This window comes from Centruroides vittatus, unplaced genomic scaffold, assembly GCF_030686945.1.
Source record: "Centruroides vittatus isolate TY-2023 unplaced genomic scaffold, ASM3068694v2 contig_549, whole genome shotgun sequence".
In the NCBI taxonomy this organism is placed as follows: domain Eukaryota; kingdom Metazoa; phylum Arthropoda; class Arachnida; order Scorpiones; family Buthidae; genus Centruroides; species Centruroides vittatus.
The window spans coordinates 7,048,677-7,184,288 of NW_027122325.1; the positions used below are offsets into that span (position 1 = coordinate 7,048,677).

General features: G+C 29.5%; 3 protein-coding genes across 7 annotated transcripts; 2 read left to right on the forward strand and 1 right to left on the reverse strand.

Moving 5' to 3' along the window:
- Window positions 1-27,300: 27,300 nt before the first annotated feature.
- LOC136978755 (protein-L-histidine N-pros-methyltransferase) lies at window positions 27,301-53,123 on the forward strand. 2 transcript variants are annotated; one of them, XM_067274564.1, is made up of 6 exons: window positions 27,301-27,387; window positions 30,319-30,444; window positions 34,928-35,118; window positions 42,933-43,142; window positions 45,219-45,403; window positions 52,794-53,123. In XM_067274564.1, the coding sequence occupies exons 2-6, from the start codon at window positions 30,343-30,345 to the stop codon at window positions 53,045-53,047; spliced, it is 942 nt and encodes a 313-aa protein (XP_067130665.1). In that variant the 5' UTR covers window positions 27,301-27,387; window positions 30,319-30,342; the 3' UTR covers window positions 53,048-53,123. The 2 variants fall into 2 exon arrangements, with proteins under 2 accessions (XP_067130665.1, XP_067130666.1); XM_067274565.1 differs by lacking the exon at window positions 52,794-53,123 and adding an exon at window positions 45,747-45,878.
- On the reverse strand, window positions 52,875-72,534 carry LOC136978754 (ras-related protein RabX-like). The gene is made up of 6 exons (XM_067274562.1): window positions 72,041-72,534; window positions 70,201-70,384; window positions 68,878-69,915; window positions 61,057-61,161; window positions 60,322-60,381; window positions 52,875-53,012 (listed from the first exon to the last, which is right to left on the reverse strand). The coding sequence occupies exons 1-5, from the start codon at window positions 72,413-72,415 to the stop codon at window positions 60,332-60,334; spliced, it is 1,752 nt and encodes a 583-aa protein (XP_067130663.1). The 5' UTR covers window positions 72,416-72,534; the 3' UTR covers window positions 52,875-53,012; window positions 60,322-60,331.
- Window positions 71,854-114,941, forward strand: LOC136978756 (uncharacterized). Of its 4 annotated transcripts, none has more exons than XM_067274568.1 (8): window positions 71,857-72,649; window positions 78,450-78,557; window positions 84,663-84,866; window positions 97,878-98,081; window positions 104,844-104,913; window positions 106,089-106,156; window positions 112,346-112,393; window positions 114,074-114,212. In XM_067274568.1, the coding sequence occupies exons 1-8, from the start codon at window positions 72,623-72,625 to the stop codon at window positions 114,086-114,088; spliced, it is 744 nt and encodes a 247-aa protein (XP_067130669.1). In that variant the 5' UTR covers window positions 71,857-72,622; the 3' UTR covers window positions 114,089-114,212. The 4 variants fall into 4 exon arrangements, with proteins under 4 accessions (XP_067130670.1, XP_067130669.1, XP_067130667.1 ...); XM_067274566.1 differs by having other exon boundaries at window positions 71,859-72,649; window positions 112,346-112,440; window positions 114,074-114,941; XM_067274567.1 differs by lacking the exon at window positions 71,857-72,649 and adding an exon at window positions 72,695-72,797 and having other exon boundaries at window positions 112,346-112,440; window positions 114,074-114,941.
- Window positions 114,942-135,612: the final 20,671 nt, after the last annotated feature.

A 135,612-nucleotide genomic window follows, 5' to 3' on the forward strand; every position in this document is an offset into this window, starting at 1 on the left:
AGGAGGTTTATTTAAAGGACCGATTCGGTTTTCCTAAATGGCCATAATTTGTGAGATTTACTAAACGAATTTTATCTCTCTTAACGTCAAACAATTACTTTTCGTTGTTTGTTGCTTTTTGTTACTGTGATACGTAATTTTAAATAAAAATCTGAAATATTAAATTCATATTTCTAAATAATATGCTTGTCTTTCGAATTGAGAAATTAATTTAATACAAAAAAAGTTAGGGAGAGAACACTGTTTCTTTTTAGAATGTTTTCTTTCTTATTTTTGAATAATTTTTGAAGATTTAGTTAATCAATTCTTTTATTTTGAAAATAAATACTCAGTATTAAGTTATCAGTTAAATTTATAGAGGCCTACTATTTTTAAAATAATGCAAACCTTTATCCTTTTAATTACTTTTCTTTCTCTTTCGAGGGAAACAAACGTTGTTTACTTTTGCCAAAAATGGGCTACAAATGTTTATGTTTATAGACTTTTATCGAAATATAAGTCAAATATAAAAATATATAAAAAGTCTATACCTGATTCCTTTATGTAAAACAGAAACTATAAACCTGTATCTAGGATTTTCTGATGGAAAGTTCTTTCTTATTGGCTTGAAATTTGCAACCAATGTAACAAAGCTAATATTTTTCTTTTCTTTTGCTTTAAATGTTACATGCAATATGTAACCTTAGACTTCCATTTTTAATGTTAGAGAGAGTCTAAGTTTTTCTTTTTTCCCCCTTTTTGAGGAATTTAAAACCTAGTAGTAAACTTCTATATATTTTATAAGCTACTTATATAAAATTCTAAAAAATAAAAGTTTCTTCTAGAATGATAACATGTTTTTTTATTAATTCTTGTAAGTTAACAGCATATTAACTGTCCAAACATAAACCGATTGAGTAGATTTTCACACTACTGAAAGTTTATGGAATTACCAATCGAAACACATTCGATAAAATATCAAAGAAAATTTTTATCATCATTATTATTGTTGCATTCTACAAATATTCCGTTTCCATAGATTAGGCTACTTAGTCTAATAAAATATTTCTTCTCTTTTAGATATTTTTAGCTGAAATAAATGTCAAAGTTAAGACACTATTGACAAAGACCGTAGAAAACGTCGAAGATCGGCCTGATATGAAGAGCAAAGGTTTCATATGGATGACTTATACCTCATCAGTCCCTCCTCATTTCAATAACATTTAGACTATAGTGAAAGAAACAATGCATTTTTTCATCGATATAACCAATATACATTTTAAAGAAACAAGCGAACGATATAGAAGTAAGACACACGACATCTATAAAAACCACTGACGCTTTACAAGTGTCGCATAAAACCTTATGTTCTACTATACAAGTATCATAGTAGGGCAGTATAGAGTAGCGGGATACAAGAAGCAGCTTGTACCTCGTTGAATGTGGGCAGAGAATTTCATTAAACTGACTCACATAAGACGACAGCAATTTCTAAACTTACAGCGTTCTGTTTGATAGTTGAAATACTTGTACTCTGCACATTTCATTTCCCGCTTCTGCAGTAAAAAGGAAAATATCACAACCTTGATGACAACTTCTTTCTAGGAGAAAGGTGAATTCGCAGTCTTTTCCTTCCCCCCTCATGTGACGTAAATATAGGTTGTTTATCAACAAAAAAATTTCAAATTTTCAAATTTTATAACAACTTTTAATCTAGTAATCAAATCCACAAATTGGACTTAATTTATCTAATTTAAAAAGATATTAACGGTAATTTAAAAATCACTTTGATGTTATTTATAAAGTTTACTTTGTGCTCTACCTTATTTAAGTCAGATATTATCTATTCGCAAATGGATTAATTTTTTAGAAGACTCAAAATATCATAAATAAGATATTACATTATTTAATTCTATCATTTTTACAATACACAAAAGAATACTTAAGCTACTGTATGATATTTTTTAAAAATAAATGATATAATGTAATTTTTTATTGGGTCTTATAAACAAGAAAACATTAGTTAATTTCTGCTTTAAAACTAGTTTAAAATTTCATTCGATTTTATTATTTAACGTAATTTAAATGATTTATTTTACCGAATTTACAATTTTCTATTTTATTCATCTAATATAATAAAGTCAAAAAGACAACTTTAGTTATTGTTTTATTAAATAATTCAAAAAAGTTAATTTCATTGTAATTTCAGTTTAATTAAAAAGCATATTCTTGTTTAACTCTTGTTAAAAGATTAAAATTATAGAGAAATAAATAATATTAAATGATTGCTTACAAATAAATTATTAAAGAAGAAGAATTTCTTAATGACGACAGGAAAATTTTAATGGTAGAAATGAAGAATTGAATTTTCCGACAGCAAGAAGGACTTTGGAACATTCGACAAGAATTTAGCATTCATTAATTATAAAATCGGCTCAAACCGAGAGAAAAACTGGTCAGCCATTCCTACCAAAATGCAATAATTAGTGGAAGAGGCGTCGAAATATTCCTTCATTGAAATTCTCCGAATTCAATTCTTCTAAAGAGACAATACAAATGAAATTCGGTGGAGGCGACACTAAAAACTATATTGAGAAAAATTCGAAATATTATATTATATATAGAATGTTGAAATATGAACTTTTTATGACGTGTTTCTTAAGACTATATCATATAAAACTAGGAGAAAATGAAGTATCAATAGAAAACAATATTGCTTTACGGCATGAAAATATAAGCGACTATATAATAGAATTCATGCTGAAAAGATGAACTATACCAAGCTGGATCACAGTGGGTTCTTCACTTTTGCTTATTTCTGTTTGAAATACTGTTTGCAACGTTTATCGGCAAACTTTTTATTTCCTAATATTTAATGTATCAGTATATTACTCAGACAATTTCTGCGATTATTTCTTTACAGAAATTCCGCAAAATATTTTTTCTTATTTTAATGGATTTGTCACAGGATAAATATTTCATAATAGGAAAAAGAATATCGCATTTTCTATAAAACTAATTCTTTTTATCGTTAAAAAATCTCTATTTGCAAGATTATTTCTTTATTCAAGTTATGTAACTTAATATAAGTGATCATTTAAAGGAAAAATATTTTTAAATTTTTACATTAATGCAAACTAATTCATATAATTATACGGTTTTTAAGCCTATTAATTTATTTTTTTTTTTGAAAGTTAATGATTGTTTATCTCCATTTAAACAATTGGTAAATGCTTAAGGCCTATTAAAGTACTTACTTAAGGTAATGGATAATAGTATAGAGATTTTTTTCCTCGAATAATGGAGATCTTTATCAATTCAAACGACGAAAATACAGATTAGTACGAATCCCCAAATGATTTTTAAAATTTAAAATAAATCGTAAGTGTAATTAATGTATGAATAGAATTTCCATTGTTCTTCGTTCAATTATCCTCTAGCCTAGATAGCGAAGAAAATTGGAACAGATACAATGAGCGATCAAAGATTAAACTATTTAATTATATCGACGTTTTGTTTAAAGTCAAACACTGATAGTTATTTAATTATACCAAATGCAATAAACTACAGAAGTTATAGTTTAGTAATGAAATTATATTAAAGGACAAATATCCTTTGAAGTAATGAATTTTCAAACATCAAATGAACTAAATTAACTTCAGAATTGTATATTTAAATGCCTTTTATCTAAAATTTTAAGGAAAATTAAGCTTAGAAATCTCTGTTTTATAGCAATTTAACGAAAGTTATTCCTAGTGTTTTTGTACTTAATTAAAAATTCGTCCGTACATAAAACTACAAAAATAATTTGAAGACGATTTAATTAAGTTCATTTTCGATGGTTTAACATAAGGCCTAGAGAAAATAACAGAAAATATTTTAAAATACAAATTAAATTTTTTTATTATTTAAATATTCAAATTCTTAACTAAAGGTTTGCTTAATAGAACAGGTTACTAGGAAACCTTAATATTTAAATATTTGTCAAGAAGTAACTATACAGTTATTTTTTGAATAATGCAAAACAAACTTTCATGTCTGAATTCAATTCGTAGTCAAATACGGACAATTTTTGAATATGTAAACACAAATAAAACGTCATTGAATAATAAAAATACATTTATAGAAAAGATCTCCACTATAAGGAAATAAAATTCTAGATTATTAGGGTGTAAAACTACTCGATATAAAACATGAACTAAGCTTTATATACAAGTTTTAAGAAAGATACCAACTAAAATTAAATAAAAACAGTAAATTCTTACAATAATGCGATCTGTTTGGCATAATCTATAAAATTTGTAAACCTACATAAAACTTGCAGGACAAACTTATATTTCTATTCAAGTACATATCCAGCAGCTAGCCGAATATAAGATTAACAATAAATAAAAGAACAAACTTTAAATTAAACGAGTCTTTCGAAGCATTTTAAGGCCTGTTTTAAATATCAACGCTTATAAGAATGATCGTAAAACATTACGTATAATTACACTAATATAGAAAAGAATATTAATGAAATTCTTTTTAAATATAATTGTTTATTCGATCGATGTTAGAGGAAAAATGGTTTCTATATTAAGCTTAGGCCTATAGATATTAACATCGAGAAAAACACAAAAAGCTAAAGAAAAACGAAAGTAGAGGATGAAAGTGTTGTTAATCCTTAGAGAATAGACCGAAAGCAATCCAGTAACAATAAAAAAAATTTTTTTATCTTTAAATCCGTTGAAAAGGTAACTTAAGTTACATCAATTCTATTCATACTAATCTAACTAATATTATTTTATCTATTTATAAACTACAAAATAATAGCTAAAGAAACGGCGATGTAAAAAAAGTAACCATTTAGAAATCCTCCTACTTCTAAGTTAACTTAACAATTCAGTCTTAATCTATAAAGTTCGTTCTCTTAATGAATAAATTAAGCGCATTTAATACGTTATTTAAAACAAATTGTAAAAAGATGACGTGGTTTAAAATATCGTACATACATTAATTAAAGTAGTTCGTTAATTAAAGTCTTTGAGTAATAGGAATCTATAAAAGTTCAAATGGAGGTCATTAGTTCCTCATAACGGCTTAATTGTTATTCTTATGACTTTAATACAGAATGAAAAGTCATTACTTGGGGAAGTAGACCATCACCTAGCCGATATGTATACATAGCCATTAGTTTTTTCCAAGAAATTTCATTTCATGTTCCTACCAAGAATTGAGTCGTAGGAATGTTAAACTAATCCATGTTTTTTTTTAATCGTGACTAATATCTTTTCATTAATCAACGTGTTTGTTTTTATTGAAACGTACAGAAAAAGCACGATAAATGTGTTTTAAATTAGAATAGGCCTATATCGGGAACAACGGAAAGACTATAAAGTCATTATGCAATTTAGGCCTATATAGAATCAATATTTTCGTAGGATTCATACATCAACTTCAATTGACGATAATAATGACTATTATCGTTCGTCCTAAATCTATTGCTTGTAATCCGTTGATAATAATTTCAAGCGCAATTACCGAATACGAATTTAAATCAAATTATAAAATTACGCAACAAGAATCCGACCTTTAATTTAATAATTATCCACGTGGTTTCGTGGTATATCGCAATGATAACTGGAAAAATAATTCCCATGGTTCGTATCCCGTCACGCGAATACTTTAATATTATCGGCAGCGATAATTTCCGTAATTTAGATTTATTATTGGCAAGACGAAATCCTGCTGTTCTTTTATGCAAAATGCGTTTTTTAATCACGTCAGCGTGATCATTAAAGGTATTTGTGAATACGCGGAATCCAGTTTGTATTGATGTATCGAAAACAACCGTGAGAAACAGTCGGCCAATAGCGTCACTTCCGGTGTCATTCTGTACTGGAAATATCGTGGTACCCTGACCTTCGTGACGTCACAGATAGATCGGTGTGAAGGTATGTGAACGTGGGAAAATCATGCCGTGCCTTTTGTAGAACACGTTAGCTCTAATATCGGGTTAAACGCGTCATTTAAAGGCATTAGCTGATTATAAATTCACTTTACGTGGAACCCTCGGAATTATTACGCGATTAAATACTTTCGATGCGCAATTAATTTAATAGCCGTTTATACCGGCAGAAGACAGATTAATGCGAAAACAAAATTCAAATATTGAAGACGAACTGGAATGGTTTTAAAATTTATATATCCGGATAATGTCCTTGTAGTCCGATGTGGACAATATAGAAAATATAAACAAAATTCAAGTTGTAAATATTTATGTAAATTTATAAAATTTCTTCTTGGCACTTTCTCTGTTAAGTTATAAACAGACAGATCTTCAGTTTTATGAAAAGAAAATTGTTTTATGTATTTAATGTTCAGTATTCTGAATTTTATAACGTATCACTATGCTATGAAAAGTATTTTAAATGTACTGTTTTTGTTCTTTACTTCTCACAACTCACGATATTTTTTCTCGAAAAGTAGAGAAAAATTTAAATTGACCATACTCTAACCTGTAATATAGAAATTTTAATGTAAATAATTTAAATAGTCTCTATCTTGTATCTCGTAAGTAAAATTTTACAATTTTGTTTTCTCATCATATTTTTCTGTTTTCAGGTTACTGGTTTATTGTATATAGCAATACAAGTTTATGTATTCAAACATAATTTATTGTTTCAACATTCTACTTAACATTTAATTGTTATTAATAATTCATACACTAAACTTTCCTTAGAATTGTTCAAATTTTTTTAAAGTTTAAAATAGCATGATGCATTACAATAGAGATCGATTTGCTTTATTCGTTATTCAAGTAAAGTAGTAAGAAATGAAAATAAAATTATGTAGGCCTTCGCTAGCAGATAGTAAGATATATATGTCGAGTCTATAAGACATAAATATGCAATTACCTACAGTTGATTTGAAAAACTGATCTAGATATTATTGAATGATTAATATTGTTTCGTACAATTTTAACATGAAAAACAGCGCACAAGAACATTCGTAAACTTGGAATTGGCGACATAAGTTATATTTACAAGCATTATATGTTTTTTAGGACATTTTCGATTGGTGAAATATTCTAAAAAAAGTATGTTAGCATGTGCCAAGTTTGACACGCCAACATCTTGGATATGTCATACGTTTATATTACATTAGTTACATCAGCAACAGACAATTGACATTTTGACATTTCGACAGTTAAAATGTCCGAAGGAATTTTACAGGAGGTACGAAAAAAAAGATAAAATCTTGTATTTTGGACTGTTCAATTCGCTATTCTTGTACAGACATCTTATAACCCAGAAAACAACAGAAAAGTTATAGGAAATAAGGAGGGATGAGAAGGAAAAGCGAGAAGGCGATGGAAAATTTTCCATCGTAGCACAAATCATAGTCTCAAAATATTTCAAGTGAGATCACTCAGGAGATGAATTCGATCTACCGTCATTTTCAAGAAGGTAGAAGCTGGATAATATTACATCAGACAGTCGATGGATGTGTCAGATAGAAAGTTTAACTGGCTGATCGGACTGCCATCTATCTGATGGCATCTCAGAGGACACTTATTTAGTAATTTTAGAATTCTTCTTCACAGGGGAGCGAGAATTGATTATATGCTCTCTTACAAGCAGATAAAGTTAAAATGTTAGATAAGATCGAAGTTGTTCAATCGGAAACAAAACGATTTATATTACTCTAAAAGCAGTATAACTATATGGAATCCTAATGACATTTTTTACGTCCGTCTAATAGGTGTATCATTATTTAAAACAATCGTTTCTGTAAATAATGGATATAAATAATTCCAGAAATTATAAATTATCTTCGCTATAATAAAGTGTTTGTATTTAAAACAAAATCGATTTTTTTCGAACGTTATTTAATTCATGTACAATTGACTAACCAACAGAGACGGATAAAAAGAAGAGAACAAATCAATTAAAGGACGGCGACAGCGTTAAAAGTCTACCTGTTGCTCTCGTTCATCGGAGATTTTTTTCCTCTCTTTTCCTTCTCCACTACTTGCTTGTAGTCACGTGGTTCATATTTGTCAAAAGAGATTGAGTGGATGAAGTACGGGTAGGGTTAGGAGGGAAGAATACCCGATCAATCTCTAACCGAGCTAAGGGAAGACACAATGGGATGCAAATGCTTTCAACCCTTCTCTATTCCTAGAGGTAATGTTGTAAAGTCAATTAAAATCGCTCCCAGATCGCGACGTTCCCCTCCGCTGACGTGTAACTTTGCGGTAATGTATAACTCATTGCGTTAAAGTGGGCATTAAAGGGTGACTACTAAATGCCACAGAGGGGAAGCAACTCCAAAGAATTGATTTCCGCAATGTTGATACGCTTGATTATTTTTAATGGCGCGTTTTTTTAAAAATCTTTATTGCTAATTAAATAACTCGCATTCTAATCAATTATTTTTTTAAATCAAAAAGTAACATATTTTTATTCTCTTCTCGTAAATAATTTTGTTTTCAATCGTTTTATAACTAAATTTTTTAAATTTTTGAAATAATTTAATAAAATAATAATAATAATATGAAGTTATTTTAGAATACGAAGACGTTTTCTGAAGATATCTGCATTGTTGATGCATTCTCAACAGTTTATTTTATGCGTAAGAAGAATGTTTTCTCACGCCACGCTATCATCACTATCGGTCCAAGTGGCATTCTTGAATGTCTGTAAGCAGAAAAACCTGGGAAGTGTGTGTCAGCAGATACCACGAAATAGCCAGTGTTGACGGCAAACTTGCTAGCAATCAGATTGACGATGGCTCTGGATGGATGAGTCAAGCTAAGCTAGACTCATATTCCCGTTTCTTACTTATAGAAAGTCACATGATTGGTCGCGTTTATGTCATGTGAAGTGGCAAAAGACGAAAGGATAATCCTTAGTTTACTAGATGTTTCAGTTGGCTGGACTGTCCAGCGACATTTCAGCGCTAAGCTGTCACCGTGGAATGATGAACGGGATGTCCAACAAATTTGACATCATATCCTCTACAACGTTTTCTAGCCGTATTGATATAACATAACGAATTGCATAACAAATCCGATACGCATCGAGCTCTCTTTTGAAATTTTCTTTGATAAATTAATATATTTTATTAAATTTAAGAGTTTGTTTTCCGCATTTAATAAAAAATATAATCATATTTAAATTACTAGCACAAAAAAGAAAATTTATTATAGAAAAACAAATTTATGGTCTTCACACAAATACATTTAGATCTACAACCGCGATTCCCGAAAGAATGTCCATCCACGTCTGTGTCGGCATAAAATTACTAACAAGGTTTCTCTCTCCTAGTTTTTTATTTTTTATTTTTGCCAAGATTAATATTAGCATTCTTTTTGATCAGACATCAGATCCAATTTCTCCAAAAAATGTTAAAGGAATTGTTAGTCTCCTTACACGATAAGAAACAATATATCATCAAGTGTTTTATGAGACATACGAAATAGGTATTCATAATTCTTCCAGTAACGCTCTTTATTTCTTCTAGCCATAAAATCAGATGTATCTATCACTTAAATGTTCAAAAAGAATAGACTTGGCTCTAGAAGATGTTTGTTGGTATACTTTCATTTTAGGTAACCTACTCTCCTATATGAGGGTGTAAATTTACAACCTTAGATGACATCTAATATGGCTGCTCCAAGTAAATATCCAAAGTAACAAATACGTCTTATATAACAAAACAAATAACTCCAATCTACATATATAAATCTCCAGTTTAAATTGATTTTCACTTTATTTTTCACATATTCCTTATTTAGCAGAATCAAAATTAAAAACAAATTGCAGCTTTTTATAATTATAAAATATGGAAATAAATATAAAAATATTAATAACAAAACCTCATCTTCTTCTGAGAGAAAGGAAGAGATAAGATAAATGATCAAAAAACGAAAGAAAAAAACTGAAGCTTGTTTTTTCTTCTGTCCATGCAAAGTTCAATTTTCTTTAAATCCTAGAAAGTTTAATATATCTGACGTGTAGGAAGGAAAGTCTAATATTTTTTTACTCCGTCAAGAAGTCTGGATTTTAAGGAAGGGTGGAACGAATAAGGGGGGGTAATACACGTCAGCTATAATCTGTTACGGAAGACTGTTGGTTCTTCGGGATGTAACCAGCAGCTGTCAGAAGCGATTTCTCGCGAATGTGGTTTAGGATTAGAAATGACTGACTCGCTCTCATTCTCCACTTACTGTGCACACGACTAGAGAACTTAATACTCTTTTTTTTCTCGTCACAGTATTACGTTTCGTAATTCATATAACAGTCGATTAAATTTTGCTTCCGATAGAAAAATTAGGATTCGCTATGGATATTGAATAAATGTTACTGCTTAACTATAACTAATCTTACCAATTTTAATGCCAAGTGTCGGTTCTCTGGATAATTTTATCGATACTCTTGATTAAACTTTATCGCCCTCATCACAAGATAAAGTATTTGCATATACGCTACAATTCTGTAACATTTATACGTAAAATATTTTTAAAAATTTACATATAATTTGTTTTACTGCTAAAGAAACAAAGATTTTCATTTTTAAATTATATAATAAAGTAAAATTTAATCTTCCGTAATATACTTCTTTAAAATATACAGATGTATAGTACGTGTTATAATAACAATAATAATAAATTATTAAAACTTTAAATAAAATTTTAAAAATATCTAAAATATCGGTTTTTATGCTTTATTATAATCTATATTTACGTTGAAAATAAATTATAAAATGTAGTTATAATAAGATTGTATTATAGCCTGTAGGATAGATTTACAATATAAAATGCTTAAATTGCAGCTCATTAGTTTACGAAGAGTTTATTTAAAATCTATTATTAACCTATTATTTAAAATCTATTTTAAATCTTTGCCATCATCTGATATTTGATATAATAATGAGACCTACTTTTCAGTAGCAAACAATTAAAAAAGAGAATTATTTTTATTTAGAATAATTAATAAATAGATTTTTTAAAAATAGATATACATTTTCATTAAAATTTATTCAAATAAATTTGCAGTCTGGCATAGAAATAATTTTTAAAACTTTAATTTAAAATAAGAAAGAATATTTAATTTTCTAGATGAATTATGAATAAATTATAAGAAATTTAAAAACAATTTTCCTATATAAAGTCACGTTTTCTATATAAGATATTTATTTAAAAAATTCGTTTTTAATTTATTTTCGTTTAAAATACCATTATCATATTTTAGACTGGAAATTAATTAAATAAATATTTATAAGTTTAACATGATAAACGATGACTGAATCATTTTTTTATTACATTTTCTTTGTAACATTTCATCGCTATGTAATTATTTTTAAAGACTCTCAAAGGTTAAATACTGCAATTCATTTTATGCCTTTGTTTAAACAAAATGGTTCTAAATTAAAAAAAGAAAAAGTTTTTATGTTTAAAATGTCGATTCTTTTATCTAAGTTTAAACATCACTTATAATAGGCCTCATAGCCTATAGTTTGATAGCCTTCACTTTTTATGACATAGCATTTACAAGAGAAGTCTTTCAACTACCTTAGACTGATTTCGATCAAACTTAGTTCACAAGCCAGTCGGTCCATATGAAGTTAAGAAAGGTGTAAAGGCTTTTCCGTGTTATCCCTTATTTAAAACTTACGACTTTCAAATGATTCATTACCACTTTGTTTTTAACCATATGAAATTTTTATCATTAATATTAATTATAAGTGTTTTATTTATTTAAATTAGCACATGGTTTTCCACACTTTGCACGAGGAACAAAATAATAGAACACAAATAATATGTCATTAAGATAAAATTACATACAAAATTCAGATAATTAGGATTAACTATTAATATAAAATATAACTTAATCACGTATACATCTATGTAGATCTACTAATAAATTTGCTTTATTCCACAATACTAATATCTATTGAAGGACTTTATTTATAATTAAAATTGAATTTTAAGTATTGAATAATTTGAAAACTTAATTAAATTTACTGTAGAGAGCGTTAATATTAGCAGTCATATTTCTTATAATTAGAACGTTACATACGCGTTTCTTCATATTATAAATTTGAAATATAACGAATTTTGAAATCTTCTTAAGAAATATTTAAATTATTGCATTATTCATCTACTCATCATTTAAAAATATTTAAATTCGTAATTTTTCAAGCCGAACTTTTGAATAAATCACACAAATATTATACAATACGAAACACAAAACCTGTTTGGAATGTGAACGACCATTGGATGTTAATTAAAGAATAAACTAATAAAATTTATTTACATAAAAATATACGTGATATGATAAATAACAGGTAATATAATGAAATACAACTTATTTGAATAATAAAGTTGAATGAATATTAATTGAGAGACTTGCAAGCGTTTGAATAAGAATTGAAAAATCGTAACTCATTTAATATTCATTAAACTTTATCATTCAAATAAGTTATAGAATATTTCAAAATCTACAGAAACACATTTTTATAATGTGCCATAATATATATAAAGATAAAAAGAAAAAAAGCAATCATAAATTCGGAATTAGTTTCCAAAGTTTTACGAAATTAAAATTTCGGATTTCTATATTTAATTGCGTTATTATATTATGATATTTTTACATCATTTTAGATGATGAACGATTTTTATTAGAAGATATAAAATTTCTACGATCGTTAGAAAGTTACGGGCAGTTAACAATCGATATTTTTTCATATAACAGGATATATTATCTGTCCGAATGGTAAAGGTATTTGAATTAAGCTAAGGACGTGTCGAAGAAGAGTGTAAAAATCTCTTCGTTAATGAAAAGAAATGCTAAGAATTCCCAAAATAGGATATCCATAACGGAATAAATTTTTCGATTTTTCGATTTAGTAACGATATGCCGACATTTCCGTCGCTGAATAATCGTTAGTTATTCCTTTTATAGTCTCTTTAGAACTGTCCGCGGCTTTTTCTTTCACAGTCCATTACACAGAGACTTACCAACTATCTGCTCTACCTACCATATGCAGGATTCAGCGAATGATTATCCGAAAGAAGGGAAGTGATGTCCCGGCGAAGGAAATTCTAGAAATCTTCAGTGCCGTGATTTATATCCAGTGTATGTTTGCAATTCAACGCACGGCATCTGCTGTTATCAAAGAAGAAAGAGTTTTGCTGTCACGTTCGCGAATTACTTAACTTTTCTCTGCTGTTTTAAAGAAATTCCATTCTCGCTTCTTCATCATACACTTTCCGGATGAAGCCTTCATTTTTAACTCAATTAAAAAATAATAATTCAATCTATTTTCTTCATTAATATTAATTATATGCAAAAATTCAAAAACGCATCTTATACAAACTGTGAATTAATAATCGAAAACTTTAGTATTTTTAAATAATAATGAAATAGAAAGCCAAAATAACGTTATAATAAGAATGATATTCAATTAAAAATTAAATTTTTATCATTCATTTAATGGACTCGAGCATGAAAGTAAAAATCCGATGGCAACTATGTTATGCGAATGACAAACAAACCGAGAGGCAAACAAAGAGTATTTTAGAAAGTAATTCTGGGAGTTTATTGTAAGTGTCTTCTTATAAACTAAACCATTATGTCATTTAAGCAATTGGAACACATTAATCGATGTCTAGAAGAAAAGTTGACTTTTAGTGGCATCCTGGAGCTAAAAAAGAACATCCACAACCACCTGACACGTACAAATCACCGATTGTCCATTGCGAAACGTAGACAGGCGAGGAAGAGGTGACGACAGGGAAGCGACTGAGGGGAGAGAGAACATTATTCAAGTCGTTGACAGGTTCCATGTTTCTAGAAGAACGTTCGGAGTATCTCGCCCCCTTTCAGTAATCGTCCGCTGGACTAGAAAAGTCAGTAGTGAGAGGAGAAGGGGGGAAACAAGGGACACTAGGTCTCAGTATAGAGAGCAGTAAAACATTTTCCAAATGTAGGAAGTAAAGGAGAAATAGAAGGAAAAAAGGAGGAGGGTCGCAAATTCGATCACGTCATCAATCACGTGCGAGTCACATGACTTCAGACGCGGTTTATAATCCTCAACTCGTTTATGCATGCCGTTCGTATTGAACTCTTGTTAATGGCTCGCCAGATGATAGAAATCCGGTTTTGAATTGATATGTCCCCCGCACAATACTATAATCTAATCTATTCCTGATCTGTCTAAATTATATTTTCGAATTTGCAAAACTGTTTTTAAAGGCGAGAAAATTTTCTATCAGTTAAATATTGCTTCCAAGTAAACGCTAAGCAAAAATTATTAATAAAATTTAATGCCGCTCATCAAACACGTTTACTTCTTTTTATTACTAAAGCATTGATTTAGCCCATTTTAGATTTATCATACATTCTGCTTCATACTTAGAATCATTAAAAACTTCATTTCGCGCGCGCGCGTGGCAAAATAAACTTTTGCAAACAATAAATCATCAACAATAACACACACATATATGTTTTTATTTAACTTAATTTAAAACAGAATTATGTTTTCCTCATTTAAATCTAAACTTAAATGAAGAATTAAGTTTAAGCTTTCATGCTTCCTATTTAGAATGCAATTATTAAGTTATATAATTTAATAAAAACATTATAAACAATGCGGCAGTTTTTTTTATTTCCTCCAGTCGTGGTCGTATAGAGTATAAACAAAGTATCGAGTCAATGTGGCTACTAAAGTAATTGGCAAAACTCACAGAATACGAAATTGCTGGGCAAAGTATTCATAAAAAAATCAGGTGTGAAACATTTTGCATAACGATAGACTACTTCCATGCAGAAGTTAAAAATGTACTGTACTGTACATCATAAGCCAAAGCAAATAGCACTTTGTCAAAGGTTGCTCTAGAAAGTAACTTGCTAATCCTATTTTCGTATGCCTTGCGATGTGGTTAATTTTTCAAGATTTACAATGCTAAATTTCTACAGATATTGATCCATGGCCCAAGCAATTCGAAATGATTTTACTGATTTAACTCAACTCGATTAATTTCTAAAAGCAAATAATAAAATTTTTAATACGTTTCGAATATGATTTAAATAATTATTAAATAATTCGTTCTTGCAAAAGAGAGATTTTGAATATTTGTTATCCAATATTTTTCTAAAGAATAACAATTCGTCTTCGAGTTAAAATCTTTCGAGTGTACCGAACAACTTCCATCTTAGACAGATTCCAAGGGCTATGTTATATAGAAAGAAGTCTCCTAACAAAGTAACTATGCGTGAACACATTTCAGCAGCATTTCTAAAATTATGACCTGCTTCTAACTACGTTAGTTGTGTCCGAATATCCTTGATGCGTCGAGTTATGCTTGTTTAGAAAGAGGAAGAAGTCATTTTCAACATCTGTTCTAACTCATATTCTTCCATTCAATAAAAGCTTCAGTTATTTTTGCATTCAAATTTGTTGATTTTTGAGAGCATTCTGACGACATGTTACAACCGAAGTATACTAAAGAATATAACGTTTATTACTTTTATTTTTTGATTGATATAATTTTAAAATGATATAAAAAAGTACGTGTAGAAACTATGAAAGAATCATTAGAAATCGTTATCATAAAAATTATACGGATATTTATTTGTTTATTTACGGTGTTCTAGAAACTAAAACATAAATCAAAGATTGACAGTTTTCGCTTTGTATGGATCAAAAATTCAACTGATTATGGACTATAGGCAGGGATTCTGATCATTCTGCATTATTTATGTTTGTATCGAATAATCCACCATAGACCTACTTATCATATTTTTTATTCAGTAATAAAATAAATAGAATTTTAGAATTTCCGAATTTTCCTGAAAGAAAAAATCCGGGTAATTGTCTTTGCGCTACATCAAAAGAAAACAGAATAAATTCTTTTAACAACTACGAATATATTTTTAATATTCTTTTATTATAAATATATTTTCAAGTAGGAAAGGCCTCTCTTTAGCTCTTCGGTTTTGAGCAAGAAAGCAAATTTCCCTACTTATAAGTCCAGTCGCTGTTTCTTTAGATTCTGAGTGGAAGAATATTCGATTGGTCTTTTGCATCCATCTAGTACGGTAGATATGGTGAATGGCCAAGAAACTCGCTCTCTTCACCGTAAAGTTAATGTATTCCAATTACATCTTGGAAAAAAATTCTGAGCTGGACGTATCTCGATCTACCATACGGTGTCATCTGGGATATAGAATGAAGATCAGTAGTAGGGGGTTCGGCCCCCTATACTTTAGCCCCGACGCTTTAGGTCGAAACTGAACCGAACTTCCACATGGAACTATCGACTAGTTCGTTCAATCGCGTAGGCAAAAACTAAATCAATACCTTATTTTTCCCCTAGATGTTTCGTCATTTTTTTTCTTTTCGTTTTTTCGCACAAGTCGATGCTGCTCTTCAATTCCTTGGGGGAAGTCGATTTAAAAGCAACGACATTTTTTTTATTTATACATGTTTGTTGCAATTAATGTTTATAGGAGATAAATCTCATAGAAGTTTGATATCCGGAGATAACATTTGCATAATTTTTAAAGTATTCTAATTTATTCTGTTATAAAATTTGCATAAATTAATTTTTCTAAACGACTTTTAATCGTAGTGTAAAGAAAAACTTTTCTATAAAAATTCCTTGTAATAAATGAAAATAGATCCAAGTTTGAAAAGTGTAATGGATTTAGCGTGTTTTAAAATTTTGCATTAAAAACGATTCTTTGAATCTTATTTTATCGATAAAAAATATTCCTAGCCAATTTTTTAAAACGAAAAATCGTTCGTTGAACTGCAAAGAAGAAATCAATAGATCTAAACAAATTTAAAATTTGATATCATTTAAATACATCTATTTCTTTACAAAAAAAAACTAGAAAAAAAGAAAAACCAATTCTAAGTTAGCTCACTTTTGATCAAATATTGACAAGATATAAATTCATAATTTAGTTAAATCCCATATCTTTCCAAGAAATCATCAGAAACTACTGTCATAATCAGAATCTATAAAACCGGATTATAAATGTTAAGACTCTTAAACTAAGAATAAAGAATCAGTTTTTCTCTATAATGATAGCGAAGTAATATTAGTATCAGAAAATTATAGTAATAAGAAATGTCGGACAGAGTAATTCTTATCAGATTTCAATAGTGCATCTACTACCACTACTCAACATTTTCTTTTCATAAGAAATAAGATGAAAAAAAAAAATAACTTTTTTACTGCAGATTAGAATAAATATCAGTAGGTTGATAAATAATTACATTTCGATGAAAATAAATTAATAAAAGGAATAAAAATGTGGGATTAAGCAGGCGAGTGTTTGTTATTACTGGAAATCAAACAGGAATCTAAGACCCTCATTCCAAAATCAGGCAAAGTTTGAAAGAAAAAAGAAATGAAATCACCATGACATGAAAAAATATTCGAAAGAGTCCGTCTTGCTAAAATGAGATTTTAAGATTGCTTTTTCTCTTCGGCGTTTTTTTCTTTTTTATTTTTCTATCTTTGCTCATCCGGTCAAGCAAGTGGATTTCTTCGCCTTTCCTTCAATTTTAACAGCAATCATAAATATGGAATATTATATAACTTTGAATTGTCTTTGTTTTACTAAAGACCACCGTAGCCCACATAGTAGTATTGATTGACGACATAAAGAGACTTGACAATGATGAAATTTAAATTGAAATATTCCCATTTATAAGCAACATATAAGAGAAGCATTTTGATATCAAGTTCCACTTGATTGCACCCATTTTCGGTCGTTTTTGCAAAAATCTTTCCAAAGACTGTCAGCCATATCCAACAATTTCCACTGGTAGAAATCTTTAAGACGCTTAAAAAGTCTTTTATGGAAACGAGCAAGAAGTCAAAATGACTACTTTGAAGAAGAGGCAGAAAATAGACGTAACAATCAGCTTTTGAATCAAAATGAATTGCTACAATTTTCTTGTCAAATCACTTGAGATATTGTCGTCAATTCAAATTCAATTCAATACTTACGGATAATCACGTGATAAAGCTAATTTCTGATATTTTCTAAAATGATTTATGTTGAAATGGTTACAATGTTTACTCTAATGTCCCCATTAATCAAATATCTCACTTATTAAATGAATTTTTAAAATTAATAATATTTATTAATGAAAGTTTCGAACTAAACCTATTAAATTTTTTATAATAATTTATAATTTATATTATTAAGATAAAGCGAATTCAATATCTATTTTTAATGTTTTTCTATTTCGAATGAATAATTGGCAAACTCAAATCTACTTCGACCCAATAACTTTCATAATATTTAACGTATCTTTTTGTATACATTTCAATTCTACTTACAATATAACATTTACTTTAAGTAATACCTTGTAAATGAATATTTTATAGTAAATTGAAATACATTAAATGAATATTATAAAATATTAATTTTTAAATAATATTTTTCACTTATTTAAGCAATAAAATAAAACTGATATTTTTTATTGAACAAAATATGTATTAAAATATAAGAAAAATAATTTTTCATATGTGCTATTTGTGTTACGAAATTTCTAAACGAACTTCATAGAGTTATATACATTATTTTCTATATCTTAAAACATATTATTTATAAATATCGTTTAGTAAATTTATTTTTCTTAAAATTAACCGCATTTTCGATTGTTTACGTTTTAAGATTCTTTTTTAAAATAATATTTAGAGAGAAATTTATAAACCCTTTTCGTTTAAATCATCGAATTTAAATAAGTTTGAAGTTTATTTCAAGCCAATTTATTTTTACGAAGTTTCTTTCTCATTGGGCTTTTATTTTTTTGAGAAAGAGACACTATTTCAACAAAAACATTAAAATTAAATATATAACAATAAATTTCACGTAGGAGTTTCGATCTTCATTCGTTATCTACAATGGGTTTGGTCTCACAATCGCATGTTTACTCTTTCAGAAATCCTTTATGAATCACTCCATACTTTTATCTTATTATAAACTTATGAAATATTATACTCGGATGTTTTCAGTAATCACTTTATATAAGAAAGTTCTACAAAATAAAAATCGTATTTGCTCTGCTGCTCTGGTCTTTTCTTTATCACATAATTTTTTACAGTTACTAAATTTACATATATGTTATTGTAATAATAATATAACTTACTTATGTTATTGTTTTTTATTCCATAACAATTACTGTATGAAAAAGATATATAAATATAAAATAAATTAATCCTAAGATATTTCTTAGAATAAATCATTTAAAAATTATTTATTAGAAGAAAACTTAAGCAGAAAAACATTTCAGCCGTAAGTATTAGGATACTAATGCTTTTACGTAGTAAGATTCTCTTGTAGTCGTTAAAATACAATGTTTTCTTTTACTCCACTTCTGGAAATTGAATTTTTTTAAGTATGGAAAGCTATTTTATTATTTATTCGTACTTATTCGATGCTATGCTAACTGTTTTAACCTTTGTAATAATTTAATATTTTTAAAGATTTGTATTCTTTTAAGCAACCATGTAAAACTACTTATATTTAAATAGGATAAGACTACATAATGCTTTTTTCACATATAAAAAAATATATAAACCATTATAAATCAAAGATGCTTACAAAAACATCTTTAAAATTGAGATATTTAATGAGAATCTAATTAGAATAAAATATAATTTATTTATAATACTATTTTCAGTGTCATTTATTACTGATATAGAAATCTTACTCTCGAATAGGAAATTGAAGCGAAATATAAGTTTTTACATTATCAAAGTTATCTGTTGAACTGAATTCGACTAATGCATTTACTGTGTCAACTTTTCAAATATTGAGAATCATCTTCGGTTTTGGTTTAGCCTCAACATAGAACTGCAATATCGAAATCCTTTTCGAATAATCAATGTTTTAACATCAGCATAGCTTACTATATTCTAAATAAAGTAGATCCATCATTTAGAATTGCGCATATCAATTCAAAACAATTCTTCATCTTAAACCAAAAGCCTAGATATATCTATTAATAAATATCCTAGTATTAAAGCTATAATTTTATGTCATCGCTCGATCTGTTTTTTATACGAGGAAACTTTTTCGAGTTGTATGATCTATTTTTCTAAATAGTTATTTAATTTATTAACATCATTATTTAAATCGTGGCAAGACATTTGTGTAGAAATATTAAGAACAATGCACTTTATTAATCTAACAATAATTTTTTTTGTAACTATTTTGTTGTAATGCGAAACAATGTTAATTGTTTCTGTTAAATTGCTTACATGTTATAAAAAGTCTTCTTAAATTCAGTATATTTTACTTATAATTTTTTAAAATAGTTTTTTTAGTAGGCGTTTTCACATATTTTATTTTATAACACACCTAAATGTAAAATAAATTTTATTAAACTTATAAATATTTGTTAGATGTAATTGCAATTATAATTTCAGATATTTGCCATTTGATCCAATAATAATAATAATAATAATAACTACAAAATTAACCTAAAAAGCCTAACATAAATAGATAATGATCAACCACGATTCCCCATTTTGTGTCCATTTATCAACTAGTAATGATTGAAACGCCATCTAGTGGATGTATTATTATCATTATTAAAAAATTAATTATCCGTAATTATATAAGAAAACAATGCTTCAATAATTCACACTTTATATAATTAGACGTAATTTTTTATAATGGTAATTTTAAAAAATATATATATATATATATAATAGATAAAATCTTTAAAAATTTTTCGGAGAATGACGGAAAAAGCGGAACATTATTAAATCAAAAACTCCCGAACACTAGATAGATATTCTTCGTAACTATCTCATCTATACCTGTCAGCGTATAGAGGAAAGCTTGCATCACTTATGTATGTATATACCTAGGTGTACATACATTTTTTGAAACCATCCGAGAAACTTGCTTTCCATTTACCGTAGCTACGCAGGTTGGTAAAGTGCATGTTTGTAGCTAGGAAGAAAAGTAAGTTCTCATCCCTCGAAATACCTAAATGTATCCAAACCTATGTATTATTTATACACAGTTTAAGAAAATAGCTCTATGAAATTTTATTGCCAAGTCTAGAGACTTCAACGAAATCCCTTTCTAAACTCCTGCATCATTTTAAAGGGAACTTTCATTCTCTTAGAAATATTCTAATAGTTCGGAGAGTGAAAGTCACTTTTGCTTACTTTCTATATTGATGAAAAATAACGATTTGGTCAAACTTTTTTGTGCTGGCTTTATTACTAGCTTTGGTTTTCGCACCGAACCGAAGAAATTCGAAAAACAAAAACAAAATCCCTCATAAATATTATTAGAATTCTTTTTCTTATATCGGAAAGAATTTTGGATAAAACTTTTATTAGAAATGTATTTGAAAATATCCAATTTTATATTAGTTTAAAACCACATCTTGATTGATTTTTACACGTTTAAAATTAAGTAAATTAAGATATCATTTGATCGAATTAACTTCAGAACATTAATTATGTCTTTTTAAAAATTACATATTAAAATATACAGGATTAATTAGAGTATTATAATTTTGAAAACATAATTGATTAATTAATTTTTTTTTTTAATTTTAAGAACTTTCATTTTTGTTAGGAAATTTTGACACAATTATTTAAAATAAAGTAATAATCTTGTGTAATAGTTGTATTAATAACAAAATTGAATTAATAATTCAAAAGAGAATTTTTGTAATAAATGGAATGCATTCAGTAATCTTCAATAAACTGCTATCATTTGTAGCAAGATTATAAAAGGCTGGGCTATCGGCTGCAGTGATTAGTCATCTGGACTTCCTAAAGAAACTGCTGTAATGGCGACATTATAACCGTATCGTAACCGAAATGCGTAAAATTTGGCATCGGAGATAACAGAGTCCTAGAATATTTTCGGCAGCCCCGGATGTCCTCACGGCAGGCGCATCGCATTGATGTCTTTCCCACCCCACGGGCCAAGGGGATTCATCCCTCCCCGATTTGGAGAGAAAAAGTGGCGCAGTACTCGTAAAATGCAAATGGCGGACAAGGAGCCCGTGGACACACACGGAACACGTATTTCTACCTCTACCCTCAGGTTTTTTTTCTCTTTCTATCTAACGTAATGAGTCGTGTCAATCCTGTCCATAGCCAGGATGGTAGCTTTCACAGATATCCGCCGACGCTGCAGGACCTCACTCTACTCTGGATGTCGTGAATCTATAAGCGACCCTCTCTCCTCATGCATTGTTTTCAGCTGCTCTCTTCTCGGTGACGTGAACTGGAGGCAAAATTTTCAATAGTCTTGTCTGATGTTTCTGCAGAGCTAGGAAAGAATGTGGACTTACGTTTGCAAGAAATGTTGCTTCTATCGACGCCATGAAAGAATTTAATACGAAAAATTCCTTTTCAACCGAAATTTGTATGAAAATAGTGAATTTTGGATTTAATATATTTATAATCTTTCATATCCACTACGTTATATAATATATATATTTCTCTTATAACCGTTTTGTTATTAAGAGACAAGAACGGTTTGCTTTTCCTTTTGATTTAACGTTTCAAATATTTCTCTCGACTTATCGTTTACATAATTCTTAAATTACATTACTCTTAAATAATTTGCAATTGCAAGTATTATGTGTATACAAGATAAATACACAAATATATATTTTTTATCTTATATATAGGTTGCCTACTAATACAATGCATTTATTTATATTTTCCAAAAGGACTGCACCTTACATTTTCACATCGTTAGTTTAAACAAAGTACGAATTTGGAATGAATAATTTCAAAGCATACAATAGTAATTCAGTTTTGGTATGAAAAATATCCATAATAGATGTTTTTGATCTGGGTATATCAACCAAAGGTTTACTATAGACAACTTCTACTAAATAAACGTAACGTTGGAATAGCTTATGAGAAAACCTGTAATGTCTTGTTATCTAACATAAGAGGGGAATCATCTACCAAAAAGTTCGATCCCTGAAATAATGATCGTGTGTTTCCATCAACTCTGGTCACGGCTCATTGCTACCGGCAACATGTCATACATTTACTCCAAACAGGAGCCTTGCACACTGTCAGTTGAATGAAATTGCTACGACTGGATATTAACAAAAATGACCATTCCACGTCACGTATTTCCACCCCTATTTTCCCGAGGTTTACAGAACTCTCTTTACTACCCACAATCCTGTTTGGAATGAATACATTTTTGGCACAGTACTCGTAAAACAAATAAATTCTACATCATCGCTTTAGCAACGTTTAAATGTTAAAATATTCGCAATTATAACGTAATTTATTTACTAAATTATTTTATTCTAACCATTTATTTCATATAATCAAACATAAATAATGTATAAAATTTATAACTTAATTTTAGGAGAGCGAATATTTAAAATTTAGTTTATAGAACGACACGCTAGTTCAGAAGTTTATTAATTCGAAAGGCCGAGTTTATTTTATGAAATACGAACCGAGGGTGAATGGCTTTTATAGCGGATGACAATATTCCACAAATCTTTTCTTTTTTCCTTTTTTTTAAGCCAGCAAAAGTTCTCCAATATCCGATTAATTTTTAGATAGATTTCTTTTACTATTATTAAAAATGATTGTATAATTTTCATATTAATTAAAACCATGTATATTATGTAAATTTATGTGAATACTTAAACAATAAATAAAGAATCGTAGAGTTTTAATCTTAGTTTAGAGTTCTTTAAATTTAATACAATTGTTTATTGCGAAACCAAACTCGTTCTTTTTCTTTCTTTCTTTTTCCTTTTTTTAAAAACGAAATTTAAAAAAAAATGAAAAAAATCAATCTCTAAAATTCTGTTTTTGAAAAATTTCTATTTTGTTTTCATTTTCAGTTATTTCTAAATATTAGTTAAAATTAAAGAATAAAGTATGAATTAAACCGCCTAGGCCTTTCAATAAAATACAACGCTCCATCAGTTGAATTGGAGTTTAGATTTTACATAACGAATAAATAGAGTAAAATCGCTGTTTAAATAAGAAAAATAGACCTAAAAATAAATAAAATGAATACATTTTATTCAGGATTATTTATAATGCTAAAGATGTAATAATTTTATCCATATTTAAGGAATGAATATTAAAGTCTACAGGATAAAATAATAATTTATTTTATCTAAAAATGATGAAAATCTGAAATATTATATATTTATGAGTTACTAAATATAATTTTAATGTTACGAAATATATATATATATATATTTATTTATTTATTCTTATAAAAATAATTATTAGGTTAAAATTATTCATACTTTATTTATCAGGCCTAGAGAAAAATTTTATCCTAAAAAATGTCTAAATATAATGTTAGACATTAATATAATATGATTGAAAATAATTTGTTCGTATATGTTCTCAATTCATGAATAAATTAATGATTTTGAACGTAAAATATACACTTAGCGCATAAAGTACATTGTACTAGAGAATATCTGGAAATGTTCTTCTGATAAAATCTGCAATATTTATAGAAAATAATGATAACTTTTTATGAGAAGAGTATATTAAATAAAGCGAATAGTACATTTTATTCTAAATATTAATATGCAAGACAAACAATCTCCATCTGTGAAGTTTCGCACATTAGCAAACAGTCAATGCTTTTCGCATAATAAACTTGAATATTTAATGATTGCCATAAAATGACGTTTATTGGTTTTTTTCAATATTTAAGTAAAATTACTTTAAAACAGAATTAACTATTTTTAAATATTTACAATCATTTAGAGTTATCTTTAACGAGTTCATTTGCAATTATAAAGAAAGCAGTAATTTATTAAATAAGTTATTAAAAAATATAAAAACTCTAACTATATTTTTAGATAATGATATAAATATTTAATGTTTTTTTGTCAAGAATATTAAGTGTGTAAGCTATTCACCCCGGTTCAGACTGACCACCCACTGTTCTGAACCTGTTTCCTTGTTGAATGTAGCCACATTTATCCTATAGAATTTAAACTATGATTTACAAAATAATATTCATTATCAACGTAAATAAAATAATTGTAAATATTGTGAATATTATAGAAAAAAATAAGTTTTTCAATGCGACAATAAACTTTAACAATCTGTTTTCTTTGTCTTGTCAAAGTTTAATCCCCCAAGCAGCTTCCTATTGTTAATTTTAAATTTTATTATTTACAAATTTATATATTATTTTGTTTTGAAAAAGTAAATGACTTAAATATGTTTACAACAAATTAAATTTACGAGCTAATCTTAAATTTAGAGCATGAGGTTATTTAAATAATGATTTATATAAAACATTTAAATGTAGGATTGGCCTTATAAAAAATAGGCAATTGGGACGATGTTATATTCTAAATTTATATAAAAATATTTCATTATATGTAGCTATATATCAATCTCGCAGAAACAAGTCTAATTCAGATTTGAAGAGCAGAAAGCTCCTTTGACCCGTTCACCCCACGTTTCTTAATCTTTTCATCAACGTATAAAATACCTGATGAGATTATGAAATGAATTTACATGACAACTTGATTAATGTTATTATTCCAATTTCTTTAGATATTAAGAGATTTGGAATGTCGCCAGTAAATTAAAAATTTATTTATTTATATAATTCCTGAGAAGTTTATGACAGGAAAGTTTTTTTGTTCTATAAACTTCAGATCTAACTTTGTAAAAAATTTATTTTAGTTGCTAAAATAGTTTACATATTTATGAATCTAAATATATGCTATTTATTCTTAAGCCAAAAATTTACGGCTGCATGACTGGATAGTGATATATAATATTTTTATATATTATTCTGTTTATCTCTTTATGAATTTACACTTGATAAAATATAGATACAATCCAGTTTAGAAAAGTAACAGCCATTTAAAGACATCGAAAAGACTTTTTAAAGACAACTTTATATATTTATATACTATAGAAATACAGTGCTGATACAGAATATGTTGAGATATTACTTTTTAAGAAGTTATATTTAACTTTTGAAAATTTTAATAATTTTAAAATTTTTAGTTTTTTGTGTGTTTTCTTTTCCAGACATCTCCTAATATATCAATTATCCGATACAGTTCTTATTTAAAGAAAATAGATACATTCTAATATCAGAAGGGGTGAAATAAATAGTCAACTTTTGCCTATTTCAATACCTTGTCATTTTAGATGCACGAGAGTGGCTGGCAAAACGGGCACACCCCTAACATCAGATTTAAATACGGAAGGAAGCTATCGGGAGGAGGGAGATGTTGCAGCAGAGAGGGAAAGGGTTGGGATAGGACGGATGATTTGCATATCTGCTACTGAGGCTGGCTAAGCTCCAACCGGTTAAGTTGCATCAGTAGGCGGGTTCGACCGCCATTCAGCCAATGTGAGTCATCAGCGCACGGCTGCTGTATTCTTGTTACCCCTAGCATGCAAGTGAAATTAACCCATCCAGCCAACAAATTGCGCATGAACATTTTTTGTGCTACTCCGTTTTGTCGTCCAATCCCATCGCTCCAACCCGCCATATTGTCATAAAATATGGAATAGTCGATGTCATGTGCTTCCATTAGGAAGGAGAGTATGGAAGGGGTGAGGCTAGTGCAATCAGCTCGGTGACGCACGGGTTCAACCCACTCCACAACCCTCTACTTAATTTTTAACTTTTCTCTAGTCTCTCTACCAACCAGCACGTCCCCGACTGCCAGGACGTTGATGTTTTTAGAGCACGATGGCTGTCGCAGGGAAAGCCACCTCAGCAGACGGCACAAATTTAAAAGTCTCTCTACTGCATAGTGTGAATACATGGGTTGCGACTTACCTGTTTTATACTACGGGACAGTATTGATAGTTGTTGTAACGATGATGTGGTGTTTACAGTAAAAAAATACGCGAGTCGTTGCAGACCAGGGATGGACGGTCAGTCTTTCAACGTTATAAAACGCCAACGTCCGCTCTGACCCATCTAAGGAAAATTTACATCCTGCGCATAAAAAAAAATCGATATCGATTGACGCCTCACATGGGAGACGAGGATTTTTTTCCACCGGCGTCCAACCTCCGACGGACAAAGGAAGAATTTTAAACATGTACTGTTTAAATCTCTTCTTTAAATTCGCTCTCCTTCATCAATTCGCATCGAAATGAGCGCGCATCAACAACACCAAAAAGTCAATAATAAACACCATCGAAAGTAAATAAAACTTTTCAAACATTAAAATTTTCGCGCGCAAAAATATCAGCGCAGTAAACGCAAACCATAATGCGTAATCGCCACAAAATTAACGAGCGTAAATGGCTAAGAAAGCGTCTTTTTGCAAATTACGTTTTCAATCGTAGCGGTCACCGTAGTTCTATTTCCTACCGCCAGGAAGCGCGGAGGTCGCCAGAAAGATTCAGCAAAGGTAAATAACTAGCGAAATTGGATTTAATAAAATCGTACACGATTGTAATATCTTTCGTAATTAGAAAATGTCGAGAGGTTACTAGTTTCTATTCCATATTTTTGTAATATAATTCCATATTCGTCGGTTTAAAACGCACGTAACGTCAATATGTCTGTTAGATGTTAGGCTTAAGTTGATCTGTTGTTACGATGCTATTCAATCAAGCATTTAAAATTAGATAAAATGCCATTTATACCATGCAATTTCTCATAGCTTAATATTTGGGAAACTCTTATTGCTTCAATACATAAAAATCACATGTTTGTTCTCAATTATAGTCAATAAATATTCAAATTGTAGTCACATGGAGTGTGATTAATTCGCGGTAATTTATTAAATTGTCACGTGTCTTACGATGTTTTATAACAGAAATGATTAAAATATTTGTAAAGAAAATTTAACTAAGTACTGAATTTAATAGGAAGAAAAATGCTGAAATTTGTTTTAAAAAATATATATATATATATATATATATATATTTTATATAACATATCGACAAAAGGAACCAATTTATTTATGTACGAATAGTTCAAATATTTACATTTAAATTGAATTAGTTTATTATTCAATTTATCAGGCGGATATAAAGTCATGCATCATACAATACTTTGTGGTGTGTTTTAACACAGATTAAGCAATAACACTTTTATTGGGAATGCTATAATTTTTTAAGAAATATAAAATTGTAAATGTCTACTGTTTTTAACACTGATATATTTATAATCAGATAATTCTTCAGAAAATTGTGTGTAACTTTTGAAATTATCAGATTATACAAAAATAATTTGGTGCAAATTAATCGTATAATTATTGACTCGATAACCATATGAATGTGAATTGATAGGGATTGATCAATTTCTAGCAATATGAAAAATGAAATATGTTATAGTATATTTTTAATACTGCATACTGATATGAAATTATTGAATTTTAGGATTTCATTAAAATAATCTGGGGGGGGGGAAATGTATAAAGAAGAATAATAATATAAATAAACTGCAATATTTTAGTTTATAAATGAGTGCTTCTGGAAAAATTAATTAAACTAAATAAGTCATTTTTTAAAATTTTTCTAATAATTAAACATTTTAATAGTTTTTAGAATTATTATTGTAAAATTCGTAGATAGCTAATAAAGAATTAATACAATTACTATTATTTATAACTGGTAGATAGATGTACTTAAAGCTGAGATTCAGACTCATACAAAATAAAATCATTGTAAAGACATTGTTGAAACAATAGCAAATAGCTTCAAAATCAAAAATATAAAGAGAAAATTATTTATTTATAAATGTTTAAATTTATATATATATATTAGAATATATGATGATAGATTATATGAAAATATTTTATAGATGTATTTTCAAAGCAAAAAAAATTATGTACAAATTATTAATAGTCCTATGTTATACTTTCAAATGTAAATACAAAATTCTACTAAAATATTTTGATTAAAATATTTTATTAGAAAAAGCTATCAAGTATAAAAAAAGATACATTAATTTTTATATTGTGTGTTTGTTCTATTGATTGATGACAGATAACGATAATAATAATAATAAAAATTATGGTTTTTGAAAATATGGATTGTATTGTAATTGACTAAGACTCGACGAATTATATCTGGATTTTTAATTTCAAAGAATGATTGAAATATTAATTAATTTTGCTTTGGAATTAAAAACTCAAACAGAATGTAAATGAGTATGTTTATAAGTTTTTTTTTTATTTCAAAAATTTGATATTTAGAGTGATTCAAGATAGGAATGAAATAACTTATAGTATTTCGATGAAATAGAAGAGTAATAAAAGAAAAATGCTTTATATATTATCATGTTGTTATTAATTAAGATTAAAACATTATTCTAATTAAATAAAACTTGATATTTAATTTTAAACAGTACTTTTCTTTGTCAAAATAATCTGTTTCTAAGATTTGTTATAAAATGAAATGTAATCTTTGATGTAGTAAAGTATCTTTGTTTCAAATTATTCACATTTTATTGATTTCCCTTTTGAAATCTAGACTTTCAGCAAGATGATTGCTTAGTTATTTGACAGCATATACAATCAATACTTTAACTTTATTTCTTTAAATAAAACTATTGTAGTTTTGAATGAAAGGAAAATTTGAAGATTTGATTTTTGTTTTCTCCTAATTGAAAGACTAATATTCTTATTGTGTTCATTTTACCAATATTATTATTATTATTATTATTATTGATAATTTTGGAATGTGAATCTTTTATTATAACAAAATCAAGCCTATGTGAGATTTTATTTGATAAAATATATTCCAGTAAACCTTATATATGATTAATGTATTTATTAACCAACTGAAAAATCTATATTAAAATTTTGCATAAAAATATTTTGAAAAGCATTTATAAAAATCTAATTTTGTCTGAATATTTTACATACCTACATTTTAAGTTGCTAAATTAATTTTTAATGAAACTGTTATAGATGGAAAAATCACAATGTGTACAGATAAAATTAGAATGATGATGTTGCTGTTGTATGTAATTGTTACATGAACATTTAGTTAACTTCGAATGTTTTAGGTAAATTTTAGAAATATATTCTATTTATTAAAATAATTATTTTTATAGTTACTGTTTTTAAGTTTATTATTTAATATTTTGTATATATATTGATTCTTTTAAGTATTAATGAAAATTTAGTTATTAGTTTTCAGTAAATTGTCATTTAAACACTGAAATTGTAGGAAATATAGATATTTGTTATTAATTTTGGAAGAACTGTATCAAAACTATAATAAAAACAATTTTATTTAAATTCAATTTATACCTTGCTTATTTTGTAATGAAACTACAAAACTTATAAAATCAGTTTACTAATGATAAATTTTTAAAAATCATTTAGAGTTATTACTGTATCATCATATTCATGGCAAGCATTCAGAGACCATATTTTCGTAGCATGTTGGCCCAATCTCTTTATGATAGAATGGTTAAAGAACAACATTTAAGAAATTTTGATCGTTCACAGGTAAGCATTTATATTTATATATTAAATAAAAATAATTTGAATTAGGTTTTTTAAAGCTTTTATTAAAATTTTAAATTAATAACATACATTTATCAAATAAATGTTCTAGTTTTAACTGGACATTTTATTTAAAAAAAATAAATATTGGTAAATAAATTTGAATTTACTAATTGTAAAATTATTTAAAATCATTACCATATTATGTATTATATAATACATAATAAAATTTTATAAACAAAATTATTAAATATTTACTTGTATAATGTATTTATTAATCATATTCATAATCATAATTATTTTGTAAAATTGGATCATTTTAATATTTAAGTGTTTCTTTCAATGATATATTGTTATAGTTATGTTGCTTGCCAAAACAAATTTTATTCAAAATACTTAATTTGCCAGATTTTCTTGAATCCACATATTACATTTTTCTTAGCCATTCATTTTTATTACCTTTAAGAGATGACCAATACTTGTTAGATATTAGATATTATATCTTCTGAACGAACAATAGCAGATTGCTTTACAAGGTGGCACATACCAAAGATGACTGAAGCTGTAGCTGTCATATGATATTTATTGCTTGCAATAATAAGTAGGGCAGTCTTGATACTCACCAATCTCCTAATCAAGTTTGTAAATAGATGACCAATATAAGGAACATGCATCACCAAGCTGACTTAGCTTATTAACAATAGTCATTCTACTCTTTCATATGATTGGAAACTTGATCTTGCCATTAGACATTGAACAATAAGAAAGCATATGTAGTATTAGACTATTTAAAATTCATGAATTCAATACATCTAAATTGCTCCGTGATTGCAAAAGTTAATGATATTTTAAGATGTTTTTCTTATTAAATATTTAAATATTGAATATATCGATGCAAATTTATAATATAAATAGTTTTTTTAATTATAATAATAGAGCTCATTTTATTAATCCTTAAAGCATAATTAATATTTTCGTGTAATGTAAATTTAATATATTAATTATATAATTAATTTCCATAATAATTAACTAATTAATGCAAAATTTTTTTTTTAAATTTGTTATTAATTTATTCTTATTCAATCTCCTTAATTAAAAAAGTTATCAAATTTCAGATTTAGTATATAAACTAAGTGTATTTATCTGAAAATACAGCGTATGTAGATAAGTATTGATCCTAATGAATGTGCTGTACATAAAAGCAGTCCTATAAACTTTCATTATAGATATAAGAAATTTAACTAATATGTCAGTTTAATATGCAAATTGTTAAAAACATTTTATAATAAATTATCAATATTTCTGTAAAATTATGTTCAAGAACATATTTTACCTTAATACTTTTAAATATTAAAATTTGCATTAAATTAAATATCAGAATATTATCAATTCTCATATTTCATCAGAATATTATCAATTCTCATATTTCTACATTGTATTTTAGAGCAGTTTTTTTAAGTTCATTAAAAGCATGAACATTAAAATTCTACAGATATCTATAGTTACGTTATTAAATTTATTTTGTATTGTAATTTTCTAAGGCTCATCTAAATATATTGGAAAACACTATAAAAATTTAAACAAAATATATGTATATATATAATAATATATTCAAAAATAAATTAAAGTTAATTATAAATATATCATATTATAATTTAATTAATAAATTATTTTAGTTTACTGTCATTGAATATCTAAGTTATATTAGTTTTTAAAATAATTTTTGAAATTCTTGTTTAAAACATATATTAATTCTTCATAGTCATTCATTTTTATACAGAGCTTGGATTATCAAAAATTTATTTTAGTTTTACTTGTTAATAATTTAATAGCTTTCATTTGTGCTACATATGTATTTATCATAATATCTGTGTTACCACCTAATATTTTTAAAGCAATATCATTCTTTGGTAGATTATTTTCATTCAAAAAATAATATTTAACTATCTGAATTAAAGAATTTCATATAAAGATGGTTTTAATTGATTTTTTTGAAATAAATCTCTTATATAATAATTATATTAATGTATATATTTTTAAATATAGAAGCATTTTAGCTCAAATAAGTATAATAGATAGGTTCTTGCCAGCATTATATGTAATGAAATTTGTTATCAAATTTTTTTATGAGAATTATTATTAAGAGAATTAATTTTGGTATAAATAATAACTTACTTATTTGCTTACATAGTTCATAAGCTTATAAAGATATTTTACTTAAGTTTAACATTTTAAAGTTTGATATATGTTTTACGATATTTTGATAAGTTTTTGATATATGTAAGTTTATGTAAGTATTTAGTTTTTTTTAAGATGAAAGGTTCTTTGAAAGCTAATATAAAATTTCTTATATCTGACACAAAATAGGTTTATGCTATCACCTAATGACTTTGCTTGAAAATAACTTATATATATAATTACTGATTTATTGTCATCCTTTATATTTATTGTAATTAAAATAAAATTTTAATTATAATAATTATAAAAGTTTAGTGTATTTGATTATTTTAAATGTCATTTTGCGTTTTTTTTTGTTTAAATGGCAAGCAAAAGTAAACAATTGTTAGCAACCTGTTCTTCCATTATCATGGCAATTAATACGCCGCCGACTCGTATGCCAGAATAATACTCGGCAGTTCATTAAAAACTTCTTGACGTTGATTGAAAATGGGGTGAGTTGTGTCTTACTGTTATTTATACGAAAGAATAGTCATAAATTTACTTCGTGTCGGAACGCCATAGAGAGCTATAAATTAATGACAGATAGAACTAGTGAATTAGCTGGACTCCAACTGTACACATTACAGAAAAAATGTTTCGGGGTAAATGGCCTATTCGAAATTATTTGGAATAAAATCCCTCTTCCTATTAATTAGAAATCAAAATTAAGCATTTAAAAAAAAAATGCATACATAATACGATATATAATAATTGACTATAAAATTGGATTATAGTAGAGAATTTTATATATAGTATTTTTGAAATACAATTTTGATATTTTACAGCGAGTTTACATTTTATATTGTCATTTTTTGACAAAATTAAACTGGAGTGGAGTTTGTAAGGATCTCTCATATCATAAAGTACTTCTAACGTCAGCTATAATTTACGTATGGCCAGCATTTGTAAGTCCCTAGAGCTTTACTGATATTCAGAGCGTGTGAAGTAACAAGATGTTTGTTGTTTCACCGTCCGGGGATCGAAAAATGGGGGTCCTGCGTTGAAAAATTGATCTGGCGGACCGACGCCGGCTGGACTCTCTTTTCTCTCCTCTCAAGAGGGGAAGGATAAGGAATAATTGTATTTGTCGAACCGTCGATTTTTACAGGATGCAATTCGTTATTTTGCACACGTTATGATACTGAAAATTCAGATTCGCTTACTGTCTCTTATTGACTCGGCCATTCAAAGACCTCATAGATTAAGCGAAGTTTAAAGCCAACCTGGCATGCTCTACCTGCATGTTTCTATGATTTGCCTTTTTGGACTGTGAGGTAGCATCCGGAAAATAGTCCATCACCGCCATCTTTGATCGATAGAATAAAGTGTGAGGGGGAGGAGAGGAGGAGATTAATATGTTTCCGCGGAAACGGAATATATAACCTTTAAACTTCACTGTCATTAATATTCATTTTGATGTGCCCACTCCATAAATATTAGGAAAGTGGCTCTATTATATTATAATATATTCAACTTCATAGACAGTAGGCCTTCGTTATCTTTCATTTCATACATTCGTTTCTTTTTATTTTCTTCCTTCTCATTCCAATCTCGTATAATAATAATAAGAAACGAGGTTAAGTAACCCTTGGTCTAACTCCCACTAATCACTTCACATGGTTGGCTTGGGCCTATATTAAACGGTCGAAACAAACTGGCTCCACTCTCGTACTCGTGCGTGCAACCGAAAGTTTTCGCCTTGCGAGAAGCAATTAAATGAAGTAAACGCTAGTTGTATGGTACATTACCGTACAGTTTGATTTATATTTTCTAATTTAATGACTAGTCTAGTGTGGGTGGTTTGCGCTGTTTCGTCCATTAACTCGCTCGCACGTTTTCTCATTCATATGCGCCCAATAATAATCAGCAGTAAATACAATAGATTTGAAATATGGACTCGGACGAAAACAATAAGAACAATAATAAACTTGGATTGACTGTAAATTTAGATTTCAAACAGCTACGATATAATTAGTTTTCAGATCTGACAGGTGTTTATTCCGATATATACTTTACATCGATTTATTGATGTACAATTTTGTTTATTATTCGTATATTATCTAATTCTTGAAACTTTTTAATTATATTAATTCAATAAACGATAATTTTAAACTAACTCATCAAATACTGAACATTTATTCATTTATTAATTATAAAAATACTTTTATTAAACGAATTTATTATTTATATTATTAGAAAGTATTTTCAGTGTGGATAGAATATAATGTTTTCGTCGAAATATTGTACTGAGGAATTTTTTTCTTAGTGGTACCGATGTGATCTTGACCGAGTGACCGCAGACCTTCGAGATCTCTACATCGCTTTTGATTGTGACAAGGACACCAATGCCTTCTTAGAAACGTGTTACGAGAAATCCGATTGGTTCTTTGTCCAAGTGTTCCATTCACTAGCTAAAGCATTTCTCTGTTGGTTTATGACACAAACTTCTATCAATGGGTATGTATTGCATGAAGACTATCATCTTTATTTTTGTATATATGTCTTGAAATAAAAACAACAGGAAAAGTATGTGTTAAAACGGTGTTCAGATCTTATTTAAAAATTTTGAATTGCTCTAATGAATATGATATTTGTAATGACTTCCCGAAATTCGCCGTTGAGGATTGTAAATATCCAGGAAACAGTTGTAATGAAAGTAACGCGTGTCTATCCCACCTGCGTTTCCATCAACTGTTCCGGTACATATAAAACAATGGAATTTGTAGATATTGCTTTTAAATTGCAGGAAATGTTCTAGTTACTCACGCGTTATTTAACTGGACATGTCCGTTCGCGTGCTGTTCCACCAAAATCTGCGACAGGAACGAAGTGTTAGGGTCAGGACACCATTTGAATTAATCAGATGCAGCTACCCAACAATTCAAACAAATATAATAATAATAATAATAATAATAATAAATAGTATTAGATGTATGAGATGTAATTTTATACATTCATTAATCGGTCAGACATGATCAAATTCTGAGAAGTCTTTCATCATTACGCCGCTTGCGGAGGAATTTTATTTTAATATCACGTCTCTCGATTGTAAAGCAATATTAAGTTCAAAAAACATACACGTATTTTGTCATTCCATGCATACGTGATCCGGATAGGTTTACGACGTCGAGGAGAGTGACACCAAGAAGAAAAAAAGGGGATTTAATTCTGATGCAGATTCATTAGTACAGATTTTTTTTCTGGTGAAGTTAAGCTGGGTCGTAATTCTTTGCCGGAAGATAAATTCCACTTCTCCGATGTTTGAAGCACGTCAGATAATTACGCAGATCGTAAAACGAACAGAAACACGATTTCTAGCACCAAGTAATAAGCATTGAAGTAATGGGCATTATTAATTGAAATCATCCAAAGTTGTGGATCCGGTTTAACTTAATTTTTACCTCCCTCTTTTACTGTTGAATTAAACATTTTTAAACGCTTTCGTTTTCACAAATGGTCATTTTTGACTTTTATTTAAAGAATTCTAAAAATTCCAATCACTAATTTTATATAATTTTGAATAGAATATTTTAAAAATATGTTTTTAAATGGTAATTTTAATCTGAGATTTAATTATTATTAGTGATAAGTCAAAGTTATTCTAAATAGACAATTTAAACAATATTTGTTACCTATACGAATTTAAATAAAAATAATAATATGAATCTCATTTGTTTCCCTATTTTAATGGGCTTGATAAACATCTCAATTGGTGTGAAATGCCGATGGAGTTTTATGAATGGAAATGTGGTTTGTAACACATAGAGGAGGGACGAACGTTTTTTTTTTATCACCTTCCCCCTAATCCTTTTTTTTTTACCCTTCCCCACTCTGACACGTGCCAACAGGTACAATTTCTATTAAGCGTATCAAGTTACTGGCGAAGAAATGAAATAAATGCAAAAATATTTCTTGGCAAACTATTTTGGCTACGGTCACACGTTTCTTTTAAAAAAGGCAGAAAAATCAATAGTTAGTGCCGCCCATTTTTTTTTCTTAGGGGGAGAAAGTCGATCGGAGAAAGACGGCGTTTCACCGGATTATCACGTGATGTGGCGTATCGCTTCGATGCCATCTGGCGGAGAATACTGATATTACTCTCAGCTGGTGAATCCCCTTTTACCAATTCCCGTTCTCGAATAGATGAACTATCGCCACTGAGTGACCGAACTGTTGTGTTCTTACTTTATGAATTTCGATTGCAATGTGTCGCACAGAACTCGGCTCCTTTCCAGATTTTCGAGATCAAAAGTTCGCAAACTGGAAACGAGTTTTCGCAACAGAGACACCTTTTATAATCCAGACACCACCCTGTTTTGCCGCATTGCTCATTATCTGTCGGATTCTTACTTGTGTTTGGGGCTAAAAAATCCATCCCCTATCTCATCGAAATACGCGTCACGTACCAGTTAATGTTGTGGTTCATTGAACATCTCTCTCTGCCAGTCTGTCTCCTGTCTTGATATATATTAGTAGTTAAGAGTTTATATACGTTCTTGTCCCCGATTAATTTTTTTCCTTCTCGTCTAGTAAAATGTTGCAATTACTAAGTAGAAAACAGAGTTGCGTCTCTAACTTAAAGTATCATGTCCATAGGTCTTTTTCGATCTCTAAATCGTGACTTCGGAAGAAAAAAAGGGATGAAAACGAGAGACGTTTCAGCCATCTTACGTCACACTGTTTTTATCCCCCATCGGCCTAAAGGCAGACGAGAGACAGGCATGGCAACAAGATGCATCCTTTTTCCGAGGGAACTAAGGATCAATAATTTTAGTGGCTGCAGTGATTGGTTGCTTTTTCATAATCCAAGAGGGGCGGAGCTCACCTAAGTTCCCATTGGACGAACGAGGTGAAGAAAATTTGCATATGAAATTTCTGCTTTGCCAGCATGAATACACAAAATTCAAATTCTTTGAAGCGGTACACCCCGAATGGAATTTTAAATTGATCGGCGGACGAAGAGGAAAGGTTGAACTCTTGGAAACGGCATACATTTCACTGAGGTGGTCTTCGCTCTGCTGCTGTGGACAGTTTGAAGAGATCAGATAGAAAATCGCTTCGGCCATGGGGGAGAAATGGGGGTCTCCTCGTGGATTATATTTGAGAAATTTTCATTCTGCACCACTGATGATATTCTCTGCAGTTGTCATTGTTAAACTTTCAAATTGTAAATATTTATCCCAAATATAGATCCGCGCTTCCTCTTAAACTAATTATAAAAATTATTCAAATTTTAAATCAAATCCAACGAATCATATTTTTAAACACAAAAGAAATAAATAAAAAGTCGACTTCAAATTAATATGTAAATTTACTTTATGCAAATTTTGCAAAAATTATTCATTTTTAGAGAGATCGTAAAGCACCACAACTTTTGCTACATACAATGAAGACGTTTTTACAAATAATTTCGTAAATTTGCACATCAATCATGAATGTTTATATTAATTTTAAGCAGAACTAGTAACTCATGGTTTTTAATATAAAATTTATTGCCAATAAAAATAATTAAGTATTTATTAAAACAAGAGCTAATGTTTGTTATTAATTCGAAGTAAGTATGTATAAAGTGATTGTATTATGCTAAAATTTTATTATAAGATATTTATGATGATATTTTATAAATAAATCTATTAAAAATAACCAATAAATCATTATCCATTTATAAATTTAAAATTATTTATTATATACTTTTAATTTTAAAATAATCGAGTTTTCTTAGAGGAATCGTTTTAATCACCGGTTTAAACGAATTCTAATTTACGTCCTCCGACGAAGAGAATTATTTTCAAAACTTACCTGTTCAAGATTTTAGATATAATTGAATTCCGAAATTACATATTTCGTGGAATTAATTTGAATGAATAATTAATCTAACCGAAGATGTAGATCGATTAATTATTTTCCATCTGTTGTTAAATCGAACAAATATTTTGTAAAGGAATTTTATATTTTCGATATTTTGAGTCTAATCAGCAAAACATTTATTACAATGTTTGTAAATTACGTATTTGTCTAATGACAAATGCTCGACCTGATAATAAATATAAAGGAAAGATACGATCTTCGTCTAGAACACTCTTAAATAACGAAATGTATATTATTTTGACGGAGTTGTTACAGCAAAGATTCATGTCGGACGTACGACGTGCTTGTTAATTAAGAGGGCTATAAGTTCACATAGATGCCTTACCCATTTATCTGTTCGTGACATTTAATATCCCTTAGACACGCTATCTGAATAATATTTCTCAGTGTTTCGAGTAAGATTTTACTTATCTTTAATACTTGTGAATTTTATGGTTATATATTTTTCTTTTTTTTTCAATCATAAAATTTGCTTTCTCCATAATTAAAATAATGAGTGAGCTTTTTTTATTTCTTGCAGAAATATTCAGTAAATTTAAATTCAATTCTTGTACCTGTGCTTGGATTTATATTCAGTCGGTGTAGTAATATATTTTAAAGCTCTATACATGCTTAAATTAATTATTGTTTTAAGTCTTTGGGATCTAAATATTTCAGTTATTTTATTAATCACACAATACTTTTTGATGGAAAAAACTGGTGTGCGTATAAGTACTTGGTATTAGATTTTGGTGGATATAAGGCAGTAGTATATTGCGAAATCTGCTCTAGCATTATGGCAATATTTGCTAGGTAAACTTGGTTAATTTTTGCTAGTTGGTCTATAGTTTATTTACGATATCTTGAAAAAACCGGACAAGAAATATTGAACAAAACAGTTGGCAATATATGACGTGCCCTGTAAGAGAAGTTGGCAGATACACGACCAGCTGTAATTAACGACGGGTACAGAAGGGAGTGAGTGTTACGGATTTCGTGACAGACGTTAATGTTCTGAGAAAAGTTTAATGTGTTTCTGTGAAGTACCGTCTGACGTGCACCCGTTATTTCTTCAACTACACGACACGAAGTGGTTCCACTTATATCAATCCTGACAACAACTAAGAAAATGCAATATGTATTTAAGACCGAGTAAAGTAGTTATCGTCCATTTTGGTTACGATAAGACGTCGTTGACCTCATCGACAAAACCCTGCAAACGACACTTTCCCTCAATGCTTCTCAAAAATTTTTCCATACAAAAGAAAGCCGGAGCGTATTCAGTTGCAACTCCGAAGAAACGATCGTCTCTTTTGTCATCTTTGGCATATGATAAATATTCGTAACTTTACCGATGCGAACAACTTAAGTTTCCTGGCAAAGGAAACTCATTCGATACAACAGCCGTGGATATAGATTATTCTTTATAGTCCAGAAATGTCCGATTTTATATATTAAATTATTATCCCTATCCGGCTCCGTGCCATGCAAGTAACGCCATCTTACGATGAAGCATGTAACTAGTAATAAGACAATGGAATAGAAAGAAATAATCATCTCGTTATACGTAATGCATCTTACTTCATCTCGATTTTAACCATTAAAAAAAAAGTATGTAGGTGTAGTGGATGTAACGAGACACTAATCATAACGAGATCTCGATATCACGTGTTCAACTGGGTTCTGAAATTACGAGTTGACGTCACTCGCCAACATATTTCGATCCAAGAAAACCTATCTCATCGTCTGGAACAGAATAAAACTTAAAGTTATTGCTCCCCGAAGCCATTTTTCTGTCTTCGGATTAATTATCTGCTATAGTGTTCTGGGATGTTATGTATAATACATAGGGCGGTAGATATTCAACAACGGTCGTCCGTTAGCAGTTTATAAACTGTGCACGGGACAACAATGGCAAGAGGCGGGGATATACAGCGGTCACCTATCACTTAAAAACGGGCCCGAGTAAAACTTGTCTTGCACTTATCCGCTCACGTAGACGTCCACCTCGTAAATTGTCTCCTGTTCTTAGACGATAAATGAATTTTAGAATGGGTAAAATATCATCCGGTCGCACAATAAGCAATAGAAATAATATAACCATCAAATGTTTTTTGCGGAAGTGACGTACCGGAATACAACCATGTCCTTGACCGTGGACTCTCGCGTTCCAGTTGTAACACTATGGCTCACTTGTAGACCGTATTTTTATTATATAACCGCGATTTCGACAAATCCTACCCGTAAATAAATACAAGTCCCATCGACTTTTTGTGACTTAATGTTAAAATTAACATTTTTAAAATGTGAATTCTTCACACTTTCGGTTGTAAAAGACTATTCGCTTTAATTCAAATGGCCCAAAAAGTGATGAATTTTCGATTTTCGCCTTTGAAGAGGATAAAGATTCATTTTGACATCATATTCACGGGTATCGATCGACGACAAAAATAGTCGATCGTTTCGGATAGTTAGACTAATCAAACGACATCCAGTTTGAGATAGAAGGGTATCATTCTTTATTAAGTCATACCATCCCATCCGGGTCCATCCCTAATGACATTTCTGCCCGTTCCCCGACCAAAATCATAACTTCTTCACCATCTTACTAATGGTTTCCTCCTAATGTCGTTCACATAATGGAACAGGGGGATCCGTGTGAGGAATAATTACCCCCTACATAGAAACGGCAGATGGGGAAGACCTTTGCTTTATGGTCAGCCATTTGCATTCCCCACACAAGATGAAAGGAAGGATGTGTTTCAAATCTCCTCTTGCCGCTTAATTTTCATGTCCCGTACATCTTCGGGAGATGGACGGGTCCCCCTTCCAAGTCCCCTAGTAGCATTGAGAACGACGTCTTGCATTTACCCGGATGTAGATAAGGTGTTAGTATAGCATCTGTCAGTGACAGGTAGAGAGACAGAGAAGAGGAAAAAATTGAGTTTTCTTGCCCGAAACATTTTGTAGTGTTACTTGAGAGCTCCTGCCGGCGAAACCAATTCTAAAATTCGTCGTATCTTCTCACCGTCTACTCCCCTCTCTTTTCGTGTTGCTTGGTATTGTATTGATATCGTTCATACTTCCCTTTACCATATTTATATCTGTTCATCTGTATCTCTATAGAATGGGAAGATAAAAGAGAAAATACAGTTTTCTTTTGCTCTTTCAGGTTTGTCGTCGATCGTTAAATTAATTTAAACATCACCTTTTCGTTGGACAGACAAAATCTTTAGATAGGTTATATATCAAATTTCTTTTATAAAATACCGAGATGGAATCAACTGAATGTTATTTCGTCTCTATTCACAGCCTGTTGCTGTAGTATGTTAATTACTCGGCTAGCCTACAGAAGTATACGTAAATTGTTCGAATTAAAAACACGTTCTTTCATTTCACTGTTAGACAGTTCTTTTCTTTGCCTTCATAAATAAATAAATACTGTAAATAGTGTGTATAATTTTTGGAAACGATTATAAAGGAAGGCGCGTGTAGAATTTGGATGTTCTTTTACGTTTGATTTATTTTGTAAACTTCATAAAATGCCAACTTAAAATAATAATAGTAATAATAAGGGCAAAGTGAGACTACAGGAAATAATCTAAAAAGCAAAAATGAGTATTTTTTTCGCATTCACTTTTTCTCAGTCTATTAAAATGATTTTCCCGCACCCATGACATCCTGCTTTTCGACAAAAGTGGAGAAAGAATATGGAAGAACCGTCTTTTTTTATTTATTTTTTTCTGACGGTTGCAGACGGAAATGAATTCTGGACAGTTACCATGGCAACGACAGGGGTTGGCCACGGACTATTCGTGACCATCATCTACCCTAACTTATGCAGACAGACATATTTCATTTACAATGACATTTTCTTGTGATCATTGTAACGCAAAATTTTAAAAACAATATCCAAACATTTATATTAAAAAAAAGGAAAAAAAAAGCGAATATAGAATTGCTGTTATACGTAAATTCTGTATGTAAAATAATATTTGATTTTTTTTATTTCAAATTGTTAGGCAATTTTTACTTGCGTTGATGTTTAAGAGATAACGAAAATACGCCCATTCTAAAGGGAGTTTCTAAATTTTATCGTGTGAACGGGGAACGATAATGGGAAGTTGAAAAGGGTTAATCGGGGGTATGCCACACATCATTATTTTTAGTGCCCTACTTCAGTTGGGATTTATCTCCGCGTATTACTATCTTCTGCCTTGTAAAATACATACAGTAGAATGACTGCATACCTTCAAATCGTAAATGTAGTGCGGGAAAGTCATTCTTGATTTTTCTGGATTTTATGGGAATTGAATATGTTTTTTTAAATCTGGAATATAATAATATTTAGTCGAATTATTTTTTATATAGATTATTCATTTTAATAATAACAACAACATTAATAAGTATGATTTTTTTTAAAGGTTTTTAGGGAGAGGTTCAACTTTTGTTTTTTCTCAGTCACAATTTCTACAGTTACTTGGTGTGGCATCTGACTGGCATTCAGAAGCTTTATTGGACTTAGGTGCTGGAGATGGAAGTGTAACTCAAGTGATGGCCTCCCTTTTCGATACTGTTCATGTTACAGAAATCTCCTCTGTGATGCAGAGGATCCTGACAAAGAAAGGTTATCGGTGAGCCAATTTTTACGAAACTCGTAAATAGAACAAAAATTATAAAATTTATCATCTCGTCTTCTATTTTCTTAAATATATTTATTATCATTAATATTTTTATTTACGTCTAGTAATATATAATTTTTGTATCATAAAAAAAATAATAATAATAATTTGCATCATAACAAAAACTGTTAACAATGATTTCGTACATTTGCCAAGAATGATTAAATTTTGTATCAAATTACTTCAGAAACATTAACTCTTCTAAATTTGCCTAATATAGAAATTTCAATAAATTTATTTTAAAATATTTTTGAGTAAAAGGCAAATAATTTTATATATCAATAAAATAACTTTAATTTGTTAATTATAATTTTTATTTATTTTTTACATTGTATTCTCAGTAATTAATATGGACGTACTAATTGAATGGGATTGCATTATCCTATACATACTAAATTTTCGATGAACTACAGGAATAGTTCACTTAATACAACTTCATTTAGTTTTGGGTTCACTATTATATGATTTATAATATGTGCCGAAGGATTCGATTAATGCTGATTTATTATAAAGCGATTAAAATAAATTTATATCTTTTTAGGAAAGGGCAAAGAAACTCTTACTTACACATAAATAATTAAAAACTTTACAGTAAAAAAATACTACACATTGCTGACAGCAATGTGTACAAGAACTTGAAAAAATGTTTGAGCAATGGAGATCACTATTGACAATTTTGAATAATGATCCAAATGAAGAAAACATGAATGCATTAAGAGCATTATAAAATGATATTTGAGACTGTGTATAATTTTATCTTTTTTTTAATAAAAACATTTAAAAGTTTAGTTGCAAAACAAAGTAATAAAACTTTAGGTTTAATAGCACCTTTTCATTTTATCCTCTTGTAGTTTTTATAGATTTTATGACCCATTATAAAGCCGGTTCTAATTATTTTTTAAGTGAAAAAAATCTCTTTCCAAATGAATCATCATTTTTCTTATTAAATATATTTTCCAATTAATGCAGTAATTTTCTGGAATGTGTTAACTGCAATAAATGGGGATATTCCTGTACATCACTTGTAAAGTAATATATTATTTTTCTGACATTTGAAAATATACTTTTATGAAAAACATATATTTATAATTAATCAAAATATGTAAATATGTAATGAAAATAAATATCGTAAATAACTAATGCATTTTACATATTTTACATTTAGCTAATACTTTTACATATAAATTTATAAATGTAAATATACTATAAAAATATATATCATCATTTAGAATAATATTTCAAATAAAATCATATATTTTTAACAAAAATGTATTTTATTCAAATTATTATAATGTTTATCTCATGTTAATACAGTACAATTTTGGTAATCTGACTTATATGGGACTGGAATGAATGATGCTGAACTAGTGAGATTGCCAGATATTAGAAGTTTCACACATTTTTATGAATTAACAACTTAAACACAATAAAAGTGTAATTAAATATAAGTATTATTGACGTAATGGAAACAGTTGAGCATGTAAACGGCATGGAATCAACTGTTAATATTGTAGCAAAACACATGGGCTACTGAACAACATCTGAGTGCACTGCCATCACTGGTAATCATGTTGCCAAGCTGATGGATTCTCATTAAATTTAGTGGGAAATTAAAGTATTTGTAGGCAATTTAGTGGAAAGGTACTCAAATTTAGTAGGAACTGGAGTTTGAACTGCTGCAAAACTTGTCTACGATTTGGCAATAGTGCCTGCAATACCCGAGAGCTAACTAGTATCAAATTAAGGGACATGTAAACTAGCAAATGGCCAGATTATTGAGAGTGTACTGTACATCTTATTTTAAAAATTATTAATACTGTTTTTATTCCAGTGAATATTAATACTGTTATTTTTTCAATCACATTGATGAATATTTTATAAAGTTAAGTTTTTGTTTTTTTTGTTATTTTTTAAAATTTTACTTATTTTTTTGTTTTTATTTTTTAAATCTATTTTTAATGAACTAAAAATTGTGATTCATTTAAAACTTTATATAATATGAAGATTTTAATTTTAAATACTTTCCAGTATTTTAGATGTTAACAAATGGGCAGAAGAGTCAAAAAAATATGATGTGGTTAGCTGTTTGAATCTCTTAGATCGCTGTGATAAACCTATTACATTGCTAAATCAGATTAAATCAAAATTAAAACCTACAACAGGAAGATTAATAATTGCTCTTGTTTTGCCTTTGAGTCAATATGTAGAAGTAGGTAAGTAAATTTTAAAACACTTATGTTTCCTATTTTACATTTTATAACTTTAAAAATTATCATTTAAATTTTTAAATTATCACATTTGAAGCTATAAAATAAAAAAACATTCATACAATGAATCCTCATTACAATGAAGACCTTGTTTGTACAAATCAAGCCTAGTGTTTATGACAATTTCTATCGACGCTAATGTTAAAAAATACTAATTACAACAAATGCTGGTTATAGTGAACACTTCCCCAATTTGTCATTAAGATTTTTCCATGATGATGATATGTTTATTATTATTATTTATATTTTTATTATTAACTCAGAACTTTGGCTACTTTTTCTCAAAAAGTTGACTGTATTACATTGCTGAGTGTTGCAACTTCACTCATCATGTGGATACAAACAAAGCACATGTGCTTTGGTGGCTTTGCATTATCTATGCAACAGCAATGAGAAAAATGCAAACAGATTGGCTTTGAAACAAAAATGAACATCCCTTGTGTCCTACATAGGGGTGATAAATACAAATCTAAAGCTTTATGCTTTCATTATTTATTATTTACTATTAAATTTTTATGACTGAAAAATATGAAAAGTATGAATATTTGTACAAAGTGCATAAAGAAATTATTGAAATATTGTACAAAACTCAAACTCAATCATGTACAGTCAGTTTTTTTGAATAAAACTTCATTGTCAGCTTAAACACAAGTAAAATTTTATTAGACCGAACATCCTGTTATATCAAACTATTTCTTCTGCCAAAAAGATTCATTGTAATATAGACTCACTGCATTTCAAAACCTCATATAAAATTTTGGGTATTGAAATAACAACATAACTAAGATTCTTAGAATTACTCAAACTATAAAATTTATTTATTTATAAATCCAACATAAGTAATGGTGTAAGGCATGAGATTATTACCAAACAAACTACTCCTGTACCAAAGTACCTATTAAAATTGCTAAACAATTCACCAAATTAATACAAAAGATTGTTTGGTAATTGAAATAAATTAGGTTGGTTTGTTATGTATATTCCTGTTATCTTAAAAGATCTTGTACTAATGAATATTATATTAATATATTATTGTTATTTTATTTAATGTAATAGGGTAAGGTGTATTTTTAGCATATCCACGTCTGTAATACTACTTATATGATTTTGTATGTAAACCTAAATTATAAATCTATCATAAACTGAAAATTCAAATGCTCTTTTTAATCTAACAATACAACTTTATGTTAAATTGTCACGTCAAACTTTTCATTAAAGACATTAAATATTTTTCAAAATGTTTCCTCACGATAAGTTGGTACATAAAAAAGCTTAAATTTAAAAGATTCTTTTTTTTAAGTTAAGAACATTTTATAATTCTAATGAATTTAAAAGTTACATTTAAAAATTTTTAAGATAATGTTAAAACATTCTTTTTAAGGAAATAATGCAAATAGTAATGCATTTAAATTCAAATTTGAAATTTAAGATTACAAATTTAAAGATTTAAAAAATGTTTACATACATAAGAATCTATTTTAAGCTTACAAACAAATAAATTTTAGTTTTTACTATATTACAGAAAAAAAGTAATCTAAATTTACGAATACATGTACAGTACGTACAGTACATACTTGTAAATTTACATGTTTACAATTTGGTGATGTTTACAGTACATCGCAGACTCTTTATTTATGAATGTGGTTTCTCTAAGACATTATAAAATAAAATTATTTTTTAAGGTTAAATAACAAATACAGTTATTAAAATTATTTTGTGATAGTAGAAAATAAACTAATTTGTGTTAAATTTACCAATAAAGACTGCTAAATAAGACGACAACACAAAGTCACAAATGTTTTCATATTTCCTTCTCTAGGATTTATGATGATTACATTAACATTTACTGTAAATGTACATATTTTAATATGATTTTATGTGGTTTTAACGCTTTTCTAGTGATATTACGACTTCAATATTTGTGGCGGACGGATGTAAAGTCAAATAAAATGACAAACTTGATTTTTATTTTTCCATATACTTTTTTGACAAACGACATAACTCGAGATACACCTGTAGATAGAATTGTCTAGTTATAAAGCTCAACATTGAAAGTTTTATTGTGTACTCATTTTATATGATGCTCTTGAAATCTATATAATAGTATAATAAATCTTAGAACAGAAAAAAAAAATTCATATACTTTTAATGTTTATCATCTATCCATTACCAATTATGTTTGTACACTATAGCACTTATGATAATTCAGATTTACATTAGATGTACTGTACACAGGATCATCAGATAGATATATAAAAGAAGTAGTGAAAAGTCAATTATCTTTGGTAGACTGTTCCTAAATAGTGTTCATAACAATTTCTTTGAACCATGGTTGCAAAGTAGCTCATGTACTGTACCGTAGTTTTTCTTCAATTAATTTTGTTTGAATAAAAAAAACCAGATATACCATTTTTTACAGCATATGAGATGAAACTTTTGTCCAAAATGAAAGTTCAAAAATTGTTCTATGGTGTACCAGTGAAGTTGTGATCTCCCATAGGCTAATGAATTCATCAAATTGTATGAACCAGTATTCATGATTACTGGATATTTTAATTTTAAAATGTTTGTTTTATATGTAAGCTGCTTTTGCATATATGGTATTCATGTATATTTTAATTGCAAAGGATTTTTGCAATTCTGATCTCCTGCTTTATGTTCAATACAAAATAATGATAGTTTGATTATATATCTGTTTTGCTATGTCTAAGCAGCTTTTGTGCATGTATTAATGTTGAATATTTTAATAATAAATAAAAGTTTTTACTTTTTTAAAACAAAATATACTAAAAACATTTTGGAGCTGAGTACCAAAAACACAAGATTACTTAGTACCCTAAATACCTTTTTAAAACATTTTAATTATAATTAGAATGTTTTAAATACAAAATATTATTTTCCTTAATATTAAAAAAATCTAGCTTAATGTTAAAATATTTAAATATCTTAATTCATAAGACAAAGAAAAATTTTTTCCATTCTTGTTTTTACCAGTGATAAGATTTCAGGCACATCAATATTCTTACTTATTTTAGGATCTGAGTATAATTTTTTTTGTAATCAAATTACTATATTATGTAATATGTACTATTCCAATAAATCAAATTTGCCACTATGCTTATTAAGTGTATACAATAAAATTAATCAAAATATTGAAGAAATATCTAATGTATATTTACTCAAAAATCTTTCACCAATAATGCTTAATTTGGCATATTTATGATAAAATTAAAAAAGTATTCAAAAAAATCTCATATACAATAATTTTGATATGTTTTTATAAGAATATAATTTGATCACTAATTATTCATGAATAAAATAAACAGCAATTGTGAATGAATAAGATCAAATTAACTGACAGTTTCAATACTGTATATTGATTTGTAATTTTCATTTTCAGTTTGTAAAAAATTAAAATTTATAATACCTAGCTTAAGTTAATTTTAAATCTATATATATATAATCGAGACGAGTTAATAATAATAATAATAATCAGTGCAGAGCCCAAACGGTTAGGAGTTGAAAGTTGAAATTTGGTACACAGTTAGGGTACGTCACGAGAACGCACACTAAGAAGGGATTTTTTGAAATTCCTCCCCACGGGGGAGAGGGACTGGAATAAGGCTTAACACTTCCATCAACAATGGAATTGTCAACAATGGAAATGTTACGTAACAATGGAATTGTTAAGAGAAAGAGATGTGCAAGACACAGATGCAGTTTTTTTCGTTTTTGCGGGAAATCAAACATATTTTTAGACCCATCTAAAAATTCTCTAATTAATCTGGAAACAGGGGATCCCAATTCTTGCATTCTGTGAAAACGGGTAAGGTTGACTATAATGTAATAATCTTAATCTTCACTATCGTTAACTTTGCCCAAGCAATGCCGGGCCCACCCGCTAGTTTAAAAATATTTTTGCATAATATAATATATTCTTTTCCTTTCCAAATAATAAAAAATAACTTTAAAATTTAATTTACTTAATAAAATGAGTCATTAAATAAATCTAAGGATAAACCTTTTTCCATAAAGGAGATTCAAAAATTATAAATACACACTCAGCACCAAGAATTATATAATTAATAAAAGAAACACTGTCTTTTGGCATTATGCACTTTAATAATTTCATGAACAACAACTAAGCAAGTACATTTCAACATTAAATTAATGCCATTTTCATGCAAAGAATATATATGGAACATAGATGTAAATTTTAAAAAATATACATTGGCATATTCTAAAAATAGAGCCGACATTTGAAAAATTGAATGTATGGAAAAGAAAAATTAATGTTGAAAGTACTTGCTTAGTTGTTGTTCATGAAATTATTAAAGTGCATAATACTGAAAGACAGTGTTTTTTTTATTAGTACCATAAAAGAGATTATTAATATTCAATATTTTTAAAAAGAGCAATCTAAAAGAAGCTAAAATATATTTGAAATGTGATGACAGTAAAATTAGATTTATATTTATGTACAGTTTAGTTGTAATTTTTATAATAAATAATTATTTAGTTTTTTCGTAGTGACTAATGTTGGCCAAAACTAGAAATTTTTTAATTCAGTTAATTGATTTTAAACAAAACTATATTTGTTAATAAAATACTACAGTAAATATTAACCAAGATTCATGAATATGCCTGTATCATGTATTATTCCTGCAAAAAGTTGATGAAACCAAGATGTTGGTAAACATCAGTTTAAGTATTTAATATACAGAATTTGAAAACTTTATTCTTTTAAAATTAATTCATGCTAGTTTTCACATTAATTTTAATTTTAAAATTTAAACACAAGCAATGCACGGCATTATTTTAAAAAGTCGAGGATTATAAGTTAGGGCTGTATGCAAGTTGTAATGTTACACTGAAATTTTCTAGTTATATATCAGTTATGTGAAATTATCTTAAATTCATACATACTTTATTGTCAACTAAAAGTTAAAGGCAAGTAAACATAATGATACTAATTTCATTGTCTGTTTAAAACTGGGTTTGAAACTGATTTTTGGTTTTTTAAAACTGCAGTTTACTGAAAAATGGTTTTGTTGCCAGCACTAATAGTGACAGTACAAATAATAATCTTTTTCACTGTCAACAGTTTATACATTTTATTCTCTCAAACTGCTTTGGTCTATTTAATTTCTTTAATTTTTTTAAATGTAAGAAAATATTATTTTTCAAAGAATGAACACAGCAGGATTATGAAGAATAAGACAGAATAGGACTTGATATTTTAGCATATGTGAAAAGATATAATTTTATTCCCTAGAAAATTTTATTGAAAACAAAAGTTTCATTCAAATACTTCTTCATTTTATGTTAATGTAAAGTTAAAGTTTGCAAAATAAACTTATCATAAAATTGTTAATTTTTAAACTACTTATTAATAAATATTGTAATAAACAAATGATTTTCCATTTGTTGTAGATGTAACAATATTATCTCACTGATTATTTCTCTTCGTTTAATGTAGTTATAAAATTAAAAAAATTATTCAAAAGAGACGAGGAAACAGTAAAAGTTCCATATTTGTAGTTTGGTATTTACAACCATTTTTCATATTCATGAAGTTGAAATTTACTTATTCACAAAAGCATTTTAAAAACATTGAAACAGCAGAGGAAAACAAAATTAAATGAGTTTTAGTATTCTTAAATGTATTTGTGTCTTTGATTATTAGACAGAGCTAATGGATACTATCTTGCAGCTTCTCACATTATTTTAGCATATGCATTTATGAGGATAGTAATGTAAATGCCAACATTATGTTTCATTTGGAGATTTTTTTTTATTCTTACAAAACAACAGACTCCAATGGCAAAATGTCAAAAAGACCAAAGAAAATGTGCTTCAAAGTCAAAGTTAAAATGCTAGATCATTTGTAGAAAAGAATTCAGCAATTGTGATTGCTCAAGCATTCATTATAAATGACTATCATAAGATACATTAAGGAAAGAAAGGTATGATGCATTATGATTAGAAAATAAAAATCTGTTATCATAGGTTTTTATTTTCTAATCATAATGCACTCTGTCCATCTACTTATAAGGGTGGCTTGTAAGTAGATGGATAGTAGGCACTTAGTTTTAAGAGTGTCTTTGGTTCCATTTTTTGATAACATTGTCACTAGTGATATCTCTAAGGAAATGTTGCAGAACATGCTTATCTCCAATATCAGATATGCCAATGTGATAATGCTTTTTTCCAACAGTGCACCATCCCACTATGCTACCAGCATTCAATAAGTACTCGACCAAGAGTTTCCTGGCAAATGGTTGGTCACTAAGGTTCCATCAAGTGCTTCCTACATCACCCAGATCTGACCACCCATGGGTTTCTTCTCTGGGGTCATCAAGGGCAAAGTGTTCTGTTGGAAGCCACATTCCCTAGACAGTGTGAAACAGTACATCATTGTTATATTCTGTAAGATCAATAGCAACAAAGAACTCTGTTGTTGAGTATGTAGAAGTTTCCCTGGAAGACTTAGACTGCATCAACCAAAGCAGCCAAGAATTTGAGCACTAATGTGATTAGTTAACAATTGGAACAATGATATCAAGTCTTTTTAATTGTCCACCTACTTATAGGCTGTTCAGTATTCGTGGCATTCTTACAGAATGTAACTTCATGAATATGGGATGTTCTGCTTTATATTGATGATAGTAAATTTAAAACAGAAGCTACGTGTTATTCAGCTGAAATTCATGTGTAAAAAATATAAAGTTTTTACACATGAATTTTATACCTGTTTAGCTAGATATCACTAAAGGAAAAAAAAGATGTTATTTTGCAAAAAACAAATTAAAAGAAACTACAGTACAATATTAAACAAACAAATATTTTAAGTGTTAAATAATTTAATTATTTTTATACCTTGTCACATAAAAAATTATTAATAATCTTTTATTCTTTAATTTTTGTTTTAATATTAGAATTTGAATAATGAATATTTTCTGGCAAAGTTTTCCAGCATATTTCATTTTGTAATTTCTACATTTAAAATTATAATCTTATTCAAAAAATATTTATTAGAATAAAGTAAATCTTTTGTAGCAATACATTTTGAAACAGACAAGTATAAACAAACATTTTTATAATTTATATTTAATCAACATTAAAATTTAAAAAAACAAACATGTTTATATATTAATTTCTTATAATTGTATTTAAATTTGTTTGATAATTATTCATTTAAATTGTAATTAATAATATGAAAACAATACTGTTTTCATATTATTGTATTCTTGTATATTATCAAACTGACAATTTAAACATTTTATATAATAAATTTACTTTTTCAAGAATTTAACAAATTTCATTTCATTAATAGGTAATCCTACCCATCAACCTGTAGAGACCCTTCCAATTGAAGGCAAAACTATAGAAGATCAATTTAACAGTTGTGTTCAAATGATATTTGAGCCAGCCGGTTACGAAATAATTCGGTGGACAGTCTTGCCATATTTATCCGAAGGAGACGTCGAGCAATCTTTTTATTGGCTCACTGACATTGTATTTACTTTAAAACTGAAATCTCTACAGGAAGAACCTGCCAAAAAACACAATTTACATAATGAATTATAAAATGTAATATGCAAATTTCACCACATTCCATTTTAATACATTATCCAATAAATTAATATATGTATTATGTAAAAAATTTTATATCACATGTAAATATATATAAATTATTGATCATACATAAATTATGAATGAAATTATCACAAACACATTTTTGAGAATTTACATAATATCTATTAAGAAAGTGCAATTGTGATATGATGTAATATAAATAATACTTATTATATATTAGGTACTGTACATTAAATACTGACTAAGAAATGATTTTTATAAATCATTCTCATTCAATTTTTAATTACAAGTAGTGCAATTTAGTATTTAAAAATAACAGGAATTTTAAATTAAATTGAAATTTATTTATTTTATTACATTCAAAATTCAAGACCTTTTATAATTCAGAATTACATAATTTAGAAAAGTATTTTATCATTGATATCATTCAAGGTAAAATTTGTTGTAAAGGAAGATAAAGTTACATGAAAATTTTAATATATTTAATGTTGGTATCCCAGCAATAAAATATTTCATGTAAACTTTCATCAGAAATATGAGTAACACATTAAATTTGAAATTTAGATTTATAGTTATTTTTTTAAACTTTTATTGAAAACAGACAAAAATTGACAAATCTAAATTGTATTTTTAATAATTGTAACTTTTATCTATATAAGAAAACACAAGCTTTTATAATCTTTCAATTCTGTGCAGTCTGTATAATTACGTATAGAAAAGAGAAAATTTATACTAGTGTAAAAATAAAACTTAATTAAATTCCATGCTTTAAAATGACAACATTTTGGCACAAAATTATATCAATAATAACTAGCTAAATATTTACAATTTCTTACATGCTGGTATATTTGGTAATAATTATATAAGTTGACTTTTAAGACTAAAAAAATCTATCCAAAACTAATATCAACTTATATAGCAGATTTAAAATGGAAATCTCTGTCTTAGGCAAACATCTGTACTAAAGGCATTCAAAACAGTCACTGTGTACACTTACATACTCCATAGGCAACGAATATCTCCATCTGAAACTTATGTTTGATGAACTTGTTTAATTAACATGTATGGTATATGGTAAATGTATGGTATTAGGGCATTTATACTGAATTATTATTATTGTATTAAGCACTAGTTCCAATAGCTGATATAGCACCCATACATCATTGATGCAAATAGCAATGTATTTATCATGTTTTATCATCACATACTGTATGAAAAGATATTATCTTGGTATTGTACTGCATAAACTATTAATATTTTATTGGAGGTGATGATTTTGACTTCAATCTATTTACCAGTAACTTGATTTAAAGCACATTTCTTACTAAGATAAGTTACTGAAAAATTTTAGCAGTTGCTTGGTGTTCTACATTGATCCTGTTACCCACATCCCTTTTTGTACAAACTATATAATAATACTTTTTTAATATAAGATGTATTTATGATTAGTATCTCCATAAAAGTGTTATGCTTTTGCAGTAGACTACAGTATACCATACACATATATCAGTTCTATTCTGCTGTATAAGCCTGAGTCTAATTCTGAGCTGAAAATCTTGAAGTTGACTTATATACTGGCATATATATGTCGACCATGTAATATGAACTTTTATAATGTGATAACTACAACATGATAAAACTTTCAATTCAGTGTTGAAAGGATAAATTTAATGTGATAGTATTTTAACTTTTATATGTTAACTATTTAGGATATGGTGATTTATATTTGAGGACCAAAGGTAATTTTTATGTCAAATAAATTTTTTATTAAGTTTCCAGTGTATAAAAGTTAATATAGCATTTTTATGTTTATTTTGTTTACTTTTTTATGGGTTTTAATTGTGTTATAAATTAAACTGTCAAGAAACTGTCTAATATTAAGACAAAAAATTTTCAGAAACAGAAATTGAAATATACTTTTTAATAAATTTTAGTAAACTAGAAAGTCTGTAAACATACAACTATATGTTTACATTTGTATTTAAATTTATTCCATTTAAAATGTATTTTTTTAAAATTAGAAAATATTTTAAATCAAAAAATGATTATTAAAATAATTTTTCTTCTAAAGGAATAATTTTATAGTGACCTGAAAGATGGAATTAATGTTTCCATAATATTTTGCATATGTATTTATTGCAGTTATAACTTATTTGATACTATGAATACATGTAAAACACAGCACTATAAAAATATTCATTCAAATAAAACATTGTAATATTTAACATTTATAATTGTTGAAATAATGAAAATTTTCTTTTTCTCTAATGTAAAAATCACATAGTTAACAGCAGAATAGCTGAAGCAATTAAGGCAATGCATCTACCACTCTGAAATACCTGAATTAAAGAATCTTTTCATGATAGTTTCAATGATTATAATTTAAACCTTGATTTAATAAGTCTTTTTGTCAAAAAGAATTTTTGTAATAAGAATGTATTTACTTATAAGAATTTAATAGTTGCCTACATAAAGCAAACTTCATGTAACACAATGTATATTCTATAAAAATATCTGCAAAATTAATATAGTTTCAAATATTTTTTATTCTTTTAGATGAAACTTAATGGAAAACTCTTTTCACATTAAAAATTATCGAGTTAACTGTTCTTTTTTAAAACTATAAAGAATATTTTGGTAACAATAATTTTAAATTGATAATTAACTTAACATTCTACAATTATCCAGTATAAAATATCAATACAATTTACTTAAAATCATTATATGAAATAATTTTTGAAAGTAAAAATTGATTACAATAATAAAATTTTATTAAATTCAATATTACTTATAATATTTGATTTTGATTTATAGAATAAATCGAAATAGTAATTGTTAGTTAGATATTCTAATTGTTTTGGTAAAAACATCAAGTTTTATGTAATACGTTGTATTGGTGTAATGTAACTCTGTACCAATATTTTAGGGATAGATTCTAGAATCAAAAATAAGCTTAAAATCCTCCATCAACATTTTTCAAATTCTGCTTCATTTTTGAGATCTGGCCTGCTAGAAAAGATACTTTTCAAATTCCCCACCGAAATGCTAATACTAGAGTTGTCAACTTTTTAAAGTAATTCTGTAATTTTCTATGCTTCTGTCAATGGACTGAAGTAAATAAATGTTGCTTAAGTAGGCTTTTACTGTAATACATGTAAACAAAGCCTTATCCACTAAGATTTTGCAATAGCCATCTATTTTAAAATAAAAAAAGTTAAAAATAGTTTGAAAGAAAAAGTTTTTCAATATAAATTTACTTTGAATAACATTTTGTTTTTACAAAATTAAACAGAATAATTTACCTGAATTGCTCAAAATGTCCTCTACAGATGCAGACACAATTAATTTTTTGGCAGACCAAATCTCAAAAATAAAGGTGAATTTGAGAAATTTTTATAGAGAATTTTAAGTGTATTTACACTCTAGAAAACTATCTCTAAAATATTGGCATGAGTTTTGTTACGTCTTGTATATTATGATGTCTTTAAATACAGTCCATTGACAACTTAACATAATGTAATTTACAATTACGTTTAAAATTTGTAAAAGTATTGATAACCCACATATAAATATGTAAAATAATATATCTTACTGTATTATACATGTTACTGTGAAAGACCGATCTCTGGCAAATTTTGATATTCTCTGGTGAATGTCAGCATTCACATAGTTGCTTGGTGTAAGAAATATTTGCTAAATATCATTATTTCTCATTTACACAGGCAAATGTTGACAATCAACATGAACTGATGGTGAATGTTGAATAAAAATATTTTTTTAGTATGTTAAGACAAAAATGCAAGGTTTTAATATATGATATATGTCAAAATAGGAGAAAGCTTAAACAGCACATGTAAATAAACTGTTGAACCTAAAACGAGTACATTCTAAATCAGAAAAGAAAATAACACCCATAATAAACTTAAACATAAGTTGTGATTAACGTTATACAATCTTAGTTTTAGCAGAAATCACTTCAGAAAGTATTATACAGTACTTTTCTTGAGAAAAATAAAAACAATTGTTTTCTCATTTACTCGCAAATAATGCATGTAACTTTTCAAAAAAGAAAAACAAGATCATGGTCACTGCAGTAGCCATTCAATATAAATTAGGGCATTGGATAAAAAATAAAAATTAAGCAAACATTGCATGCACCAGCAAACCTTGCATAAGACTGAAAAACAACAGAGTGTTTGAGAGTATAACAAATAGATGCCACGTTACCTCAATCGCAACAGAGAATTTGGCAAGAGAGAACAAAGGATCTGGCACTTTTGTTGCTTCTATCTGGCTGTGTCTTTCGACCTCCTCCAGAGCTTATCTGTGCTTGTCGACATATACTGACGATGGTTCGAATGTATAATAATATAACCAAATATTCAGTCTTTCACCGACATATTTGGTATGACATTTCCAGAGAATATTGGATCATCTTTGACTTAAATTCAAAACAAAATGAGTTATGACAATAATTAACTTGTGTATCTCTATATTACACAATTTACAGAAAAGAAATTTTAGCAAGATGCTAAAAGATTTTAAAAATAATAAAATAGGTTTACTGAAGTAATAATTATAATTTTTATCAAAAATATTTGATTAAAATAGGCTTTAGTTTAATTGGATTTAAGTTGGCTAAAGATTAAAAAATTGGAAAACAATGAATTAGAAAATAAATTTAATTATTCTGGAAAGATTTAAATTTATAAGATAATGACTGAAAATATTTTCAAATGTAGTATTCTTATTTGCAAGTATAGTGACAATTACTTGAAATAAGTAGTTTGTTGTATTTATTCTAACAAAATTCAAAATAAATATACTGCATATCTAAATTTTATTAATAATTTATATTTCTTTTATGACATTATCTAATAATTTTCAATATATTTTTTTAACTTATATAATTTAATAATTTCTATTTTATACTTCAATGTTTTTTAATAATATGACCAACAAATGCTTCAAAGTTAGATTTTATTTTTTATTGTTTATAGTGTATTATTATTTATATTTGATGATATTATTTAAATTTAAAAGTTTTTTATAAAGCTAAATTTGGTTTAATAAATGCATAAATATTTATGTATAAATGTCATTAAAAATCAATTATATATTTTGTTTTATGTTTGATAATGGAAAATTAATATCGATTATTTATTGACAATTATATATATACAATAAATTTGACACTTGAGAAACCAAATTTATTGTAATGTTTCAACAACCAGCACAAATTTAAATGGTTCGGGGTTATATATTTTACTTATGATCATACTCTCCTCTAAACTGCATGCATGTATGGTTATGTAATGGTTGGAAAAGACATGCACATTTTTGAGCATGTACCATATTTTAGAAAATGGACAAATTTTTAATTGTGTAAACTTATGAAATAATTAATTGTATATAATTTTATTGTCGTGCTGTGTAATTAAACACATTAAGAACATGAAGCATAAATAACTCTGCACTGTCAGAAAAAGAGTTATACACAGGACTGGATGAATATTTGGATTCTCTTCCTATGAACATTAAATTTATTTCATTAATTTTAAACAGAATATTTTATCAATTAAGAAATTATTTTATTATTTAACTTTATCTATAATTATTTCTTTCAGTTTCAATTTATTCTTTTTTTCATGCCTCAATTTTTTTGTCATAAAAATATTATTATACTGTAGTTGAAAATGTTCATATGAAATTTAATTTTACAGTTTTTTAAGACAGGTTATGTGCTGAATAGAATGATTTTATTTTAACAATCATGTAAATTTTTTAAAAAGTCTTATTATTGTTAATTAGTAAGTTTACTTGATTTAACATGTACAGTACAAAGTGATTTGCATTTGCATTACGCTTGCTTATTATGCTAATTAAATTCATTTATTGCAGCCTGCAGTAAAAATCCACTTCATAATTTTGATATTAATTCTTATTTAGAATTTAGGTATGCAACTAAAATCATGTGATTTTATCTTAAAATATGACACGTAAATTAAATATTGTAACAAAAAATAGTAATAATAAAAGTCATATTTTTACTTCGACAATGCAGAATATTTTGATTACTTTGATGAGTTTTTTTTAAATAATGTTGTAATTTATGAAAATTTTTTTTGATCTTTAAACATTTCCTCAAAATTTAATAGTATAGAAATTATTTAATAAAACTTTGTGAATTTTATAGAAAAATATTTTTGTATTAAAAAGAATTTCTATAAATATCAATAATTAGTTTTGTATTAAATAAATTAAACCATTTAATAAAATTTTATTTTAACATTAATTTTCATAATATCAGAGTTAACTTCAACATATTTAAAACAAAATTGATAAGAAAATTTCATATGATTTGTTATTTCAAATTTTTAAGTGAATCATTATATCAACTTTTAAACTTATTTTTTTAATTCTATAGTTTTCAATTAATTGTTCTATTCTGAAAAATACAAAGTAAAACAGACCAGTTTTATTTGTTGCAAAAGGACTTTAAACTTTTTTTTCCTTTATTACTGAATAAAAGTAATCATATTTAAATTATTTTTTAAAAATAAGGTTTAGTAAACAAAGTGCATGAAACAAAGATTGGTTTCACATGCTTTTATTCATATACACCTAGTTTTGAGTAGTTGAATATAAGATTTAGTAATTATATTAGTTAAGTCTTTGATTAGTTTCAAAACTGTATACTTTTTTAACAATAAATATTGCTAAATATATAATAAAAGTATATACTGTATATCTCGGCAGATAAGATGATAGTTGAATCATAAAAAAGGCCCCGAAAATTCAGGGTTGTCTTATAGGACAGATACAAAAAAAATTAGATTGAAATTTGTATAAATTAAAATCATTATAGTAAAATGGACAGACCATAATTATTTACTAGTAGAGAGTAGAGTATGTCCACAAAATAGAATAGGCCATACAATGTTTTTGTGAATAGTCAAGGTCATTACCTGAATGCCCGAATCAGTGTGAATGTTTGCAACAATTGCAAGGCAGTGCTGCCTTGCAATTGCAAGAAAATAAAATTTGATGTTCTTTCAAAAAATTATGATTAGGACATAATTCCGTATATTCTATACATTGTTGTTATCCAGATGATGAAGCCGATCTAAACTAAATTCACAGGCTGTTGATAGTTTGGGGGTCGTCTTATAGGACAGATATATGCTAAAACTATAAAACTTTGACAAAATTTATACCTCGTCTTATCTGCCGAGATATAAGGTAATAAAAATTTTAGAAAATACCTGATGCTTGCTAAAGTTTCTTTTTTAATTCTTTGATTTGAATCAAACATCGATCTATTCCTAAATTATAAAATGAGGATAAATTAAATGTTCACATACACATAAATGAATTACAAGGAATATAAATTTACAGATTCTATTAATTAAAATAGCATCAATAATTCAGTCTTAATGAATGTTGCTACTGTCAATTATAAATTATTCATAATGTTTATCTATTTAATTCATTCTTTTATTCACAATTTTTTAAATTTTAATATTAAATATATCAATGAAATTAAATAAATAAATAAATATATATATATTAACAATATAAAGCTCATCTCATTATAATCATTATACAATAGTTTTATCATCAGAAGAATGAATGCTCCCTACTATACTCCATAAACTATAAACTACTGTATAAAATATAACTGTGGTTTATTTGTTTATCACATTGAAGAAGGTCTTTTTTAGCAACTTGTTGCTTTGTACAAAAATTTAGGAAAAAAAAAAAAAAACTATAGATAAGAAATATTAAATTATCTAAATAAAAAATAGCATCTAACCTTGTTGGAAATTAATATATATTAATACATATTTCCAAGATTTTTTCTTATATACAAACAATATATAGTATGTCAAATGTTTTATTTACAAGATGAAAATTGAAATTAATGATTTTATTTATACAATCAAAATAAATATGTTAATATAAAAATGTTTTTATATAAAGGATATAACAACATATACCTTTTGAAAACTCTATGCCTTTTCCTCTACTAGTACCAATACATAATGATTTGCCTTTCATGGAATGAATAGATTCAATGAGAGATTCATACAAGTCTTCAACATCTGTCAAAGAATTAATAAAATTATATTATAAAACAATTTAGAAACTTAAATATACTCAAGTGACTGATCAAAAATGTATTGTTTTATTTTTAAAATTTAAAATTTTCAATGATGATTGCTTTGGTATAAAATACATTAAAAATAACAAACTTCTGTTTGGCTTGTTTGATATCTTGTCTTATTTAATAGTATAATGCCAAGATTAAGCATAATTTTCAAAATGGGAGAATAAATTTTCATTAAATAATATTCCATTACACTTTTTTTTTTGTAGATGTAGACACTGAATGAATAAATAATTCAGATTTTTGAACTTAATTTTATAAAAATGTGAACTCTAATAGCTATAAAAATTTATATACTCACATACAATGCCAAATACAGTATAAAGAAGAGAACGTATTGTCTTTCAGCATTAAATTTATTAGAGATTTAATGCCAAAAGACAGTACATTTCTTCCTTACACAAGGTGGGCCGAAAGTCACTTTATCATTTAAAAATTAAATAGCTGTTTTGCTATTATTATATTATATTACAGTATATTTTTTTCAGATTTTCAAAATACAGAATTTGGAAATAAATTTAATAAAATAATAAAATAAAAATAATAAATAAAATAATAAACAAAAATAATAACAATAAAATAAGTGAGTTTTGGCCCACCCTGTATAATAGCTGTATATTGTATTCCAGTATGACAAAGATATTGGTAACTTCAGACATATCATTAATTGATGATCGAAACCTTGTATCTAATAATGGATCAAAATCACATTTTTGCATTAATGAGGTTGTAAAGTCAATTTCTACATATTGCCAAAACCTAATAAGTGATGTGTACATTTTACTTTCTCTCTTAGACATTGCAAAAACTCACAACCTCATACTCAAAATTTTGCTCTTGAAATCATGTTTTTTTAGCTCCTGTAAAATTTTACAAAATGTAGATATGAGATTTTGATTGCCAAGCAATGACATACAATAAGATAAATTATCATTTTAGGGAAACAGCACATAATTATTAAACTTAAATGAAATGTTTAGTCTTGAAATTATTACTAAAATTCTCAGTAAAACAATAACAATTATAATAATGACATACTTGAGTTTAATCATTAATTAATTGTAAATATCAGAAGTACAGTATTTGACTATTAATGATAAATTTATTTTTAAAAATGCTGTAAAGGTCTGCTTTTAGCAGGGCAGGTCTAAAAGCAACACGACCTTGGTAATTGGTCCCACCTGGCGTTGTGTCTATAAACGGTCGGGAAGACAAAGGGTGTAGCGTCTCCGTTTATGGGACTCGTCTGTACGTGTCAATGTGTTTGCCACATGTTTGTCGGCTAGAAAAATGTAAACAAGGAACGGACATGACGGTAAGCTGTTTCGTCGGGAGGAGAGCGGACGTTTTTGAAAGCTTCCGGGGAAAGGAAGGACCCTGATTGGTCGTAAGTTGTCGTCGAGAAACTCTTTAAATAGTAAGAGTGGCGAGAGGAACGGGAGAAGGGCAAGAGACTGATAATACGGTAGTCTCAGGCACTTAGACAGCCCGCTGAGCGTAGAGAGAGTGTTCTCCTCTGACAACAATCTCAGGGACGGGTAAGTGCGGAGACTGGACAGGCCATATAGTTGAGCCAACTCCACAAACCGACCGAAGCTTCCCCAGAGTATAATTGTCTCTGAAGGAAGGACAAGCTGTTACGTGAGACACCACACTTTGTTGTACCGTGTGTGTAATGTTGTTGAACTTGTATATTCTGAAATATTTTGTTTTGTAAATAAACTGCAAATATTCACTGGATTGAGTGTGGAGGTGTACCTTTCTACGAACCAACGTAAGAACATTCTCGAGTTGTAAGAACCAACCTGAGACGGATTATCGTAAAGATCTTCACTGGATTACAATAAAGATCTTCACTAATGCTTTTATGATTTAGATTGTTGTTATAATTAATTTATAAAGAAGATAATTTAAATATATTTAAAGCACAAGTTATATAAGAAAAAAATGGATTTTATTCTACTTTACATAAATGTGAGAATCCAAACTTTAACAAAAATCGGTTGTCAATGTCATCATACTTGTTCAATATTGTCATCATTTACTACCTGAGAAAATCTCCACTTACATTTTCTTGACGGTGAAAACGATGCATTCCCATGATCTGCTGACCTCTTGGCTGGGTGATATCATGCTAATATTGTAATTGGTGGCTGAAGAGTCAGTTGCCACCTAATTCTCCCCAAGAAGTCACCACCCAGTCCTTAATGCTAGCTGTCACCCGTTCCTCTGGAACTAGCCTTCAAAATTGCCTGTGTCTATACCAAATTGAACTCCATTGGATTTCACCCTCAACCAACAGTGCCGAGTGAGGATAAACCTTCCCAACAATCTTGACCCAGACCTTCCTGATCCAGAACTTTCTGATAGTCCTCCAGAATGATAACGGACTTAGTCTCAACAAACTCTATCGTCACCTTGAGGACATCCTCAACTCCAGATATTTATCGACTTGTGAACCAGTGTAAACTTTCTCTCTCTCGAGAAATGCGGAAGTATCTAGACTATTTTAGCTCGATCTATTATAACTCATTTAATGTTATAAAATGTATAAATTGTATTTGCCTTTGCAAATAAATGGTTGTTTTGTTAACCTAGTCTCTGCATGAGTTACTTCCTGCTTGTTACCTCGCAGTCTCCATCCCAAGTCTGATCGCTCATTGACGTGGCCGCTCGCGTGATCTACTTTCAAATCCAACCCAATTTGCCATTGTGGCTTCCGTGTCCCAATTGACAACACGGTGGTATCATTCCTGACAGGGCATCAAAGAGGTGCCGACCCTCTGGTTACACTGGTGTCAGAAATGGGATTCAAACCCACGCCCACATATATGGACAATATTTTGACCTCTAGTCCCGACTAAAGACAGCCCAGACAAAAAACAAAAAAAAAAAAATTTTTTTTTAGACAAAGACGAAGCTCTCTATCATTTACAACCTTACTAGCCAGGAAGAATCTTTAGAACAGTGGTTCTTAACCTTTTTATACTTGCGGCCCACCAAATATTTCATAATTTTTTTGTGACCCCCATTTTTTAAATAATAATTTATATTTGTTAAATTATCTATAGTAAATTGATTTTTTTATTATTGCTTTATTTTTTTATATAATAAATGTAAATCATAACTTTATTATTTCATTATCTATTTAAATAACATTCAAACTTCACAATTAAACACGAAAACTCATTAATTTTTAACAAAAAATAAAATAAGAAACATGTCGATAAATCGATCCAAAGTCGATGCTAAAACTAAACTAAAACTAAAACACCCACAACTTGTCGTAAAGATTTTGCATAACTTTTGCCAAAAATATTTACATTTTCAAAGCCTACTACTAAGCCTACTATTTTTCCTAATTATTTTTAAAATTCCAAGCATTAATAGTTTCTTAGAATTGCTTTGGAATAAATGAAGTAAATACTACGGTGTAAGTAGCATATTTGCATTTATTTCTTCTGTACTAACAAAGTTGTATGTAGGAAGAAATAAAAAAATAAATAAATAAGAAAACTTTATCTTTCTTATTTCACTTTTCAATACGATATTCGGTTATACATCAATTTTCTTTTTATTATATTCGGAAAGAAATTTTGCATAATTTGGTGGCCCCCGGCAAACTTCTTATGGACCCCCAGGGGGTTGCGGCTCTCCTGTTAAGAATCACTGCTTTAGAACAATTGGTCATACTGTCTGTCTTGATCCCATATATATTATGTATTTATCACAACACTCCTATTGGAGGTCATTTAGGAGTGCAAAAGATGCAACAACAAAAGCTTTGATTGCTATTTTATTGGCAAACAATGAACAAAGATATAAAGGCCTATTGTCAGGGCTGTCAACGATGTGCTCTACAAAAAAGAAAGGACCAGACTCAAGTGCTGGTCTAGGTATGTGAGCATAGGTTCAAATCCCACCCACTTCTGACACAAGGGTGTTGCCAGGGGGAGGGGCAGAGGGCAGTTGCCTCTAACATAAAATAAACATACACTATGTACAAAATTTATTTAAATGCTAAGTTTTAATTAAAATAATCTTCTTAGGCTTCTTGTAAGTTAAAGAAAATATTTTATTTGAGATATTTCTTTTCCGGTACATAGTAAATGATTAAAACTTCATGAATCGTTTCTATTTTACCTACATACAATTCATATCCTCTATCAATTTACATAATCTTGCCCCCCCCTTACCCATTGGCTGGCGTCGTCCTTGTTCTGACACCAGTGTGACCAGAGGGTCAGCATCTCTTTGATGCCCTGTCAGAAATGACACCACCATGTCCCAATTGACACAAAAGCTTGTATGGATCTTGGGGTAGAGCAGGCCCCTTTAGCCATTGTTTTCTTTTTTTTTAACAAATGAAATACATAGAATGTTTCTTTATTAATAAAAAGCAGTCTTAAAGGTTTTATTTTCTGTTAGTAAAAATAACAATAAGTTTATAGAGGTAGGAATCACTATGGACTCATAAGTTTTCTTTGGGCTAGGGAAAAGTCCATAGCACTCCTTCTCAACAGCCCTAATTATATACTAAGGAAACATTCAATATTAAATGTACAGTACATATGAAATAATCTGTTTCTTTATTTTGAAAAAAATATTTAAAAATAAATTATAATTGTATATAATATAATTCATGAACACATACATATACAAAAGTAATGTTTTGCATGGAACTGTACTTAAGGTTTGTTTTATATGCCATTTTTGCTAAATAAATTAAAAGTTTCTTTTTTTGAAAATATCTTTTAAAGTATTTAAAAATGATATCTTTATATGAACACTCCTTATATACCTCTAAAAGAAATAAATATCTTATAAAACATTTAAATTAAAAATGTAAATTTAAAAAAATTTTATATCAAATTTTAAAATTTATTTTCATCAAAACTTCATAAGTGGCTTATGGTAAAACTGTCCTTTCTTCTTTCTCTCTCTCTTTTTTTAATGTCTAATTGTATAACTTACTTAAATATCTAAAATACATAATTTTATTTTCTATTTATTCATGTAGTTAATTTTATTATTTCGATTAATAAAATCTAATAACGATAAATGCAAAACTTACTGTAAAAATAAAATTTTTTAATAAAATTGTTTAAAGAATAAAGAAATAGGAATTTTTCCTGTAAAATAAATTCAAATACAAGTTGCATTCAAGTTGTAAGATTTCTATTTCTATTGCTTTCTAGAGGAAGGAAGCAGGTAGTAACGTGGTTTTTTTAAAAGAAGTAGGCACTGTTTGTGGTCGCTAACAGAGAGAGCAGGACCACACAGTGCACAGAACTCTAGTGGCAGCAGTTTGAGTGAGAGGTGCTTTTGATACTTAAAATGGCAATGTTCTCATTACAAGAACAATGCATAATCATTTGTTTTCTGCATTTGTGTGGAGTGAGACTCATCGAAATTCATCGCCAGTTGAGTGACACATGTGGTGATGGTGTCATGGATGTGAAAAATGTGTGTTCGTAGATGCAATGTTTCAAAAAAGGGTGAACATCATGTGACAACAAACTGAAACATCCGCATACATACACCAGCCAGTCTGACAAACATGATTGCACACAAGGAGCAAGTTGTTTTGGAGGATCCATGATTAAGTGTGGAAGATGTTGCCTTGAATTCTGGCATTTCTGTGGAATTTGTGCATACAATCTTGCATGAAGACAGAATAATGAGGAAAGTGTCCTCCAGGTGGGTGCTGCGATTGCTGACGAATGACCAAAAGGCCATGCGTGTAGCTACTTGTCAGGTGATGATGTCACATAATGATTGCATCATGTGACAACATTGGTGCCTTCTTTTCATCAGTTGTCATAATGGATGTGACATGGATGCCATTTATCAATCCAGAAACAAAGTGAAGCGACTGTTGGCACAATGGAAACACACTGCCTCACCACCACAGAAGAAATTTTGTTGAACAAATGAAATACATAGAATGTTTCTTTATTAATAAAAAGCAGTCTTAAAAATTTTATTTTCTGTTAGTAAAAATAACAATAAGTTTATAAAGGTAGGAATCACTATGGACTCAAAAATTTTCTCTGGGCTGGAATAAAATCCATTTCTCAGCACTGGGTTACCACCAGTGCTGAGAAAACGATAGTGGCCATGTTTTGGGACATCAATGGTGTAGTCCTCACTCATTGCATTCCAAAGAGCACTACGGAGACAGCTGCATCCTAGGAAAATGTTTTGACGAGGAAATTGCTTCCAGCATTGTGAGAAAAATGGCTGGAAAAGGCTGCATATGTGCTCTTCCATCAAGACAATGCTCCAGCTCATTGGATAATGGTAACACAGGAGTTTTTTCATGTATGCAACTTTGAAGTGCTCCCTACTCACCTGACCTTGCTCTTAGAAATTTTTGACTTTTTCCAACAATGAAGGATACTCTCCGTGGATGCACATTTTCCAGTCAGGCTGCTCTAGCATCAGCTATTTTCCAGTGGTCAAAACAGACCCTTAAAGAAGTGTTTGACATTGTGCAAAATGCATATGTCTGCAGGGAGATTATGTTGAGAAATGACAGAAGTTTCAATTTGTTTGTGTAACTATTTTGTCAGAAAAAAAATGGGAGACCTTATAACTTGAATGCTCCTCATATTATTTGAAAAATATGATTTAATGTCACTACTTTCATAAAAAACTAAATAAATCGGGGATACTATAGATTACTATCTATGGAATTTCGGAACTTTGAGTATATATCTGAACTGAGGGGACCGAGACGAGTTCAACGATACCCTACTTTTGGACTGAAGACGAAAAATAATAAAGTTATCATACTTTTTTCCAGCAATCGCGCGATGATAGGGAGTCGTGTCACTCTCACTGCTAAGTCAGCCTCGCAATCGGGAGTCGCGTCGCTTGCCATTAAAATTGCCTTTAGTAGACGTTTCCCCCCCTTTTTTTTACTTTGTTCAATAACTACCATGAATCAATAACTAGTGACGTTTAGCACATGGCGGCCTGCCAGCGGCTCCCCTCCGGGAGGTCAGTCGGGAGCACGAACAGTCGGAACGGCCGCCACGTTCGCTGCCATAAGTAACATGAACTGAAATGGCAATCGCGCGATGATCGGAAGTCACGTCACTCTCTCCGCTCTCGTATCGCGTGTTTAACCCTACTGGAGATGACCGTAGTCCGACGTCACGGTTTGCAGACTTTACCGCAAGATGGCAGTACTAGCAACTATGGTGCCGTCTTCATGAGAGCATTAAAAAAGTATGGCAAGTGAAAAAGTATGATAACTTTTTTATTTTTCATCTCCGGTCCAAAAATAGGATACCGTTGAACTCGTCTTGGTCCCCTGAGTTCCAATATATAATCAAAGTCCTGAAATTCCATAGGTGGTAATCTATAGTACACCCAATAAATCAAATAGTTTCAATATATTAATTATTATAAAACTTGAAATAATTTAAATCATTTAAGTGATTTATACAAGTCATTTCATAAAAAAATTTTAAATTAATATGTTTAAAAGTTTTACAAGTTTCAAAAAATGTTAATTATTACTCTGTTTATTCAAATGATTTCTTTAATTTGAATTTATGAAACTTAAAGCAGAAAAAAATTAATAAACAATTTAATATCTATAAAATAATTTTAAATATATATATATATATATCATACTTACTTTTATCATTGTCCATTTGTTTTTTAGATTCTGCATTATTTTTCAGAACAGAGTTCATTTTACAATATCTAATTATTTTTGATTTTAAATGTTTTTGGCTATTGTTTTTACTTGATTTTATATTTAAGTTATTTTTCAGTTTTCTTTCAGGTTTTTCGGATATATATTTTAATTCAAATGATTTTTTGTTTAGATCATCATCATTCAATGTATTTATATCAATCTCAGTAGGCACTGATACAGTTTTACTTTGAATTTTAACAGGTGTCATCTGACAAGATGAGTAATCATCATTGTCATGATTTTGATTTAGGGACTTCTGATTTGAATTTCTATCAGAATTCATTTCTGCATTAGATGATGATATAAGACCTTGTATTTTAGGAATAAAAGAGAGTGGCCTATCAGGAAAGGTGTAAGTTAAGATACTGGATGTATTATTATTGCTTACATTTTGAATTGAAGAATTAATGAAATATCCTGAATTTAAAGATGATGAACTTATAGGTGTTAATGAAATATTTTGTTCTTTATTTGTTAAATTTCTGAAAGATGATTTAGAATTTTGCATAGAATTTGATGACAATAATGTATTCTGCCAGACTGGGTAATTTTGGATTAGTAGTTTATTTGTATTTAAAATATCTGCCTTAATATTATTTTCATCAGATTTTGTTTGGTTTTTAAAATAAGAAGTTATAAAATTTTTCAGATGATTTTTAAAGTCATCTGAATGTTTAAGATCAAAGTCCAAAGATTCGATTTCTATCTTAAAAATTTTTTTCTCTAATTTTTTACTGACTGCATTTGATTTTGAGTTAGATTTACAGCTGTATCTTTTTTTAAGTTGTAAATTGTTTGTTAAAGATTTATTTATTTCTAGTTGTGCAGAACTGACAGCTGTTAACAATTGTTTTGATTCAGTTTCTTCATTAACTCCTGTAACTTGTACAAATGCATCTTCACTATTAATTTTGTTATCTGATGTGATTCGTATTGGCACAATTGAATGAAAATTTTCATTTTGGACAAAATTATCTGAAATCGAAAATAATTTGAATTAAAATAATCATATAAATTATGATGAAGAAATTGGAAATTAAAAGATTTTTTTAAAATTATTATTATTTTAACTTTAAAATATTTACTGGTATTTCAAAAATTTGAATTAGATTTTCTTTGTCCAAATTAGCTAAAATTAACAATTTTATAACAACATTAAAAAGATTTATAAGATATATGAATACAGAAAATACTTTAAATTAAAATTTTTAAATTTTCAAAATCCTCATAAATTAAAAATTAGTTTTTGAATTCTCTTACTAGATTCTTGAAAACTATCCAAAATCTTCATTCTTTTTAAAGGTAGAGATGACACACATTTTGGTTTTAATCTCATTTGAAGTTTTTGTTGGCATTCTATTTTATTACAGGTTTTAAGTATAGCCATGACCACATCCCAATCCATACCAAAATCTCTTCGACCCCAAGAATAAGTTTGTCGTATCTATCAAAATTAATTTTATGAATATATTAAGTATAAAAATATTTTAAACAGCTTATATTTGAATTTTAATGTATAATAATATTTTAAAAAAATGTTTTATATATGTAATATATTTTATATAATAATAAAAAATATATATTTTAATATTTAAACACTGCAATTAAAATATAATTATGTAATTAAATTATTTGTGTGTAATTTAACTCATTTAAAATGAATATTGCCTTATCACATTCTTTAATTGTCACATCCTTATCTATACAAAATAAATATAACATCTTCAAATTATAAATTATGTTTTATAATATATAACATTTTATTGTTTCAAATTTACAATTATTATTAAATTATTTTTACTTTTTTTTTATCAGTTGTTAATTTGAATTATAAGTAACCATTGGTAAAAGTATGCCAACTTTTTAAGAGCTAAATGGGAAATTTATAAGGTATTTGACCATATAACATGGGTTTTACCTAAGGTGACCAGATTTTAACATTGGTAAAGCGGGACAAAATTCACGAAGAGGGGGAAGGGTTGTCTTGTTTAAAAAAAATTGTTCTAGAGCAAAAAAATTTTATCATAAAAAAATGCATAAATTGTATTGCATTTTTTAAAATTTCAACATATGTAAAATTTACAAATATAATAAACATATATACTATTATGAATTTTTAAAAACTATTCTTTTACATATTTCTCATTTGAGTGAATTTTTTTTAAATAAATTGCTGTCTTTGTTTAAAATGTCATAAAATTTTTCACAAGAATTTGTTAAATTATATTTTACACATAATATTGCTTTTATAGTCTCAACACTTAATTGTGATTTGTCAGATGTCCACACTTTACCTTTTGTTCTCTGTTGAGATTTTATGCTGATGCCCAATATTTAACCTTTTCCTTATCAATATATTTTTTTTAATACTGATACTTCATTAAAAAGATCATTTTTGGAAATATTGCTATCTGGAAAATGTTGACTAATGTGATCGAATGATTTTTGCACATCTTCCCAATTAAGTTCTTGTTTTAACATGACCCAATAAAAATGTTCAATATCATTGTAATATCCCAGCAAAGAATGCCTGTTGTTCACAGACACAGCCCTCAGGGTCACATTCCTCTCTTTTGTTCTAAAGGGATTAGTTACCACCACCCAAGTAGGAAGGGTTGGGAAAGAAATTTCTATAAGGGAAAAACAATAGACGAAAGAAAGGAAAATATACAAAAATTAGAACAAAATATATATCTAATATGGCGTACACCACAATACGAAACTATCTTTACCGAATCTTAAATATAAGACGCAAGATTATGACACATAATTGACAAAAATTTAATCTTTCCAAAAAGTCGGGACTTTTTTAGAACGCCGCGGGACGCGGGACAAATTGTTAAAAATCGGGACTGTCCCGCCAAAAGCGGGATGTCTGGGTCACCTTAGTTTTACCCCAGTCTACACTTATATAAATCATACATTAAATATTTTAAAATTAATTTAATTCTAAAATCGATGACACCATTTTCTTCCTGCTACAAAATGTCTCCAATTGTAGATAGTTCCGTTCTTTAGGTACTTCATATTTTTGAAATTTTTGTATTCTGAAATTATACAGCATTAGATAAATAAAATCGTCTTTAATATTTGCGTTTACCTCATATACGACACAATCGATGTCTCTATGTTCTTCCGTTTGACAATGTAATTTCATGACTATAGAATAACATTTTTCTATAGGTAAAATTTCTTTCCCACTTTGCTGAATAATGAGCTTTCCATCTGTTTCTCTGACATCCATTCTGCGTGACCAACTCTTAAACTTACTCTGAAGGGCTCTTCTATCGCGTTTAGCACCATCTTGAAACGTTCCGATAAGTTCTATCAATTGTTTAGCCTTCGGAACTCTGAATCTATAAGATCTAATATAATTGACGAAAAGAGCGTACATATTCTCCGAAAGTAAATACCCTTGCATATATTTCGGACATTCGAAACGTATATCGCCACAGTAATTAAATAATTCCGACATTTTCTTTACCACTTAAATAGAATCGTAAATTTTTTAAAATACAGAATTCGAAAAGAAACACGTGTGCACTACGGTTAGAAGCGCGTGGGTAAGGTGAAAATTTGCGCCAAAACAATCACGTGACACATCCCGGAAATGACGCAACGCCGTCGATCGTCGTTGACAATCGGAGAGGGCGAATATGTAGTCCATTTTCAGAATCGATAAATGAATCGTAAATATTTTTGTGTAGAAGTAAGTTTGCTTTATTTTTGTTGACAATTTATGTCTTATAAGAGATTTCGATCAGTCACACGTTTATTACATTGAGAGTCATTCAGCCAATAGTTTTAGCTACGAATCTGTTGGCTAACCCTAAATGTAGGCTTAAAAATGACAGTTGGTATGTTTATTAATTTTTCTTCGTATAATTTAATTCGGAGCGGTGTAATCAATCACGTCCACCCGCTCATTTATAACCAATAAAAAGACGTCAAAATGCTAAACTAACCGATTGCACGAGACTTTAAATAATCAGTTTCAATATGTCAATTTCACGTAATTATTTGCTTGATTTTTTTATTTATTGTATTAATAGAAAATTTATTTATTTATTTTTAATTTAACTACTTTATAAACTAACTTCAGAACAGTTTTTATATAAAATAAAAGTAAATGAAAGTAAAAAATAAATATCAACTGTTTTTTTAATAATAAAATATAATTAAGCTGTAATTATTTAATAAAATTAGATAAAAAAAAAAACCAAATTTACATTAAGGTAAATCAAGTTTTGCAGCTGTAAATGTAACTTCATTGCACGTCCTGTTGTTATGCAGTAAAACAAATTGGCTACTAAACAATCTTTAGTAAAGCTGCAATGAATTAATTCTTGCTACATAATATTTTCACTTTATATTTTATTAATATTATAGATTTTTATATTAAGAATGATTGATGTTAAATAACCCATTGCATTTACACTGAACTTTGCCATTTGGCGACTGATTAATGTTGGCATTGATTGACTGTTTTCTATTAAATAATGCATACATTTATTTTTAAATATTAAATATATATTCCTTTTAAATCCATATTATTTATATATTTTTTGAAGAATTTTTTTAAATATAGAATTACTGTTAGCAGCTAGCTCATAATTACAGTTTGTAATGTAGAAGGAATTTTTATAATTGCTTTTATTAGCATATTCAAATTAGGCAGGAAACAAAGTAATTAGAAAAATGTTCTATTAGAATAATGAAAATTTGTTGTTGTTTTTTTTTTGTTCGATAAAATATTCTATAGAATGTTAAAGTGTCCTTACACATAATAATAAACATTTTATGTAATTTTCATATAAAAAATTATGTAAAAGTGTTATACAATGGATGGAAGTATTATTATTAATAGTCAGAAACATATTTCGTTTATGTGTATATCAGTTTTTCTTTGTCCGATTTTAATGACGAATTTGAAAATAATTGTATCGAAAGGAATGTACGATATTTTATTTTTAAGTTTTTAAATTAACCTAAACTACTTTTAATTCGGTCACTTAGTAATTGTAGTTAATATGTTTTGGAACACTAGCAAAACTAAATTAAATTAAACTGATATACATCTAAAGCAGTAAATAATGAGATACAATAATTTAGATCCAGTAAATAAAAACTTGAAATTTTAAAATCCTAATAATAAATTTGATATTAGTGAAAATGTGATATTGCAATCAAATTAATGTAAGATGAAGCTAGTTCAAGAAAATGCATATTTAAGAATATTGGCTCTTCTAGGCTCTTCTTCAGGCTTAGTAGTAATAAATTCGAATATATTCCTTTTTGAAAGAACCGAGTTTCGAATTCCGTCACGTGAAAACGTTCCAACATTTCCTGGTGGCAGTTTAATACGGAATATAGACATGGGAAATATCCCATTTCTCTTACATATCAAAAGGAACTCCAGTTTGGCCCTTGCCTTGGTTAGGGCTATTACTACTTTGCGATAATTATTAGCCGGCATTGCTATGTATACTCAATCTTCCTTACACATCGGTGATTCAATCAAAAAATACACTTACGTAAAGCCATACTTCTGGCTTTACGTAAGTGTATTTTTTGATTGAATCACCGATGTGTAAGGAAGATTGAGTATACATAGCAATGCCGGCTAATAATTATCGCAAAGTAGTAATAGCCCTAACCAAGGCAAGGGCCAAACTGGAGTTCCTTTTGATATGTAAGAGAAATGGGATATTTCCCATGTCTATATTCCGTATTAAACTGCCACCAGGAAATGTTGGAACGTTTTCACGTGACGGAATTCGAAACTCGGTTCTTTCAAAAAGGAATATATTCTAATTTAAGAATATTGGCATAAAGAGAAAGAAAAATAAATAATAACTATGATTTTAATTAAAACAGCTGACTGTATTTTTAAAAAAATTAAAAATTTTTGAAGAAACTAAATCATCTCAAATCGTCAAAAACAAAAACAGTCTTTCTTTGTAGAGACAACCTTTATTGGAGGCTATGCCTCTGCAGAATTATGTAAAACAGTTGAAACATTCACTGATGATAAGCCAAATAAAAAAATATACATACAATTTTAATTAAAATGGCTGATGGTATTTTTTTAAAAATTAAAAAGTTTTGAAGAAACTAAGTCACCTTCCTGTCTGCTGTGCTGTTTTATATAATTCTGCAGAGGTGTAGCTTCCAATGAAAGGTTGTCTCTGAGAAGAAAGATTGTTTTTGTTCTTGGTGATTGGATGTGACATGAAGGAAGACGACTTCAGTTTTTTTAAAAACTTTTAATTTTTTTAATAATTATGATTAATTTTTAAAAATCTTTTCTATCACTTTATATTTATGCATAGTTAATGATCAATTTTCTTATAAAGCAACCTTTGCTATATGGAATGACTGAATATAATAAAATAGCAACTGATATCGTATAATAGCCTGGCTCTTGTCTCAATTCATGTGCAACCACAAAATGTTTATTTAACCTTCTGTATGTGTATGTCCTCCAAGGAACAATTCTGAATAAGATAATTTTATTCAGATAAATGACTATAATTCTTATATATTAAATAAAATGTTACAAAATTTAATTCAAATGTCATTCATTTGCAATATAAAAACTACTCATTTAAGTTGCATGCTGTCTTTATGAATAACACTTAAGTATCTGAAATAAGCCCAGCAATGAGTTGCTCAACTTTCCTGGTAACATTTAAAATTTTGGTGGCACCATCTGTTACCTTATTTTATTAAAAAACTTTTTATATTTTTAACTATTATAACACAGCAAAAAGCTTGATTTTGAGGGTAAGGATGTTTTATAAAAAATTGTAAATGCTGATGATGAGTAAAATCGTTATTAATTCTAACCCTACTGGAGATACACATGGCCCCCATTATTTCACCACCTTCTCAACCTTTAACCACCAAAATTTAATAGCATCAATCTTTTTAATAAACAAACCTCCTTGCAAAATTTCAGAAATTTTCAACAAAAAGCACAGGAATTATTAAGTTTCAAACAAGGTAAACAAAATTGTGCCATCCCCACACACACTAACATCCATACATAAAGAAATTACCCCCAAATTTTTTTGCATTTCTTGACATTTCAAGGTATCCTAAGTCCAAAAATGTAAAAATCTGGGTGGTCAGTTTTTGCCAAATTGCCATACTTTCCCTCTGTTATAACACCTAGGAAAATAAACATTTAAAATAAAATTTTAAAAAACATTTCCTTTTATAGTTGATTTATAATAGCTGACTTTTAACTGATTATAACATTCTAAGTCTATATGGCACCTAATGCCTACCTCTGCCAAATTTATTAGTAAGTCTTAATTATTATTGCCAAATTATAGCTTGATGTTATACAGCAGGGGTGGCCAACTTTTGTGCACATAAGATCTACTTTTTATCGTAAAAATGTGTCGTGATCGACTTGTTGTCATAGGCATAGTCTAAGTGGGGAGGGGGAAGTGTGAAATACATACTATGTTTATACACTGTTTCAGTACGAAGTGCACTCACTGCTTGTGAGTCGAGTCATAACTGCATGCACACAGTTGCGTTCGGTTACAAATATAATACATTAAGTCAAGACATCGCTAGCGATCGACCAGAATTGGCTTGACGATCGACCGGTCAATCGCGATCGACTTGTTGGCCACCCCTGTTATACAGCATTTGGAGGGTTGTTATAAGTCTTTAACCTTTATTTTTTGCTAATGCCTATTTATGTTGAACAAAAGAGTGGTAAAAATGAAAATGCTTTCTGCATTTTCATTTTTAGAATGCAGAAAGCATTTTCATTTTTTTCAAAAGAGTGGTAAAAATGAAAATGCAGAAAGCATTTTCATTTTTACCACTCTTTTGTTTTCATTGGTGTAGTTACTTGAATCAGTCATTTTATGTGTTTTTTTTTTTTTTAATCAGAAACAAACAACAAACGGAACATATAATTAATTTTTATAGGAGTGACAGGACTTTGTGCCCAGAATATATATTCTCTAGCAAGTTAAAGAAATATTTAACATCAATTTAAAACTGGTATGAACTGTTAATTAGAAGTTGTTTGTATCATCCTCCAATTAGATTACAGTAGTATCCCATGTTTTCATGTTTTCGTCCCTTTAGAAAAAATCTTCGCAGTTATGTATTCTTATGAACATGAAGACATTACATATTACAGTATTTTTGTGCAGTTTTATTACATTGATTTCAGCAGTAAAATTTTTAAATATAAGCATATCTTTGCATCAGAAAATTTTGAAACATCTTAAATATAGCAGTATATTTCAAAAATAAAATGTTTACCAAGTTTGTCAATAATTCTCAAGTAAATATAATGCTATTTTATGTTTATTTAAATATTGCTGAGTTAAAATATTTTAAATTATAGCATTTTTGTGCATATAACCCACAGATTATGTTTTAAAAAAGACAATTTGAAAGTGGTGTATGTTAAACATCAGTTTTAAATTCTAATCACAAACTCTCGTGCCTATTGGACAATAAGGGGGTGTACTATAGATTACCACCTATGGAATTTCAGAACTTTGATTATATATTTGAACTCAGGGGACCAAGACGAGTTCAACGGTATCCTATTTTTGGACCGGAGATGAAAAATAAAAAAGTTATCATACTTTTTTAATGCTCTCATGCAGACGGCACTGTAGTTGCTAGTACTGCCATCTTGCAGTAAAGTCTGCAAACTGTGACGTTGGACTACGGTCACCTTCTGGAGGGATAAACATGCGATACGAGAGCGGAGAGAGCAACATGACTTCCGATCATTGCGCGATCACCATTTCGGTTAATGTTACTTATGGCAGCGAACATCGCAGCCGTTCCCCACTGTTCGTGCTCCCGACTGACCTCCCGGAGGGGAGCCGCTGGCAGGCCGCCATGTGCTAAACGTCACTAGTTATTGATTCACGGTAGTTCTTGAACAAAGTAAAAAAAAAGAGGGAAAAACGTCTACTAAACGCAATTTTAACGGCAAGCGACGCGACTCCCGATTGCGATAGCGAGGTTGACTTAGCAGAGAGAGCGACGCGACTCCCTATCATCGCGCGATTGCTGGAAAAAAGTATGATAACTTTATTATTTTTCGTCTCCGGTCCAAAAGCAGGGTATCGTTGAACTCGTCTCGATCTACTGAGTTCAGATATATACCCAAAGACCTGAAATTCCATAGGTGGTAATCTATAGTATCCCCCAATAAGGTCTTTCACAGATTTTGGGAATATGGTGAATGGGTCATGCAAAGGTTTTATTTTTGTTTTAGCAATTTTCTGCCCAGTATACACTATTTCAGTATATCTAGTTATATGCACAAAAATATGGTAAGTATTTGATTAATTTTAAAAAACAAAAAAGAACCTTCAATTAATAACAATTTCATAATTAATAAAAATAACATATATTTCTTGAAAAGTAATTATATTTTTTTTTTATTTAAGTATTATATTTTAAATTTAAAAATTACAGATGTAAAGCATTTTATTTCATTTTTTGTACACTAGGTGGTAATATTGTTGCTGCTCTCACATGTAGGGTGGAATGGTCCTTCCACTACCATTATGTCTTGTTCTCGTAATAAATCTCGTTTGGTAAGAAATGTCATTGAAAAGGTTAGTTTATATCAATTAAAATTTTTTTATTTCTATATTCTCTATTAAATGGAAAAATATAAATATGTATTTTTGGAAGTTCAAAGGAAATTTTTGTAATAGTAAATATGATTAAAAAAATGATTGTTTCTACATAGGATATCTGATAGGAATTAATAGATAAGATATTCAAAAATATGATGTTGTTCACATAAATTTTTCTGAAGACATTTAAAGTAATCATTCTCTACACAGATATAGGTCATAAACATTTATTCAGAGAGCGTAGTAAATTTTTTAAAAATCCTCTATTTTTAAATATTTACATACACACAACAGTTATTCGAATCTCGACTGTATAACCTGAAGAAGACCGAGTAAACGGTCGAAAACGTTTGTTTCAATTAAATATATTACTGGATAATCAAAGGTTGCTTTGAGTTGATTATTTACATACACAGACAAATACAGACACTATAATTAAATTAACTTTACTAATTACTAAGTGACTGAAATGTTGAGTTAAAGTGGACTCTTACAGAAAAATAAAATAGTATAGTTGAAAGAGTATGTTGATTATGTTTTCAGAAAAATATGAAATTGCAAAAATCTAAAGTGTTTTAGATTTTATGAGATGTTGAAAGTTTAATCATTAGTTCCTTCAAAAGTATCCATTCAAGTATTACATTAGCAGTTTATAGGGAAGGATGATTGTTTATATCTGATGATTGCTGACAATGGGGGGAAATCTTTGATGATATAAGATTATGCCAGTTTTGTCCATTTTTCTTCCCAGTCATCACAAAATTATTTGAAAATAAGTTTTGTATATTTTCAAATGATTTAAACTTCTGAGCTGATAATTCATTATGCTTGGGGAGAGGAATCAAAAAAGAGCAAATTTTTGCTGATGTAATACTCGAACAGCTCCAAAGACTATTTTATGTGTCTTTTGATTTTAAGTCCATCTTAAGTGTTATTTCTTAAAAATGTTTACACTAATTGTTATTACTAATTTACATTGTATTGTTTTAAATTTCAACCAGTGATGGCTTGTGGCTGTCTAAAGTAGAGGTACTGACTAACAGCAGCTTAACTAGAATCAATATTGAGAGAGATCCAAGTCAGAACAAGCAAACTTAATTTGCCCCTGTACCACCAAGAATATAGCTACTAGCACTGTGGATGAAAATTAAACTTATAGATATTGTATATACATTTGTACGAGTGCATTTGATATATTCAATTTTATTTTTATACTTGATTTTTTATTTATTTATTTATTTACAAAGATAGGGAGCCCTTCCTCATTACACTATGGCTGAGTAACAACTATCAGTACTATATTACAAAACAAACAGTGTTTAAACAAACAAACAATTAATAAAATATAAATCTTTAATTTAATTAAAATTAATTAATTCAAGTTTAGAAATTTTTGTCTTTTTCATATTTACAAATCATGGAGTACTCTGTACATCTGCTGTGATTTACTAATTCCTGCCATGCAGCCACTTTGCTTGTGACAATGCTGCTAAACAGTGCAGTGATGTCTCAAGCAATTCATCAAATCATAAGATGCAGTGGCCAAATGAAGAGGACTGTTCTAAGAGTGGGAGTTGTGGGATATGGCACTGCACTATTTAACAGTGCTGTTGCAGGAGGACGTGGCACTCAACCACTCTAATAGAATCATTTTTGTTTTGTATACCATTTTGATCAGTGCTGGTTAAAAAACAGTAATTTTAATTTTGTATAATAAAATTTCTTTTAAAATGATATATAATATTTAATAACTACTACAATTTTTCAATAAAATATGCTTTAAAAACGATCCATATTTTTTGTCTCACTCTATTACTATATTCAAATAAATGAAGTTTGTTGGTTCTGAGATGACAAATGTTAAACTAGTGACATCAATAACTACTAGAATATCTTGCTTAATTTGACTTAATTTTAGTACAGGATTTATTGTGGTTATAACGTGCTCAGGAGGATTCAATTAATAATATGAAATGATTTTAAATGATTTACTGTGATGCTACAATTGCAATAATGTATAATATATATACGAGTATGTATAAGAGAATTGAGAATAAGAGAATTTATAACTATTTTTAAAAATAAATTTTAACAAAAAATGGCATAAATGTAAGTAAATGATAAAAAGTAGCTCAAAATCATTTTAAAGGTGCTCACTGCTATTTATTTAAATAAAAAGTTTCATATTCTTTTAGAAAAATGCAGGAAAATTTGTGCTTACACATAAGTGTCTGTGTAGTGATTTAAAAACTGTAAAGCACTAAAATACTGTAATATATATTGTTGGCAGTAAACGTGTTCGATTTAGCACAGGAAAAAATTTCTTTAGAATATTCTAAATTAAATTTACTCATTTTATTTTATTTTTATTTAAGCATACTGACAACCATGATTCAAAGAGAAATCATACAAAATCACAATATTTCCATTAACACACAGCATAAATAGGGCCGTGCTGTACTATGATACAGAAAGGCGGTACTATAAGGGAACGGCATAAAAACATTTAAGAGGCAGCATTTCGAAGACTTGCATCATACTGAGAAAATCTACCGCACAACCCTGAACATAAATAACTATATATATATATATATATATATATGATACAATATACTTATACAAATGCATATTGGGCTGTTTGGAAAGTAATTTCGTTTTTTTTAATGAAAAAAAACGATTTTCTTATAATATATAAATATTTTATTGAATTATACATTGACCATTTTGGTCCAATACCTTTTGCCATCTTTATGGTAGTAGCATGATTCCACATTCATAAAAGTTCTGATCTTTGCTTACAAAAAAACTGATCCAAGTGATTTTTGACATCGTCATTTGATTTAAACATTTTACAGTTTAAAAAGTTTTGTAAAGTCCAGAACAAGTAATTATCCAAGGGTGCCAGATCTGTCGAATTTGGTGGGTGTGGTAGTACATCCCATCCAAGCTGTAACAGCTCGAAAATTTGTATCAGGTCTGGCATTATCATGGTGAAACACTATCCTTTCTGTTGATCAATTGAGTGATATCATCAATCCTTTTCTGTTTGATGATATCACTCAATTTGTCCAGTTGATGGCAGTACACTTTTGAATCAATTGCGGAATTGCCTGGTAGAAGCTCAAGAAAAACAATTTTTAAAATCCAATCAAACAGAGAGCATCACTTTTTTTTATGAATATTGGCTTTTGAAGTGCTTTGAGCCAGCCCATCTCTTTTACTCCATGTTCACTTGCATTTGACGTTATTATAAACAATCCATTTTTCATTGCCAGTTATGATTTGCTTCAAAAATGAATCGTTTTCATGATGTTTGAGAAGCAAATCACAGATGTTAATGCTATGAAGCAAATCTCTTTCTTTAAGAACATGTGGAATTCATATGTCAAACTTTGAAATGAAACCAAATCGTTTCAAGTGATCATAAATGGTTGAATTCAACAAATTTAATCTCTTAGCAATATCTTATGTTGTTTTTTGGCAGTTCGCTTCAATCAATACCTTTATTTTGTCTTCATCAGCTTCAAATGGCCTTCCAGAACATGGTACATCTTCAATTTCGAAATTTTGCAAATCAGTTTTGACACAATTGTTCTGTCAACACATCATCTCCATACACATCTCTCAATTTTTTTTTTTTGCTTGAACAGCATTCTTACTTTTTTGGTAATAAAAAAGCAAAATATGTCAAAAATGCTGCTTTCAATTTTCCATATTTGATGGGACACCAAAAAAAACAATTGCAAAGAATCAAACAAAATTTTTTACAAATAAGCCTTGAAATGTCAATTGTCAAAATATATAATGACAATACGATTTAGAATGAAATTGATGAGTAAAAATACAACTAATTCCTCTGGTGGAAAAAAAATGAAATTAGTTTCCAAACAACCTTTGGGTTGTTGGAAAGTAATTTCATTTTATCATTTTAAACTTAAGTTTCCTATTTTATATCATTTTAAATTTAAGTTTACTATTCTGAAAGCATTTACAGGTGAAATATAACTATTGTGGGGAAGTACTCGATCTTTAGAGTATTCCCCGTGCAGGAACAAAACAAAAAGAAACTTCAAAGAAATAAATCACACACTCTATGACTCCAATGCAAGGAAGTTAAAGTTTATTTTAGTCCTTCCAATCACTACTCTGTCCCTTCGCTATAACAGACACTAAAACAAAAGAAATAACACACAAAAAAAAAAACAATCTCGCGACTCTATCGTCTACACGTCCTCTCTCCCTTTCTTTCTTCCGAAAAAGTCCCCCTTCTTCTGTTGAGCATGCGCGATCTCCCTCTCTTCCTCCTTTTTGTTGTTGTCATCGAAAACGCAGCCCATCCTTTCTTTACGCTGCGGACCACCTAAGGATCACGCAATAGAACATATGATCTTTGGACCACATATCTCCCCTCCTCCCATTAACTTTTACAACAGGAAGCTTTTACGCTATGAGGGCCTGTCCCTCCTTTACACCGTGAACCACCCAAGGGGTTGGTTACGAGCCGGTTAAGCAACAAAACATGTGGTCTTCAGACCACACTGTTACAAAATGATGCAAATATTAATTATCTGTATTAATTTTCAATATTATTCATAAAATTATATTTGTAAATAGATATAAATAATGTATTATCTATTATTTTCTCATTTATTCCTATGAATATTATATCAAAATGAATAATTCATATGTCATTGATTCATTACTATGTACTTAGTTGTTAGTCTTTTGCTAAAAAAATCAATTTAGTGTTATATATAATTAAGGTTTTTCTTTTATTTTCTGAGAATATTTCTAATCTTATTCTTACTTCCAAGAAAAAATTGGATAACATTTTTGTAAATTATTACATATTTCACTTCAAAAAAAGTATTTTTTTTATAATTTTTTAAAATTACTATAAAATATTTTTATAAAACAAATAATTATAAAAAGTTAATTAAATGTGGCAGTCTCATAATAAAATTGAAAAATTAGATTTTTTTATTATTTTTACCAATAAATTGTTTTATTCTTAAGTCTTTATCTGTTCGTTTTACTTTGAAGCAATATGCACTATATAATATATAAAGTGCTTTATTTTAAATAATTTTAATTATTTTTTTATTATGTGTTTAGTAATGATTCTCTTAGTTCACAAATCTTAGCTATAATTCAATAAACTTTTTCTAAAGATTTTTTTGCCTCTCAAAAAACATGTACCGTATATTCCTGCATATAAGATGACTTTTTAACCCACAAAAATCTTTTCAAAAGTCGGGGGTCATCATACACCAGTTGTCTTATAGGGCGGGTGCTGCAGTCAGCTGGGACACCCGGGGTATGGATAGAGACAGAGTGGCACTGTGCCCAGAAAAACATGCATCTTTCACTCATCTGGCCTGCCCTTGTATATATCCTATTACCGTACCTCTTTCTCTGCCTCTCAGATCTCGCTCCTGAGGACTATAATGAAGCACCGCAGGCGCACATGTGCGAGATCTGAGAAGCAGAGAAGGAGGTAAGGTAATAGGATACAAGGGCGGGCTGGTATGTTGCAACATCTCGCTTCAAAATTGGGCTAGAATCGATCTTTTTCTTGAAATAAAAAAAAATTATTGGGAGAAAAGAATTGATAGCAAAAGAGATGGTTGCGATTGACGATAGCGATTAATGCGAGTGTGTTTTTCCACCAAATTTTTCCTGTTTGATGATAAATAGCCTTATGTTTATAAGTGACAGTTTACCTGCTAAGTACCTGCATGTCATAAGCATTTGAATTAAAATTACCATATTGAAATCAAATCTGATTTTGTTTTTACTTTTATTTGGTGTGTGTTGGAAGAGGGGTAGTCTTATACAGTGAGTATATCCCAAACTCTATAGTTTAACTGTAAAAGTCAGAGGTTGTCTTATACGCCCAGTCGTCTTATACGCCGGAATATACGGTAGTAATTTTTTTATATGTATAAATTATGATATCTTTGCAGATAAATGATTAAATATATTTCATTTCCAAACAATAATTATATTTTTATGTTTTATATCAGTAATTTTAGTAATATTTTTATACATTGAAAGAATATGATTTTTAAAATTTTTCAGAAATTTATACCTGTATTAGACAGATACAAAGTTACTCTTCCTCTTGATTGTCCATTTCATAAACAAAGAGATGTATTTTGGTGGCCAGAAAAGAATGTTGGTGAAAATGAGAGATGGATTTGTCCTGCATGTACTATGACATTTCATTGTGAAGACTCTCTGATTAATCATTGGGATGCAATGCACACTGCTGATAGATCAAAAGTATGTTTTATAATAAAACAATTAATTTTTTGGGGGAAAATTTTAATGGAAACATTTAAAAGTTTTGCAGTTTTTTAAATGCTAAATAGAAGAATGAGTTATATTTTTACAGCTTTTAAGTTTAAATATTACAGTGACATTCTTTTAATCCAGCTTTGTTGGGACTGATGCAGTGCTGGGTTATCAAATATTCTGCTTATTGGAAATTTTTCTGGTTTTTTCAATCCCCTAGACACAATTTTACATATCTTCGTGTATAAATCTGCACAAATCTATTTTTTATGATTGTTTAACTTGTCATTTCAATTTTTCCAGGCTATTCCTACCCTTGATTGGCTTGAAACAAGAACACTATTCTTATTTTGTGCTTTATATGCTTTTATTGTATATAAATACAGAATACTCTAATTATCAAAGTACACGAACAGTAACGTACTGTAGCTGTTTCCATGTTAATTCCATTGATTCCAAGTATGCTAAATATTTCTGTTTCTCACATCAAACTCATGCACTAATATCTTTGGAAAAGTCTTTAGAAAAATCATGCATAAACTAATTGGTTTTACTTAGCACAAAATCAGGTAATTTTGGCACTTGTCATCTCTAAACGTAGAACCCACGCTCTTTTCCACAAACCTCATATTTTGAGGACTTTTACATGAAAATCTTAACTCTGGACCTACCCAATTTACCAATAACCCCTAAGATGAATTTGATATGCTAGCTTATTGGGTTTGCTGACTTACCATATGCCAGGTTAATGGAATTTCACTGTAAATGATTTTAGTCGTTAAATAAAATTATTTAACATTAAATTTATTCATTTTAACAAGGATCTTTAAAAGTGTGAAATCACTTGAAACTTTAATTTATTAACATAAAAAGTAAAATATAATTAAACTAGAAAATTAAATAAAACTATAACTAAATAAAATTAAAAGTCAAACTGTTTGTTCAAGTGAAAAGTAAAGATTTATTAGAAATGTTTTCAGCCTATTATTTGGCCACTCTAGCTAACTACACTGAAAAGCATCTTTCCTGTGGATTGGACCAGATGTTATTTCTGAGCCCCACCTGTTATTAGTCAGAGGTAAATTTGGAGAAAGGTTAGAAAATTGTGAAAGTACAAATAAACAAAGATACATTGTAAAATTTTAAAAGAAATTAGATTGAACAAATATTACACAAAACTACAACAAATTAATGTGAAAACAACTCCAAGTTCTTTTAACGTAAATAAAATTAAAATTTAAAAAAACAATAATCTTTAAAAAATTGTAAAAATTTCTTAAAAATAAAACGAGTTTCTAAAATTAACTCTTTTCTATCCGACTTCGAAAGAGCTAAGAACTGAGATGGACACCGTGGAAATTAATAAATACTTCTTACTTTATTATTCACCATTCGTGCGTTATCATTCAAAATACCCAAATGCATTTCGCAAAATTTTCTTTGCCTCTTCAGTGGATATTACACCTTTACGACAGTGTTACATTTATATTCTATCAAATTTTCCCAGCATGCATCTACAGATAGTCCGGTATTCAGGTTAATGACATTTGCATAATTTTTGATACAGTAATGTTCCGCGATACGTCTTGTTACAATATTTTCAAATTTGTACAATATTTTATACATGACGTATCGCGGAACATTACTGTATCAAAAATTATGCAAATGTCATTAACCTGAATACCGGACTATCTGTAGATGCATGCTGGGAAAATTTGATAGAATATAAATGTAACACTGTCGTAAAGGTGTAATATCCACTGAAGAGGCAAAGAAAATTTTGCGAAATGCATTTGGGTATTTTGAATGATAACGCACGAATGGTGAATAATAAAGTAAGAAGTATTTATTAATTTCCACGGTGTCCATCTCAGTTCTTAGCTCTTTCGAAGTCGGATAGAAAAGAGTTAATTTTAGAAACTCGTTTTATTTTTAAGAAATTTTTACAATTTTTTAAAGATTATTGTTTTTTTAAATATACAATAACCGATCCCATTGCTTGATATTTGTTTTTAAAAATTAAAATTCTCAATCTGACAATTTAGTATTTAATGTCACACTACTGTTAATTGAGGAAACCAACTACTTTTTATTAATGAAACGTTTTATATTTTTTATGAGTTATCGTTATCATTTTAATCCTTGGAAATTAATGTAATTTTTTTTTAATCATCATTGAGTGTATATGCACAATACATATTGTATAAGATTTGGATAACATAAACAAAGAATAAAAATACAAATAAGATAAAAATAAATTTAGTATAAATCTTTTACCAGATTATTAGCAATTTTAATGGAATTTATTATATTAAGCAGGGGAATCCAAGCAGAGTTTAGTGATATCCTATCATTGCTATTAATACTGCATAGATGTTTAGAGGTGATTTAAATGTAAATTAGCTGTAATATTCTTATTATAGAACAATTTCTACATTCTTTTTTGAGTAAGGAAGTATTTCAGAAAACCTCTATTTTTCAACATGCCCAATTTGTAAGCAAAGTTTGAAAACCAGTAGGGCCATGTGTTCAGCTATGTTCTTTTAAATAAATCTAGTGGTAGATCAATTTAAAAAATATTTGTGTTTTTTTTTTAATGTAACAGCATATATACTCGATTTTAATATAGCATTTATTTGCTATTTATTATGTAAGATGTTCATCACCTTAGGCAACCTTTTTATAACTAGTTTATAATTTAAGGATTTTGTGTAAGATGCCATTATATCGTGCCATTATAGAGTTGTATTTCTGGAATGAAAATTTGGTTATCATTTTTCATGGCTTGTTTTGTAGCAAGCTTTTATAATGTTGTTAATTATATTTTATGGGAAGCCATAATTTTTGAGGAATTAATTTGGTACAAGAAAGTTCATCTTGGCCACTCTCGCTAACTAACAGTCTGAGTTTTGGAGATGGGATAGATCCCCTTGACACAAGAATTCTAAAATAAATGCCACTAAAATTGTTAATAATCTGATAAGAGATTTATACTAAATTTATTTTTATTCTTTATGTTATCCACTGTTATACAATATGTATCATGCATTTACACTCAACAGTGATTAAAAAAATGTTTTTATATTCCGTTTTCCAACATAGCAAATGCTGATAATGACTTTTGGTGAGTTGAAAATGCCTTCATTAATAAAAACTAGTTATAAGAAGTCTTTTCTATTCTCTGTCTCAATTAAACACTTTGCAAGATGTCGTTATCTCATATTCAGATTACTTCAAATTGAATACTGAAATGAAATCAAATTGTTATGTTATAAGTTGTTCCCCATTTTCAACCATCATGAAAACCCATAGCAAGGTAAATTTTGCTTTATCAAGAATTATGAAGTTGATAAAATCATGAAAAGTAGATGATTTCCTCAATTAGCAATGGTTTGATATTATTGATTATGGTGCCAAGCTTTAAGTACTTTAATTTTCGTGTATTTGACTTTCATTTATTTCAAATTGTTAGCATTTATAAAAATTTAAAAATGTTAATATTTACATTATATTAAGTATAGTCTAATTAGTAATGTATATGTTACAGTCAAAACCCAAAATCTATCAGAACCCAAACTTACTAAGCAAAACTAGTAAGATCAGGCTCTGTAAGATTCAAAACTAGTAAGATTGTTAATTTTAGTTTTAACTACTAAAATCTAGAATTCACTGTCTGCTGTTAGTAGAATCTAGTAATTACTGAGAAAAGCAATAAAGTATTTACAGTTCTTACTGAGATTCTGTAAATCAGCTAAAAGTGTTTTAAGAAGTTTAGACCAGTTTCGATTAGTATCAATTCTACATTGATTTTACCCATAATTTATTAAAATAAAATGAATTGTTGTATTTTGAAGGTCAACAGCTCCCTATTAATAGTTTTCTGATTATGTTCCAATTCTCTTGCTCTAATTCTGCTCTAGGCGAATTTTCTAGCTATAGCTCCATTCCACATAAATTTTCTGGTTCAAGTTCCAGCCAAACATTTCATTTTTAAGTGCAATTGTTTGAGATAGAAGCACATTATCAAAGCATTTTATCTTATTAATTTATTTATAATCTGTTTTTATTGCTTTATATAAACAATAGAAATAAAGATCTTTTGATATTATGTAACAATGTATAATTTAGTATTATTCTCAAGATATATCAAACTATAATTAAAAGGCAAGATATTATAGAAAAGGAATTAGATAGCAATAAACAATTAACTAATTAGTACTACTCACTAGTTATTTACCATTACTAAACCTGCACCTGATTCAAAGTGGTTCACTTCAATGTGAAAATTGAAGTGAACCACTTTGACAACTGTGAAAAGTTGTAAGCTTATTACAAAAGACAGAAAAAGATAATGTCTACCACTGTCTGTTGGCATTATGTAAAAATAATTTATTTTGTGAGTACTTTCGACAGCATATAACTGTCCTCAAGAGGACAGTTATCACCCAAACATCAACCAACGTTTTTTCAAATTGCTTGTCCCACATGCACATAGAAAATTTAAATTACACATATACACTTTACAAAATTATACAATAACACAAAAATATGATGATATGTAAAAGAAAAACATCAAGAATAAAACTGGATTAAAATAAAATACATAATAAAAATTAATAAAAACAGTTGTATAGATTATCTTATTTCTATTAATATTTGGCATATATAGCTATTTAAACTGTATTATTAGAAAGATTATAACAGTACTTAACATATAAACAAAATTAACATTGCAACATTAATTTAACAACATTTGCAACATTTAATTATTATTTAAAAGTGTCCATATTATGTTATTATTGATTACAGTTGATATAAATTAATTTTATTTAATTTTGAAAAAATATACAGAATATGTCAGGAATATATCTCTCTTAATATATTTGCAAGATAAAAAGCTCAAAACTTTATAGAATAAGTAAAGAAATTAAAGCTAACTCAAAGCTGTCTTACAAATATAAATAAATTCAAACAACAATAACTTTGAAACAACAAAAGAATTTACTAACTATAACGTTTTTGGATATCTTTAATGTCCTTCTTCCTGTAGGATACTAAATGAAATGCTAATTCATTTAGTAGTTATATTTAGTAGATAGTTATTCTGTGTTTTAAATGATAATTTGTGCAACTGACTTTAAGGGAATTTATATTTGCTCAACAGTTATTCGTGATATGCATTTTTCCAAATATAACTGTTTAGACATTAAAGCTTGCAACTAAGCAACCAAGATTAATATCAAAAAACAAAAGAGTACGATCTAATAAAGGTCCATTATTATTAGGTTACCCTTATTTTTCCAAATTTCATCACTATTACACTAATCATAAGCCAAACGATCAGGGCTTGATATGATTTTCATATACCTAGAGGGTTAAACTGAAATACAATTAAGAAGTATATAGATAGTGAAATAATAAATCTTTAACTTAAAATTGGGTGAAGAGTATGGGACATTCCGGACATGTGGCATTGGGACAAATAATGCTGCAGTATATTTAAGTATATATGACAATTGCTCACTCATGTGAGGACCCAAACGGGGGTTGACTGGGAGGTCTGAATGGAGGTGTTAACAAGATCTTAAAAATCTCCTTTTACAATGCAAAGGGATGAAATTAAAGATCTAAATTATACAATGGAAGTTTTTTTTGAAATATTTAAAACAATGGAAAGGAATAAAGTCGAGGAACACACGACGAGAGAGGAATCATATTCACTTGCGACATTGACCTTTCCCACGCCCTCCATTGGGTTTCGAATTGGCACCAGGTGACAATGAGAGACAATGAGTGACAATGGAGAGGCGACTTAGGGGAAAACATTATAAAACTGTTGTTTTCAAGGACACTTTTTAGTTCTTGGATGCATGAATTTTCCTCTCTTGGTCGTGTGCTCCCGAAACATTGGAATAAAGGACCCTTTTCGGACCCGGTGGAAGCATCATTAATTGCTGTCTCCTAGCTATCTCCAGATCGTCAGTTTGCCAAGAGAGAAGCAGCCGAAGGACATGCTATACGCCCCGGGGCCTACGGATATTTCACCGTCCATGTTGAACTACAAGTCACGTAGACACGAACATTTGTTGAACTCTTTTTGGACAATTATTCCTGTGCCTTTTGTGGTTCTACATCGTCAAACAACAGCAAATTGTAAGGAAATTTCTATGTTTATTAAACGGTTTTTGATGGTAACCTGTCTTAGTGAGTCTGTCCACTCCCACAAGACCGGTTGACCGCTCGACCACCGTAACATTCTTTCACTCCAATCGGCTAACCTCACACTCAGACAATTTTTTTGGGGGCCCCCAAGAAAGTGGGGGCCCTAAGCTATAGCTTGTGTAGCTTATACGTAAATCCTGCACTGCAAATGATTGGGTATTAAAAACTTTGGGCTTTGAGATGTTTGCTTATCTATTGCACTAATGGTTTTTTTCTCTAACTTTGGGTCGAAGGTAAATGTTTTAAAAAATTTCTGATTATTTGATCAAATAAATTCTTATAACTTTGCAACCACTAAACGAGAAGAGCTTCAGTAAACATTCATTGTGAAGAGTAATGTCTCCATGTATACCATTGAAATAAGAGTTTTTCCCTTCAGCATGAACTTTCAGAAGAATTCTATGTTCCCAAACACTGTTGCCAGCAAATGGGCTTATTTTAAACTTCATTGCAGGAGAATTTACACGATGCTAGTGCCATTCCAATGATTGTCTCTTGGTTTCTGGCTTTAAATAATGGAATGACATTTCATTTCCTGTCACTATTTGAAAGCTATCCCTTATTATCTTCCTTGTCTTAAAACATGCCAACAATTCAGAATAAAATCAACTTGTATTGGTCTTTGTGGTTTTCTGTCAGCTGATGGGAGTACATGCTGTTACATGCTTTTGAAAAGTTGCTTGTCCAATGTTCAATTCCAATACCAGCTCTTTTAAAGTTAGGCATCTGTTAACAAAGATCATGTTTGTGCACCTGCTGCACTGTGGCCTCCAACATGACTATTAGCAGTTTGCCACTTAATGTCTAATCTTGAATACTATTATGTCCATCTTTTGTCAAAAATCGCAGCCCAACAACTGACAGTTCTGCAGCCAACAGCTTCATCTTCATATACCTTTTCCAGTTGTAACCTATGAATATAATGTTCATAGCAACTGGAAAAGATATATGAAGATGAAGTTGTTGGCTGCAGAACTGTCAGTTATTGGGCTGTTTTGTATCGAGTTTGTTTTCGACACTGTTTCACATAAAACACATAGTTAATTAACAATTAACTTTATTCACTCTCGGATACAACTGACTGGGGTGACGACTGCACAAGAACTCAGCTCCCCGACCACGAAAGTATGTAGGAATTTTCACCCCTGACCTGACACTCAGATCAAGTTACACCCGACCGTTACAACAGATCTTCCCCCTCTAAAACGAAGTCTCGGAGATGTGCAGGTAGTGTCCGTGTTCTAGAGCTCTTTCTAACAGGTGGTCCTGTGTCTTGATGTTGATTATTCTGGGGAGCTGGATGTTGGTTATTCTGAGAAACTGGATGTTGCCTGTTCTGGAGTGGTTGTTCTCTTCGAGCTATCAGTTGATCAATATGTCTCCTTTCTATAGTTTCTTCTGGTGAAGCTATCATGTATGTATATGGTCCGGTCTTCTTTGTCACCTTACCTGGTTTCCACTTCTTTGCGTCTCTATAGCATCTGTAATTGATGTTGTCTCCTATCTGGAATTCTCGTATTCTTGTTTCCTCTATTCTATCCTTATATAGGTGTGGATTTAGTCGATCATAGATGGTACGTAGTCTTCTTCCCATCAACAGTTCTGCTGCCGTTTTACCTGTAGTACTACTAGGTGTTGTGCGTAAGCTAAACAAAAGTCTGGGGAGCAACACTTCAGTTTTTTCTTGGTTGTGATGTAATTTTTCAATTCTCCTCTTTATAGTTTGCACTTGTCTCTCTACTTGTCCGTTGGAAGAGGGATGATATGGAGGGGTAAATATGTGCTGTATCCCATTTTTACGTATAAATTCTTCCATTTCATGGGATTTAAAGCTTTGGTGATTGTCTGATACAATTGTATTTGGTAGTCCATGTGTACTAAATATTCTCCTCAATAATTTCACGGTTTCCTGGGTTGACTGCGTTTGTACTTCTTCTACCTCCACCCACTTCGAATAAGCATCCACTAGAATAAAATATGTATGTCCATAGTGTGGTCCTGCATGATCAATGTGTACTCGGTCCCAGGGTCCCGAGGGTGATGGCCAATGAGTATCCTTAACTGGGGTTGGGTTTGACCTCTGTTCTTGGCATTTTCTACACATCGATACAGTCTCTTCAATTTGGGAGTCCATTTCAGGCCACCAAAAATAGCTTCTGGCTGTTCTTTTCATTCTAGACATACCCTCATGTGTGGAGTGTAACAGGTGTAATAGCTGTGGTTGCAAGGTTCTAGGGATAACTACTCTTTGTCCCCATAAAATGCAACCGTGGTGAATTGAAAGTTCTAGTTTTCGCCTAGAAAAAGGCATAAGTTCTTCTGGACTACTCAGTGGCCATCCGTGTAAGATTGCATGTTCAACTCTTTTTAACACTGAGTCTTTGTTTGTTTCTCTGCTTACTTCCTGAGATGTGATGGGCAATTCTGGCTGTTCAAATATAAGGAATATCTCTCCTGGTTCAGGGATAGTCTTGTCTTCCACAGTAGTTGGTATACGAGATAATGCATCGACATTAGTCATCTCTGCTGACCGACGATGTTCAATCTTATATGAGTATGCTGCTAATCTTAAACACCAACGAATCATTCTGGGTGAGATTAAATCAGGAATTGGTTTAGCAGGGTTCAGAAGGCCCACAACTGGCTTACAATCTGTATATATAGTAAAATTTCGGGCAGCTAGGTAATTATGAAATTTTGTAATGCCAAAGATTATAGCTAATACTTCTCTCTCGAATTGTGAATAATTTCTTTCTGCTGGGTGAAGTGTCCTCGATGCAAAGTATATAGGAGCTTCGGATCCATCTGGTAATATGTGTGAAAGGACTGCTCCCACTCCATATGGTGAAGCATCACAGGATAACACTACTGGTTTATTTAAATTATAATGGATTAATAATGTTTCTGGTGTTAACATCTTTTTTATTTTCACGAATGCTTTGCTGTGTTCTTTTTTCCAGATCCATTGTTTGTTTTTATCAAGGAGTCTATATAAGGGTTCAGCTTCGGTTGCTTTATCTTTCAAAAATCTATCATAGAAGTTTACAAATCCCAAAAATGCTTGTAATTCTTGTTTGTTTTTCGGTTCCGGAACCTGTTGGATCGCCGCAATTTTCTCCGGTGTGGGCCGAACGCCCTGAGCATCTATCAAATATCCTAAAAATTTAAGTTGGTTAGTCTTGAATAGGCATTTGTTTTCGTTTAGTTTTAGTCCAGCTTCTGAAATCCGGTTAAGAATTTTCCTCAACTTTTGATGTAGGGCTTCTTCATTGAGTCCCATGACAAGTATATCATCTATCATCACAATTGTCCCTGGAATACCTCCTACGATCTTTTCCATCTCTCTCTGGCAAATAGCTGGACAACTACTCACTCCAAATGGTAACCTTTTCATTCTGTATAACCCCTTGCATGTGTTGATAGTCAGAATCTCAGACGACTCCTGGTCCACAGGAAATTGGAAGTACGCTTCCTTGAAATCAAGCTTGGCAAATACCTTTCCACCAGATAGTGAAGCAAGTATATCGTTAATGGCCGGCAATGGGTATACATCTACTTTTATTGCCTCTCTGTTTACAGTGCAGCGGTAATCTCCACATAAACGTACACTTCCATCTGGTTTTGCAACGGGTACCACAGGAGTGGCCCACTTAGAAGTTCTAACTGGTTCTATAACTCCTAACTGATGAAGTCGATTCAACTCTTGTTCTACCTTTGTTCTCAATGCAAAAGGAACCTGTCTTGCCCGCATAAAAATAGGCTTAGCTTCTTTATTTATCGCTAAACTGACTGCCTCGCCTCTAAATAGACCCATTTCTGAATTATTGAATAAATGCTGGAATTCTTGTATCAGATCGTCTGCATCATGTTGGTGATAAAGTCCCTCTATTCTGATTCCTAATGGTTCAAACCAATTTCTTCCAATAAGTCCTGGTCCATTTCCTTTAATTACTAACAATGGCAGATTCCTAATTTTTCCTTTAAATTGTACCCTCACCATTGTAGTACCCACTACCTCCAGATTCTGATCAGTCCATGTCTGTAATTTGACTTCTTCCGGCTCTAACTTGTCTCGCTGGATTTTGATTTCTTTTAAGGTCCGTTCGCTCACTACAGTGTACCCAGACCCTGAATCAATTTCCATCAGGATTGGTATATTTTCAATCTTGAGTAAGATTTTTAAGGGTGGTATCTTACTTCCCTGTATTTTGAATAGAGATGTATATTCCTCGACCTGGTTAGACATCAAATTTTTATGTTCCTCAATTCGGTGTACTTTGGCTCTCTGGCTGGATATCTCTTTCCGTGGTGCCCCAATTTGGTTTCTTCCCTGGTTTGCAAATTTTCTTTGTCCACTCTTTTGTTTCGTGATACACGCCTTTTCTATGTGTCCCTTGTTTCTGCAGAAGTTACAGATTACCTGAGCAAATCGGCAATTATTCGGGTTATGACTTCCGGTGCATCGAAAACAGCGTAATATGGCCGGCTGATTCTTTCTCTTGTAGTCCGCCTTTAAGTTATACACTTGGGTGTTGTTTCCGTCTGACCCAAGCTGGCTAACATCGTTAGACGCTGCCTCTGCTGCCAATGCTGCATCCAAAATGGCCTTATAAGTAGTGTCCGTTTTCGCCAATAACACGTGTTGTATTCCTTTATCCCTTAAACCTGCCACTAGCCTATCTCTTAACATACGCTCTAGTGAGGCGCCGAAGTTGCAATTCATTGCAATTTTCCGTAGTTCCGCGACATAGTCGTTGATACTCTCTCCCGGTTTTTGCGACCTCTGGTTAAATTTGAACGATTCGACAATTTCACTAGGTTTCGGGTTAAAATGGCTATCAAGAGCAGTAATTACTTCATTGAAGTTAACTTGTGTCGTTTCTTTCGGCGCTATGAGTGTGACTACAAGTTCATATAAAGTTTCACCGCATACAGTAAAAAATAAAGCACACTTATCTTGGTCATTTTCAATCTGGTTTGCCTTCAAGCAAAAATTAAAGCGGTCCTTGTAAGTTTTCCACTGGCTGTCCATCTTGAATGGTTCGAAACGAACTCCACTGGTTGATGTTCCTGGGAACGACATTTCTGGCTTTTTATATCGAATTGTAATTTCTGCTGGCAAGTCTGTATATTATTCCTCGTCGCCAATTTTGTATCGAGTTTGTTTTCGACACTGTTTCACATAAAACACATAGTTAATTAACAATTAACTTTATTCACTCTCGGATACAACTGACTGGGGTGACGACTGCACAAGAACTCAGCTCCCCGACCACGAAAGTATGTAGGAATTTTCACCCCTGACCTGACACTCAGATCAAGTTACACCCGACCGTTACAACAGGCTGCATGATTTTTGACAAAAGATGGACATAACAGTCAGTGGTGTAGCTAGCATGGGTGACACCCGGTGCGGATATCGTGGTGTCACCCTTTTTAATTCTTTTATAAAACACTGTTGAATTGTAATATCTTTGCACTCGAGCAACTTGAATGCTATATTGAATATGCGATGTCGCGATGTATGAGTGTAGATTTATAGAATAAATCATAGTAAGATTTTTAGCTGGTGCAAGCCCTCGTGGCGTCTCCTCATAGCGAAGAAACTGTCATGGGAGGTGAGCCGTTGACCTTTTTTTTTTCCCTTTGGTACAGGCCTACCGGGTGTCACTCCTACACGGGTGACACCCGGGGCGGGCCACCCCCATTGCCCTGCCCTAGCTACGCCTATGATAACAGTACTTACTGACAGTCTTCTTAACTTCAAGAACTCAATCACAGTGCATTACTTTTGACAAATATTGAGCAAAGTGCCATTTTTAAAGCATTTGTCATGAGTGCCACTTACAGGATGCACACAAACTATATGTGCATAGATGCATCTATATTCTTCAGAAATTTTAGGACCATGTACTGGAAACTTTATTTTAAAAATATCAGTGCCTTTCTTTTGGAGGCCCTCTTGTAACATTAATGGTAAAGTTGCACAAAATAATTTTATCGAACTATCTTGTTTTTAAACATACAGTAGAGCATTGATTATCTGATAACTGAAAAGTCGGATAACCGAAAAATATAAAAAATACATTATTAGTATAGTGTATTAGGCCTGGTTTAAATACTAGCCTCCCTTTCATGGTTGAGCCAATGCTGCCAGCTAAAACATGCAAAAATTTAACAAAAATAATATTAAAGTAGCCAAGACATAACCAAATATTGTAGTGCCACATCACTAGCGGACATTTGAATTTGCCAACTAGAACGCTGTCGGTTAATCGGGGGTCGGATAATCGATGCTCTACTGTATTATAAATACTATAATTATCAAGTGCCCACGTCCTCCCAAGGCACTCAACCGGCCATCGCGACCCCGGCAAGGCGTATAAATATAAATAAATAACGACTAACCCGTTACAAAGCTACACATCCACAAGAGCCGAATTAGAAGAGCCGAATCCTTGCCGGGGTTGCGATGGCTGGTTGAGTGCCTTGGGAGGACGTGGGCACTTGATGTGTCCCCAGCCGGCATTGTACTATAATTATTTCTAAAATTTATTTTATAATGTAAAATATTGAACTCAAAAATTTGAAATTTTATATCTGAGTCAAATAAAAATTTAAGTATACAAAAATGAATTAATTTTTAGTTACCAGTAAATTTTAAAACTTAATATTTTATAAATAACATTTATTTAGAAAACAATATTTATATAATTTTGTATTTTATATGATAATATAATTACTTATTTTTGAATCAAGCAAAACTCTATTTTTTAGTGGCAATCTGAAGATGCAGTTTGTCTAGCTGACTATTGTGACATAATGAGATGTGATGTTCTTGGAAATAAGTTAAAGACTCAAAAGACAAAAAATGATGATAATGATCAAAGTTTTAATACAGTTAAATTATTGGAATTATCCAGATCATCATCAGATTTATGTAATGAGAATACATTATTATTGTTACAAAATAAATGTAAAGTAAGTATTTAATGATTAATTTTATATTAATGTTTTAAAATATTTGAAATACAGGGTGGTTATAATTAAAGTTGCCCTACTTAGACCTGTCTAGAGCCTGTTCTCGTGGATGTATTTTGATGAAACTTGGTATATATGTTATATGGACCATGGGGGGAAAAGGAAAATGCAAAAAAAATATTTAGTTCAAATTTTTACTACTAGGTGAAAAAATGGCACATGAAGAACAAGAAAAACAAAATGGAAACACGCAAAAGGTTTTTATTCACAACATTTGTTCAATGTGCAATCCATTTGCATCAATCACGTGTTCAAAATGCTTTACGATGCTGTAAGGCATTTTGAACGTGTAATTGATGCAAATGGATTGCACATTTGCATCAATTACATCAATTACACAAAAATTTCTTAAAGAATCATAATAAACAGCTTCTATTGGACCACACATGCAAAGCAATTACATATTAAAAAGATAACAAAAGTAGATATGAACAAACAGCATAGGTTACATGTATGTTTACATCTTGAATGGACAAGAAGTGTTTAGCAACTAAATTTTGGAGGTCATACCGTATTTTTGCAAAATGACTGACATGCTGGTCTATACGTGGGAGACCATGAAATCAGATATTTCCATATGGTAGAAACTGGCATGCTGGTTTAAATGAGGTTATACATGAATTTTAAGAATTATTAATAATAATATTTAATTCTATACAAATTTAAATCTTAGTTTACACATGCATCAACTAAAAGTTTGATGATAAAACAGTAAATCTGAATTTCCAATATTCAGTGTGTCTTGAATCCCCAAATTGATGTCAGAGACATCTATGCTTACAGTAATGTGCTATAATTAGGGTTGCCAGACATTCTTTATTTTTAGCTAAGCTGTCCTTGTTCTTTATTGAAACAAGAAAGGATACAATTTGTCCTTTACTTTCATTTTTCAATGCCAGTGTTTTGTAACAAAAAGTGGCAGATTTCTTCAAAGATTTTCTTTATTTATCAATTCCCATCTTCTCTATAGAAAGATCTGATTCAGCATTAAGTATTTGTTATGTATTTGTTATGTATGTAAACCTCCAGAGGATAACCCACACCGAATTGCCCCTTGACCTAGTTAGGCGACCCCGCACCTCTGACCTTTGTCTTTGTCGTGCTTCTTTGTCTTCGGGCAGTCGTGCGTTAGCTGTTGTAACACTTAGACCTGGAGGCACAAACGTTACGTTGTATTACCCGCCGTTACGTTCTATTTTAATAAAGTTGTTTATATACGTTAACAGTAATCATTTATTTTACGGACACAACAATTGGCGACGAGGATAAAATTGACGACAAGGATAAAATTAGCAATGAAGACAGAAAGGATATAAAAATGAATGAACTTACGGAATTAATTTCAACTCTGGATGTGTTTATCAAGAAACTCAGAGTCAGTCAGCGGAGACAAACCAGAACTATCAGTTCAACGAGTTCTCCAAACGCAAGCCTTAACCTTCGAAACTTACGACGAAACGTCCGAGACCTTTGAAAACTATTCCCAACGACTGGATAACTTTCTCAAAATCAAAGGACTAACCGGAACTGACGCCATTACTGAAGAAGCTAAGGTAATGATATTAATCAATTGTCTTGGACCGAAACATTATCAGCTACTGACCAACCTAACGGCACCAGAAATACCCTCTAGGCGAACCTTTGCTGAATTAATGAAGTTACTACAAAATCACCTAACACCCAAACGAAATATCCTAACAGAACAGCATAAATTTTTGTCCAGAGTACAACATAATGGTGAGTCCATTTCAAATTACGTGACTTCTTTAAAACAACTCTCGAAAAGCGCAGATTTCAAGTCTAGTTGTAACAATGCGGACTGTATAAAATCCGTCATAGATTTAATGTTAAGAGTACAATTCATACGTGGTTTACGAGACGCCGACATCCGTGAGAAAATTCTACAACAAACTGATCTAACCTTCGAACAGACGCTAGAAATTGCATTAGCCATAGAAGCTTCCAAAATCGAAAACGACGAAGTATATAAAAGTAACCACCTTGTTCACAAAATTACCAAAAATACTCAAATAAAACGACGCTCACACCCCCAAATACAACCGTCAAATCGGAACAAAAGCAGAATAGAAGGTCGCAGTGGAAACCCACTTATACTCCACGAACTCCATTTAGAAGGACTATGCTTACATTGCGGGAAAAACAACCATAAATCAGTAAATTGTAGAGTCAAAGACCAGTTGAAATGTGAACGATGTCATAAAAAGGGCCACACGGGGAAAGTTTGCATATCATTCTTAAGGAAACAAACGTCAACAATCAACAGGAATCATAACGTCCACAATATTAATCACGAACGTGTAATTGACTTTGATATAAACAGCGTTCTAGATATATTTGTTAATACAACAGGAACCGATGACAGACTCCTCACAGAAATCTACGTTAACGGTAAAAAAGTCCGTTTTGAATGTGACACTGGCAGTCGCGTCACTCTCATCAGTATCGACGAATTCAATCGCTTACAATTGAACGCACCTATAGCAAAAACGGAAGTGACTTTTCGAAGTTACACAGGAGATATTTTCAAACCTCTAGGAGTAGCAAAAGTGAAAACAAAATATGATGATAACTACAGTATAGAGGACTTGTATGTCGTTCCCTTCCAAAAAAATGCAATAGTAGGAAGAGATTGGATTCGGAGCTTAAGGATTGACATCAATGAACTCAGTCACACAACTACAGTCAACAACATTTCGTCAACAGAAGCAGAAACATCCATTTCAAAAATCATAGAACGCTACTCAGATGTATTCACTCCCACAGTTGGCCAAATACCTAATTATATTTGCTCGTTAAAACTGAGAGATGGTGCCAAACCAATGTTCTTAAAACCACGCCCAGTTCCATATGCATTAAAGGAAGAAGTGGATAAGGAACTAGATAAATTAGAAAGTGAGGGTATCATCGAAAAAGTGGATTATTCAGAGTGGGGAACACCCATAGTCGTTATTCCAAAACCCAATGGGACAGTACGAATTTGTGCCGACTATAAGGTCACAGTCAACAAACAGTTGCACGACTCACGCCACCCAATTCCACGCATTGAAGATATTTTCAATAAATTACAGAATGGATCTTATTTTTGCACGTTAGATATCCACAAAGCTTATCTTCATCTATCAGTTGATGATGACAGTGCGAAAATACAAACAATCTCAACACACCGTGGAACCTATCTAGCAAAACGATTATTTTTTGGAATTAAATCTGCACCAAACGAGTTCCACAAGTTTATCGACCAATTCACCCAAAATCTTGAAGGAGTGGTGGCTTATTTTGACGACATCATAATTCAAGGAAAAACTTATAAAGAATGCATGAACCGTTTACTGAATGTCTTAGACAAGTTGAGAGCTAATGACTTACACGTAAACATCAGTAAGTGCAAATTCTTTGAAAGAAAAGTACAATATTTAGGACATATAATTAGTGCAGAAGGACTACAAAAGTCTCCAGACAAAATAAAAGCCATCCAGGATGCACCTCGCCCGAGAAATGTGGAAGAATTACGCCAATTTCTAGGACTTGTTAATTACTATTCCAGATTCATAAAGAATGCATCAGACATTTTATATCCATTGAATCAACGTTTAAAGAAAAACGCTCAATTCCGTTGGACAGCAGAGGAGGAAACAGCTTTCATTCGTGCAAAAGCTGAGATTATCAGTGATAGGGTACTAATTCCATTTAACTCTAAACTACCAATAACATTAGCAACAGATGCCAGCCCATTTGGACTCTCTGGAATATTGTCACACCAGATGCCAAATGGAACAGAACGGCCTATAGCATTTGCTTCCAGATCTCTCACATTTGCCGAACAAAACTATAGCCAACTGGATAAAGAGGCCACTGCTGTGTACTGGGCTTGTAAGAAATTTTTCGATTATATCTATGGAAGGAAATTTACTCTTATAGTCGACAATAAACCCATGATGACGATACTACATCCCGACAAGAAGCTACCTGTTTTGACAGCTACAAGAATGCTACGATACGCGCACTTCCTTTCCAACTTCGATTATACCATCAAACATAGGAAGTCGATTGAACATACAAATGCTGATTACCTGTCACGGAATCCTATACCCATAACAAGAAAAGAAGCCCAGGCAGAAGACCACGATGATACTTATCACGACACCGTTGTTAAACATATCTCAACTGCAACTATCACCGCCAAGGACATTCGAAGAGAATCATCAATTGATAAGGAACTATCACAGATCAAAAATGACATTGTCAATGGCCATATGTACGACCCAGAAATATCCACACACAACGGAATTCTGTTTAGAGGACACCGTGTAATTGTCCCAAGAAGTTTACAGCCAGCAGTCCTGCAAGAGCTACACTCTACACACGTAGGAATCGTTCGAATGAAGGCTCTAGCCCGAAATTACTGTTACTGGCGTAATATTGACTCTGATATCGAGAATATGGTTAAAAGTTGCAAAGAGTGCTGTGACATTAAGAAAAACCCAACAAAGGCCCCAATACACAAATGGGAAACGCCTACAAAAAACTGGCAACGTATACACATCGATTATGCAGGACCATTTATGAATCATTATTTCTTTATTGTTGTTGATGCCAAATCAAAGTGGCCAGAAATATTCTATACAAAGAAAGCACCAGACACATCCATCACAATTCATTTTCTACGTGAAGTCTTTGGTCGATTTGGTCTACCTGAGATTTTAGTAAGTGATAATGCAAGTATTTTTAAGTCACAAGAATTTCAAGAGTTTTGTTCGAGAAACGGAATCCGTCAAAACTTAATTGCACCAGGACACCCAGCCACAAATGGCCAGGCTGAAAGATACTGTCACACCTTAAAAACACACCTCAAATGTATGAAGTATGAAAGTGGTACTCTACATCAGAAGCTCCACGAACTACTATTCCGGTATAGAGCGACTCCCTTATCTAACGGGAAAAGTCCAGCAGAAAACTTGTTAGGACACAAAATAAGAACAAAATTAGATCTGCTCAAACCTCAGGCACAAGCTTCCCAAAGGAACGTAACCGAACAACCGAAATTCTACAAATTTTATCGTGTGGGAAATCGTGTACAATCCCGAAATTACACAACGTCCGGCCCTTGGAAATATGGTATTGTTGTTGAACGACTAGGTCGTGTACATTACTTAATTGAACTCGACGATGGATACGTAATTAAAAGGCATTACGATCAACTACGCCCATGTGAAATCAACAAACAGACAAATCCTATTCAAATAAGATTCGACTTCAACAAAAAGGAAATTGACAAGTGTAACGACATAGCTAACAGTAGAGACTCATCCCCAGCTAGTGCTAGTCCACACCCAAGCACAATTAGCTACGACGAAGGAACTGTAACGACTTTACCCAACAAAAAGGAGACAATGACGAAAACAACTTCCGAACAGCCCCTAGAGAAGGAGGAGGGAGAGTCTAGCCGAACGATGACAAACTCAAATGAATCGGAGCCTCGACGATCAACGCAAATACGAAGGCCAGTACAACGCCTAAATCTGTAAACGAACAAATTTTAAACATTTTATTAAGCGTGGGAGAATTGTTATGTATTTGTTATGTATGTAAACCTCCAGAGGATAACCCACACCGAATTGCCCCTTGACCTAGTTAGGCGACCCCGCACCTCTGACCTTTGTCTTTGTCGTGCTTCTTTGTCTTCGGGCAGTCGTGCGTTAGCTGTTGTAACACTTAGACCTGGAGGCACAAACGTTACGTTGTATTACCCGCCGTTACGTTCTATTTTAATAAAGTTGTTTATATACGTTAACAGTAATCGTTTATTTTACGGACACAACAGTATTGCAAATTCTAAATTAAATGTAAGTTTGCAAATATTTATAGTCAATTTGAAAATTATCATTTTTAAATCAAAATCTAAAAAATATAAACAGAATAGCTATTAACTGCTAAATGCATTTAATTTTACTTTTTTTTTTTTTGGATGGAAGTTGGAGAGCAATAACATTAATCATTTTAGGTGTCCTTTCATCCAATCATAGAAACCTGGCAACCCTAGCTATAACATACTTATCTGCACATCTACCTTGATTACGAAATATTTCTGTTCTGACAGCTTATTTCTCAACAAAAAAATTGTAAATGTTTGAGAAGAATGTGTTTAAAGTGTTAGACTTGATGTTGCTTGTCAGAGATTAATAAAAACTGGTTGGATTTGCATAATTGGTTATGTAACAAAGTAACAAGAATACACAAAGATTACACTGTCTTGACTTATGGAAGGTCAGCACTAAAAATGGGGAAAGTGAAACGAGGTCACCGTCACCAATGGCTCCCCGAGGGGTCAACAGCACCACCAACCTTTTATTACACAACAGAAAAATATTTACAGATATTACCGTGACACAGTGTGTTATACGTAACGATGTCATATAGCATTTAACAATAATTTCAATCGTTGATTCCAACATAAAGTTATTTTTTATCAGTAGGATTTCACATTAATAGAAAAATAAATGAAATTATTTTTCTAAATTTTTTTATCTTAATTTAATACAAAAAATCATAAAAAAAAGTATGTTTTTATTAATTTAATTTTATTTCATTTTTATTTTTATATAAAAGGATTTGTTATTATGAACAATAATTATAATAATATTTTGTAAAATTACATAACAATCTTAAAATTGTTCTTTGCAGGCTGTTATCAGACAATGCACTTTAGGATTATTAGCCACATTATCTTTAAAAGATTTTCATGATATTGAAGGTAATATGTATAGTTTAATTTAAACATTTATTCAATAATAAAATATATATAATAGTAATGATTTTTAAATTATCATGATATTTGAATGTTAGTGTGTTATTGTAAAGTAAATGTTTCAATTTTTGAAGATTAGGATAAAAGTTTGATTTTAAATAAGTTTAAAATAAAATGAATTAGATCTATTCCTTTATTTTGATGTAAGAAATTATGAAATATTCACTGAATTAGAATATGGAAATTCACATAAAATTTTAATATAAAATATGAAAAAATGTCAATTATAAAACTTTCTTGTAAGTATAGAAAAATAATTGATCTACAAGTAAATTTACATACATAAATGCCACTTACATGGAAGCTTTGTTATATATTCTATATACTTAACATTTTTTTAATGTAAAGTTTGTCTGTTTTTATATTAGTTTATAATCTTAATAAATATTTACAAATAATTTTTTTATAAAAAATGTATTCAACATTTTGATACTAAATATTATTAGATATGATAATTTTTTTTATGTCATATATATTGATGGTAGTTCCACAGTATTTTTCAGTTAAGAATAAATTTGTAAGATTGCACTGACATTTTTGAAATAAAAATCATTAAACTACACAGATATTGAAAAAACAGTTACAATACTACTGAAATAAATAAAAATCAAATACTGAAAACAAAATCACTCCATATTTCCTATTTTGACAAGCATGGCTTTTATATTTTTCATAAACTAGCTCTGAAGAAATTTATAATACTAGGATTATTTGATTCAAATTTTGCAGCGAGTATTAAAAAACAGCATTTATTGTAATGGGAATTTAAATATGGGAAGTTTAAGGAGAGATATGGCTGTATATATGTATAAAAGATTATAAATTTGATTTTCAGTTATATATGAATACCTTTATAAGTGAAAGTTTGTTAGAAATCATATGAAATACATATTAAACTTGAAAATATGAAACTTAAACAAATTTTTGATGAAGGTTTTATCATTTATCTTACCAAAGTTTTCATTTTTATTGAAATTGATTTTAAAAATTAATATAAAAGTAAGAATTGTATTTATTGTTTTTTAATTAAAATAGCTTTTAAAATTTCATGTTTTCTAATATCAATATTTGAAATATATTATTTTTTTGCTTGATTTAAATTTAAATTATTCTTTCTTTAGATGAATTGAACAAAGTTGTTTGCTCATATCTAACTTGTGATCGTTTCTGGGATGATTCATTACAAGATGTATGTTATTCTTTATAATAATTTGTAATTCTATTTCATTTTGTCTTTTTTCAATTTTATAATAGCATTAGTTTAGTTACAAAACAAATTAGTTTCTAAATTTTTTTTAATACTAATTCATACTATAGTTTAATTATTAGTTGAATTTTATTATTTAAAAAAAAAGTAAAAATATAAAGTTTGTAAACTGTGTGTGAGTAGAGAAATGATGATAATACATGAAGTTGAAATGGAAATGGAAAACCACATAAATTGCAATTTATTCTATAGATGATTTATTTTATAGTAAAACTATTAATATCATACAAGGTGTAGTTGTGAGATAAGTAGGTTTGTAATGTATTTACTAGATACTAAAACCAGTTACAAATGAAAAAAAACTTTATTTTAACAATACAAGATATATTGTTAAACATGAAACAAAAGATCATTGTGAGATGCCAACTCTGGGAGTGTAAATTGGAAATTCATCTGATTGACTCTTACAAACACCTAAGACAAAAGCAAAACATATTTAGGTCCAAACATTACAGAATGGAAATTTTACAATTATGAAGCACTGTGATAAACCAACAGAATGATTACTGTGGATAAGTTAATCTTATAACTAAAAAAGGATTAGTGTAAAAGGAGAGAAATAGAAATGGAAGAGATTGTGAAAAACAGAATTAAGAGGATTGGCAACCTGATTTGTTGTTTGAAGTTCAACAATTATGGCATTATATTGTTAACAATACTTGAGGAAAGGTTAATTTTATTTTGTAGCCAAAGATGGGTAGTTTCAACATTTCACAAACAAATAAAAAGAAAGATATTCTTATTCACATCTGTCAAGCTTCTGTTCAGTTCTGCAAAGTCATGTGTTGAAAATGCTAAATGGAAACACTTTTGTCCATGTTCTCAAAATTTTCAAGTTTGACTGTACTTTCAAATAATACATGAATATCTGATTTATTTATCAATCTTAAAACTTAAATTTTCTGTAGTGTCTGAGATGGACGAAACAATCTAGACATATTAATCGGGTAAGAATTATGAGGACTTAACAAGGCAATGTCACACAACAACAAATTTTATTAAATTAATATTAAAAAGGAGAAGACAAAAAAAAAATATGGAACAATAAAAACATCAACTTAACCTAATCAGATACATAGATATTTACAGACGATATTCCTGTGTGTGTAGTTTATCTACAGTCATTCACAATCACACGATGGTTTCAGTCAGCTAGCAAGGAGTATCCATACATGTTGGAAAAGTTCTCGCAAACAAAATAATTATGATGATTGAATGAATAACTACTCTACCATGTGGTATGCCTGTTATAAAGGGAGTATGCAGTGTCCTTATGCCGATGGAGATGAATTCCTTCTTCTCGGCCTCACCGGTCCGCTGCTTGCTTTCTGTGCTATTAGCAAATAACTCTTACCTTCTCTTCTCACTCGATTGGGCCTTAGGAGTCTAGTCCAGGCACAAAAAAGTCCCTCACCATGCACAACACACAATTTAAAGCTCCCACCATCCGAGATACATGTCCCGTCAAATAGCCAATAACCAATTACAAGCCTCACCCATCAAAGGGTGGTACGCGACATACAACACCTCCCAAAAGGTGGTTCTTATATGAAACGGAATTCATTTCCATTTTACCAATTAAACACAAAATCAATTATATAACTAATATCAATACACAAAATTGAACAAAAAATACAAATAAAATAAAATTAGTGACAATGCACTACATTTCCTTCAATAAGAACATGTGTGGGAGTTTTCAAGAACATCTCAGATTATCCCAGCACAATTATGAGTGATAGGCAAAATTTATATGGGATATCTCAGGATAAGTGTTGGCTCTACACATAACAGTCAATGTGGTGGCCAGGACTATCCACATACATAACTACTCAAATAAAGAATTGTGATCAATGCACTCAAGAACAACAATATTCAAGACCTCTTAATCTCAAGTACATTCCCAGAATGACTGTGGCAAAACCTCATAATGACCTATGTTATCTGAATTGCAAATGATATTTAGTGGTCACAGATTTTTTATTCGTGATAATCAGAGGTTGCATAACTGGAAAGTGTAAAAGCAACAGAAATCATAAAGTGTTTCATAGCAATCTTTGCATGCCATGGTATCCCAGAAACCCTATTAATAATAATAGCATACACCTCTAAACTTGTGTAGTGACTAGGATATATTGGAATATATCTTGTCTATAGGTGAGGTGGGTAATCGTGAGGATTTTACAATAGACACAATACTACGTTGGTTAAACAAGTTTAATAAATTGACAACTAGAACAATTAGAACTACAAGTATTTCTCCACTACAATCACATACACGATCAAGCCAACTAAATATATGGCTAAATCTTAGGTATATCATCCGAATATATAACTAATAAATTCATGTTTCATGATAATACAAATATTTACAGGGCGATCGGTCCATGTGGATGCAATTCTATACCAAGATTCCTGCCTATGTGCAGTAACAATCTCGATTTACGGATGAGGTTGGTAACCAAGTGGTCTGAACAGTTTTGAATTAAAAATAATCATCTCACGAAGATCGACTATGATATGGCATCACTCGATACTATAAACTCTCTACTTACTTGAGGTGTCTTCACACCGATGTATATGGATCTCCATATCTACGACTCGCCGATGGTTAACCTCTTCCTATTCAATGTTCATCATATTGCCTTTTCTCTCTAATGTCCCCTCTATTGTCATTTGGACTCAGGAGTTTGAGGGTGCAATCCAAGTTGAAACGGCAGATAAAAGGTCCCTGCACACGCAAGACTCCCTTTTTTATATATCCCGCCATCCGGGATTTTCCCTTTGTCACATGGTCTCTTTATTGTCCAATCAGCCCTTCACAACTACCAACACCCGATACAATCAAACAGACACGATTATATACTAGTACATAATTTGTACAAGGAAAAAAATAATATATGATAATTTACAGTAGTGAAGCACTATACTTGACAGGGTTCTCAAAATTTCAATCAGAATGGGGGGTTTTTGTCATATAACTAGTTGAGTTGGTGTCTTGCTTGAAAGTTTTTCAAGAATGGACATGCAAAAATTAATGGATAAAGAATAGCTTTAATACAGCTTAACATTGAATCAGTACATCTTACACATAATAAGCTAAAGAAAGAATGAAACAAAAAAGTTTGTACAAGATGTTTAAATCTTTCATATTTTTGTGTTGTGTAATTTTATTGGACAGATGTGATGTCATCATACAGTGTATCCTGGTGGTCCAAAATCTAGCATTAAGATTTCTAATCTCAATGTAATTTCCAGCCCACACTCAGTGGCGTAGCGTGGGAGTCAGCCGCCCAGGGCGGAGGAAAATTTCGCCGCCCCCTTATTTAGGTATCTCAATTTAAAAGACTAAAATATACAGTAATTCTAAAAAACTTTTCGGCAAGAACAATCATCATTATTGTGTATTGTACAGGTTACAAATAAAAAAGTCATGTATACATGTTTTGCAATATAATAATCACATTTATTACAAAAATTTTTACAAGATATTATTATTATTTAATGTGAAATTTTGCCGCCCCTAAAAGTGCCGCCTGGGGCGGGCCGTCCCTGCCGCCCCCACTACGCTACGCCACTGCCCACACTTCACACAGAGCAACAGATTAGCAGAGATGATGGTAAAAATAATAAAAAGATGCCTAAAGAAAAGGGATGGTGCTATTGTTTTATACCACTATCAAATGGCTACTTGCCTGTGGAACTATTAATGGGCAGGAGATTATAGACATTGCTATCTGAATGAGACCAATTGATTTGGAATCAAACTTACCAAATAAGAATAAATTCCAACAAATAGAAATGCAACTTATAGCAAAGCAGAAACAACACCATGATCAAAGACATGGAATCAAAGAATTAGACTAACTTAAGCCCACAAACAAAGTATGGATCAAAGACTTTCAACTGCATGGGACTCTACTAAAGGAAGACTGTTGTCCACATTCACATATCATCCACACAAACAAGAGAAATGTATGCTGTAACAGGTTCCATTGAATTTCAATGGGGAAAAAGGAAAGCGAGAACAGAACAACAAAATTAGCTGTTATAAACAACAATCCATGGGAAGAGAACTTGAAACCTGACAGCATGACAACACAGAAAGGGTTGGAAGTAACTATTAATGAGGGTCAAGTGAACATGCAGAGACCGATAACATTATACCACTTGACAAACATAAGTCTCTCACTATGGACAAAGTATCAAAATGCTAACTTGATACTTGGGATAATAACAATATATATAGCTTTAGATGAGCTGTACTGGGAGTGCTCAGGTGCAGCCATCTGGCAAAACCAGAGTACCTGGGGTAGAGAACAAAGCATGTGAATAGATAGTCAATGTGTCAAAATAGGACATGGATTTTTAATCAGCCATTTGTCATTAATGATATATATGTAATAATTTGTTTACTTTGTTGTTGCTAATTTTTACAGTGTATTATATTTAGTCTTTTTTCCATTTATTATTATTTTTTAACAGTTGATTTTTAAAGATGGATGGAAAACTATTCCAAAGTATCTTAGTCAATAGAAAGATTACTGACTCTTGAAAATAAGCTATTTTTGAATTTATTAATTTATTAGAGGGAAGGGAATTGAAAATAGTTATTTCAAATAGTTTTAAATGAGTATCTATTAAAAAGGAAAAATGAATATATTACATGGATTTTTTAAATTTCAATGATATTATGTATTCTTTTATTTGATATTCTTATTTTTTTCAAGCTATGATTTTATTTGAATCGTAGATTGAAGATTGCTTATACTTTAAGAAAACAAAAAATATTAGTTTTAATTTACTTGATAGTTTATTACTATTTTTTTATAATGTACCATTCAAGTAGAATTTTGTTTTGAAGGTATATCTTAAGTGATAAAACCAGCAATTTTTTGTTTTTATAATTTACATTTTAATATCACATACCACATACAGGGCTGGTTTTGGACTGCTAACTGCCTGCATGCTACAGATATTTGGCTGCCCTATCAATACTGACTGTGAGTAAATTCACAACTTAACCCAACCCATGAGAGCCTACTGGTATGTTTTGACAGTTTCATATAGTTGACAGGGGTAAAAAAAATCTATAAAAATATTTGATATATATTTATTTTAATTTTATTCACATCAAGTCACTCCAAGAAAACAGGCAACTTTGTTCAAAGTTTTGTTTTAGTGCTGCTATAAAATAAATTTGCAAATTAAAATAAAATTAATTTAAAGAAATTTTTCTTATTTAGTACATACAGTAAATACAATATATACATATGTATATATAAAAATTAATTTATATATGAATATTTAAATTAATAATGTTCATGTGCATCTCTTTCTTTATTTAAATTTTTTTTTTGTTCCATTAACAATTAAAACAATGGTGTAAGTATCACTTTAAGAATAATGGTACGGGAATAAAAGACCATTCATAATGTTATTACATAAATAACCTTAAACTTAATCATAAAACATTAACATAAACAAAGTTTTGAGTTTTCAAACTTTAAAATTTTACAAACTCCAAGTTTTTATGCTTTTTATGTGATTTAAAACAAGAAACAATCATAGTGATTATGAAATTCCCACTGATGAATTTTTCTCTAGTTCAATGCATGAATTCCCCATCACTTGTTGCTTTCACTTATAAGTGTTCTAATTCAAACACCTAACATGTATGCTTTGGAATTATTTGTATCCATACACTGCACAGCTATGCTATATCATCGGTCATCATGCAAATATTAATCTATTTTATTGCTGACCACTATATTAAAATAATAATAAATTATATTTGAATTTCATTTTTTAAAGTGTGCTATCTGTTATCCTAGGAATTTTGCCGCCTGTGTGCAGGCATTCACTGCACACTTATCAGAACTGACTCTGATCACATATCAACTTTATTAACAAAATACAACAAAATTGTAATTTTAATAATAATTATATTAAAATTTAGTTGTAATTGTACCACACAAATTTATTAATAAGGATAAATCTCTATTTTACTTTGAAATCTTATAATGGCTTTTATTTTATAAAAGTTTTTTAAATATTTTGAAATTGGAAAAATTATTATTATTATACTGATGTTAAATATTGTTTGTTTAGATAAATCAAGTTCCCATTTTATTTTGCCTCATCATTGGTCTAATTATGGTGGGTGGATTTTGTTTATGTTATTATATTGTTTGGATATTATTTGAGTAAGTATTGTATTTTATTTAATTTAAAAATGTATTGTGTAAATAATTTTAAATTTAGAATGTTAATTACTAAAAAATCTATAGCTGTGTCTGGGTCTTAAAAATAAAAACTAAACATGTAAAACAACTTTGTAAAGTTAGCTTCTTGTCTTTAATTCATTTTAAATTATTTTTTGCTTACTTTGACCTTTTCTAATCAGGAATTATTACACTTATAGTATGAAAGAAAGAAAAAACTTCTAGATGTTTCTATTTTTTCTTTATTACTCTTACATGCATTTTGAACATTTTCTGTTCCTCTTCAGTGGGTACAAAGGTAAAAATTTTTGGCATGATATTTACAGGATATTATACAAAAAAACTGTAAAACAACAACTCCCATATGAAATTATTTACCCAAAAAGACTACTTTTCTGATGTTTACATCTTTATTATCCTATTGCTTTTGGGTTTTTACAATTCATTTTTAAGGCTTTTGTTAAAAATTACACTTTAAGAATACCGGTTGGAAAATCACTCCAAGCATAAATGACAGGTAAGTTTGATACATACACTATCTTATAACACAAACATCTATCTTTCTCTCCTAAACGTTTTCTTAAAAAAACTTTTTTTTATTTAAATAGATATAACTGATAGTTTACCAAATGCAAGAAAATGGATAATTGGGAGAGAGAAAGGGATGGAGTAGAAGGAGAAGGACCTAAAGTAAAGTAATAAAAATCATTATTAGTATTTATAACCATAAGAGAAGGTTTCTTTAGGAAAATTTAGGAGAGAAGTAGTTTTGTGATGTATGATGTTGACCAGATATGTTGTTTTTCCACTGATATTCTTGAGGTGTGATTTTTAGCAAATCAATCAAGAGAAAATTAAATCTCTCTTTATCATATCAGAAGCTAATTCACGAGTATACATTATAACTCATGTTCCATCATTTATTGTTGGTTCATGAACCAACAATGAATGATAGAACATAATATTAACTGGCAACTCAAAATATTCTCTATTTTCAAAATATTGATTCTAGGAATTTCTGAATTTCTACTGAGTGTTAATGACAATAATTAACCAAGTTTGCACAGAGTCAGTTATGCCAATAGATGAGATGGGGAGGCAACTGCCTCAAGTAAAAACTTTTTTGTTATAATTATACAATAAACTAAGCTGAAATTATACATTAAACAAATGATAACATCTGATTCATCAAGCTATAACTTGGAAGGGATACTAAAAAAAGGTGTCATAATGTTTATAGAAATATAAGTATATTGGCTTAGTTCTTAGGCTTGCCTCAAGTGCCAAAATTATTCAGAATGGTCCTTGCACAGAGTTTAACTGTAACTTATATATGATACGTTTTTAAACATGGAATTTGATTTTTCTGGTTTTGTGTAAAATAATGTGCAAAATTAGATGTCATCTGTATGGGATTTTTGATAGCTAGCATGGGACTTGGGACTTGGGAAAATCTTACTTAAATTGGAACATCTGGTAATTCTACTTAACAAAGATTTTTTTCTCTAGTAACCAATTAGGTCATAAAAGTGATCTACTTGTACATTAAAATTGATAAGCCATTAATAGGAAATTAAAAAAAAAATAATGTAAACTGCTTTTGTTCTTTTTGCAGTTCTTCTCCTTATGAAGAAATTCATTGCAATGGGCTTAATTTTCCGAATATTACTTGTACGCCACGTCCTAGTATTTTTCCAGAATACCGTTATCAAAGGTTTCGAAATAATAATAGATTTCCAAGACGGTGATGAAGTGAATATATTTATTTTTAAACACATATTCCTGTTTCCGTTATCACTTCAAGGCATATATCAAGATACCATGAACAAAGAACAACACAAAGTATTTTGAATGTTATTTGAAATCTATAAATTATTTCAATAAAATTTTAATATTTGTAATTGTTAAAATATAGTACTGTATAAATTTTATCAATGGATAAAATATTGAACTTTATATCTATATACATAAATATTGATGAATAATAATATTTTCTTAACATTCTAAACAGTATTTTTTCTTCTTTCTTCCAAAATATTGAAAATTCTTTTTGCATATTTATATGTAATTTTAATACTACTATATTATTTTAAATAAGTCACAAATATTAATTACAATAACTTCATTGACTTAATGATAAGATTTAAAGAAATCTAATTAACCCTTTGAGGAGTTTAAATATTTGGTTAGGGAAAATATTAAAAAAATATATATATATATATATGTAAAATAGCATTATAGAAGGAGACAAAATACATTTTATATATATACCATAATCAAAAGAAAAGATAGGTTATAGAAGTAATGTAACTGATGTGTAACATGCTTTGAATACATCTACGAGATTAATTTTTTTTAAAATATATCATAAATAATATCAATTATATAGTAAATTAGAAATATCTCAATAATTTGATTTCACATACTAATTTAATTTAATTCTTTATTATATAAAATTATTTTCTGCATTATTAAGAATTTAAAACCCCTCCTTTAAAGGGTTAATAAAAATATATTATAGTATATTCTTAATTCTTTACAATAATTTTATTTTTAATTATATATATAAAAATCTTAAAACAAATTTATTGAATATTTTTATTCATTTTTTTATTTAAAAAATTGTATATTATTATAAACTCAAATTCACAATTTTATTGCACAGAGTTATTAACAAAAGTGAAATTGACAATCAGTATATACCGTTTTATGAACTTTTTTAAACTCAAGTACGAAGTTACTAAACTTAAAGTAAATGAAAATAGGATTATTATTAGGTCATATTTATGAATTATCTTTAATTATTAATTTAAAAATTTCTTAATGGATAAATTGATTGAACATTCGATTGATATCATTTTCTTTAATAATTTTCAAAATCTCTTCCTAAAAAATAAAAAATAATCGTAGGATAGAAATCTTGTACTCATTTTAAGTATAACTGTGAGATTATATAAAGTACGAATGAGTCAACATGGAGAACTTTAGTGATTTCTTCGATGGGACAAATTGATAACAAATGTGCTTGATAGAGCAGATGCTTAGGGGGAATCCATTTATCTCAGTAGGGACTAGACAAAGACAACTATCCAAATTAACAGGATAACCCTTTAATTTTTCTTGGAACATACAATACATCCAGGGAAACACACAGGAATGTACAGAGCTCGACAATCCAATCTACCGAATAGCTTTAACACACAATCCTCCCGACAATAATATGCTACAGAATTCCTGTAACGCGCAGACATAAAACGTACCGACAATGAGTTTAAAGTGTACCTCTTCTTTACTTGTTATCGGACAGGAAACAGTTTGAAAACGAAATCTTCCCGCAACCTGGTTGCACAGTCTTTACTTTCCAGCTTCCCAACTATTTTTTACACACACTTTCACACACCACACTCTTCCCTACTGATTCTTCCTTCTCTTTCCACTTCTGTTCTAACTTCTCCTAGAAACACACCCTCCAATAAATCTCCCACTCTAGGTTACACACCCAGATTTACACAACTCTTCTCCACCAAGTCAGACCCACCACATGGTGAAGGGGGAGAGCAGGAAAAGATGTAAGGAACATATGACCCCATCAAAAAAAAAAAAAAAAATGTAAATATTAGGGTTTACAGCCATGGTAGAGTTGCCTGAAGTCAGGGACCAGCCTGTTTCTGAGATCATAATGGGGATTCACCCTATTCCAAGGATAAGCTGCGTCACTTTCCTTGCTTTTCTCCTTTGTAACATGATCAGTTTGGTGAAGGATACACCCCTGGAATACCTGTGAACTTTTCAAGAACAGAATGTCAGCTTCCTCGGGAGCCTCTTCCTCTACAATAACTGGGATAGAACAGTTCGGCACCTTGGCTTTAGCTTCCTTTCCATTCGAGAAATAGAGCTTTATTCTATCAATGTGCACGATAGCTCTGGAGAGGGTCTCACAATTTTTAATTTCCACATTTATGGGCCCCATGACTCTAGATATCCTGAAAGGACCAGAGTACTTGGGTGCAAATTTTTTTTCTTCTTTCTTACGGCAGACTTCAGCCACACCCTCTGGCCCACCACAAATAAACGTGTCTCTCTATTATGGTTCTAGTATGCCCTATTCCTCTTATTTCTCAACTGACTCAAGTACGAAGCTGTTTCCTGGATCACATGGACTTGCTGTATCAGAAGGGCCCTGTGATCTTGGACTGCATCACCATCGGCTGCTGCATGAATGATGTCAGCATCAGAAAATCTCAGGTCAAGGCCATACGATAAGAAGGAAGGCGTTTCATTAGTCGACTCGTGAGGAGATGTGTTGTATGAAAACAGGGCAGGTGGAATGAAAGCATCCCAATTCAATTTGCTTCCATTCGAAATCTTTGCTAAAATTGATATGAGTGACTTGTTCATTCTTTCACATGTACCATTGGAGCAGGAACGATAAAAAGAGGTTAAATTGTTCTTTATTTTCAGGAGTTCCAGCGCATCATTTACCAATTGTGACATGAAATTAGCTCCCCTGTCAGATATTATCTTTTCCAGACACCCGTACCTACATATCACTTTCTTAAACAGTTTGGACATGAGAGAGTGAGCTGTTTGATTCGCTGAAGATACTGCCTCAGCAAAATGAGTAAACAAGTCAATGATAACCAGAATGTAATGGTTTCTCCTGGATGACATAGATAATGGGCCAATGAAGTCAACCGAAATGATCTGGTATGTGTGCTGGGTTTTTCGTGTTTGCAGTACGGGGCCTTTTCTTGATGCAGGTTATAACGTTGGCATACCTCACACTTTTGAATGAAATCCTTGACCAGCTTATGCATGTTACGGAAATAGTAGTAACGAGCAATATTTCTCATAGTTTTACTAACCCCTCTATGTCCAGCGTACACAGATACATGAAAATGCCTAATTACTTCCTTTATGGCTTCTTCCCCGACACAAAGCCTCAGATTACTATGACCACAATTGTCACCATCCTGCCAAAACAGGTCTCCATTCAAGATTTTGTAGCCACAGATCTCCATTGGTAGATGGCCGGGGTTTGAATTATGCCCCATTAAATGACTCTTAATGACTTTGATATAATTATCATGGTCTTGGGAGGCAATGATCTTTGTGACTAGCTCTGGGATTTCACTCTCATGGCAGATGTGGGTTGTTACACTGTCAACTACGATGTTACTATTTGATCCCCGGGAAAGTAGGTCAGCCACCGGGTTTTCATTCCCCTTTATGCGTATAACCTCTATGTCATAGTCGGATATTTGCATGGCCCATCTAATAAACCTTTTATTATGATTCTTAAACTCCTGGAGGTAAGACAGAGGCTTGTGGTCAGAGTATATAGTAACAGGCCTACCCAATAATATGAACCTAAAATGGCGAAGGGCCAACACGATTGTGTAACACTCCTTTTAGACCGTTGAGTAGTTTATCTCTGTTCCCTTAAACTTCCAGCAGAAATATCCTATGGGGGCCAAATATCCATTATCGGGCTGTTGGAGGACTGCTCCTGCGGCGAGGTCAGATGCATCACAGTGAATAAAGAAGGGTTTTCCAAAGTCAGGGTATCTAAGTACAGTGGCTGGGAAAGGAGCTTCTTAAAATTCTTAATAGCGTCTTTGCATTTAGAAGACCAATTAAATTTTACACCCTTCTTCAGCAACATGGTCAGGGGGTTTGCGATGGTAGAGAAATTTGGGATGAAGTTTCTATAAAACCCTACCATTCCTAGGAAGCTATGAATGCTGGAGACATCCCGGGAATGGGAGATCTAAAATGGCCTTGATATTTCTAGGATCCGCTGAATCCCTGTTTGATTAACAATATGACCAAGGTACCTAACTTCATCTATCACGATCTTACACTTCCTGGGGTTCAATTTTAATTCTGCACCTTCTATCAACTTCAACACCTCACTGAACAAGCTGATATGCTCTTCCATAGTCTTAGTGAACAGAACAACATCGTCCTGGAAAATGAAGCATTTCACACCTACATACTTCGCCAATACAATGGAACTTCGCACAACAAGTATTTCGCATAACAAGCAAAACAAATTGTAAAAATTTGCCTCGCTTAATGAACGATATTTCACATAACAAGTGATGAGGAGAGGGGAAGTCCCAAATTGTGCACGTGCGACATGCTCCATCAGTCTGTGTTTAGCACTCGTTCTGCTAGCATCTTAGTGTCGCTTGTGATTACATATTTTTCCAAACTTGTGTTCATACATATTACTTATAAACATCAACAACCATAGCCCATAGCCCAATATATAATAAACACGCCAAACGATGTGCCAAATTCTTGGGTCATTAAATTTAATGACCGATTCCAAATTAAATTTTAGAAATGTCTGAATTAAAAATTAACTATTTATAATTATTAAATTTAATATGAGATGAAAACATAACTACCTACCTCTAGTCAAATTAATTAATTTCTAATATTTAATTATAGCATTTACATAACCCAAAAATTTGGCATATTGTTTGGAGTGTTTATCAAACATATTTAGCTGTGACTTTTTTGTTTCTGCAAATCGAATTCTCATTCCAGGATGGTTCATTCCGCGCTAGAAGAAAAGATAAATGATGATGGTTCACGCTCCTTAACAGTGTATATTGTAAAATGTTTTTTCAATAAATGTTATACATAAAACATTTGAGTATTTTTTCGGCGTGGAACACATTATTGTATTTTACATTAATTTCTATGGAAAAAATTGTTTTGCTTAACGAGTGTTTTGCATTACGAGTAAGACTCTGGAACGAATTATGCTTGTTAAGCGAGGTTTCACTGTATTTTATTCATAACATACTGGAAGAAGCGGCCACTATTTTTGCCTCCCTGCAGCATGCAGCACAACTGGAACTTCCCCCAGGGGTTCAAGAAGGCAAATACTTTCCTAGTCAATTTTTCTAGCAGAACCTGATAGTATCTGGACTTTAGGTCTAAAACCAAAAAAATTTATTTCTGTGGAGTTGTGACAATATCTTGTCCACTCTATTCAGGGGAATTCTTGGGTTTGGTGATATCATTGATCCTCCTCAGGTCCAGAGTCATCCTTAGTTCACCGGATTCCTTCCGCACTAAGTGCACAGGGGAATTCCACTCAGACAAACTTTCTTCTAAGATCCATGTCTTTCTGAAGGAGTCGATCAATTCTTTCAATTGTGGGAGGTAAGTGTGAGGGATTTCGTACTGTTTGATGTTGATGGGAAGGCTAGACAGGAATTCCAGTTCGTGTGTGAACCTTGTTGTGCCCACCAGGACTTCAATAGAATTTGCGAATGATCCTGCATGTTCCGTGAGCACTTCCCTGACGATTACCTGAATGTCGTCGCTTAAGTGTGACAAATCTGGGAATCCATTGTCAGTCACATGGCTCACGTTTGGGAATTTGATACTATCCTCTCCGTCCGATTCCACCCCATCTGCAACTTCGAATATGCTCATTAGGTTGGACAAAATCTGCTGGTTTGAGGCAATGAAATCCATACCAAGAATCACTTCATATTTGAGGTTGTTAGGAAGTGGCATGCAGGTAAACCTAACCGTTTCCTCAACATCACTGCTGGCGATGAACGGGACCTCCAATACTTTACTGCATTTAGTCAAGTGACCAGTTATGCCCCTTATGTTGACCTCGTGGTCTGAGAAGGGCAAGTGGCCTTTCCTGGTTAGTTTGATGGCAGTTTCATAGTTAATAATAGACTTTTTGGCACCTGAGTCTACTAAGCAAAACACTGTTTCGTCCATAATAGACCCCTTCACCATAGGCAGCCCCTTTTTTGTAAAGGTAATAGAATTGGCCAAATCAAAATATCCTTTGGAGTCGTGCCACTGGCTTCAAGTCTGACTCCTTATCAGTTTAAACAATCCTCCCTTCGGTTTGGGCAATTTCTCGCAAAATGGTTTGGCTCCCCACATACAAAACAGTTCTTACGGTGGTTCATTGACCGTGTGGTTTCTTGGAAGGCAGAGGTTAGTTTAGCCATGGATGAGCATAATTCTCCCAATTTGGTTAATATATCTGTCATCTCTTTCTTCTTGGTTGAGGTAGAACATGTATCTGAAAGCCCCTCTTGGCATCTTCGCATGCAGCCTCATTAATAATAAGGTTATGATTTCCTCTGGGCTTACAAGCAAGTTCACTTTGTTCCATGTGTTCGGCTATTGTTATAGCTTCTTCTAAATTGCTCGGCTTGGCCCAGAGAACTGCTAGTTTAATAGATGGTCTCATACCTTTTATGAACCAATCCATAATGATCTCATCATGAAGGGATTCTAGACCACTATTCTTTGCAGATGCTCTAGCAAATAAGGTCGTCTTCCGTATCGTATAATCACATACACTTTCGTCGCGGTGCTATGAGATCAACAACACCTCATCCAAGGCTGTTCACTCATATAACCTTGATTTGTTGAAACTCTTAATCAGATTTTTCTTAATTTTCTCAAATGAATGTGGGAAACATGTTTGTAAATTAAAGAACATAGCCAAGGGCCCCGCTCTTAGCTTCGCCGGTAACAGTACTATCTTGACTTGCTCCGTCCATTGGGCCAAGTTGGCTACATTATCCATGATTTGGAAGAACTGAAAAAATGTCGACTGTGTCATTAGGTAAGTTTGAAAAAGAAAATTGATATCATTTCCAGAAAACCAGTTACCACAGTGATAGATTAGTTTTCCAGTGGGCTTGCGATGGTTTGAGGAGTGAAAGTAGATCCCACAGGGTCACAGTCATGGCAGGTAGCCATATTGGTGTGTTGTCTTTGTCTGCTGAGAACAATGGATCCTGTCACGGACGCCAATTGTGAGATTATATAAAGTATGAATGAGTCGACACAGAGAACTTTAGTGATTTCTTTGATGGGACAAATTGATAACAAATGTGCTTGATAGAGCAGACGCTTAGGGGAATCCAATTATCTCAGTAGGGACTAGACAGAGACAACTATCCAAATTAACAAGATAACCCATTAATTTTCCTTGGAACATACAATACATCCAGGGAAACACGCAGGAACGTATGGAGCACAACAATCCAATCTACCGAATAGCTTTAACACACAGTCCTCCCGACAATAATATGCTACAGAATTCCTGTAACACGCAGACATAAAATGTACCAACAATGAGTTTAAAGTGTACTTCTTCTTTTACTTGTTATCGGACAGGAAACAGTTCGAAAACGAAATCTTCCCGCAACCTGGTTGCATAGTCTTTACTTTCCAGCTTCCCAACTATTTTTTTCACGCACTTTCACACACCACACTCTTCCCTACTGATTCTTCCTTCTCTTTCCACTTCTGTTCTAACTTCTCCTAGAAGCACACCCTCCAATAAATCTCCCACTCTAGGTTACACACCCAGATTTACACAACTCTTCTCCACCAAGTCGGACCCACCAGGTGGCAAAGGGGGGGCAGGAAAAGATGCAAGGCACATAACAATTGATCAAAGTCTCCCATCGAATCATTTACAAATAAAACATGAACAAACTTTCTATAATAGAACAGAATTAGAATAGATATTTTACATTGTTGTTGAGTATACATATATATAGTATAAAATATAAAATATTTTTCTGACAAAATTGAAATGCATGGAAATAATTGTATATTATGTATCTTTTGAGCTAGACCTTAAGTGGTGCTCAAGATACATCTTATTTTGTTTCCTAAATACGTATAGTTGCATTTGTTTTATTTGAAACAAAATCATATTAAAATATACCATAATTGTTTTTATAATAAATATTCCATTTAGCTTCAAAAGTTTATTTTTATTATAATTATTGTAAATTTGATGATGAATTTATTCTGTTTGCTTTGATAGTGATAAGTAAAATTTAGTTATTTAGAAAATGTTGTAAATTCCGTTTTAGAATTTATAACAATATGTGATTCTTTGAAAGTTGAAAAAGCAATGATAAATGATATTGCTCATGAGTATTAATATGTTTAGTGCTTAGCTTTTATCACTGCCGTTTTATATATCCCTACAGAAATTATACTTTTATTTTTATTCATAAATTTTGAAAATTTTTAGTTCCACATTTAAAATATATTATTTCAATAGCACCATATCAAAGCCTTCAACTAATTGTATCCTATAAGAAAGTTATTGATTAATTGCTAAAGTGAAATTGTGATATATTAAAAGTTGTTTCATGATAGAAATTTCTTTAAAATGATGTATTTATACAAAAGGCACAAAAAAATAATCATAAACTTTTAATTGTTTGTGAAGTTTTATTCCAATAATTAATAATTATAATAATAAAATTTTGAAAAACAATGGTTATTAATTTTAAAATAATATTTAAATTTTTAAAAGTTAGATCACTTAGGTAACATATTTCATGAGAGATATGAAAACAACTGCTAGTGTGAAAATGTTAACTTTTGAGTTATTCCGGATTTTTCTAAAGATTAGTGTCAATCATAAAGCTTGAATCTGAAATTCATTTGATAATTATTTGCATACCTATTATGTAATTTAGACTAAAGATAATTGGTTAATTAAACTCCATTTTTCATTTTTTTTAGTAATAATAATAATTTTGAATTAACATAATTATTTAGACTATTCTGGAAGAAAAGATTGGTCAGAGCATGACTTTCAATCCTCAGTGTATGCTTTCCATGTAGGTACTGCTTGCTTTTAATCCAAATTATGTAGTATCTATGAAAATAATTAGTCTAATTATAGCCCATTAGTTAATCCAGTCTTATCATTTGATCATTAAAATATTTTGAACTTTGTTGTCTACACGTATAGTATTTATGTTATTGTTTTTTATATTTAATTAATTTCATTCCATTTATGTGCAAGAAAGTTATAAAGTTAGATTTTTAAAATTAGCAAATGAAAAACAAAATGGTTTTTGAAATGTATTATTTCATGTTGTGATTGGGAAGATATGCAGTTTATTTTAAGCTAATGTAAAATTTAAATATGTGTTTTAGATAACGTCATTGCTTTTCAAAAGCAAAACTAACAACTAACAAGCTGAAATGAATTTATTATATTACATTTTCAATACATTTTACTTTTGCCATGTGTGTTATTTATTATCCATACAAACAATAAAATCATAGGCTTTCATTTTAAATAACAATAATTTTGTAAAAATAACAATAATTTGTGTTTCTGAACTTCATGGAACTTTTTAAAAAAGAAAATGTTTATTATCATTTTAAATTGGTTTAAGGAAACTGCATGGTTTCCCAAGAATAATGTTAATATAAAATTTGACTAATACTTCATAATTACTATGAATATTTAGGATGAGACAAAGTTCTACCTCATAGTGAAACAAAATATTTCTTTCTGCATTATTTTAAAAATAATAGAATATAAAGTTGACCATTATATGACAGATACATACTAAAAAAATTTTTTTTGAAAGAATCAGTTATATATTTTTGTTATTTTAAGAATATTTTAAATAATCTAATGCAAATAGAATAAGATAAGCATCTCTCTCTTATTATTTTGTTCAGTTTAACTGATATTCTTGCATTTTTCACTGAAACTGTATAGTCACTAATGACAATCTGCACAGTCCATATTGCTGATACATATCCTAAAAAAATCATCTCTTCCTTTTGAAAAGAGACTAAAAATGTGATTGTTTTTCAGTGAAATTTATTCAGTTTCCAAATTGATATGTCATAAAAATTAATTTTAAATAATTATTAATTATATATATTAATTTTTATCATGTGAACATTCAGATTTGGCCATATCAGTTCAATTTTATAATTTCTAACTTTTATATTGATATAACAATGATTATTCATAGATAAATAAATAAAGAAGTATAGATTTAAAATATAAAATAATTATTTCTATGAAACAGAACTTTTGCCTCATCTTAAAGTGTAATTAATATATTTTAAAATATAAAAAGATAATAGTTAAATTAGTTACTTAATATATTAAATTTTTAACTTATAATCTGTGATCTTATGATCCATAGTCCTAACTACTTGCACCCAGTTCTTTTTAATCAGGCATTTTAAAATCTAATAAAAAATTGAAATATGTAGTGGCAAACTTTATATTTCAGAATACTACTTTAAAATAAATTTAATTATTAATTGTAGTTTATTCTAAAACATAATGTGCAAAAAAATTATTTTACATTACTTTGAAAATTGAAATTTTCATATATGCTGGTATATATATGAAATTTTCAATTACACACATTATATATATAATGTGCTGTTCAGTATGCTACCTAGCATTGGAGGTACTACATATATATAATGTGTTTATAAGTAAATGAAGATAAAGAATAATTTTATATCTTATTCAGTTATTAATATTTGTATATAAGATTAAAATTTTGCATGACATGCTTTAAAAATAAAACTATATTCAATGAAAGTGAATTACTTTTTTCATAAGTAATTTGTCATCACATTGATTTTTTTATATCTTTATTGAACTGTCATTGATCTTATATAATAAAGGCTCTTATAATTTGTTTCTGTTTAGTTTATCTATGTTGAAAAACTTATATACTTATAACTTTTAACATTATAATCTGTAATGTAGCCATTACAGAATATGTTATTAGCTAACTTATTTAAAAATTAGCACTTTTTTGCAGGAAAAAAATTATGATGGTTAATGAAAATTAAGCCAAAAGTAAATTATTGTTATATTGGTATTTACATTTCTTTCATTAATATATAAAATAAACTTATTTATTCATATACAAATAGATTTGATTGAATGCATAAAATCACTATTTTACTGTTTTAGCTATTCCAAATTGGAATAAATCTCATTTTTGAGTAGTCTAGATATATGCTAGTAAAAATTATTTATAAAAAAAAATCATTTGTTTTCATTTTTTAGTCTATAATCATTGAAATACTCATGAAAAATTAGATAGTATATGTTTATCAAATAATATAAACATACATTACTTAATTACAATTCCCAAGAATTTAATATATGAAGGAGAAAATCTAAATAGTATCCTTGACTTACTATGGGGTTATGTTCCAAAAAACACATCGTGAGTCAAAAATAAAAATAAATAAACAAGCAGTTATTTATTGTGACATCGTCACAATGCTGGGCTGCAATTTTTAATCATACTTTTAAAATTTATTTAATTTAAAGTATATGCTCTCCACCTCAAATTAGTACTGTAGTGTCTTATCCCTGGACATCATACTTTTCCTGTTTGCAACAATCTATCTAACTCCTTTCAGGGGAAAGGTTTTGAATTGAAATAACATGACTTCCAGTTTGCATTGGAAGTTTGTGTATAGCTAATTGGGGCCTCTTGACCCTAATCTTTACATTTCTGGTTTCAGCTTTCATCTGTCTAACTCCATTCTCAAGAGTAAGGAAAGACAGACAGAAGACAGTAGAAATTTATTGGTCTACAATTTTTTAAAATTGCAGCCCAATAAAAAAAATAGGCTACATGTAAGGTTATATGGTACATAATTTGAGTTTAGCCTATCATTGATTGCAATAACCCAAACTCATAAGCAATAACTGCCATGCTTAAATATTAAGTTTCCCATTGAGAGTAATAGCCTTCCTCTTCTTCTCACCAATAGCAAGAGACAGTGGGGCATTTTGCAGACATAATGTGTATATGGTAAAACGTAAGAAGATACAAGATGGTATATATAAAAATACTCAGGAAAGATCATTAACATATCAGTAGAGCAGCTTGAATTCAAATTATGTTTTCCTGCACTTTCACTTCACTTACTGCCTTCATATGCCCAAAATATCATGTGTCAAAACATCGTAAGTCAAGGAATGTCTGTATCTGAAAATTGATTAGTTATGATTTATTTGAAAGAAATCATAGTTAATTTGCCAATATTATTAAAATAAGAAGTTCAACATCACCTTTGCACTGGGGGGGTAAAATCAACACTATATCTGGAACCTGTTACTGGTGTGTTTCGTAAAAAAGTAGTCTCTCACAAACATTTTTATAAACTGCTTTTTTTATGAAACACACCGGTAACAGGTGCCAGAGATAGTGTTGATTATTAAAATAGTAGTTAACTATTTATGATTTTATCCTCTATATAACATTTTAATTCATCGAATAATCATCACTTAAATAACAAACACTGTATAATTGGAAAATAAAATAAAATTCAGAACATATTTAAAAATTTATGAAAATTTTTTTCATAAATTTGATGATTTTGATTTGGTTTGGAATGGTTTTAAATTATATTTTTGTATTTAAAGCAGGTCATGCCAAATTTTTAAGAAAATAAGTAATAGTATAAAATTTATTAAATTCATTGTAAATTTGTTAAATTCAGTTAAATCATTTTATTCTTTCTCCCTTTATTTAATTTATTTGTGAATTTTTTATTAGAATTGTTAACCCCAATTAGATTATGACTAGATTAAATTTTAACATTTACTCTCAATAATTATAAATTTATAATAGATGAATTTGAAGTTATTTTGTAATGTATTCAATTATAAATTCATTTTATATGATTATTTTCATATCTTCACTTATAAATTCAAATGAAAACTTAATTTCAAATCTAAAAAGTGAATTGCATGTCCAAATCAAATAGTTATGGTAATATAACAAATGAGAGAATACATTTTACTATAAATTTATTTAAATAAAAGAATTAAGAATTTATTTAAAACAAGAAAGAAATATCATATCATATATATATAATATTTGACTTATTAAGAGTTGGGGCAAAGTAGTTAAGAGTTATTAATAATACATCAGTGTTTAAAAAATTATCCATAAATAAGTTTATATGAAAATAAGATGAAATTATTGTAGAACATTTTATTATAATTACTGAAAATACAAAGAAGAAAAAATATATCTGAACATTTTATTCCTAATTTCAAATATTATTATATATCAATCCATATCTATTTTTCTGTAATTTTTATAGCACATTTTCAAATTTTTTCAGACATTTCAATTAAATGTTTTATTAAGCAATAATACTAATAATTTTAATAACACATCTTTCAATAAACATTGATAAAAAATTATTTAATGTTTACTAAACACTCATGAGCAATTGATTGAGATAAGTTATCAATGCTCATAGCTTGCCAAAGTCTTTCTTACCGTCCCAGTGAATTGCTGCTCCTTCAATTGGCAGATGAAAGGTGCAATCATTTAGCAGGTTTCCAAAGTGACCTTTGCATTTAATATTAGTAATTTTAATATATTTTTGACAAAGTAATTTAGGAAGCTCAATACTGTAAGCATAATTGTATAACTTGTTTTGCATGTGATGTGTTGATTTTTGAATGTTATAAATTAAAATAAAAACAAGCTTTGCTATATTTATTACTGTGATGTCAAATATGTGTAGAATGACTATTTTGATTCTCTGAAATATAATTGTTACTCAGATGAATATATTGTATGTTACTGTTTTCTACAGTAGTTATCAGGCTGACAGTTTTGTTTAATATTATAAAAAGTGTTTTAAATATAAAAATATTTTATATTAAATACTATACATTTCTTTTAACTTGTGCATTTGAGTTTTTTATTATATATTGTTATATATTAATTTAGTGCTATGAATGTTTAAATAAATGACTATAGGATGCTAGTTTCATCTAGCATATCCATTGTTGGTTCCTTATAGGTCATAAAATTTATTCTGGTATTCATCTGTAAAATATGTTATGGATTTTTCTCTTTTTCTTGAGAAAATTATTTTAATGGAATAGTGAAATTATATGTACCATATTTTTGTGTGTATAATCAGTTATCTGTGTTTAAGACAGTTTGAAAGGGGTATGGGTTAAGCAATGGGATGGGTTATGCATTGATTTAAAATTGCAATCACAAACTTGTGTCTATGAAATAATGACTGCATCCATAGACACAAGATACATGATGGGGTGGATTATGCAAAGGTTTTATTTTTATTCTAGCAATTTTCTGCCATCATGGGTTGTATGTTGTGGATTATACAGACAAAAATAAGGCAATTATCACTGTATTTATTTATTTATTTACTAATTTATTTATAATTATATATCTTGTAGTATTTTATTTATTTACAATATTTATTTATTTTTGAAGAATTTAAAAAAATATCATTAACTACAAGTTTAACGTAAAGCAATAATATTATGATGTATTTTATTATGAAGTTAGGAAAATGAATCTTGATATTTTGAGTCAAATATGCCAACATATTCTCACATTATTGGACAGCTTTATAAATTTAATAATTCATGTTTTTGTGACTACTATGTTTGCTATTAATAATCACAATAATGCAGGGGTCTCAAATTTAAAGTATCCCATAAACTGCAAAATGATATATTCTTAAAGTTAAATTATATTAAAATTTGATTAAAATAAAAATGATTTTTAATTTCTGTATTATATGTATTTAATCTTCTGTATTTTAACTATATTTGTAAAAATAACAGTATACTTCCAGAATTATAAAAAAATTTAATCAGTTTAAAGGCCAGTAATATCTGAATATATGTCAAGAAATTGTTTTCACACATGCTCCAAGAACTTTCTTTTAGATACTCCAAGTACATAATATATAATTTGGCTTCAGATAGAATTTCAAATGATTTTAATAATCATATGGCATTTTTATTGCATTGATAATGCCCTTGAGAGGAAATAATAGTTTTTCTTTTTTTGTAAAATATATATATGTAAAACACATCTCTTAGCAGGTTGCAAAAGTTATTAGGAAGTAGATATACATTAGTAAACCACCTCTGTTTTAGCACTACATAGATATTGATTACTTATTAAAATCTTAAAATTACAATATTTAGATATGTGATAATATATAGTTAATTTTGATGAAAATGTTGTTTGCCTTTAACAATGATAATTCTCATGAAGCTTATGCACTATATCAACTTTATAAATGAATCTTACGATTTAATTGTCTTTCTGTTATGACATAGGAACAATTGAACTGATGTACTGCACCTACATTTTTAACTATTGAAAATAAAAGAAAACTAATTTTCAGCTAAGTATAATCATTTTCAGTATTGTAATTTATATATTAACAGTAATCATAAGTAAATTATTAGTTATACTTAGCATATTATATTGAAATTATTAAGAGTGTTCTCCCCAGAAAATAAAAACTTGAATTATAAATGGAGATATTAGAAATGTAAAGCCATATTATCAATGATGTTTTTTTTTCCTTTTTATTTACTATGGCAGTGTTCAAAACATGTTTTCTAAAGATATTTGATATACATACAGCACTAAAATTTCAAAAAGTAAAAAAAAGCATACAGATAAAAATGTAATTTCTAGAATGAGTATTTATTAAGATAATGACAATATGCAAAATGATTAAACTGTATTAGAAAATATTAAAAAGAATTAATTTGATTAATTAAAAATTATTGAATAATTCAAACTTATTATCATTCCTCTTGAAATTCATATTTAAATTAGTATCAAGAAAAAATAATTGAAATTTTAAATACAAATTTGGATAATTTTGGATAGTAGTATATATCATATTTCAAAAAGAAACTTGAAAAGAGAAAGTAATGTGTGGTTTACTAGTTTAGAGAATGTGTACATTGGAAATAAGTTCTTCTGGAGTTTCTCCAAGCAAAGGGACACATCCAGTTAAAAATTCATAAAAAAGTATTCCCATTGTTAGCCGAGTGGTATATAACGTGACCCTTAGAGTCGCTCGGCTTTGATAAAATTAAAAAAAAGGGTTTATTAATTTCAGTGAACACAAATAATTTACAAGAAAAACGATTACACACACTTACTAACTACTAATACAAATACATTTGGGACCGCGCGTAACAGTGTCATCAATTGGTCCCCGCGTGCCGACAAGACAAAGAACCTATTCTAACTTATATCTAGCTTAACTAAGTACAGGGCCCTAGAGTAAGATAAGGTGGGAGAGAATTATACAGAAATTATAAGACAGAAAATTAGTTCGAAAGGGTGACTGGCGGTAATACAAAAAAAAAAAAAAACTTCGGATCCATTCATTAATACTTTTCTTTGTTACTGTTCGTCCTGCTTTCCTCTCTCCCCGAAAATCTTCCTTTTTCTCCTTCCCGTCTCCCTTTTTCCTCTGACGTAACCCCTCGACCCCATCGGTGTCACACCCTTTTTGTTTTATTACCGTCCAGGCCACATGTGTCGACTAACTGCCGCGTGGTTAAGTAAACAGAAAACGGAAGTAAAGTTTTACTACAGGAAGATAGTATAAGGAAAGTAAAGAAGATAAATAAGGTTTAACAAAGCCACACCATTGATCACCAATCTACAGGTTGCCCTTAAGTAATTTTTTTCATGTGATTCTTTTTCAATTTTTGAATAAACTTTTCTATTATATGGTAAACAAGATGAAAAACAAGTATAATCTATATCATCTTCCTCTTTTGAATCTTTAATTTCATGACAGTATCTCTTACTACATGCTAAAGTGATTAAATTTATAAATTTAAAGTTTTAATTTAAATATATAGTGGTTTAAATGTTAAAAATGTTTTTACTATCAAAGTAACTGGTGTCTTTGTCATCAGCTAACTGTTGAACAAATTCTGCTTTTGGTCAAAGTAAAGAATCCCAATCTATACTCCAGAAAAATGCATGATCTTTAACTTCTTGTGCTCCTCTAGCTCCTAATCTATGAATTGGATTATGTTGAAGTAAATTTGTTATTAAATTATGTGTACATTATGTATACATATGATGCTAGAATGTGTACATTTTAGCAATTCCCCAGAAGGCACCCATTTTATAAACTTTTAGAATGTGGACAAAACTATCAAACTTTATAGCTTTAGTGATATTCTAGATTTTCTTTTTACTGATTAAAAATAGAAACTGCAGAAAACTAATTTAATTTTTAAAAATGGATAATTCAAACTTTTTTGGATTCCCAAACACAAGGAAATCCAAAAAAGATTTAATTACAAGGATTTAACTGTGTATTATTTCTTGAACATAGAAAATATAGCTTATTGACTTTATAAATGACACTTTTATATAATATAATATATAATATTCTGTATTCAACAGAATATTATATATTATTTTTGATTTTATTAATAATAATCCTTATAACAGCACATTCTTATAACTGTGTTTTTAACTAGGAAAAATATATATAATATAAACAGAAATAAAACATTTTTTATGTTTTGATATGATCTGTACTTCTGTAGATACAAAAATCCCAAAATATACAACCCACTAAAAGTTATGTAATGATTAAACAACCTACTAAAAAATTAGAAAAAACTGGATGATTAAATGACTGATGTGCTTGCCTGCAGCTCTAAAAGACTCAGATTTGAATCTGGATTTTCAAATTTTACATGAATGATCTAACCTAATCAGGTATCATTCAGTTCTTTCATTCAGAAAGAAAAAGTAGAAATATATATACTATATGCATATATAATTTCTGTTTTTACAATTTAATAAATGTTTTTGAAAGTGCTCATATTCTTAAGATACATTCAAAATTAAATGTTCTAAATAAGAATGGAATGCTAAAATTTGTAAATTGTTCTTTTACATTGTTTATTTTTGTTTTCTTATTTAAAACTTTAGATTAACACAAGAAACATTTTTAATATCCCAGTATGAACTTCAGTAGGAATTTATACTGTCCATTAACCTGATGAAGACCAAGTTTATGGTCAAAAATGTTCGTTTTGTTTAAATCTGTTCATACTGGGATATTAAAAAGGTTTTTTTTTGTGTTGATTTATCTTCCCAGCGGTTGTACGAGAAGTTGTTTTAAACTTTAGATTACAAATATATCTGAAGTCCATATAAGCTTAACAAGTTGAATATGTTTATGTTAAATATTGTATGACTGTTTGAAATATATTATGCAGTAGATTCTTGATAACACAAAGTGGAAGGAGCAGAGGAAAATTTGAGTTACAAAAATTATCATTATTGTTGTTAGGTTGTAAATATCACAATTACAAACAATATAGTTAGACTTAAATACATTACATCACATTTTATTATATATATATGAGAAATTACCAAATATTGGCATTATTATTGAAAAAGTCTGTTTGTCATTGATGAATTATTGCTTCTTGCTTAATACTGTTTTCAATACAATCAAGTACTCGTGAAGCACCTTGTTTTATGAATGATGTAGTTTCTAGAAAGCTTCTTCAAAAGCTTGAGATATATATATATATATATATAAACTTGTAAATTTGATTGGCCAATAATTCAGTAAGTTGTCAAATTACAGATGTTTTTAAATTTTCAAAATTTAAAAAATAACAATTTTAAAGAGTTAAGATTTGATATGCAAATGTTTATTTAAGAATCATATTGTTACTTTAGCACAAAACATTATTAAAATTTTGTATTTTAGGTTATGCAATCAGAAACACAATTCTATACAATACCAATCTTCAACTTCATGATAAACTTCATTCCTTTGAAAACACAAAAGAATGCACATAAAATTAGACATGAAATAAAGTCTCTAGATCTTAAATTTTGAGTTAGTAAAATGTGGTCTCAAAACTACTGTCACTTATAAAAATACTGTACATAATGCATTCAGTCTATAGAAATTAAGTTGGAACAAAAATAAGATTTGAGTTGGCAAAAACTGAGTTAAGGAAGTTTGACTTATCAAGATTCTGCTGTCTTTTGCCTTTGTTAAAAATTGGCATTTATTACAGATGGATATAACATTAAGATATAAAAGTGTCTTATTTCCACTCTTATTAAATATATTTCTCTTAGTTAAAGACAGAATGTGCAATATATTTTATATGATCAAATTTCTCTGAATATTTATAAATAAGAATAATGTATAAATTATTTTTCTTCTAATAAAATGCATTATTCTATTTCAAAATGTTACAAAAATTATTATAGCATCTTAGTAGAGAACATTTTTAAAACACTGAAGCTCTTGTAACAAATTTTAATATAATTATTATTGTATACAATTAAATTCTTTAATAGTTGAAATGAGAGTATTTTTTAAATAAAAAATATATTTGAAATACAATATTCTTTGGTTTGTGCAATAATTATTTTTCAAAACTTATATACATAAAAACTAAAAATCTCCACTCATATATAAAAATAAAATAATAAATTGTTTTAATGGAAAGGAAAGGAAAGCACAAGTAAAATACATGTGTGATTGGATTCTGCACTTTGTTTTTCCTCCATCAAGCAATTTTTGTTGTTATATAAATCAAAAATTTACAATGTGATTTATTTAAATTTAGTTTTACGTATATTTTTTTAAATTATAAATCTCATTTATCCAATGTTTCTTAAAGAATTGTATGAAACTTGTTATGTCAATCAGAAATCCAAAAAGAAACAACTAAGTAAACAAACTGAAGTATATATTAGAAATATTTTTTGATTAATTTAGTCCAGCATCATCTCTCTAAGTAGAACTTGCATCTCAAAAAATTTATTTTTAATTGTTTCTAAGTTCTACTTGAAGAGCTAATTCTGGACTAAATTAATCTGTAAACATTTCTAATAAATACTTCAGTTTTGTTAACTTAGCAGTTCCTTTTTGAATTTTTTAAAAAATATTATATTTATCAAATATAGAAAGGATACTGATAATATTTTCAACAATTTATAAAAGTACAAAATGATAAATTTGAAAATTTTAATGCTTTATTTCATTTAATAGGATTTTTCTTGTTACTGTTTATGATTTGACTGATAATTTCATAATTTAAGATCTGCGTAAAGTAGTGATATTTATATATAGCAGTTATTAATTTCACTTACATTCTATTTTCTCATTTTTAATTTTTTCCAATGAAAAATTTATAAGAAATAATTAACTTTGTAATTAATATAAGACAAGTAAACTATGTTTAATTAGAGAAGTCTTTTCTAATACCTAAATACCAAGTTTTCAAATTTTATTAGTTTATCATTAGAAGCGGAAATTCAAATAAACAAGCATTACAAATGACTTAATTTTTTTTAACATTCTATAAACAAACAAAACCAATAAAAAGAAGCCACATAAATCAAAACAACCTGCAGAAAGTACAGTAACCATGAAGTACAGTAATTCATACAACAAAATAGTCCACTTAATTTCTGGGAAGAACATTCAATTCATATGTTGTTAAAGTTTTTGTGAATATACCTAGTGCACTTTGCTTCATGATAAAATTTAATACAATTTTCAAGTAATTTTTTATATGCATTTATAACAGCATTATTAAATATTTACATAAATGCATTTTGCAAGATTCTATTTGTTTTCAAATGACATGGGTGTTTAATGATTAGGGATGTTTTAATCAGAGAGATATTAGAGATTTTCAGTTTAATAAAAAAAACTAAAATTAAATTATTTAATTTTCAAAATAAATAAATAATGATAGTTCTTGGAATGAATAATGCCCGAATCCAAATTTAAAAAGTTTTTAAAATTCAAATTTAATATGAAATTTTATTATTTTCTTTAATTGATTTTTAATCATATATTTCGGAGATATATGTAATATCAATGGAACCATATAAATTTTGCTAAGATTGATAACATTTTGAAAGTATATTGTATTATTGATTGTAGCTAATACCACATTACTTTGAATTTAAGACCTTTTTTTTACATATTCAAACTTAAAATTGGATTTCATCTTAAATTTGAGATGTTTTGAAAATTTGAGGGTTTTTTTTTTTGTCATTTTTCACAATTTTTTTGTATGAAAATTTTATAGTTTTATTCTGTTTTATATTTGTCTATTAATTATACTTTATTTTAAACATAATATTAATGTTTTTACTCTACGTCCTTTTAAACTGTTTTTATTTGTGATTATAGTCCAGTTTTTCCCCTGAAAAACTTTTTTTAAAAACTAACAAGCATCTTAAATTTGAAGTAATACAGTATTATAAATATTCTATAGAATTGATACCTTTATTAACAAAATATAGTGTAAATTTACTGCATAAAACTGACATGTAAAATTAAAAATCAAAGATATTAGTAATTACATATTATAATCAAAATCATAAATAAGAGAGAGAATGTTCTCTATTTAAATTATTTGAATATTATAAATTTTATAAAAAAATTATATATTTGTTGAAAACTATACTTCACAAGTATAAAATTATA

Coding starts and splice junctions, on each gene's coding strand:
- LOC136978754 (XM_067274562.1), bottom strand. CDS start 72,415: ATGTCGGAATTATTTAATTACTGTGGCGATATACGTTTCGAATGTCCG. Junction 70,385..72,040: donor TCGATTGTGTCGTATATGAG/GTAAACGCAAAT, acceptor TAATTTTGATAG/ATACGACAAACTTATTCTTG. Junction 69,916..70,200: donor GGATAGTTTTCAAGAATCTA/GTAAGAGAATTC, acceptor TTTCGATTTCAG/ATAATTTTGTCCAAAATGAA.
- LOC136978756 (XM_067274566.1), top strand. CDS start 72,623: ATGAATCGTAAATATTTTTGTGTAGAA. Junction 98,082..104,843: donor TGTTACAAAATAAATGTAAA/GTAAGTATTTAA, acceptor TGTTCTTTGCAG/GCTGTTATCAGACAATGCAC. Junction 104,914..106,088: donor AGATTTTCATGATATTGAAG/GTAATATGTATA, acceptor TTCTTTCTTTAG/ATGAATTGAACAAAGTTGTT.
- LOC136978755 (XM_067274564.1), top strand. CDS start 30,343: ATGGCAAGCATTCAGAGACCATATTTTCGTAGCATGTTGGCCCAATCT. Junction 30,445..34,927: donor GAAATTTTGATCGTTCACAG/GTAAGCATTTAT, acceptor TTTTTTTCTTAG/TGGTACCGATGTGATCTTGA. Junction 35,119..42,932: donor ACACAAACTTCTATCAATGG/GTATGTATTGCA, acceptor TTTTTTTTAAAG/GTTTTTAGGGAGAGGTTCAA.